The sequence below is a fragment of the Gobio gobio genome, assembly GCF_949357685.1.
Source record: "Gobio gobio genome assembly, chromosome: 4".
Taxonomy (NCBI): Eukaryota; Metazoa; Chordata; class Actinopteri; order Cypriniformes; family Gobionidae; genus Gobio; species Gobio gobio.
The window spans coordinates 2,855,375-2,999,553 of NC_137100.1; the positions used below are offsets into that span (position 1 = coordinate 2,855,375).

The following is a 144,179-nucleotide window of genomic DNA, read 5'->3' on the forward strand; positions in this document are numbered from 1 at the left end:
TTACGTTACTGTTGATCATCTGTCCATCATCGTCTAAAGCCCGCCCTGATGATTTCATTGGTCCGAACAGTTTCTAGTTCTGCACAGCCCTAGCCACTAACGACTATTTTTATATCGATTAATCTATCGGTTAATCGGGCGACTAATTAATCGATCGACTAATGTATCGATTAATCGGCCTGCCAATTTATCGATTCATCTGACGGCTAATTTATCGGTTAATCGGTCGGCTGTTAATCCGGCGACTGATTTATCGATCGCCTAATTAATCGATCGACTAATTTATCACAATAATTTTCAGCAATTTTACTTAAAAACATTTAATTTAACTTGCAGCATTGGCCTCCAGTAGTGTACTATACAAAAGTATAAATGTAAACAAGCCCTTGACAAAATGTAAAACTAAAAGAGTAAAAATGTAAAAAGGTACAAATTTGTAAACCAACATAGAATAGTGTTGTCACGATACCAAAATTATGACTTGGATACGATACCAGACTAAAATACCTCAATACCGATACTGAATCCATACCATGGCAAAAAACTGTAAAAGTAATTGAATAATATGACAGAACTTACTATTCATTGTTTTAGGGTTAAAAAACCCTAAAGACACATCCGACTGCGTTTACCCGAATACTCGCATTTTTACAGATTTTTGACCATTCAAACCCAATAATCGGCGAAATGGCGAACATTTCTGTTCTAATTGTTCCTGTTCTAAACGTGAAAAAATAAATGTAAAATAAACATGTTCCTTATTGGGAGTGGGAGCCGATTAAATCGGTTTACCGCAGAACCGCGGGAATTTCTTGCTTTTCAACCGCGGTAAGAAAGAAATCACTACCGTCCCAGCCCTAGATTCGGACAGCAATTAAATGACCACACGACCTTGGTGTTTATCTAAAACAGTAGGTCATTCGGCCAGGGATTTTTACGCAGGTGGTGGGAGACGGACGGCAATAAAATCACTGACTAGCCCCTGTAAAAGATGACAATACCTTCCGACTAGGGATCGACCGATATGGATTTTTTTGTGCCGATGCCGATTTTTTTTCATCAGCCTTAACCGATGCCGATACGGGCTGCCGATTTTCTTGAGCCGATATTTGGAGCCAATACTGCTTTTGCTCCCTCAATTTAAAACATAAAAATTACACAATGATCATGATGATAATTTAAAATTTAAAATTTCAATTTATTGAACTAAAAAAAACAATATTTAACAAATAGTAAAAACAGGTGAGGTAGAACAAGAAAAAAAAAAGAGTTCAGTGGTGAAAATAAATTCTGAAAATAAATATTTAAGCATAAATAAAATAATGACACTATTGCACACAGTATCAACAAGCGAGCAGCATAATAAAGTGCACACTGACTGTACTACACTTCATTTTAAAACTATTTACAACCTAGTCAAGTTGGGTTGAATATGAACTAACCCAGCAATTGGGTTGTTTTGACCCAGCGGTTGGGTTAAATGTTTGCTTAAAACAACCCAATCGCTGGATTAGTCCATAAATAACCCAACTTGGGTTATTTTTAACCCAGCATTTTTTAGAGTTTTTTTAGAGCATCTTTAAACTTCAGTCTTTCGAACTTTTACCATCGTGTCAATTCTCAATTGATTTTGATTAATATGCGCGAGGGAGGGAGAGCAAGACAGTTGGACGCCTGTCTGTAAATGATGCAGGGAGAAAAATATCGGTGAACGCAGCAGCCTTGTATCAGCCGATGCCGATACACGTAAAAATCGCAAATATCGGCCCGATATATCGGTCTAACACTACTTCCGACCCCACTAGAAACAACTACCGTCCGAATAGGGCTTCAGCAACTCCTTCACCACTAACTGGGAGGGCTGGGCGGTATATCGAGTTATTATCGAGTATATATCGATATATTTTTTAGATGCGATATGGAATGAGGCAATACCGTTTATATCGATATTAGGGATGGCTCGATACCACAATTTTGTCTTCGGTACGGTACCACAATCTAATACCGAAGTACCGATATTAAATCCATACCATACAGGGTCTGAATTTTGATGCGGGTATTGCGCATAATTTTACTCACTCTCGCAAGTTTTGGGTTTATGAAGTGGGAAATTACCGCAAATGTTCATTATTAAATTAATCAACAAAGATTGTCACATCAATCAGTCATTTGGAAACTGTTTTGTAAGTAATTTCAGCATTACACCTCATCGCACCTGCACTATAAAAGCAATTTGCGCGCTCAGATTCAACACTTGCGGGACAACTGACGGAAATCACTGCCCACGTCTTTTTAAACCTCGCCAATTTGAACATGCAAGCGATTTTATAGCATTTCGTAACACATATGGGATGAGAGCTCTTTAAGCGAGTTTTCTTTGCGCTCATGCCAACAACAAACACACACACACACACACACACGCCTAAAGAGCTCGCGCATTCCAAATTAAGTTGTTTTTCCTCAGTCAAATACACACAAAATTATGTCAAAAATGTCCATCTTTAGTGAGTAGTCACATAAACACAGTTGGGTCTGTCTTTCGCGGATGTAAATAGTGCAATAGTATGCGTTCAAATATTATGAGGTCTAAACGTCACTGGTTGAAACGAACGCTGGAGATTTCTTTATATTTAAACGATACGATCTTATGTATGTGCGTTAATCAGTGTTAAAAGAAAAAAGTCTAAATTAGATCGTTAGAATGATGTCCTCACCTGTCGATCTCTTAATGTCTTACAAGACAGGAATTAAGTGACGATGCGTGGCAAGGTTTGATGGTTCTTCAGCAGTTTTATAAGCAAAGTAATTCCAAATTTCACGTCTTATCCTCTCTTTATTAATGAGCTTTGTGCGTGTTGAGTGAGATTCATCTGCTGTATTCATCTTGTTCTGTTGCCACATTTGCCGGTTTCACGTCAGTTTGGGTAGCGCGCTGCCACCTAGCGGTGAACTTAGGAACAGCAGCATATACCGAAATGAGCAAAATCCTGATATCGTACCGTTTTAAATTAAATATATACCGGTATTTTTCCAGTACCGGTATACCGCGCATCCCTAATCGATATCCAGTAGATTGATACGAACGCATCTGAAAATTAGCGGAGAAAGCAGAGTGAGCTGATGCAGGGAAAGTGCATGATACAACTCGAACATGACAAGTGCTCTACATTAAGGGCTTTAAAATAACTGTTAAGATATTGTTAACACGTAGCCTATAGTTTAAAGTAGCGTGCCCTTTCAGATGCTCTGAGAGATAACGTTAGGCTACTTGTGCTGACAGACAGATAAATACTTGCGCTGTTTAATGCGTTTGAGATATTCTCCATCTGTAAATGAGAGAAAGTCATGCAAATATGTCCGGAGAGGACGAGTCGTCTGCATGTGAATCTCGGCTAAAATTCAGGCTTCCGTGAATTAGCGCCTCCGCGTGTACGCGCACCAATCAGACAAAGCGCAATAGAATAGGAACGCAATAATTCTGACTAAAATATACATATTTCTTAAATATTTGTTGTCAGACAATAAATGTGCCATATGTGGAATTTTAAACCTACAGGTAAGTATATTTTTATGAAAGTGACCATTATAATGGGGTAATCAAATTGAAATTATTAAGATTTATTCGGTTACTTAACATCAAACAAAATGTAGGTACAGCAAATTCATTATAAACAAAGAACAAATAAAAGCTTTTGTTTTTTTCATTTTTTAGTTCAGTGAATTATTAATTTTGTTTTTAGATTGTAATGTTACAATGTTAGAATATAATGTGATTTTTGCACCTAATATTTTGCATAGCCAACATTACATTCACTGTATGTGTTTATAGTAGGGCTGTCAAAAGATTAATCGCGATTAATCGCATCCAAAATAAAAGTTTGTGTTTACATAATATATGTGTGTGTACTCTGTTAATTATTATTTATATATAAATACACACACAAGCATGTATATATTTAAGAAAAAAATATTATTTTATATATAAAACATTTATATATATATTAGGGCTATCAAAAGATTAATCGTGATTAATCGCATCCAAAATAAAAGTTTGTGTTTACATAATATATGTGTGTGTACTCTGTTAATTATTTTTTATATATAAATACACACACAAGCATGTATATATTTAAGAAAAAAATATTATTTTATATATAAAACATTTATATTAGGGCTGTCAAAAGATTAATCGTGATTAATCGCATCCAAAATAAAAGTTTGTGTTTACATAATATATGTGTGTGTACTCTGTTAATTATTATTTATATATAAATACACACACAAGCATGTATATATTTAAGAAAAAAATATTTTTATATATAAAACATTTATATTTAGATATATATATTATAGCTTATATAAATGTATATTCAGTATATACATGCAAATATTTCTTAAATATATACATGCTTGTGTGTGTATTTATATATAAATAATAATACACACATATATTATGTAAACACAAACTTTTATTTTGGATGCGATTAATCGCGATTAATCTTTTGACAGCCCTAGTTTATAGCCTTCAATATCAACATTGTTTTTAGGACATCATTGGGCAAGATGTGAAATAAAATTATTACTACAATAAACACAGATTTTTTTTGTTTGAATCCAAACAGAAAAACGTAGAAAATACCAGGATATTACCGTTCATCCAAAAAATACTGAGTTATGATTTTTTGGCCATATCGCCCAGCCCTAACGGAGCGAGCTGGAAAATCAAACTTTTCCCGAACCAACAAAACTCAGCAAAGATTGTTCTTGCTCTGGCTATAACTTCTGGATACTCGGCAGCGGTGCCACAACGGAACGAACTCGCGTCTTTTCTCCGCCGCCATTACTGAACTACAACTCAAACTAGCCACGCCCTCTGTTCGCTGATTGGACCGGTTCAAATTTGTTCGGAGAAAATCTAAGAATATAATTAATTTTAACTGAAGGAAAATGAAACCTGAGGGCAGAGCCAGGCTAATCTTTCATCTGTCCTGAGCATAAAGCCGACAAAATTGTAAACACATTCGAAGTCTTCGTCGTGAAGCCAAACCCCCTTCACGGAAAAAGACAAGCCGTGATTTTTACAACAGTGACAATGAGCGCTTATCACGATCAACTAAACGCTGGATTTTGGAAGTATGTGACACACACGGATTTACAAGTCACGCCCCTAAAGCATAAAGCAAACTGTGATTGGTTGCTTCACATGTCACTCAGACGACCTCAGGGCGGACCCTGGCCAATGAACGGAACAAAAGTGGGCGTTTTTAAATAATCAGTGGGCGTTTCTAAATCAAGCAATGTAAATTACCCCACCCACACCGAATCCGGTAACGCCCACTGATCTAGTAACTCGCTGAGACTACAAAGATGGTACTTTTGCATCAATATTGAACACCGTAATATTGATTAAGATACATGGGAGGCAGCTCTATCAATCTGTGGCATATTATAGCTAAAAGGCAAACACTGTGTGCCTTCCCAGCAGCCTTTGCTAAGGATTATTAGCTTACACATACACACTTATCTGACTACAGAGGCTTAAACACTTACTATAGCCAACTCTACACCCCAGTCCTGGATGAGACACTGATGTCCCTCGCATATGTGTGTGTACAATCCCCAAATAAATGCAGGAAATCTTCAGAGGTCAAGCCACATTACGACAAATAAGCTGCTAAACAACCATCCTCACAAAGCTTTTATACACCTTTCAGATTATATCCACATGAGCGGGATAGTCTGTTGTCATAACAACCCTTACATTAATCAGATCTGTGCATAATAGCACTCACAATCGCTCCGATGCTAATTAGCCTGCTAGCCTACGAAAGGCTCACACCTTAAAAAGAGTCGTTTTCAAAGTGTGTAAATGGTGTAAATGTCGCAGGGAAGGCATGCGAGATGAGGTTACAAAACAAACAGGCGTTTTATTGTGTGTCGAAGTCGAGTTAGCACACGGCTAACCTGCGAAACTTTTCCAAGCTGATTAGCATGCTAGCTCTGCCAGCTCGTGAGTGAGCTACACGGCGACTTTAAACACAACAAAGATGTCCCACAGCACGTTACACAGACTACAAATGTGTTTTAAACATAATACAAGCGACTTGAATACAAAAGTGTGCAGTTAAAGGTCTACTTTGACTGGCTCTCCGCATTTATTTTCCCCGTAACGCCACTTTTCAGCCGTTACTGCGCTTAAAACAGCATCTAAATGCTCCAATATTAACCTGCAGCTGTTGGACCCACCTGTTCTCCACAGTTGCTTTCTTTTTTCGGACAAAAACAAACAAGTGCGACAGAGGCGTATGTGGCAGGCGAATGTTCTGTGACCTCTGGCCCCCTGATACGTCAGAAAGTAGTTCCGGGCTCGGAGGGATTGAGGTCACGTGTGCAGTTTGATTGACACATGGGCGGAGCTGATTTACTGGATATGATATGATAACTTCATCTGAAACCACTTTTTTATTATGCTTTTATAATTAGTGTGCATGCAGTTATGATCGCATATTAACTGATATATTAATGAATTCATTAAAAGCATATAGTTTTATGATATTCGTTTAGTTAAAAGTAGGGCTGTCAAAAGATTAATCGCGATTAATCGCATCCAAAATAAAAGTTTGTGTTTACATAATATATGTGTGTGTACTCTGTTAATTATATTTATATATAAATACACGCACATTCATGTATATATTTAAGAAAAAAATATTTTTATATATAAAACATTTATATTTATATATATATTATAGATTATATAAACATGCAAAAGATGATGAAAAGACTTTGGAATATGAGCAAACAACAGTATTTTTAAGAATATTTCTAAATATTATTTACTTATAAAAACTGCACAATATATTTGTTTAAAATGCATTTTCTGATTATTTAATGCAGTTTTATGACTTAATATTAATTAAAAATGTTCCTTATTCTTTTCTAATTCTTATGCATGCAGTTATGATCGCATATTTACTGATATATTGATTCATTAATTTAAATACTACATAATACTACACTATTTTGCATATAGCTTTATGATATAATATTGATTTAGTTAAAAGACCTTGGAATATTAGCATTTTTAAATTATTTAATTAATGTATATTTAGGCTAAATATTATTTAATCCAAAGATTACATGACATTTTTGTTTAAAATGCATTTTCTAATTCTCATTATTTTTCATTTAGTTTTTGACTTAATATTCATAAAAAAAAAAAGAAAATAATTTGGAATATTAGCAAACATTTTTCCTGATTATTATTCATGCAGTTGTTATGATTGCATATTAGTTGATATATTAATTAATCTAAATATTAATTCAATTAAAAGACTACATAAAAATATTAAATATTTTGCATATAGTTTTATGACAATATTAATTTAGTTAAAAGACTGGAATATTAGCAAACATCATCATGATTTAATTATGCATATTTAAATATTATTTAATTCAAAAACTGCATGACATATTTGTTTAAAATGCATTTTCTGATTATTTTTATGCAGTTTTATGACTTAATATTAATTCAAAATGTTCCTTATTCTTTTCTAATTATTTTGCATGCAGTTGTTATGATCGCATATTAACTGATATATTAATTCAAATACTACATAATACTACAATATTTTGCATATAGCTATAGCTTTCCAAGGTCTATGCATATAATAATAGCATTTTTTAATTATTTAATTAATGTATATTTAGGCTAAATATTATTTAATCCAAAGATTACATGACATATTTGTTTAAATTGCATTTTCTAATTATTGTAATTATTATTTTTCATGTAGTTTTTTGACTTAATATCCATTAAAAAAAATATTAAAACACTTTGGAATATTAGCAAACATTTTTCCTGATTATTATTCATGCAGTTGTTATGATCGCATATTAGTTGATATATTAATTCATCTAAATATTAATTCAATTAAAAGACTACATAACATTTTTTAATATTTTGCATATAGTTTTATGACAATTTAGTTAAAAGTCTTTGGAATATGAGCAAACATCAGCATTGTAAAATTATTTAATTAATGCATATTTAGGCTAAAAATTATTTAATTCAAAGACTGCATGAAATATTTGTTTAAAATGCATTTTCTAATTATTTTGTTATTATTGTTTTTTTATTTAATATTCATTAATAAATTATGAAAAGACTTTGTAATATTAGTAAAAAAAATCATAATTAGTATTCATGCAGTTATGATCGCATATTAACTGATTTATTAATTAATTCATTAAAATACTACAAAAAATGAAAATATTTTGCGTATCGTTTTATGATATAATATTAATTTAGTTAAAAGACTTTGGAATATTAGCGAACATAATCATGATTTAATTATGCATATTTAAATATGATTTAATTCAAAAACTGCACGATATATTTGTTTAAAATGCATTTTCTGATCATTTTTATGCAGTTTTATGACTTAATTCAAGAATTGTCCTTATTCTTTCCTCATTATTATTCATGCAGTTGTTATGATTGCATATTAGTTGATATATTAACTAAAAATAACTAAAAACAAGAAAATAGTTTGCATATAGTTTTATGAGTGTTTAATATTAATTTAGTTAAAAGACTTTGGAATATTAGCAAACATCAGCATTTTAAAATTATTTAATTATGCATATTTGTTTAAAGTACATCTTGGTTATTTTCTAATAATTTTTTCATGATGACTTAATATTCTTTAAAAGTTTAATGAAAATACTATGAAATATTAGAAGAAAAAAAAGTCCTTATTATTACATAATTACCTCATTATTAAAGATGGAAATTAAAATATTTTGCATATAGTTTTATGAGTGTTTAATATTAATTTATTTAAAAGACTTTGGAATATTAGCAAACATCAGCATTTTTAAAATGATTCAATTATGCATATTTGTTTAAAATGCATTTTTTAATTATTATATTATTATTGTTTTTTGACTTAATATTCATAAAAAGTTAATAAAAAGACTTTGAAATATTAGTAAACATTTTTCATAATTATTATGCATGCAGTTGTTATGATTGCATATTAACTGATATATTAATTCATTAATTAATAGACTACATGAAAATACAATTATTTAGCATTTTATGATATAATATTAATTTAGTTGAAAGACTTTGGAATATTAGCAAACATCAGCATTTTTTAATTATGTTATAATGCAGGTTTTATGATTGCATATTTGTTTAAATATTATTTAATTTAAAGATTGCATGACATATTTGTTTAAAATGCATTTTTTAATTATTTTACAATTATTTTTCATGTAGTTTTTTGACTTAATATTCATAAAAAAATTATGAAGACTTTGGAATTTTAGTAAACATTTTTCATAATTCGTATGCATGCAGTTTTTATGATTGCATATTCATTGATATATTAATTCATTAATTAATAGACTACAAGAAAATAAAATATATTTTGCTTATGGTTTTATGATATAATATTAATTTAGTTAAACGATTTTGGAATATCAGCAAACATCATTATGATTTAATAATGCATATTTAAATATTATTTAATTAAAAAACTGCATGACATGTTTGTGAAAAAATTATACTTTTCTGATTATTTTTCCATGCAGTTTTATGACTTAATATTAATTCAAAATTGTCCTTATTCTTTCCTCATTATTATTCATGCAGGTTTTATGATCATATATTAGTTGCTATATTAATTAATTAATTAAAAGACTACATGGAAATAAAAATATTTAGCATATAGTTTTATGACTTAAAATGAATTTAGTTAAATCTGCAGTGACTGTTTGCGCTCTAGCGGTTAATAAGCAGAACTGCACGCGTCTCGCGGAAGAACATTGCAGCCGGAGCTACTTCTCTCTGTTTACGTCTATGGCGCGTCACGCAGGGACTGTGCTCCTCCGCAGCGGCGCCGGTGTGAAATAGTCCCAATATAAACACTTATTATAAGTGTACCATAATGATTCAGGGTAAGACAAAAACACGGTTTGGAAAATGGCGTCATGTTGTACATTCTCATTATATATATATTTTTTTTTAAATTTAACACAAAAAAAGTTACGGACAGCAGCTTATATAGAATATTAGCTAGTAAACATCATAATTTTCCTCATTCTTTTCTAATTATTATGCATCTTACAACCTGATGATATAAAATAAAAGTCTTTAGTTCAGTTTTAATCTGAACTGTGAAAAAAGACAATAACATGGACATCACATGATTTTTGTCTTTTTATATGCTTGTAGGGACAAAGGACCATCTTGTCCCTTAGGCTAGAGGTGTTGTAGGGTTATCTGACGCGTGGGATCCAAAACATGACGCTTCCAGTCCAGTACTGCAATTATCACCTTTATTGTCACAGTTACGATGCTCAAACACATAGTACTCCTCATACCCACTCCTGACACGATCAAAAATTGTTTGCTTCCCTCATTACACCTGACCTCACTTCCTCTCTGGCTACCTATATCCATTAAACCCACACTCCACCCGGTGTCTAACAGTGGAACTACAACAGACATATAAATAAAGCATAATGGCTCTTACACTCCGGCCCCTAATTGTACATGACAGGTAGACATTACAATTCAATAAAATATTAATACAAAGAGCCATAAGTCCAAAGCAACACTGTATTCAAACAATCTTCTGTTGGTTAGAGTTCATAGTATTTGCAATCAGTCCTTTTCCATGCCGTCATACAATAGACAAAGCTTTGTCACAGGTCTCTCAAGTATATTGGTTTTAGTTTGTACACGCACAGAACGTACAAGTCCATTCTTATCAGGAAAAACTTCCAAAACTCGTCCCATCAACCAGGATCCACGTGGGGCTGAAGAGTCCACAATGACAACAATGTCCCCTGGAACAAAGCTCCTCCTTTCCCTGTTCCATTTCTGTCGTTCTTGAAGCAAAGGCAAATATTCATTTGTCCATCTTCTCCAGAATAAGTCGCACATATATTGGACTTGTTTCCATCTCCTCTTGCTGTATAACTCCGATTGGTCAAACAGTCCAGGTGGTAGAACTGGTTTGCCTTTCATTTGAAGAAGGTGATTCGGAGTAAGTGGCTCTAGGTCATTAGGATCATCTGACAGCTTTGTTATTGGGCGATCATTTAGAATAGCCTCAACTTCACATAGCACAGTATGAAATCCTTCATCCTCCAAAGTTTGCTGATGTAAGATGGAATTCAGAATTTTCTTGACCATTCTAATCACACGCTCCCACACTCCTCCATAATGCGAGCCTCCTGGAGGATTGAAACTCCACTGGACACCTTTCTGTAGCATTGCCCTTTGAATCTTGCTTTTATTCCATGAACTGAGTGCTTCTCTTAACTCTCTTTCTGCTCCAATAAAGTTGGTACCGTTGTCTGATCTTATATGAACAACTTGTCCTCGTCTGCAAATAAATCTGCGTAGAGAGTTAATGCATGCATCAGTGTCCAAGGAATGGGCAACTTCCAGATGAACTGCTCTACTTGCCATGCAAGTAAAGATAACTCCATAGCGTTTCACAATGGAGCGTCCTCTTTTGACCTCTATAGGACCAAAATAATCGACTCCTACATTCGTAAATGGAGGAAGATCGGGCTTAAGTCTCTCTTTCGGCAAGTCTGCCATCTTTTGTTCACCCACCTTAACTCCAAGACGTCTACAATGGCCACAACTTGATATAATCTTCCGGGCGGCAGCATTACCTTTAATGATCCAATATCTTTTTCTCAGCTTGGAAAGCATATGATTTCTTCCACTGTGACCTAACTGTTGATGAATATGCCGCAAGATGAGTGTGGCAATGTGCTGATCCTTAGAAAGAATGATAGGATGCTTCCTTTCCTCAGGCATTGCAGCATTCCTCAGTCGTCCTCCAACCCTTAAAAGACCATCTTGAAAGACAGGATCCAACTTATACAACTTGCTGTCTCGCTTTACCTTTAAAACAGATGATAGAGCAGCAATTTCCTTTCCAAACTGTTGCTGTTGACTAAATGCAACAATAGCTGTTTCAGCTTCAGTCAGGTCCTCCAAAGTCAAGTTCGGTGTAGCTGTTGAGAATGTTAGCCTTTGAAGCTCCTTCTCCGTCTTCTTGGATGATGGTAATACACACTTTGGATCCAAAGAGGCTTTGATTTCTTTCCGCTTTTGACTACGTAGCCTCAGCATTCCTTTTAACTTCAAAAACCAGGCAACAGCAACTTTCAACTTTGTCCAATTTGAGAAGTGTGTAATCAGCCTATGAGTGGCATTTGTTGCACTTGACACATCATTCACAACAGTGGTGTTTACACTCACATTCCTCTTTACCTCAGGATCATCGACTTTAAGAGTAGAATCAACTATTTGTGCTGGCCATTCTTCCTGTGGTTTCCACAAAAAATGTGGTCCGCTGATCCATTCTTCACTCGATAACAGCAAATCTGCTTTCATTCCTCTTGAACAACAGTCTGCAGGATTTTGAGCTGTAGGTATGTATCTCCACTGTAATGGTGTTGTAATTTCTCTTATTGCAGAGATCCTGTTAGCCACAAAGGTCAGAAAGCGTTTGTCCTCATTTCTGATATATTTTAACACAGATGTACTATCTGTCCAAAACACTGAGTCCACCAATGGAAACTGTATCTCTGCCCTCAACATCTTATCCACTCGAGCAGCAAGTACAGCAGCTGTCAATTCAAGACGTGGAATTGTTACATGCTTCAATGGTGCTACTCTTGATTTGCTGAGTAGGAAAGTAACATGAACATCCTTGTTTGTCTCCATCCTAAGATATGTTACAGTGCCATATCCAAGTGTACTTGCGTCAGCGAAATGATGCAACTGAATGTTGGTAAGTTGGTCCAATCCTGTGGGCTTTAAGCATCTATCGACTTTAAAGTCTGCAATCCTCCCAAGTTCTTTCAACCATAAAGACCATTGTCTTTGAAGATCTGAGGGTAGCAGATCATCCCATCCACATCTTGTCCTACACAGCTCTTGAAGAAGAATTTTCGCTGTAAGAGTGAATGGTGCCAAGAATCCTAAAGGATCATATACAGAGCATACCATCGACAGAACACCACGTCTGGTGCAAGGATGATCTTTGATGGTCATTTTAAACCTGAAAGTGTCTGATTCAACACACCACAACAAACCAAGAGCTCTTTCCAGTGGTAGTTGATCTTTGTCCAGATCCATCAATTTTATGCCCTGGGCTCGATGTTCTTCAGGTACAGTTTGTAGCACAACACGGCTATTACTGACCCACTTGGTCAATTGGAAACCTCCTGTCAAACAAACTTCTGTTAGATCTTTGATCATCAAAATAGCCTCTTCCTCTGAAGCTACACTTTTCAGACAATCATCCATGTAAAAGTTGGCCTGAATTGTGTCAATAACCTCTTCTGGAAAGTTGGGTTTATTGTCTTCAGCGGTCCTGCGTAGTGCAAAGCAAGCACAGCTTGGGGATGACACAGCTCCAAACAAATGCACGTTCATCCTATATTCAACAGGTTCATGCTTTAACTCACCATCGGGCCACCACAAGAAACGAAGAAAATTGATATCTTCTGCTGCAACTTTGACCTGATGAAACATTGCTTTCACATCAGCCATGAATGCAATAGGCTCTTGTCGAAACCTCACAAGAACTCCCAGAAGTGAATTTGTCAGGTATGGACCTTGCAGAAGTTGATCATTAAGCGATGTACCTTTAAAAGCAGCTCCACAGTCAAATACCACTCTTAATGTTCCTTTCTTGGGGTGATAGACGCCGTGGTGAGGGATGTACCAAACTTTCCCTTCATCCTGTTTCAACTGATGCAATGGTACTCTTTCAGCATAACCTTTGTTGATGACTTCATCCAACCCTCACTCCACCCGGTGTCTAACAGTGGAACTACAACAGACATATAAATAAAGCATAATGGCTCTTACAATGCTCTTATTTTTAGAGCATATAAAAAGACAAAAATCATGTGATGTCCATGTTATTTGCATCTACTATTGACATGAAATTCATATTTTATAAATATAATAAAGAACACACATACAGTAACAGCATATTTACAAACTTAATATTAATTTAGTTAAAAGACTTTGGAATATTAGCAAACTTCAGTATTGTAAAATGATTCACTAATGCATATTTGTTTAAATATTATTTAATCCAAAGATTGCATCACATATTTGTTTAAAATGCATTTTTTAATTATTGTATTATTATTGTTTTTTTTACTTTATTCATACAAAATTTAATGAAGACTGGAATATTAGTAAACATTTTTCATAATTATTATGTAGTTGTTATGATTGCATATTAGTTGATATATTAATTCATTAATTAAAATACTACATGAAAAAAATGAAAATTGCTTGCATATAGTTTTATGAGAATATTAATTTAGTTAAAAGACTTTGGAATATTAGCAGACTTCAGTATTTTAAAATTATTCAAATAATGCATATTTAAATATTATTTAATCCAAAGACTGCATGACATGTTTGTTTAAAATGCATTTTCTAATTATTTTCCAATTATTTTTCATGTAGTTTTTGTTAACATAATATTCATAAAAAATGAAATGAAGACTTTGGAATATTATCAAACTTCAGTATTTTAAACATGCAGGTTTTATGATTGCATATTAGTTCATTAATTCATCTAAATATTAATTCAATTAATTGACTAAAAAATATTATTTAAAAAATATTTTGCATATAGTTTTATGACATAATATTAATTTAGTTAAAAGACTTTAAAATTATTCAATAAGGCATATTTGTTTAAATATTATTTAATCCAAAGACTGCATGACATATTTGATTAATTATTGTATTATTATTGTTTTTGACTTAATATTCATAAAAAACTTAATGAAAAGACTTTGGAATATTAGTAAACATTTTTCATATTATGCATGCAGTTGTTATGATTGCATATTAGTTGATATATTAATTCATGAATTAATAGACTACATAAAATATGAATATTAATTTTGTTAAAAGACTAGATTTTCCTCATTCTTTTCTAATGATTATGCATCTTTACAACCTGATGATATAAAATAAAAGTCTATGGGGAATATTTTTAATCTGAACTGTGAAAAAAAGATAATTAGAGCATATAAAAAGACAAAAATCATGTGATGTCCATGTTATTTGCATCTACTATTGACATGAAATTCATATGTGATATATAATACAGAAGGCACATACAGTAACAGCATATTTACAAATAACACATTCAAATTTATTTGCACAAACCTTTATATACACACATGATATTTCACAGCAGAGACGAGAGAGCCATTCAGAAAACTCAAATAATAAATTTATCTGCAACAATGAGCAATTAAAGATGATTTTAGGCAAAAGGGCTGGAAAATGCACTGTAGTCTATGGGAATTTCATGTTTTGTTTTATTATAGAGCCATGTGTGAGTCAATTTTAGAGAAAATATCTCATTTTGTTTTGGAGTTATAGACATTTATATGAAAAACCATGTAAAAAAATGACTGACACCTGACTTTGATTGGATTTTACTGCCCCTTACTATCAATATTTGGACATTTGGGCATTAGCATTTCACTTTCGACCTATGTTTCCGAACTTCTGACGCTGGTTTCGTCTCGATCGGACTAGCGGTTTCGAAGATTTTATAAGCGCTAAATTAATACGCTGCATAAACCATACGCCGAAACTTTGCAAGTCTGGTATCGTTGGACTTGGCAAATAATTCAGGAGGCGAAAAAAGTTACTCCCATGAAAATGAGTCAATCACACCCAAAGTTATAAGCATTTGGGGAAAAACATTCTCCACTAGGGGGCGCTGTTTCAAAACTTTTCAGGCTCCTTTAGGGCATCGTGCTGATGACCCATGCAGAGTTTCATAACAATCTGTTCATGTGTTCATAAAATTCAGCATTTTAGCACATAATTCAAAATGGCCGATATGGTAAAAAATTGGATATCAGTCGACTCGGCATGATGTCCCGAATCTAACGAGACCACTTTTATTTGGATAAACGGTTCAGAAGTTATAAGCAAAAATACCAATTTTTCGTATCTCCGGACCAGTAGGTGGCGCTGCGCCGAAACGCTGCATGTTGCCTCAAGTCATGCTTGTGATGACATGTACCAAGTTTGGTTTGAATTCGATAAAGCGTTGCGGAGATATAGCCTTAAGTGTATTTTCGCAACTGCAACGTAAAATTTGTTTGCGCGTTTATCGAAAACGATTTGACAAATCAACTTGAATTCCACAACTTTTTGTTGCCACCGTCTGAAGATGATCTGGTTCAATTTTTGTGCAAATCGGACGAACCGTCTAGGACGAGTTCCCAAAAGCAAGCTTTTCAGAAAATTCAAAATGGCGGGAAAATTATTATGACAGAAAATGGCGTCATTGGGTTTTGTTTCTATCCCTTAGGGTTCAAAAGTTATTAGCATAAACATGAGTCAAACTTTGGACAGGTGGTGGCGCTAGAGGGATTGAGTTAGAGACTCCAAATTTGCTACAGTGACAGATCAGACTGTCCTCTATCTGTATGCCAAAAATCAATAGAAAAATAGACTCAAGAGCGGAAGAAGAAGAAGGCCCTTAATTACCAGAACTTAATGGTTATTTTATTAATGTGCAAAATGAATATGAGCGAGCTGCTGACGAACATATACAGGAGCAAAACCCCCACGGCGAAGGCGTCGCTGCTGTTCAGCGTGTCTATGAACACATTGGTCAAACCCGTCATGAGGTTGGCCAGCAGGAAATACAGCAGCTGGTTCCGGCTAACCGACTGAACCAGGCACAACGCATCCATATCCACTTTATCCCACTTCCTCTTTTGGTAAGGATTCCACGACACAGACACGAGGGAACAATTCGAGATGACTTTAGAGAAAAGTAGCACTAAATCCCCAATGCTCAAGCACGAGAGAAAGAGCACGGCTTGCGCCACAGTCCAAACGCAGAAGGAAAGGTTGGCCATCCTGCGGGAAACCGGATCGGTGCATGTCTGGCACACGTACAGCGCCGAAAACAACCCAACGCTGGTCAACAGAAGATTACGGATCGCTCCGATCCAGTCCTGAACGGATGCTCTGCTCCGCATGAGGTATCGGCCGACCTGAACCCCAGCCATGTAGATGGCAATATATATTCATAAAATACAGCATTTTAGCACATATTTCAAAATGGCCGACAGCCAAAATGGCCGATATGGTCAAATTGGATATCAGTCGACTCGGCATGATGTCCCGGATCTAATGAGACCCCTTTTATTATATTTTAAACAGTTCAGAAGTTATAAGAAAAAATAGCCATTTTTCATATCTCCGGACCAGTAGGTGGCGCTGCGCCGAAACGCTGCATGTTGCCTCAAGTCATGCTTGTGATGACATGTGCCAAGTTTGGTTTGAATTCGATAAAGCGTTACGGAGATTTAGCCTTAAGTGTATTTTCGCAACTGCTACGTAAAATTTGTTTGCGCGTTTATCGAAAACGATTTGACGAATCAACTTGAATTCCACAACTTTTTGTTGCCACCGTCTGAAGATGATCTGGTTCAATTTTCGTGCAAATCGGACGAACCGTCTAGGACGAGTTCGCAAAAGCAAGTTTTTCGGAAAATTCAAAATGGCGGGAAAATTATTATGACAGAAAATGGCGTCATTGGGTTTTGTTTCTATCCCTTAGGGTTCAAAAGTTATTAGCATAAACATGAGTCAAACTTTGGACAGGTGGTGGCGCTAGAGGGATTGAGTTAGAGACTCCAAATTTGCTACAGTGACAGATCAGACTGTCCTCTATCTGTGTCCCAAAAATCAATAGAAAAATAGACTCAAGAGCGGAAGAAGAAGAAGGCCCTTAATTACCAGAACTTAATGGTTATTTTATTGATGTGCAAAATGAATATGAGCGAGCTGCTGACGAACATATACAGGAGCAAAACCCCCACGGCGAAGGCGTCGCTGCTGTTCAGCGTGTCTATGAACACATTGGTCAAACCCGTCATGAGGTTGGCCAGCAGGAAATACAGCAGCTGGTTCCGGCTAACCGACTGAACCAGGCACAACGCATCCATATCCACTTTATCCCACTTCCTCTTTTGGTAGGGATTCCACGACACAGACACGAGGGAACAATTCGAGATGACTTTAGAGAAAAGTAGCACTAAATCCCCAATGCTCAAGCACGAGAGAAAGAGCACGGCTTGCGCCACAGTCCAAACGCAGAAGGAAAGGTTGGCCATCCTGCGGGAAACCGGATCGGTGCATGTCTGGCACACGTACAGCGCCGAAAACAACCCAACGCTGGTCAACAGAAGATTACGGATCGCTCCGATCCAGTCCTGAACGGATGCTCTGCTCCGCATGAGGTATCGGCCGACCTGAACCCCAGCCATGTAGATGGCAATATATATTCATAAAATACAGCATTTTAGCACATAATTCAAAATGGCCGACAGCCAAAATGGCCGATATGGTCAAATTGGATTTCAGTCGACTCGGCATGATGTCCCGGATCTAATGAGACCCCTTTTATTATATTTTTAACAGTTCAGAAGTTATAAGAAAAAATAGCCATTTTTCATATCTCTGGACCAGTAGGTGGCGCTGCGCCGAAACGCTGCATGTTGCCTCAAGTCATGCTTGTGATGACATGTACCAAGTTTGGTTTGAATTCGATAAAGCGTTGCGGAGATATAGCCTTAAGTGTATTTTTGCAACTGCTACGTAAAATTTGTTTGCGCGTTTATCGAAACGATTTGACGAATCAACTTGAATTCCACAACTTTTTGTTGGCACCGTCTGAAGATAATCTGGTTCAATTTTCGTGCAAATCGGACGAACCGTCTAGGACGAGTTCGCAAAAGCAAGCTTTTTGGAAAATTGAAAATGGTGGGAAAATTATTATGACAAAAAATGGCCTCATTGGGTTTTGTTTCTATCCCTTAGGGTTCAAAAGTTATTAGCATAAAAAGGAGTCAAACTTTGGACAGGTGGTGGCGCTAGAGGGATTGAGTTAGAGACTCCAAATTTGCTACAGTGACAGATCAGACTGTCCTCTATCTGTGTGCCAAAAATCAATAGAAAAATAGACTCAAGAGCGGAAGAAGAAGAAGGCCCTTAATTACCAGAACTTAATGGTTATTTTATTGATGTGCAAAATGAATATGAGCGAGCTGCTGACGAACATATACAGGAGCAAAACCCCCACGGCGAAGGCGTCGCTGCTGTTCAGCGTGTCTATGAACACATTGGTCAAACCCGTCATGAGGTTGGCCAGCAGGAAATACAGCAGCTGGTTCCGGCTAACCGACTGAACCAGGCACAACGCATCCATATCCACTTTATCCCACTTCCTCTTTTGGTAGGGATTCCACGACACAGACACGAGGGAACAATTCGAGATGACTTTAGAGAAAAGTAGCACTAAATCCCCAATGCTCAAGCACGAGAGAAAGAGCACGGCTTGCGCCACAGTCCAAACGCAGAAGGAAAGGTTGGCCATCCTGCGGGAAACCGGATCGGTGCATGTCTGGCACACGTACAGCGCCGAAAACAACCCAACGCATGAGGTATCGGCCGACCTGAACCCCAGCCATGTAGATGGCAATATATGTTCATAAAATACAGCATTTTAGCACATAATTCAAAATGGCCGACAGCCAAAATGGCCGATATGGTCAAATTGGATATCAGTCGACTCGGCATGATGTCCCGGATCTAATGAGACCCCTTTTATTATATTTTAAACAGTTCAGAAGTTATAAGGAAAAATAGCCATTTTTCATATCTCCGGACCAGTAGGTGGCGCTGCGCCGAAACGCTGCATGTTGCCTCAAGTCATGCTTGTGATGACATGTACCAAGTTTGGTTTGAATTCGATAAAGCGTTGCAGAGATATAGCCTTAAGTGTATTTTCGCAACTGCTACGTAAAATTTGTTTGCGCGTTTAGCGAAAACGATATGACGAATCAACTTGAATTCCACAACTTTTTGTTGGCACCGTCTGAAGATGATCTGGTTCAATTTTTGTGCAAATCGGACGAACCGTCTAGGACGAGTTCGCAAAAGCAAGCTTTTCGGAAAATTGAAAATGGTGGGAAAATTATTATGACAGAAAATGGCGTCATTGGGTTTTGTTTCTATCCCTTAGGGTTCAAAAGTTATTAGCATAAACATGAGTCAAACTTTGGACAGGTGGTGGCGCTAGAGGGATTGAGTTAGAGACTCCAAATTTGCTACAGTGACAGATCAGACTGTCCTCTATCTGTGTGCCAAAAATCAATAGAAAAATAGACTCAAGAGCGGAAGAAGAAGAAGGCCCTTAATTACCAGAACTTAATGGTTATTTTATTAATGTGCAAAATAAATATGAGCGAGCTGCTGACGAACATATACAGGAGCAAAACCCCCACGGCGAAGGCGTCGCTGCTGTTCAGCGTGTCTATGAACACATTGGTCAAACCCGTCATGAGGTTGGCCAGCAGGAAATACAGCAGCTGGTTCCGGCTAACCGACTGAACCAGGCACAACGCATCCATATCCACTTTATCCCACTTCCTCTTTTGGTACGGATTCCACGACACAGACACGAGGGAACAATTCGAGATGACTTTAGAGAAAAGTAGCACTAAATCCCCAATGCTCAAGCACGAGAGAAAGAGCACGGCTTGCGCCACAGTCCAAACGCAGAAGGAAAGGTTGGCCATCCTGCGGGAAACCGGATCGGTGCATGTCTGGCACACGTACAGCGCCGAAAACAACCCAACGCTGGTCAACAGAAGATTACGGATCGCTCCGATCCAGTCCTGAACGGATGCTCTGCTCCGCATGAGGTATCGGCCGGCCTGAACCCCAGCCATGTAGATGGCAATATATATTCATAAAATACAGCATTTTAGCACATAATTCAAAATGGCCGACAGCCAAAATGGCCGATATGGTCAAATTGGATATCAGTCGACTCGGCATGATGTCCCGGATCTAATGAGACCCCTTTTATTATATTTTAAACAGTTCAGAAGTTATAAGAAAAAATAGCCATTTTTCATATCTCCGGACCAGTAGGTGGCGCTGCGCCGAAACGCTGCATGTTGCCTCAAGTCATGCTTGTGATGACATGTACCAAGTTTGGTTTGAATTCGATAAAGCGTTGCGGAGATATAGCCTTAAGTGTATTTTCGCAACTGCTACGTAAAATTTGTTTGCGCGTTTATCGAAAACGATTTGACGAATCAACTTGAATTCCACAACTTTTTGTTGCCACCGTCTGAAGATGATCTGGTTCAATTTTCGTGCAAATCGGACGAACCGTCTAGGACGAGTTCCCAAAAGCAAGCTTTTCAGAAAATTCAAAATGGCTGGAAAATTATTATGACAGAAAATGGCGTCATTGGGTTTTGTTTCTATCCCTTAGGGTTCAAAAGTTATTAGCATAAAAAGGAGTCAAACTTTGGACAGGTGGTGGCGCTAGAGGGATTGAGTTAGAGACTCCAAATTTGCTACAGTGACAGATCAGACTGTCCTCTATCTGTGTGCCAAAAATCAATAGAAAAATAGACTCAAGAGCGGAAGAAGAAGAAGGCCCTTAATTACCAGAACTTAATGGTTATTTTATTAATGTGCAAAATGAATATGAGCGAGCTGCTGACGAACATATACAGGAGCAAAACCCCCACGGCGAAGGCGTCGCTGCTGTTCAGCGTGTCTATGAACACATTGGTCAAACCCGTCATGAGGTTGGCCAGCAGGAAATACAGCAGCTGGTTCCGGCTAACCGACTGAACCAGGCACAACGCATCCATATCCACTTTATCCCACTTCCTCTTTTGGTAGGGATTCCACGACACAGACACGAGGGAACAATTCGAGATGACTTTAGAGAAAAGTAGCACTAAATCCCCAATGCTCAAGCACGAGAGAAAGAGCACGGCTTGCGCCACAGTCCAAACGCAGAAGGAAAGGTTGGCCATCCTGCGGGAAACCGGATCGGTGCATGTCTGGCACACGTACAGCGCCGAAAACAACCCAACGCTGGTCAACAGAAGATTACGGATCGCTCCGATCCAGTCCTGAACGGATGCTCTGCTCCGCATGAGGTATCGGCCGACCTGAACCCCAGCCATGTAGATGGCGATATAACCCACCACGGAGAAGATGCCCTCTTTGTTTTCCTGCAGAAAGCCTGTGCGCTCATCCCTGCGGATGAGGAAGGCTTTCAGACCCGTCGTCTCTAGGATGACCTGGTACACTCCACCAATGAGGAGAGCGAGAAGCCACGAGGAGCCGGCGGGAAAGAGCGCCAGGAGCGTAGACGCCACCACTCGGACGATGGCGAGTGTGAAGAAGAAGTTCCAGTGGACGCCGTACTCCGTCACGTGTTCGTGGTATCCGGCCGACTTAACGCTCGCGAGTCTCACGAACCCCAACACGACCAAAGGCCAGACGGAGAGGGACTGTTTTAGCACATGAGCGATCCTCGAGCCGTGAATGTGCTTCCCTCTCGCCTCGGGACAAACCAGCGCATTCGCCATCACGTACGCGCCCACGCCGAAATCCATCACGCCCGTCCCATACGTCTCCGTCTTGGCGTAGCGTCTGGGGAACACACTAAAATCAACCGCGAGGATGCTGATCGCCGTCTTCACGTTGACCAGAACGCGGAAGACGGTCACAAACGGGACCGTGTGGGATTGGACTCTGCTCCGCAGGAACCTGTGGATCGCGCCGGAGAGGGAGCTCTGCTTTCTGCTCCTGTACACAAGGCTGAGGATGGCGAAGTCCACCGCGGCGATGCCCATGATGACGAAGGGCAGGACGTCGCTCAGAGCGGTGCACGACAGCACCAAAGGCACTATCAGTGTGGTGAAGTCCAGCAGGAGATGAGCTGTCCGGGAGAACGGGAGCACGCCGCTTCCCAGGTGGAAGACTATCAGGAAGAGACCTCGGCTGAGGAAGCACAGCGGCGCTAAGAGGGATCCCAGAGAAACCTCCGTCAGGCTGGTTCCAGTGAGATTGCTGACGAATGCCACCTTCTCGTCTGGTGACGCCATTGTCTGTCAAAGGAAATATAGCGTCAAAACGACTCTTATGCTCATTAAAGGGGTATAACACACACACACACACAGTTTCTGCCAGTCTCATGATAATCTTGAGTATCTATAGAGTAGTGAAGATCCTTCATATCTCCAGAGAGTCATGAAGCTTCGAAGCGTTATGAATCAGTGAGTCGAATCATCATTCGGATCGCGTGTCAAACTGCTGAAATTTGGCGATTCAAACTGCTGAATCGACTCACTGATTCATAACGCTTCGAAGCTTCATGAGGCCTTGTTTTGAAATCGTCATCACTATGTAAGTCGTTATTTAGAGTTTTTTTGCGCACATAAACTATTATCGCCGATTCATAAAGTTATTGTAGAGCCGCTGTAGTGAGATGGACTTTGTAACGACGTCTTTAGAACCTTTTAAGGGTCTTGAGAGTGTAAAGTGCCATTGAGCCAATGGAGGCCTTTCAGAGCCATCAGATTTACACTAAAATATCTTCATTTGTGTCTGAAGATGAACGGAGGTCTGACGGGTGTCCAACGACATGAGGGTCAGTAATTAATGACAGAATTTTCATTTTTGGGTGAACTAACCCTTTAAGTTTATTATATTTATTAAAGACAGATAAACTGTAACGACTCTTTCTGAAAACAGCCGAGTCCGTGGAGGCGTATAGTGGGCGGAGCTAAAGTGTCACGCACGCACGCACGCACGCAAGCGCACACGCACGCACACACACACACACACACACACGCACGAGAAGCGCCCATATAAGGAATTCCGCCCTTTATGACGTCATAAAACTTTATGACTTATTTGAATCCTGAAGGAGTGCACGCACACACGCACACATGCACACACGCACACACTCACCCACACACACATGCACGCACACACAAACACGCACACACACACGAGAAGTGCCCATATAAGGAATTCCGCCCTTTATAACTTCATAAAACTTTCAGACTTATTTGAATCCTGTGGGAGTGCACGCACACATGCGCACACACTCTCACGCGCGCGCACACACACACACACACACACACACATGCACGCACACACACAGACACACACACGAGAAGTGCCCATATAAGGAATTCCGCCATTTATTTACCACTTTCCACTGCACTTTTACACTTTCTTTCGGATAGCTCTGTCCATAATTTATTGTACTAACTTAATCCACTGCTATATTCCTCATATTAGCCTAACATATTACTGTATACCTCTAACTGTAAAATTCTGTTCAAGTAATAACCGTCTGTATATTTATTCATAGTACATAGTCACCTGTAAATTCTGTTTATAGTAATAGCCATCTGTATATTTATTCATAGTACATATTCACCTGTAAATTCTGTTTATAGTAATAGCCATCTGTATATTTATTCACTGTATATATTCATCTGTAAATTCAGTTCTACTTATAGTAATAACCATCTCTCTACTTATACATATTTATATATATTCAGAACATTTTTATGTCCTGCACTTACGCAACCATTGTATATATCCTGCACTTGCTGCTATTGCACTTCTGGTTAGACCTAAACTGCATTTCGTTGCCTTGTACTTGTACTTGTGTAATGACAATAAAGTTGAATCTAATCTAATCTAATCTTATGATGTCATACAGGGCCAAACACAAAAAAAACTTTCAGACTTATTCGAATCCTGAAGGAGTGCACGCACGCAAACACACACGCACACACACAAACACACACTCACTCACACACACGCACACACACAAACACACACTCACTCACACACACGCACGCACGCACGCAAGCGCACACACGCACGAGAAGTGCCCATATAAGGAATTCCGCCATTTATGATGTCATACAGGGCCAAACACAAAAAAAACTTTCAGACTTATTCGAATCCTGAAGGAGTGTATTTGGCACAGAAATACTCCGTCACACGTCCAAATATTTTTTTTTGTCCATGTTTATCATGAGAATCAACTCTAACCGTGTAAATAAGGCAGAATGCATGAAATAGCATTAGCAAATTTCCCTTTAAATTTATTTGCATTTATTTGATCAAAATTACAGGAAAAAACTGTAAAATTCTGAAATATTATTACAATTTAAAATAATATTTTTCTATTTTAGTATGCTTAAAAATATAATTTATTCCTCTGATCAAAGCTGAATTTATCATCATTACTCCAGTCTTCAGTGTCACATGACCCTTTACTAATCATTCTCATATGAGGATTATTATTGGAATATTAGATTTTTTTTAATAAACTATGATATTTTTTCAGGATTCTTTAATGAATAAAAAGTTCAGAAAGAACAGCATTTATTTAAAATATAAAAAATAGTTTTTTTAACAATAGCTATACACTAACATTCAAACATAAATTTCATTTTTTTTTTAAAGAAATTATTTTTATTCAGCAAGGATGTGTTAAATTGATTAAAAAAATGATTTATATTGTTAAAAAAGATTCATATTTTGAATTATTGCTGTTCTTTTTGTACTTTTTATTCATCAATGAATCCTGAAAAAAGTAGGTTCTGAAAAGATATTAAGCTGAAAATATTAAGATAATAAATTAATTTCTGAAGGATCATGTGACACTGAAGACTGGAGTAATGATGATAAATTCAGCTTTGATCAAAGGAATAAATTACACTTTACTATATATTCACATAGAAAACTATTATTTTAAATTGTAATAATATTTCACAATTTTGCAGTCTTTTTCTGTATATTTTATCATAAAATGCAGGCTTGAGCAAGAAAAAAACTGTAAAATTCTGAAATATTATTACAATTTAAAATAATATTTTTCTATTTTAGTATGCTTAAAAATATAATTTATTCCTGTGATCAAAGCTGAATTTATCATCATTACTCCAGTCTTCAGTGTCACATGACCCTCACAAATCATTCTCAAATGAGGATTTATTATCAAATTTTGAATATTTTATATATTTTTCATAAACTATGATATTATTTCAGGATTCTTCGATGAATAAAATGTTAGGGGGAAAAAAGAACAGCATTTATTTAAAATATATTCAATACTAACGCTCAAACATTTACGGTCAGTATTTATTTAATATTTTTATTCAGCAAGGATGTGTTAAATTGACAAGAAGTGATTTATATTGTTAAAAAAGATTTGTATTTTGAATAAATGCTGTTATTTTTTACTTTTTATTCATCAAAGAATCCTGAAAAAAGTAAAGCTGAAAATATTAAGATAATAAATCAATTTCTGGAGGGTAATGTGACACTGAAGACTGGAGTAATGATGATAAATTCAGCTTTGATCACAGGATATAAATTACACTTTACTATATATTCACATAGAGAGCGGCCATTTTAAAGTGTAATAATATTTCACAATTTTGCTGTTTTTTCTGATCAAATAAATGCAGTATTGAGTATAAGAGACATCTTTCAAAAACATTAAAAATACTAATGTTTCCAAACTTTGGACCGGTACTGTATATACACAGTATATTATATATAAATTAAATTATATGACTTTAGTACGTAAGTATATTATTAATACAGGTGTTAATAATATCAAAATTACAAAATATTGTCGGATTTTCATGGTAGTGCAAATATAAAGTTGACCTAAAATTGACCATCTATAAAATGTATGTGCAAATAACATGAAAAGTAAAAATGTGACTTACCTCTTCCTATGTGATGAGTGTTTAGATTACAGAAACCACATTACAGCAGTGGCCTGGCAGGATAAACCAGTTTAACACACTAAACAGGGACTCCTATTATCATTACTGTATCTGTATATTTTTATTAAATAGTATAAATACGCATTGCTCTAATAAATCGTTTATTCTTCAGTAATAATCCTCAGTTTATAACAAAGTGTCTCCGCACATTGGCATCGGGTTGTTTCTTTTCCGGGTTGGGCGTGGCTTACAGGGATACGTCACTGGGGGCGCCTAAAATGACGTTCCTGCGTGCGCGTGTCAGTACAGTAGCCGGCGGTGTGTGAGTCGCGCGCGGGTGGGAGTTTTGTCCTTCACTCAGGAATCTCTTCATGGCTTAAAAAACATAAAATAACTCACCCAATGGCAGAGACATAAACAAGTAAATACCGCGAAACGCGTCTTTATAAAGTGTACAGTCATGGCGAATGTCAAACAGAAGCTTTTATTCCGAAATAAAGACGTTTCGACCGTTAACAGCTCTGACGGGACACTCGGGAGTTTTGAAAAAGCTGGAAAACCAAATCGATCGAAGGAAAAGGTAACGTTACACTGACTTTTTATTTTACCTCAGTTTTTCTTTATGTATATCAAAGTTTATGAGGGAAATTTGGCCATTGACAAACAAGACTTGTTAGAGTTAAACTGACAAATTGGATATAATAAAAATAAACGTTTATCTGAAAGCGGTCCGTTACAAAAAAGTAACGTTACCGTATCGTGGTGGTATAAAATAGTAAAACCGTGGTACTGAATTTATGCCATGTCTACCATAGGCTACTTCAAATGTTACCATGGTATTACAAAGTCACATGTGATGTGAAAGTCACATTTATTTGCAGATTTATTAACACTCTAAAAATACCTTCCCTGATTATTCCTGTCCTAACAGTAAACATTTTATTTTTAAAGGACGTATAACTTAAAAAAAGTTGCCCTAGTTTTCTATTAATCCCAACAATAACTGTTATTAAAGTGATTTACTGTGATTAAATCTAATTACTATGAACATGTTTTTCAGGTGTTACCTCATTTGCATGTTCATTGACGTGGCTCGTGTTGTCATTGGCGGATTAATGCCATTAAGGCCAGGCTCAGATTATTCCGCAAGTCAGCCGAATCTGAGCATGCGCACAAAACTACCTTATGTTTTGGCATGACTTTATATGACGTTAAGGCAACCTACAACCTTATGATTCAGTCGGAAAGTTCCCAGCTGTTGAAATAGGATCATGTTAAAATCTACGGGAATCTGTAATTGTGTTGTTATTGATCTATATGTGATCTCCGTACACAAACTGAAGTCTGTCTGGATTCCTCCAGGTAGTGTTGCTGTGGTTAACCTGTGTTTGTTATTGGATTAGGAGCGAGTCTGTCCAACAGACGGTGTATTATTAGCTTGTGTCCAGCATGTCCTGACCCGTCTCAACAGAATCAGAGGAAGCACGTGCAATTATTACACCACTCCGTCTATACCCGAGATATACCGAGATATTCATAATATTCGTGACAAAGGCGTCTTATATTTGCATTATGTTCTTTTAATAATGGGTGCATTTGCTTGCAAACATCTTTCAAGTGAGGAATATTATCTCAAAGATGTCAGAAATATGACATGAAACATTATATTATGTTGCAGATAAATATGGCTCTTTCCTTTGATGCATAAACACAGCTGACATAAAACGAGCTTAATTATGATATTGTTTATTATGAGATGTGCAATTGCATACCATGAGCTTTGAATAGATGTGTTTTTAAGTTTAAATTATACTGTTTTTGATTAAATTTAGGGATGCATGAAATTTCGGCCACTTTATCGGTATCGGCCGATATTAGGTATACGTGATATTTTAATTATACTTTTTTAAATAAAATTTAGGGATGCACAATATTTCGGCCACTATATCAGTATCGGCCGATATTAGGAATGCATGATATTTGAATGATACTTTTTGAAATTTAATTTAGCGAAGCATGACATTTCGGTAACTATATCGGTATTGCCTGATATTAGGCATGCATGATATTTAAATTATACTTTTTTAAATTAAACTTAGGGATGCACAATAAATCAGCCACTATATCGGTATCGGCCGATATTAGGAATGCATGATATTTAAATTATACTTTTTTAAATTTAATTTAGCAATGCACGATATATCGGCCACTAAATCGGTATCGGCCGATGTTAGGAATACATGATATTTAAATTATACTGTTTTTAATTAAATTTAGAGTTGCACGATATATCGGCCACTAAATCGGTATTGGCCGATATTAGGGATGCATGATATTTAAATTATACTTTTTTAAATTTAATTTAGCGATGCACGATATATCGGCCACTAAATCGGTATCGGCCGATGTTAGGAATACATGATATTTAAATTATACTGTTTTTAATTAAATTTAGAGTTGCACGATATATCGGCCACTAAATCGGTATCGGCCGATATTAGGGATGCATGATATTTAAATTATTCTTTTTTTAAATTAAACTTAGGGATGCACGATATATCGGCCACTAAATCGGTATCGGCCGATATTAGGGATGCATGATATTTAAATTATTCTTTTTTTAAATTAAACTTAGGGATGCACGATATATCGGCCACTAAATCGGTATCGGCCGATATTAGGGATGCATGATATTTAAATTAATCTTTTTTTAATTAAACATAGGGATGCACAATAAATCAGCCACTGTATCAGTATCGGACGATATTAGGAATGCATAATATTTAAAGTATACTTTTTTAAATTAAATTTAGCGATGCATGACATTTCGGCCACTATATTGGTATCGGCAAACATTAGGGATACATGATATTTAAATTATACTTTTTTAAATTAAACTTAGGGATGCACAATATATCAGCCACTATATCGGTATCAGTCGATATTAGGAATGCATGACATTTCAGCAACTATATCGGTATCGGCCGATATTAGGTATACGTGATATTTTAATTATACTTTTTTAAATAAAATTTAGGGATGCACAATATTTCGGCCACTATATCAGTATCGGCCGATATTAGGAATGCATGATATTTGAATTATACTTTTTTAAATTTAATTTAGCGATGCATGACATTTCGGTAACTATATCGGTATTGGCTGATATTAGGCATGCATGATATTTAAATTATACTTTTTTAAATTAAACTTAGGGATGCACGATAAATCAGCCACTATATCGGTATCGGCCGATATTAGGAATGCATGATATTTAAATTATACTTTTTTAAATTTAATTTAGCGATGCATGACATTTCGGCCACTATATCGGTATCGGACGATATTAGGGATGCATGATATTTAAATTATTCTTTTTTTAAATTAAACTTAGGGATGCACGATATATCGGCCACTAAATCGGTATCGGCCGATATTAGGGATGCATGATATTTAAATTATACTTTTTTAAATTTAATTTAGCGATGCATGACATTTCGGCCACTATATCGGTATCGGACGATATTAGGGATGCATGATATTTAAATTATTCTTTTTTTAAATTAAACTTAGGGATGCACGATATATCGGCCACTAAATCGGTATCGGCCGATATTAGGGATGCATGATATTTAAATTATACTTTTTTTAATTAAACATAGGGATGCACAATAAATCAGCCACTGTATCAGTATCGGACGATATTAGGAATGCATAATATTTAAATTATACTTTTTTAAATTAAATTTAGCGATGCATGACATTTCGGCCACTATATCGGTATCGGACGATATTAGGGATGCATGATATTTAAATTATACTTTTTTTAATTAAACATAGGGATGCACAATAAATCAGCCACTGTATCAGTATCGGACGATATTAGGAATGCATAATATTTAAATTATACTTTTTTAAATTAAATTTAGCGATGCATGACATTTCGGCCACTATATCGGTATCGGACGATATTAGGGATACATGATATTTAAATTAATCTTTTTTTAAATTAAACTTAGGGATGCACAATAAATCAGCCACTGTATCAGTATCGGACGATATTAGGAATGCATAATATTTAAATTATACTTTTTTAAATTAAATTTAGCGATGCATGACATTTCGGCCACTATATTGGTATCGGCAAACATTAGGGATACATGATATTTAAATTATACTTTTTTAAATTAAACTTAGGGATGCACAATATATCAGCCACTATATCGGTATCAGTCGATATTAGGAATGCATGACATTTCAGCAACTATATCGGTATCGGCCGATATTAGGGATGCGTGATATTTAAATTATATTGTTTTGAATTTAATTTAGCGATGCATGACATTTCAGCAACTATATCGGTATCGGCCGATATTAGGGATGCGTGATATTTAAATTATATTGTTTTGAATTTAATTTAGCGATGCATGACATTTCAGCAACTATATCGGTATCGGCCGATATTAGGGATATGGGATATTTAAATTATATTGTTTTTAATTAAACTTAGGGATGCACGATATATCCGCCACTATATCGGTATCGGACTATATTAGGGATACATGATATTTAAATTATACTTTTTTAAATTAAACTTGGGGATGCACAATAAATCGGCCACTATATCGGTATCGGCCGATATTAGGAATGCACAATATTTAAATGATATAGTTTTTAATTTAATTTAGCGATGCATGACATTTCAGCAACTATATCGGTATCGGCCGATATTAGGGATGCATGATATTTAAATTATATTGTTTTTAATTTAATTTAGGGATGCATGATATTTCGGCCACTATGTCGGTATCGGACGATATTTGTTCTTTTTTAATGTTACCATTATAATTCTTAAAAATATATGGATTTATTAGCCGATATATCGGTTATCGGCTTTTAAATATAAAGAATTATCGTTGTGCAAAACCGCATCAGGGCTTGCAGGATGAAACCTTTCTGATTGGTTTGCTGCATCACAGTGAGAGATTGAATGCATGCTCTGAGCAGTTTTATTTGCATTGCGCAGGAAAATGGACTCAAAGCCCAGGGCCTCGGGAAACCTCTCAATGATTCGCTGGAGGGGGAAATCAGAGACTTCCTCATCAATGAAGCTGAGCTTCACACGTACGATGACCTCACTAAAGTCAACCCGGTGACCCCTTCTACAGGTACAGTGTGTGTGTGTGTGTGTGTGTGTGTGTGTGTGTGTGTGTGTGTGTGTGTGTGTGTGTGTGTGTGTGTGTGCAAAGGCACTTGGGGACAGGCTTGTGTGATTTATGTAAGTGACGATGTTGGTCAACTATCAGAATTGGCCATATTTTAATTGCAAGTACACACACAACACACTCTCGCACGCACACACACTCACATGCATGCAGCCTCACACACACTCGCACGCACACACACTCACATGCATGCAGCCTCACACACACTCGCACGCACACACAATCACATGCATGCAGCCTCACACACTCTCGCACGCACGCACACACACTCACATGCATGCAGCCTCACACACACTCGCACGCACACACACTCACATGCATGCAGCCTCACACACACTCGCACGCACACACACTCACATGCATGCAGCCTCACACACTCTCGCACGCACACACACTCACATGCATGCAGCCTCACACACACTCGCACGCACGCACACACACTCACATGCATGCAGCCTCACACACACTCGCACGCACGCACACACACTCACATGCATGCAGCCTCACACACACTCGCACGCACGCACACACACTCACATGCATGCAGCCTCACACACACTCGCACGCACGCACACACACTCACATGCATGCAGCCTCACACACACTCATATGCATGCAGCCTCACACACACTCGCACGCACGCACACACACTCGCATGCAGCCTCACACACACTCGCACGCACGCACACACACTCACATGCATGCAGCCTCACACACACTCGCACGCACGCACACACACTCACATGCATGCAGCCTCACACACACTCGCACGCACGCACACACACTCACATGCATGCAGCCTCACACACACTCGCACGCACACACACTCACATACATGCAGCCTCACACACACTCGCACGCACACACACTCGCATGCAGCCTCACACACACTCGCACGCACACACACTCACATGCATGCAGCCTCACACACACTCGCACGCACGCACACACACTCGCATGCATGCAGCCTCACACACACTCGCACGCACACACACTCACATGCATGCAGCCTCACACACACTCGCACGCACACACACTCACATGCATGCAGCCTCACACACACTCGCACGCACGCACACACACTCACATGCATGCAGCCTCACACACACTCGCTCGCACGCACACACACTCACATGCATGCAGCCTCACACACACTCGCACACACACACACACACTCACATGCATGCAGCCTCACACACACTCGCACGCACACACACTCACATGCATGCAGCCTCACACACACTCGCACGCACACACACTCGCATGCATGCAGCCTCACACACACACACTCGCACGCACGCACACACACTCACATGCATGCAGCCTCACACACACTCACATGCATGCAGCCTCACACACACTCGCACGCACACACACTCACATGCATGCAGCCTCACACACACTCGCACGCACACACACTCACATGCATGCAGCCTCACACACACACACTCGCACGCACGCACACACACTCACATGCATGCAGCCTCACACACACTCACATGCATGCAGCCTCACACACACTCGCACGCACACACACTCACATGCATGCAGCCTCACACACACTCGCACGCACACACACTCGCATGCATGCAGCCTCACACACACTCGCACGCACACACACTCGCATGCATACACTCGCGCACGCACACACACTCGCGCACGCACACACACTCGCATGCATGCAGCCTCACACACACTCGCACGCACGCACACACACTCACATGCATGCAGCCTCACACACACTCGCACGCACACACACTCGCATGCATGCAGCCTCACACACACTCGCACGCACACACTCGCATGCATGCAGCCTCACACACACTCGCACGCACACACACTCACATGCATGCAGCCTCACACACACTCGCACGCACACACACTCACATGCATGCAGCCTCACACACACTCGCACGCACACACACTCACATGCATGCAGCCTCACACACACTCGCACGCACGCACACACACTCACATGCATGCAGCCTCACACACACTCGCACGCACACACACTCGCATGCATGCAGCCTCACACACACTCGCACGCACACACTCGCATGCATGCAGCCTCACACACACTCGCACGCACACACACTCACATGCATGCAGCCTCACACACACACTCACATGCATGCAGCCTAAGTATTTTGATTGCCTGATTTCAGGCAAATGTTAAAATGTGAAATTTTAGATTGGAGCTTTTAGATTCTGCTTCATAATATCAACCATCACATCATCCATCCATCCATCCACACTTGCACGCTCCCTTAATTCCTGCTGTGGTGTTTTGTGTGTTGGGCAGTGCTGAAATGTCTGCAGGCCAGGTACAGTGCGAAGGTTTTCTACACACATGCTGGCTGTACGCTAGTCGCCCTCAACCCCTTCCAGCCCATCCCTCACCTGTACTCTCTGGATGTGATGAGGGAATATCACTCTGCACCTCAGCCTCAGGTAAACACATGATGACATCAACAAGTCTATCACTACATCTCCAACGTAAAAATGTAGGCCAAATACTTTGGTGTGGAAGCCATAAATACCTTGAGCTTATATGGTCATATGTTGGGCTGGGGGGCATGACCACTCATGATGGGGAAGAGGGAGATTTGAAGAAAGAGAAATGGCTGAGAGACATTACAAAAGAGAAAAGCTCAGAGGAAAATTGCTGGAAAAAAGGGTCAAATGATCAGGCGAGGACTTTAGGACCTGCGTTGCCACTCATGATGGGGAGGAGAGAGAGTGAGCCAATCAGCAGTAGGGGGCGTGTCCACTCATAATGGGGGAGGAGAGAGTGAGCCAATCAGCAGTAGGGGGCGTGTCCATTCATGAAGGGGGAGGAGAGAGAGGGCCAATCAGCAGTAGGGGGCGTGTCCACTCATGATGGGGGAGGAGAGAGAGAGAGAGCCAATCAGCAGTAGGGGGCGTGTCCACTCATGATGGGGGAAGAGAGAGAGTGAGCCAATCAGCAGAAGTGGGCGTGTCCACTCATGATGGGGGAAGAGAGAGAGAGTGAGCCAATCAGCAGAAGTGGGCGTGTCCACTCATGATGGGGGGAGAGAGAGTGAGCCAATCAGCAGAAGTGGGCGTGTCCACTCATGATGGGGAGGAGAGAGAGTGAGCCAATCAGCAGTAGGGGGCGTGTCCACTCATGATGGGGGAGGACAGAGTGTGAGCCAATCAGCAGTAGGGGGCGTGTCCACTCATGATGGGGGAGGACAGAGTGTGAGCCAATCAGCAGTAGGGGGCGTGTCCATTCATGATGGGGGAGGAGAGAGAGTGAGCCAATCAGCAGTAGGGGGCGTGTCCACTCATGATGGGGGAGGAGAGAGAGTGAGCCAATCAGCAGTAGGGGGCGTGTCCACTCATGATGGGGAGGAGAGAGAGTGAGCCAATCAGCAGTAGGGGGCATGTCCACTCATGATGGGGGAGGGGAGAGAGAGCCAATCAGCAGTAGGGGGCGTGTCCACTCATGATGGGGAGGACAGAGTGTGAGCCAATCAGCAGTAGGGGGCGTGTCCATTCATGAAGGGGGAGGAGAGAGAGGGCCAATCAGCAGTAGGGGGCGTGTCCACTCATGATGGGGGAGGAGAGAGAAACAATCAGCAGTAGGGGGCGTGTCCACTCATGATGGGGAGGAGAGAGAGTGAGCCAATCAGCAGAAGTGGGCGTGTCCATTCATGATGGGGAGGAGAGAGAGTGAGCCAATCAGCAGAAGTGGGCGTGTCCATTCATGATGGGGATGAGAGAGAGTGAGCCAATCAGCAGAAGTGGGCGTGTCCACTCATGATGGGGAGGAGAGAGAGTGAGCCAATTAGCAGAAGTGGGCGTGTCCACTCATGATGGGGGGGAAAGAGAGAGAGTGAGCCAATCAGCAGAAGTGGGCGTGTCCACTCATGATGGGGGGGGGAAGAGAGAGAGTGAGCCAATCAGCAGAAGTGGGCGTGTCCACTCATGATGGGGGGAAGAGAGAGAGTGAGCCAATCAGCAGAAGTGGGCGTGTCCACTAATGATGGGGGAAGAGAGAGAGTGAGCCAATCAGCAGAAGTGGGCGTGTCCACTAATGATGGGGGAAGAGAGAGAGTGAGCCAATCAGCAGAAGTGGGCGTGTCCACTCATGATGGGGGAGGAGAGAGAGTGAGCCAATCAGCAGAAGTGGGCGTGTCCACTCATGATGGGGGAGGAGAGAGTGAGCCAATCAGCAGAAGTGGGCGTGTCCACTCATGATGGGGGAGGAGAGAGAGTGAGCCAATCAGCAGAAGTGGGCGTGTCCACTCATGATGGGGGAAGAGAGAGAGTGAGCCAATCAGCAGTAGGGGGCGTGTCCACTCATGATGGGGGAGGACAGAGTGTGAGCCAATCAGCAGTAGGGGGCGTGTCCATTCATGATGGGGGAGGAGAGAGAGTGAGCCAATCAGCAGTAGGGGGCGTGTCCACTCATGATGGGGAAGAGAGAGAGTGAGCCAATCAGCAGTAGGGGGCGTGTCCACTCATGATGGGGGAAGAGAGAGAGTGAGCCAATCAGCAGTAGGGGGCGTGTCCACTCATGATGGGGGAAGAGAGAGAGTGAGCCAATCAGCAGTAGGGGGCATGTCCCCTCATGATGGGGGAGGAGAGAGAGTGAGCCAATCAGCAGAAGTGGGCGTGTCCACTCATGATGGGGGAAGAGAGAGAGTAAGAGGGAGATTTAAAGAAAGACTGTAGAAAGAGAAATGGCTGAGAGACATTACAAAAGAGAAAAGCTCAGAGGAAAATTGGCAAGGACTTTAGGACCCGCGTTAGAGAGCGAGATGGCCTGAAAATGGATGCCGAGGTTGTGTTGTTTTTGCTCCATACATGAGAAACATTTGATTTGCTGTTTCATAATACCAAGATATGCTGTTGTTGTGAGGTTAGCTATAGTAACATTACTGCTTGAGTATGTAATGCAGAACATATTTATTTGTTCAATTGTTGTCGAATGAAGCAAAAATGACTACATTGTGATTGCGACCATAACCATGATATATGTAAAGTTGCTTGTACCATGATATAAGGCAGTGGTCATACCACGCACACCTCTATGTTGTCTTTTGAAACTAGAGATCTGTACTGTTAATTAGGGCTGCGCAATATATCGAAATTATCGAAATATCGCCAATGTCCAGTTCGTGATATGCATATCGCCACGGCATGCATTATCTGAATGGTTTTGATAGGCTACTCCAACATTGTGAAAATGTGAAAACACTGCTGTCTGACACACACACACACACCGAAACGTGCGCACAAGCCGTTCTTTTTTCGTGTCTTGTTACACACTCAAACTGTCAAATACACACACAGTTATGTAAAAATGGCCGTCTTAATGTGTATTCATGTAAACACAGTCGGTTATGCTTTAAGTGAACGATATCAGTTGGGGAAAGAAACCGAATGTGTGTTAACCCTTGTGTTATGTTGCGGGTCAATTTGACCCGTTTTGATTTTTAAGTTGTCAGAAATATCAGTTAACCTATGTTTTTTTTTCTTTAAATTTTGTGACTTTTTCTCATTTAGGGTCATGAACATGCATGCAAAGTTTCAACACGCTGATGTGTTTTGACATATACACACACATTTACTGTTACGTTCGTGATGTTCACGGGTCAATTTGACCCGCATATTTTAATGTTCTAAGGCAATTGTAGAGACCCAAAATAATAACATTTCTTGGTTATAGTTTGTTATTTTAGTTTTTTACTAACCTATGAAGCTATTTTTTCAATACAGAAATATTTTTTGTATGCCACAAATGGTAAAAATGAGCTATAATTTCTTTTTTCAATCTATCTGAAATACTATCTAACCCACATTGTTTTTCTTGAAATTGTGTGACCTTTTCTCATTTAGGGTCATTAACATGCATGCAAAGTTTCAACATGATAATGCGTTGTGAAATGTGATTATCAAAATTTTATACACTCTTGCTGTTTGTGGGTCAATTTGACCCGTATAGGACAGCTGTTCAAAAGCAACTGTACAGACACAAAATACAAAACACTTTGTTGTATGTCAGAGCTCTTCAACTATTAACAACTTCATGAAGCAGTGTTTTGAAATCAGCCATCACTGTATAAATCATAAAAGTAAAGTTTAAAACAAGTTATAGAAGTTTATGAACATGAAAATATATAACATATATATTTTTATATTTTATATAAAATATACATTTTACAAAACATGTTAAATTCTAAAACCTCATGAAAATCAAAGCTAAATATCTGAAATTCTGTACCAAATTTTAGGTTGATATCTCAAAAAAAAAAAAGTTTTTGTGCGCAGTACCAACATTTTCCACTAGATGACATGTAGACTCTTCGATTTCCATATATGGTTTGAGTGATTTTCATACTTTTCAAAATATCTTTGAAGTAGACATCCTATTGAGAAGTAGTTTGGGCAGTAATGTTAATATTTGATTTGAATTCAATCTCTAAAATGCATATAAAAAAACATATGGACAGAGTCAAAACGTGCGTTATAGATTGGTACCGCATCACAAATGACAAATCTATTGCTATTTATCTCCTGCTCTGTCATCTCTTTTGAAAATCAGTCACCAAATATGAAAATTAGAGTCTGAAAGCTTTCAAATGCTATATAGTTGGTCAAGATTTCTTTAGGTTTAGACTAAGATAGTATTGTTCTAAATGTATAAAGGCAAGTGTCCTAAGGGCCAATCTTAAAAATAAAAATAAAAATGGTTAAAAGTTATTTTTATAAATCGTAAATTCAGATATTTATTCTTTGTAATGTGTGAAAAGTATTGATATTAAAAGTTAATTGTTTGTTTCTGATTGTATGTGCTTTTTCATAGTGTGATTTTTGGGGAATTGTATTGAATCCAATTAGGGTCAATTTGACCCGGACCATAAGGGGTGTAAGCAGAAATCGAACAGTGCACAAGGGTTAATAGGATCCGTGCATTAGGTCTTAAAGTGACAGCAGCCTAATACAGTAAACCTGCCGCTGTCTGTCAAACAACAAACGAACAAGAGAAAATCACTCAGTGCTCTTGGCTGATTAACATTAGTAGCTTTATTATGTATCAGCGTATGTTTATGTGATTGTGAAGACTACTGTTTTTAGTTCTTATTTTTAATAACAAAGATAAATTAAAATAACAAAAATAATCGTCCACCCCTAGTCCAGGGGGCGGTTCTTCGTACGTCGCTAACTCAGTTAGCCGGATTTGATTGTTGACGATTTGGCATGATCTCGGATTGTTTGTTTCTTCGAAGCTCATCCTGGACTTGTTGTCATAGCAACAGGTCCATAATCTTAAACCTGCTCATGAGCGGCTTATTTCATGTAAACAGGGTTAGATCGCATCTTGAGGTGATACTTAAAATCTGTCCCAGCCACTGCTACTTTATTACAAGAGTTCATTACTGAACCAGGGGCAATAATAATCATTTAAAATAATAATAATAATATAAAAAATTGATATTGTATATGTATATGAGAATGTATATAATGTTGTGTATAATACTATAGACACAGCCACTTGATTGAGCGATTTATTTGTGATGGAATAATTACTTTATAATTTTATTGGAGGTTTACACACATGTTGTACAGTTACTCTGAGCCGTGCATTAATTTAAGTGATCACGGATATTATGGGATGGCTTGATGCAGCGCAAGAGATGCAGATAATTTGATCTTGACCCTTAAGAAACTTTAATACTGTCACGTTACAAATCTGCTCCAAAATGAATAAAAAATTAAATTACAACATTGAAATAAAAATGTAAAGGGTGTACAAATACTGTATAAAATCGTGAATATAAATAAGTGGTAATCATGTTAAAAAAACATTTATCATTTATCTATAATAACTTTTATGTTGGTTTGGTGGTTTGGCTGTTTCCTTATAAAGGTCCAGAAATTCGTGGGGTTTTTATTGTATAATTTGTCAAGTTTTTTGCCAGGTGGCTTTTTTAATTATATGATGTCATTACGTTGCTGTCTTTCCGCCAGCCAATCGCTGCTTTACTGATCGTGGTTTCGAGTATCGATCCATCCGCCCTCTTCAGGGAACACAAGAACGCTCAGTGATCTTAGATCATTTAATCCAGATATTTTAATCCAATCCGCAAATTCGTTTGAAGAACCAAATTAGCCAGAGATCAGTTATCACGATTAAAAGATCTGGGATCTGTCAAATCATCTCAGATGTAATAAGCAACGTACGAAGAACAGGCCCCAGGTGTCTTTGTTTACCTGTTGATGTTCTTGAAGTTTTAGGTTGATGTAACTATATATTAGCAAGTCAAGCAAAGAGTTTTTGGTATTTAAATATTGCCATTACATTTTTTTGTTTGAATACATTGATGTTAAAATTATATTGTCAGATTTGTGACATACATTTTTGATAAAACACTAGCTTTCTTTTCCCAGAACACATAAATGGTATCATTCTCATTTCTTAAATATTTTTTAAAAATGATTTATATAGATTTTACACACTTAAAGCAATATCGTATCGAATATTGCATTATTTAACAAGGATATCGCATTTTTCTTCAATATTGCACAGCCCTACTGTTAATGCATAGCAGATGACAGGATGAGGTTCTGCCTTTTGTCATAGCGGAAAACAGTGTCAAAACAATGTTTGCACACCTGGTCCAGTGGGATTACATATGAAGTTAAGAGTCATTAACATTTTATATCTAAAACAGGTCTACTTTGGTCACCAGCTGCCATTCATTTGTGCAAAAGTGAAATACAAACGTGGGCCTTTTCGCATTTACGCTATGGGCCATTTTAACATCTGAGAATGTTAATGGAAAAATCGCAAATCAGGAAGTTGGATATAAATAAACTGAGGTCACTAGATAATATTGACTAACAATGGCCATTTTCTGGGACAGGTAAGGGTAGATTATATTATATACACTGAAACATTTGCCAGCTCAACCGTTGAACAACAGTCAGTGCATGATTGTAACGGTGTTAATTTTGACAGCAAATTGATTTAGTTTTAGTCATATTTTAGTCACCTGAATTGTTTTTAGTTTTAGTCTAGTTTTTGTCGACTAAATATCATAAGAGGCTAAATCTACAGTAGAAATCTTAATGAGTTTAGTTAAATTATAATACATTAAGCATTTAAGCATTACATAACTGACTGTCACTTGAACTGACATCTTGACATCATTTTGACATTAAAAATACACGAAAGAGCTGAATTAACTTTTTTGTTTGTTTTTTTAAAAACATCTATATAGTTTTTATAACTTTGTATTTCTGTTTTAGTTATTAGGGCCATATCAGGTTAAGCTAAAGGTTAAAATAAGTTTGTTTATTTATTTTAATTTCAGTTAACATTTATTTAATTTCAAGTAATGGAAGTTTTTTATGGTTTTAGTGAATTATTATAACCCTGATAATTTATTGAATGTGTCAAATTCTGGTCTTTCCTCCTGACTATGAATTAAATGGGAATGAAATGAAATTATTATGTAAGCAAAAACAAATATATAATGCATGACTTTTAATTATATACAAGCTCGAAATACACCAGGACTCTTATTTTGAAATGAATGCGCCTCTGTTACACAGGACATCAGTTCTGACTGGATCTCTTCCCAAAATTGACCCTCCCTAACATTTTCGCCTCGGTTTTATTTGTTGACGAAAATGACGGTAGGTTTTCGTCATAGTTTTTGTCAACCAACACTAGTTTTTATTTAGTTATCGTCTCGTTTTCGTCGGTAAAAAAAGGTTGTTGACGAAAATTATGACACATTATTCGTCAATGAAATTAAAACTGGATTGGAAAGCGCTGTCTATCTAGAAGCAGAGATGTATAAAGTACTAGAGACACATACTTGAGTAAAAGTACAAGTTCCTTATCAAAAAAGTGACTTGAGTAGAAGTTGAAGTGCTCTTTAAGCACCACACTTAAGTAGAAGTACTAAAGTATTCAACATTTTTTGTACTTAAGTATTGCAAGTAGTTTATTTTAAAATGTACTACTCAAGTACTGAAAGTAAAAGTACAAGTATTGTGTTATGTAGTTATTAAAGAAAGTAGTCAAAAGTTTGAACATCATATTGTTTTGAGTAAATGATTTGTTTGTAACACTTTACAATATGGTTTGATTTGTTAACATTACATTAGTTAATGTATTAGACTAATAACTAACATGAACTAACCATGATCAATACATTTGTTACTGTATTTATTAATCTTTGTTAATCTTAGTTAATAAAAATACAGCTGTTCATTGTTTGTATATGTTACTTCACAGTGCACATTAACTATGTAAACAAATAGAGAGTAATTTGAGCGCAAGACGCTCGTGTTGTTTTAAAGACCGTGAATGCGCGCTCGCTGGGCTCTCTCTCGCGCGCTCTGTCTCTCTCTCGCGCTCTGTCTCTCTCTCGCGCTTTCACTCTCTCGCGCTGTCTCTCTCTCGCGCTGTCTCTCTCTCGCACTCTCGCGCGCGCTCTCTCTCTCATGCGCGGTAATGTGGGTTTGGAATGGAATGATTCATAACATTTTTATAATTGTAACGAGTAACGATGCAGCACATAAAAAAAATATCGGAGTAAAAGTATTAAACTCATCGAAAATATGTACTGAAGTAAAAGTGGAAGTAGGAGAAAAAAATAATACTCTAGTAAAGTACAGATACTGCCTTTTAGTACTTAAGTACAGTAGTGAAGTAGTTCTACTTCGTTACTATACATCTCTGTCTAGAAGACAATGTTAAAGCATCTCTTCGTACACAGGAATTCAAGCCACACATCTTCATCGTAGCAGAAGAGGCTTATAGGAATGTGCAGGGCCAGGTGGAGCCCATGAACCAATCGCTGGTCGTCTCTGGAGAGAGTGGAGCTGGGAAGGTAAGTGGTGTTTTAGGTTCCTAATTCATGTTTCCCAATGCGTATGTGTAATAACTACTGCACTGATATCTCTTCAGACATGGACGTCGCGCTGTCTGATGAAGTATTATGCCACTGTGGCCGCCTCTTCCCAGAAGTCCCAGGACACCGTAGAGAAGATCGAAAGACGAGTACTGGACTCCAATCCCCTCATGGAGGCGTTCGGTGAGATGATGTTGTCAGGGTTCCTACGGGGTTTGGAAAAGTATGGAATTTGATTTGAGTAATTTCCAGGTCTGGAAAAGTATGGAAAAAATAAATCAGAGTATGGAAAAATATTTATGTTTCCAGACTATTGTCCCTATTTCATTTTCTACATATAAAATTAAGAATTTCTAAATGTATATAATAAATATATACACAATCGTTTTTTTCAATGAATTAAAAACTTGTAGCCTAGCTATGGCAGTAAAGGTCAGACCTCTGTGTTCCTTCCTTTTCTCAGTTCAACAGTGGTTAACACAGCACTTTGTAGTTTGAGAAAGCAAGTTGGGTTTGAGGATAAAAGAGTCGATGGTGGAGTCCTTAAAGGAATAGTACACCCAAAATGAAAATTTGTCATTTATTCACCCCCATGTCTTTCAAAACCATAAGACTTTATTATATTAACATTTTTAATATTTTAAATCTGAGAGATTTCAGTCCCTTTATTAAAGGATTAGTTCACCCCAAAATGAAAATGTCCTAATCATTTACTCACCTCAATGCCATCCAATATATCCAGGCCTTACTTTCTTCAGTGAAAGATAAATTAAGTTTTTGAGTTGGTGGCCATTCTGGAAGGCATTGGGGTGAGTAAATGATTAGGACATTTTCATTTTGAGGTGAACTAATCCTTTAAATATCTTCATGTGTCCAAGATTTCCAAGATTAACAAAAGTCTTATTAGTTTAGAATGACATGAGGGTAAGTAAATTATGATAGAAATTACATTTTTGGGTAAATTAATAACCCTTTAAAAAAAATTGTGACTGATTTAGCATTTTGATCGTTAAGGTCACAAAAGGCACAATTTTAATATAGGATTTCTAAATATTAGATAGCCTACATAGAGGTTTTGACTCTATGTAGGCTGTAGGAGTGTAACAGACTTGTCGGAACCAATAGCATTGTGGGTAAGTGCGTCGCCATGTAGTGCTGTTGTGCTTCGGGAGACCCAGGTTCAAGTCCGGCCTCATGGACTTTTCCCAATCCCGCCCCCCTCTCTCTCCCACCTTACTTCCTGTCTCGCTACTTTCCTATCCTAATAAAAGGCAAAAACGGCAATACTAAATCTTTAGAATGTAACACTTGTTAGCAGTTGAATTTGAAAACATTTTTATCAGAACAAGTTAAATATGGTCGCAAAAATCTGTAGGAAGTCTGGAAATTCGAGTCTGGAAAAGTATGGAATTTTGAAATGAAAATTGTGTAGGAACCCTGTGTTGTGCTCTTGTGATGTTCAGCGAAATATTCATCAGTGTTTCCCCTAGAGTTTTTTCCAGCAGCGGTGCTGTTACGTGCCGGAGGTTGTTACCAAGCCGCTCGTCGGGGGGGTCCGGGGGCATGCACCTCCGGAATAAATAAAAAATTAAAATAAACCATGACATCTGGCAAGTTTTGCGGATAGAAATAGACATTTTGAACATTAAAATCCAAATTAAGCTTTTCATTAGTTTAAAAGGTGACTATCTTATAGCCTATTTTACTTCAATAACCTGCAGGGACGTGCAGAAAGTTCCTAAGGGGCAAGGGCTCAAATGTAAGAAGAAATTAATAATGTGCTTAAAGTCAAGTCAAATTCAGTTTGTGCTTGATTACATGATATAACAATTTTTTTAAAACTTTATCCTATATTGTGGATAATTAAGATAAATATCATACGCTGAAGTAAATTTCTGGAGTGTGAACAATTAAAAGAAAAAACAACAAGAACCGAAAACCGTGATATGAACCGAAAACCGTGATATGAACCGTGCCACCCATAATATGCACCTAAAACACAATCATCCGTTGCAGTTTTCATCCATTTTATTTATTGTTTTTGGTATTTATTCAAGTTAATTTTTAGTTTTTGGTTGTTTTGTTCATTTATTGTGGATATTTAAAATGTTTTCAGTATTTAATAGTCTTTAGAAATAAAAGTTGATTGATCTTTGAAAAGGTGTACCTGCATTATTATGCCATTATTTTAGATGAAAATGGTCTCAGAACGACAATATTATTGTTTATCGCAATATTATCTTGGCAATTTGTTATCATGACAGGCCTATTCATTACAGCATTTATTTTCCCTTCTTCCCCAGGCAATTCCTGCACATTACGCAACAGCAACAGCAGTCGCTTTGGAAAATACATTCAGCTTCAGCTCAATGGGTCAGTTGTGCGTCCTCTCATACTTCAGGCACATGAACCTAAAGCGATCGGTTTAAACCAGTGTGATTTTTATATGATTCAGCTCTCAGCTGCTGGTTGGGGCGTCAGTGCAAACGTATCTCTTGGAGAAGACCAGAGTGGCTATCCAAGCACCAAATGAGAGAAACTTTCACATATTCTACCAGGTGAAGTAAAGAGCCTGCATTCACAGAATACAAATACTACAGAGACGTCTAATTCCAGTATTACTATTAGGGATCGACCGATATGGATTTTTTTAGTGCCGATACCGATTTTTTTTCATCCGCCTTAGCCGATGCCGATTTTCTTGAGCCGATATTTGGAGCCGATACTGCTTTTGCTCCCTCAATTTACAACATAAAAATGACACGATCATGATGATAACAATTTAAAATTTACAATTTAAAAAAAGGAACATTTATTGAACTAAAAAAAAATCTATATTTAACAAATAGTAAAAACAGGTGAGGTAGAACAAGAAAAAAAAGAGTTCAGTGGTGAAAATAAATATTTAAGCATAAATAAAATAATGACACTATTGCACACAGTATCAACAAGCGAGCAGCATAATAAAGTGCACACTGACTGTACTATACTTCATTTTAAAACTATTTACAACCTAGTCATTTAATGGCTACACTCTAAAAAATGTTGGGTTAAAAATAACCCAAGTTGGGTTGAATATGGACTAATCCAGCAATTGGGTTGTTTTGACCCAGCGGTTGGGTTAAATGTTTGCTTAAAACAACCCAATTGCTGGGTTAGTCCATTTTTAACCCAGCATTTTTTAGAGTGTAGGTGCACTTCACTTAATCTCTTGTAGAGCAACACCAGCGGTAATTCAGGAGAAAATCTCCCAATGCTCACCGTGAAACTTCAGTCTTTCCACCTTTTACCATCGTCAATTCTCAATTGATTTTGATTAATATGCGCGAGGGAGAGCAAGAGAGTTTGAAGACGGTGAGAGCTGCCCTGTGGACGCCTGTCTGGAAATAATGCAGGGGAAAAAAATATCGGCCAACGCAGCAGCCTTGTATCGGCCGATACACGTAAAAATCGCAAATATCGGCCGATATATCGGTCTAACACTAATTACTATCAGTTATGTGTACATCATCTGCAGACATTCTGATGTGTGTGTTTACTTGTGTGTTCGTATGTTTGTTGTTTATTGTTTGAAGATGATGAAAGGAGCCACAGAAAAACAGAGACTGGAATGGATGCTGCCTTTGGAACAAGACTTTGCTTGGTTGCCCCATGCTGAGAAAACATTAGAAGGCAAGAATTCAAGTTAAAGATTTTTAACCCACTCTTGCTCTAGCCCTATGCGAGTATACCGTATGTATGTAGATAAAGATGGACATACACTATTTTGGCAAAAGTATTGGGACGCCCCTCCAAATCATTGAATTCAGGTGTTCAATCTCTTCAATCAAGCACTGCAGATGATTCTACACATTAGTGAGAGAATGGGCTGCTGTAAAGTTTGGTGGAGGGGGGATTATGGGGTAGGGTTGTTTTTCAGGGGTTGGCCTCTTAGTTCCAGTGAAAGGAACTCTTAATGCTTCACCAAGACATTTTGGACAATTTCATGCTCCCAACTTTGCGGGACCAGTTTGGGGACGGCCCCTTCCTGTCCCAGCATGACTGACCAGTGCACAAGCGTCGCTCCATAAAGACATGGATGAGCGAGTTTGGTGTGGAGGAACTTAAATCCTGACCTCGACCCGATAGAACAGCTTTGGGATGAATTAGAGCGGAGACTGAGAGCCAGGCCTTCTCGACCAACATCACAAACGCGCTTCTAGAAGAATCCCCATAAACACACTCCTAAACCTTGAGGAAAGCCTTCCCAGAAGAGCTGAAGCTGTTACAACTCCATATTAAACCCTGCGGATGAAAAATGAGATGGCGTTAAAGTTCATGTGCATGTAAAGGCAGGCGTCACAACACTTTTGGCTATATAGTGTACGTATAGATCCAACTTTATATAAAGATCCGGGCAATAATATAGTTTCAACATCAAGAATTTGTCTTTTGAAGCATTTCAGGAGGTACATTTAATATTTGACACCTTGATTTCTGTTTGTCTGAGCAGAAGACCGATTGCAAGAGACGGTGGATGCCATGATCAACCTTGGCATTGATGAGGGGAAACGTGCACAGATTTTCAGGGTAAGTTGTGACATGGGTAAAATAACATCAAAACCTCAATGATGATTGGAGATGAGCAGTGTTGGGAAAAGTTACTTTGAAAAGTAATGCATTACAATATTGTGTTACTCCCTTAAAAAGTAACTAATTGAGTTACTTTTTAAGAAAAGTAATGCGTTACGTTACTTTTGCGTTACTTTTTCTCTCCTGGGCTGGGCTTGTTTTTGTTTATAACAAAAAAGTTATATTTTTGTGCAATGGTAAAGACCTCTTCATACCAGAATTGAAATAAGCCCCAGGCTGAGGTAAAGATGCAGATTCCCGCATGACCAGTAGAGGGCGCAGCTCTGGATAATGGAGAATAGGATGCAGGAGAAAAAAGTTTTACCAATAAAAACAAAAAATCTAGTAATTTATCATCAAAGGTCAGCAGCAAGACATTGGTCAATTAAATATAAAGGTAGATTATGCATAAAAATAGTTGTTTTATTTAGCATTTAATTATTGGAGGTTTGAATAGTACTCTGATTTTGCATTTGACTGATTTTATTCATTTTGAGGAGGACAGAATCTTTATTGTGCAAGTGAGATAAATAAATGCTCATATTTAGTCTAGAACTACAATAACCCTCATGTTCACACACACACACACACACACACACACACACACACACCTCTGCACTAACTCTCAACATGAGCTGTCAGTCAAACTAATTTGAAAAAGTAACTCAGATATTTTGTTGTAAATTTGAAAAGTAATGCGTTACTTTACTAGTTACTTGAAAAAAGTAATATTATTACGTAACTCAAGTTACTTGTAATGCATTACCCCCAACTCTGGAGATGAATGGTTTTTGGGGTTTTAGAGACTGATTACACTTAATTAAATTAAACTATGATGTTAATAAGACCTTGTATGAATAGTGGGTGGAGACACTTAATTGCCCTATCGGTAAGCCCCGCCCCCCTTAGTTACTGTTGCTAACTCGGACAAACAAACGGAGTTGCTAATTGTCTTATAACGACAACTGTCGGTGTGAAAACCTTATCCCAAGATGTTTTTGGACACAGATTGTAGCGTATATCCCGTCCGAATGATGGCCAAACTTAACTGATGGTTTATCAAGTTTATTATGTCCTTTTTCACTCCAAAAATCATCGTAAGAGCTGAACAAACAAAGCATAAGAAGTGCGCATTAACGTCTCATTCACAAACTATCTCTCTCCGTTGCATTATCATTAACATACACAGCAAACTACACAAAAACACTCACAGTAAACAAACATATACACAGATCTTATGTTTTTCGGGGGTGCAGTTAATAACTGGTAAACTTTGTATCTGCAAAACAACTCCTTCCTACTTCCTTTCACTACCCGGAGACTATAATACCCATCAAAATAAGAGTCCTCCTTAGTAGGACAGATAATGCAGACCTTAAACATATCTAAAATTAAATTAATTTACATATAACCAGTTTAATATGGAGAGGCACTGAAATGTAGACCTTCGTGTTTTTGACCTACAGTGTACATGACGTGAGAACAGTTAGTTATTTCGGTTTATATGTTAGCAGGGACTTTAATCGTAACTTAACGAGAGTTTGACAAACAGAAAATCCTCTCAGGATCCCTGGAGTCAGAGTTACACATTTTAGCATTTTTGTAGCATAAACACCATCAAACCGATGAGAGCTTCGGATTTTCCAATGCATCTCTATGGCGCTGAAACCTAAAGATGTCCGATTTCCGGTCCCAGCGCAACTGATACTCAACTGCTATTGGCTCATCTGCGTTCGAGGGGAGGGGCTTACCAATAGGTCAATTGCGTCACACACTGAAGAAAGCCTGTGAGCTGAAAAAAATAGTAAATTAACTATTTCTCCGTGCTATTACCCTTGAGGTTTTGATGCAAGTTCACACACCAAAATAACATAAAATGATGGAAATAAATATTATTCTAAGTTGTAAAAATGACTTGATTGTGGTGTTTTTTGCAAAGATCCTTGCAGGTCTCCTTCAGCTGGGCAATGTGGATTTCCGTCCTGCATCAGAAGAGGCTCAGTCATGTGATCTTGATGGGCACTCCAAAGGTGTGGTGCTTCTGCTGTTTTGTTTATCTAAAGGCCTGTTAACACCGGGACGATTTTCGCACGCGTTTATCGTTTAACGTCGTTTTGACGTTTAACGCCTCGGGACTAAACAATGGGCGCCAATGTGAGTGTTCACACCGACGCGCAAAACGCCAGGCGTAAAAGCGTCATTTTTAAAAAAACGCCTCGGGTTCGTTTTTTTATTTTGACGCGGCACGTAAAAAACTGTCCGACCAATGAGATCGGCGCTTTTGTTCACGTGCCTGGAGCTGCTGAAGTGACAGTAAAACACCACTTGGTGGCGCTCAATCACAAAACAGTCTTGCCGAGCACGCATTGATACGACGAAGAAGTAGTAAGTAGACAAAGAAGATGAACTGCTAATGCTGCTTGCCAGTTAGCAAAAAGTGTGTGAATGGTTTTGTCCATATACATAATATGTCTATGGTTTTGGCAAGCACGTAAATACTGTCTCTCTTCTCCTTCTGTGTGACAAGCGAGAGTCAGAGGCTTAAAGTGCCGCACCATCTTGTGTATCGGGAGCGCATCTACTGAATGTGCACGTTCACTCGCCGCAGCGCCAGTGAAAATCGCTTGGGTGTGAACACTCAAGACGCGCCGAAAAACGGCGCGATAAGCGCGCGCGATATTCGTCCCGGTGTGTACAGGCCTTAAGAAGCAGAGTTATGTCTGTGAATTAGGTAATGTGCATACTCCAGACATGAAGAGACAAAGTACTATTATGGGTGCTGCAAGTTCATGTCTGTGTTGTGACGTGTCCCTATCGCATTCCTCCTCTCCCCAGTACTTACCTGTGACTCTTTGATATATACACACACTCTTTTGACATATAAGAGGTCGTTATAAAAATATCATGTAGGTTTCAGAACTCAAAACTTCCTCATAGAGTTTAGATTCTCTCCCTTAATCGTCCCTTGAGGTCCAGCTGACCCCACTGTACTTTTCCTTCATTTTTAAAAAGTGTTCCCTTCATCTCAGGGGTATGAGACTCTGTGACTTTTCCTAAATAATCTATCTAAACACGCACACAATCTGGCCTTGATTTGGTTGTTCTAAAGGTGTGTAGACCATTTAAGGTCCTCTGGGTCAGATTGACTCCACATTGAAAATGAATGGAAAAATGAAAAAAACTATTTTATTTCACTTTGTTTGTCACAAAAATAAAACAAAATCCAATATAAATCTGAAAATTTCTACATGTAAATCAAGGTCTGGTCCTAGTGCATAAATACAATGTGGAACGAACTTTCTGTCTCATACACACACATGCGCATGCACGCACAAACACACACATTTGTGTGACTGCAATAGAGCGCATTTGTATAGAAATTGGCGAATAAATCTGTTTAAATAAAGAAATAAAGCATGTTCACTCACACACACAAACACACACACACACACACACACACGGGTGTCTGGGGCATTTTTTTGATTTTGGTAATGAATGGAAAAATGTAAAAAAAATATTTTTATTTGTTTGTCAAAAAAAGTTAAATAAATCTGAATATTTCTACATTTAAATCAAGGTCTGGTCTATAATCTGCTCTAATAATCTAATAAGACTATTTGCTTCATATTTATTCAATCCAGGCAATTGGCTGATGAAACATTGATTAAAATTAAGATACAATTTATTCAAAACGAAATTCACTTTAAAGAAAAGCTTTCAACAGAACAAAACTTAATATTAAACAAAATATAATAACCACCAAAATCATTTCTGACCCACTCACATCTTTGCACTTTTCATAATCAGCTGAAATTTAAAAATAACATTATATTATTTAAACATAAATATGAAACAAAATACATTGTTTAATGGCTACAACAAGTATAGTAGCTACAGTACAGATAAATCTCATGTCTGAGCGGGATTTTAGCGAGCTTTGTTTTACCAGTGAGGGTTCATGAAAGTCGGCGTGTTCCTTTAAGTAGGCAACTTTAAGAGGTCTTTCGTGATGCTACATATGCTGGGTTATGAATCTGATAGGTGCGTGAAATAAAATAAATGGTGCTTGAAAAAGTCCTTGAATCTGGTGTCCATGAAAGAGTGGGAACCCTGGGCGGGACACAAATTTGTTTTGGCGGCCGGCAAAACATTTTCAATGTAGGAAAAACCCTTATTATGCAAAACTGCTACCCAATCACAGCAGTGGGCGTTTACTTCCAAGACTTGAATGCGGCACGTGTTTCAAAGAGAGGGTAGAAACTTCTAAATGATGATGTTTTTTGTTTAAATGAGGACTGTCTGTATGTTGCAGGGCTCGACATTAACGCTTGTCCGGGACAAGGGGATTTTTTGAAGGGGCAAGTGAAAAACAATTTTACTTGCCCGACGGACAAGTATCCCGGTTAAAACGTCAAAACAAAAAATAACTAGGAAATCACCAAAGTGCAATAATGATTCTGCATCAGTGTAAGTGGAGATCGATAGTGGATAATAATATAAACTGACGTTAGTAAGGTTGTGGTTTTGAGGCTCGCGCCGCCTCTCGAGGAGAAAAAATCGAAAACAAATGAGCGCCGCTCACACACAGAAACTCAGTTAACATACACAGTTAAAATCGTGTAGTTTTTATATTTATAACATATGATACAGTTAAGCAACAAAACACTAACAAGAGTGTGTTTTCCTGAATACCATCACGACTGAACATGAGGCTGATTTCATACGCCAGCTCCATAAACAATTTAACATTAAGTCACTTACATTTTAGAAGCAATATGGACTGATTTTGTTCTTTTTCAGCTGCGAAAATAGTTCCAAACGAAGATCACAGCAGAACCATAACATCTCTCACAGCAACAGTGTGTGTGTGTTAGTGAACGATTCAGAGTTTTAATGAATCGGTTGAATCAAAGATTCAATGACCTGTTCGTAAACGACCACCAAATTCTTGAATGATTCACTGAATCGACTCAATGACTCGCTCATTCAGACGGTCACAGCGCCACCTACTGGTGGTTTAGTTTCATCTTTCCAACTTTTCTTATTTGTATATTCAAAAATATTTTTAATAATCTCATAACATTATTTAATACAGTTGTAATTTTTCAGTGTAAATGATTTAATTTGATTGGCCTATAGTGTCTTATTCTAATTTAATTTATTGATCAAATTTAAGAATATAAAAGGAAAGCCGAAGCATATCCTATATTTAATAAGATTATGGAAAAATGCCCTTTATAAAAAGTAAAAATATGACCTATGCATATTTAAATATGTCAAAGCTGATTGAACACTGGTGAGAATATTGCTTCAGTATAGATTACATTTACAAAAAAAATCCGGACAAGCAAATGTTTTACTCGGACGAGTGAGTGACAGATAATACTTAAGTGTGTGAACCGGCCTAATGTCGAGCCCTGTGTTGTGTGCAGGTTTCCTGCAGAAGACGGCTGGCCTGCTGCAGGTGCCATTAGACGAGCTGCGGTTGTGTCTGACAGTGAGAACTCTGCGCGCCGGCAAGCAAAGCATCCTCAAGCCTTGCTCTCAGTCGGAGTGTGGCGTCCGCAGAGACTGTCTAGCTAAAGCCATTTATGCACAGTAAGTCACAGACGTATAAACTGGGCTACACATTTTATGAAGATGTTCATAGAGCTATATTTTATAGATAATGCAACATGTATTCATTATATGTAATATACTTAGGGTTGTCAAGATATCAACATTTCGGTACCACAGCAAAATTATCATTCATTTGACACCACTATTGAATTAAACGGATATCTCAGCCTAAAATAAAAGTTAAAGGGTTAGTTCACCCAAAAATGAAAATTCTGTCATTAATCACTGACCCTCATGTCGTTGGACACCCGTCAGACCTCCGTTCATCTTCAGACACAAATGAAGATATTTTAGTGTAAATCTGATGCTCTGAAAGGCCTCCATTGGCTCAATGCACGGTTCACTCTCAAGACCCTTAAAAGACACTAAAGACGTCGTTACAAAGTCCATCTCACTACAGTGGCTCTACAATAACTTTATGAAGCGATGAGAATAGTTTTTGTGCGCAAAAAAACCCTAAATAACGACTTATATAGTGATGACGATTTCAAAACAAGGCCTCATGAAGCTTCGAAGCGTAATGAATCAGTGAGTCGATTCAGCAGTTTGAATCGCCAAATTTCAGCAGTTTGACAAGCGATCCGAATCATGATTCGACTCACTGATTCATAACACTTCGAAGCTTCATGAGGCCGTGTTTTGAAATCTTCATCACTATATAAGTCGTTAATTAGGGTTTTTTTGCGCACAAAAACTATTCTCGCCGATTCATAAAGTTATTGTAGAGCCGCTGTAGTGAGATGGACTTTGTATCAACGTCTTTAGTAGCTTTTATGGGTCTTGAAGATGAACGGAGGTCTGACGGGTGTCGAACGACATGAGGGTAAGTAATTAATGACAGAATTTTCATTTTTGGGTGAACTAACCCTTTAAGACATCATTTACTGAACCTGGGGCCTGTACCATGATGGTAGTTTAACAAACTCAGGGTTACAGGATTAGTTTCGAGTTGACAAAACCAAACCAATCTATTCAGGCTTTGTTGGTCCCATGATGCCGATCATCAACTTTCTCTGTCAACTCAGGCTTTGATCCTGAGTTTAGGAGTTTAGCTGTGACATCAGCAGTGAACAGCCAATCACATGCTGTGGATCAGTGGAACTGAGATTCACTTCTCACGAGAGAAGCAGTGTGATTCACTTCACTCTTCTGCAGAATATACATGATTGAAAAATATTAAGAATTTAAACAAATTTACACAGAAGAAAAGAGCTGTCGAGGACAACTTTAAGAAAAATCTTATACGTCAATGCAAGTAAAAGTTAGGAAGTTAGTTTAGTTGATATATAGAGAGAATTGAACATTTATGCTCGCATGTAATTCTTTATAGATTTAGTTATTGAATTTAAAGCTTATTTGTATGACCTTTATATAGGCTATTTAGTTTAATATTAACAAAATGCCTATTAATGATTGATTTACTCAAATTATACATGTGTAATTGATTAAGGGTATAATAATTAGATAAATTATATTTAAATAATTCAAAATTATTATTATTTTAATTAAGCATTGTTAAAAGCCAGAGGCTTAAGTCTTTAATAGCCATTAGCTAGTGACCTTTAATTTGGAGTAGAAACAGAAGGAGTGTCTTTATTGCATCAGAGGTGTGTCACTTTGCTCACAGCTGATTGGTCCAATTTCAGTTTGAGATCTCTTATCCAGAACATAACCTGCCCTGGAGCAGGTTAGCCGTGGAGCGTAAGTTACTATGGAGATGAACACTGCTAAAAGCCAAACCACTTTAATGGTACCTAAAACCCAGGATTGGCACAAACTAAGCTTAAAGGGGTGGTAAAACACATTCTTTTGAAGGCTTGACTGTGTTTGTGGGGTGCACTGTAACATGTGTTCATGCTTCGTTTTAAAAAAAATTGCCTTATTTTTCATATATTTGACCTTTATTCTACACTGCTCTGTCCCTCCTTGTAAAACGGTCTGATGCTTTCCGGGTTGTATGAAGCCAGTCCCTCAAAAATACGCAGTGGGCTCAGATTGGTTAGCTGGCCCAGTGTGTTGTGATTCGCTAACCGCCTAGAGCACGTTTGTCGGAAACGTCACGCCCCTCACCGGAAGCTGTTCAGTATTAGAAACAACGGCGTCAATAAAACCATATGAGCTCGAATCAGACCCAGAACATTTTAGTGAAGATGATCGAGCAGAACCTGTTCAGTCCTCGAGAGTAAAGACTGCGGATCTATAATGATCGCTACTGAATGGCACTTTAACTTTTGTATTTTTAGAACGATTATAGCCAAATATCTGTCGCAAGAACTAACGTTAACCCAAAACGAACACTAAGCACTGACTTTAGTAAGTTAGCCAAATCACACACAGAACCATGTTTAGCATGCCTGAAGATAAACAATACATAAAAGCTCTAATCAAAGAATCATTTACACTAATGCCAAGTTTGCTGTTGAGATTTTAACGTTAGTGTTTGTAACGTTAGGTGTTCGTCGGATAACGTTAAGTATGAATGAGCATTTAACAGACTGGTTTGCAGAACAGCGCTGTCATCTGTTTACTTCCTTGCTACAACCTATTACAGGAAAACACATCGATGAAAAATAAATCAGACTTACAGGTTGTGGCCCGTGAACAGCTTCTGTTTGTAAATCCAGCTTTCAGGACAAGCCGTTGTGCATATCCTGTATTGAACTCGCGAAGTTTGTGGAAGTTTGTGTTGTCCTCCGTGAAATGTGCAGCGCGCGCGTCGTGCATCCACGCACCGGCAGTGTTTTTTTCACGCAGCTGACGTTGTGCAAATCCGGCATTGAAATCGCGAAGACGGTGGATGTTTTCCTCTGTTAGATGTGCTGCAGGGAGCCCTGCGCGCGCCTGATTCCCCGCTGACTCAAACACACGTGCATATAACATGCTGTATGTTAAACGCTCTGACTCAAACACACGTGCATATAACATGCTGTATGTTAAACGCTCTGACTCAAACACACGTGCATATAACATGCTGTATGTTAAACGCTCTGACTCAAACACACGTGCATATAACATGCTGTATGTTAAACGCTCTGACTCAAACACACGTGCATATAACATGCTGTATGTTAAACGCTCTGACTCAAACACACGTGCATATAACATGCTGTATGTTAAACGCTCTGACTCAAACACACGTGCATATAACATGCTGTATGTTAAACGCTCTGACTCAAACACACGTGCATATAACATGCTGTATGTTAAACGCTCTGACTCAAACACACGTGCATATAACATGCTGTATGTTAAACGCTCTGACTCAAACACACGTGCATATAACATGCTGTATGTTAAACGCTCTGACTCAAACACACGTGCATATAACATGCTGTATGTTAAACGCTCTGACTCAAACACACGTGCATATAACATGCTGTATGTTAAACGCTCTGACTCAAACACACGTGCATATAACATGCTGTATGTTAAACGCTCTGACTCAAACACACGTGCATATAACATGCTGTATGTTAAACGCTCTGACTCAAACACACGTGCATATAACATGCTGTATGTTAAACGCTCTGACTCAAACACACGTGCATATAACATGCTGTATGTTAAACGCTCTGACTCAAACACACGTGCATATAACATGCTGTATGTTAAACGCTCTGACTCAAACACACGTGCATATAACATGCTGTATGTTAAACGCTCTGACTCAAACACACGTGCATATAACATGCTGTATGTTAAACGCTCTGCAACGCACCCCCGTCCCTATGAAGGCTGAACAGAGCAAGTACCCCAGACCTGCAATCCGGATGAAGATAACAGCGTTTCCTCGGCATCGCGGCAACAACACTCCAGCCTACTAACCACAACAGCGCCGCGATACAAAATGGCCTCACCCCCCCTTATTTAATATTCTCGGAGGAGGGGTTTATGTAAATATTGAGCCTGGTGATGTCAGCAAACCCTGGAGGAATGTCTGTAGTCGCCTACTGGCCGTTTGCTGTAGTTCTTAGAAACTGATTTCTTTAAAAGCAAATATCTCCCTTTGCTTTAAACTTTGAACGTTGTAACTTTGCAAGCAGCAACATTACACGCTAGCTAAAGTTAGAATAGTGAAATCGTGGTTTACCACCCCTTTAAACATATCTGGCTAGCCAGCTAAACCGGCTTCATGGTATAGGCCCCAGGTGTTGTTCTAATGCAGTGAGATCCATCTTTTCAAACCACAAATTTAAAAGAAATCTGAAATTTAACCTGTTAACTGTCACCCCCCCTTTTTGAAAATATACATGAAAATGCACTATCCAAACTTAAATGGTTGCAATTCAAGAATGCTTTGGAATATAGACATAACCAGTTTGGTCTCATTTTTAAGAAGACAGTCAGCAGATTATGGCTCAAGTGAAATCACTTTAAAAAATGAAAGTATGAAAAAGTTATGAAAGTTTACATTCATATTTAGTACAGTAGTACTGTACTAAATATTTTATATAAAATATATGTTACAAAATCATTTGTACTCTAAAATTACTATCAAATCAAAGTCAAATGCAGAAACAATTTTTGTTCCAATTTTTAAGTTGATATCACAAAAATGTAAGTTCCCATGAGATTGTTTAGGCGCTGTATCACAAATAGCCACCGGGTGTCATTGAAATTCCATAGATTTTTTTTTTTTATGCAATCTCCTGTAACAAATGTATATATTTTCAAAATCCGATTTTCAAAACGTTTTTTACAGGATGAATCTTGAGTTCGTAAGCTTTCTAATGATATATAGTTTGTCAACATTTTATCAGGCTAGATATAGGATATAATTGTTTTAAATATGCAGTGGCAAATGGGCCCACGGGTGGGCCAGTGACAGTTAACAGGTTAATGTATTATTTAACAAAAATCCTGACCTTGACCGACTGGATGTTTATGACACTCTATAGCGCCGCAGTTCACTCCGACTCGCCCAGAAAAACACACAAGTTGTGAGAAATCAAGATTAAGAGAAACATGACCTGAAGTGCATTGCCTAGAAACCCCCCCCCCAAAAAAAGTATCTGTGTATTTTCTTAACTGAATCTCACCAGACCAGAACTTGAGGGATGTGAACGTGATATTTTCATGTGGCGACGAGCACAACCGATATATTAACCTCAGAGATGAAAGTACATGGATTGTATTTCACGTTGCGTTTTTATTAATCTTGCAAAAAACCTGTTATAATAAGTCTTAATTGTACAATGAATGTCTTATTTACATAGTGTTTACACTTATAATGAAAGGATTTGCAAGTGTGCGGCTTGTGTTGAACTAAATAAAAACGTGTGCGTTTTCAGCGGATTGTGATTAACTTACTGTCTAGCGCCTCTGATAGGCCGTTGCATTCATGCGCTCAACAGATATGTCTGTGATTGGCTACAATGCTCAATGCTTGTAAAAACACGCTGTAAAAAGAGACGCTCGGACAACGCTTAAACACACATGAACGAGAATGCTTGAAATGCTGGTACCGTCAATTTATGCTGCTACCAGTTTGTTTGACAACCCTACCTATACTTACAGGGAAACTGAAGAACGCAAGATATTTTTATAATACTGGTGGAAGTATTTCAATGACCACATTTCATTTTTTTTTTCAGGCTGTTTGACTGGTTAGTCACTTTCATCAACAACAGCATGTGTGCCGACAGTTCCATGTGGTGCAACTTTATTGGTACATAGTTAAACTATTACATTTTAATATATTACTAAATATATTACTTTACAGTCTATTCTGCATATAAGATTTTAATAGGTGAGTTCACCCAAAAATGAAATTTCTGTCATTAATTACTCCACCCCAATGTCGTTCCAAACCCCTGAGACCTCCGTTCATCTTCAGGACACAAATTAAGATATTATTGATGAAATCTGAGAGCTTTGGATAGGCAGCAAAACGCCATTGCAACTTTCGAGGCTCCAGAAAGGTAGTAAAGACATCGTTAAAATAGTCCATGTGACTACAGTGGTTCAACCTTATTTTTATGAAGTGACGAGTATTTTTTGTGCAAAAACAACAACAAAATTAACGGCTTTATTCAACAATCTCTTCAACGTTCGTCTCCTACGCTGTTGACGTAGTAAGAACATCAGAACGCCGCCTCATTATTGGCCAGCTCCTGCGTCAGCATCACACGCATGAACAGCGTCAGCCAATAGTGAGTCGCCATTCTGACATAATTATAATTTGTTACATTTATACAGCGCTTTTCTAGGCACTCAAAGTGCTTTACATAGAAGGGGGGGGGGGGTCTCCTCATCCACCACCAATGTGCTGCACCACCTGGATGATGCGGCGGCAGCCATTTTGCGCCAGAACGCCCACCACACACCATCTGATTGGTGGAGAGGAGACCGCGTGATGAAGCCAATCGTGTATATATATATGTAGGAGACTGACACAGACGAGAAGAAATTGTTGAATAAAGGCGTTGTTTTCTGGGTTTTTGGTGCACAAAAGTATTCTCGTCGCTTCATATCATTTAAGGTTGAAACACTGGAGTCACATGGACAATTTTAACCATGTCTTTACTACCTTTCTGGACCTTAAAATTGGCAATGGCGTTGATGCCTATGGATGGTTCAGATTTGATCAAAAGTATCTTAATTTGTGTTCTGAAGATGAAAGGTCTTACAGGTTTGAAACGACATGAGGGAGAGTAATTGTGTGAACTAACCCTTTAAAGGATTAGTTCACTTTTAAATAAACTTTTGCTGATATTTTACTCACCCCCATGTCATCAAAGATGTCCATGTCTTTCTTTCTGCAGTCGAAAAGAAATTAAGGTTTTTGATGAAAACATTCCAGGATTTTTCTCCATATAATGGACTTCAATGGGCCCCAAACGGTTCAAATGACAGTTTCAGTGCAGCTTCAAAGGGCTTTAAACGATACCAGACGATGAATAAGGGTCTTATCTAGACAAACAATCCGAGAAACCGAGCAGTATTTATGCTATTATTTTACCTCTTATCAGACGAACATTATCATCTCTGAGCTCCGCCATAACTTCCGCTTAGTGAGGTCAAAATACGAGCGTGGTCATAGATGGATCGATCGTAGATTCCTCATTCTACTGATCCGTGCAAGCGCTAATGAGGCATCTACGTATACATCTATGACCAAGCTCGTATTTTGACCTCACTTAGCGGAAGTTATGGCGGAGCTCAGAGATGATCACGTTCGTCTGATAAGAGGTAAAATAAGAGCATAAATACTGCTGGGTTTCTCACAGAAACTGATGGTTTGGCTAGATAAGACCCTTATTCATCATCTGGTGTCGTTTAAAGCTGCACTGAAACTGTCATTTGAACCGTTTGGGGCCCATTGAAGTCCATTATATGGAGAAAAATCCTGGAATGTTTTCATCAAAAGCCTTCATTTCTTTTCGACTGCAGAAAGAAAGACATGGACATCTTGGATGACATGGGGGTGAGTAAAATATCAGCAAAAGTTTATTTAAAAGTGAACTAATCCTTTAATGTGTCACATAATTTACCGTACATCTCGTTTTCTAAATGGAATGAAAGTACTTCTATAAACCATTGATTATTGTCTGGTGTCTTCTACAGGCCTGCTGGATGTGTACGGTTTTGAATGTTTCCTCCTGAACAACCTGGAGCAGTTGTGTATTAATTACGCTAATGAGAAGCTGCAGCAGCACTTCGTGGCTCATTACCTGAAGGCCCAGCAGGAGGAGTATGTGACCGAGGGCCTGCAGTGGTCCTTCATACGCTATCAGGACAACCAGGGCTGCCTGGACCTGATTGAAGGCAGTCCCTCCAGCATTTTCTCCCTGCTCAATGAGGTGTGCTTCCACTTTTTATCTCAGAGAGAGATGAAAAAATCCTCTAGTATCATGCATTTCTTTTGCGTTTGGTTTTACATCACAAATCTAGTGAATGACATTAAAGGGTTAGTTCACCCAAAAAGGAAAATTCTGTCATTAATTACTGACCCTCATGTCGTTGGACACCCGTCAGACCTCCGTTCATCTTCAGACACAAATGAAGATATTTTAGTGTAAATCTGATGCTCTGAAAGGCCTCCATTGGCTCAATGCACGGTTCACTCTCAAGACCCTTAAAAGGTACTAAAGACGTCGTTACAAAGTCCATCTCACTACAGCGGCTCTAAAATAACTTTATGAATCGGCGAGAATAGTTTTTGTGCGCAAAAAAACCCTAAATAACGACTTATATAGTGATGACGATTTCAAAACACGGCCTCGTGAAGCTTCGAAGCGTTATGAATCAGTGAGTCGATTCAGCAGTTTGACACGCAATCCGAATCATGAATCGACTCATTGATTCATAACGCTTCGAAGCTTCACGAGGCCGTGTTTTGAAATCGTCATCACTATATAAGTCGTTATTTAGGGTTTTTTTGCGCACAAAAACTATTCTCGTCACTTCATAAAGTTATTGTAGAGCCGCTGTAGTGAGATGGACTTTGTAACGACGTCTTTAGTGTCTTTTAAGGGTCTTGAGAGTGAACCGTGCATTGAGCCAATGGAGGCCTTTCAGAGCCATCAGATTTACACTAAAATATCTTCATTTGTGTCTGAAGATGAACGGAGGTCTGACGGGTGTCCAACGACATGAGGGTCAGTCATTAATGACAGAATTTTCTTTTTTAGTTGAACTAACCCTTTAATGATACATGGTGAAAGAGCTTTTTTAATAGCATTAATGATTGTCTTTCTGTCTGTCTGTCCTTCAGGAGTGTCGTCTGAACAGAGCATCGGATGCGAAGCAGTTCTGTGTGCGTCTGGAGAAGGAGCTGTCAGATAATGCCAACATCAGCTGGGACAAATTCAGCAAAGAGCCCCATTTCACTGTGGCCCACTACGCAGGCAAAGTCAGCTACCAGATCAAGGGCATGATGGAGAAGAACAAGGTACAAACTATATAAATAGTTGCATACATGGGGGCACTCATTTGTGTTTTTGTCTCATTTGCATGCACGTGTCCATGTGTTCTGCAGGACCCGGTTCCTCCTGAGCTCACCTGTCTCCTGCAGAAGTCCCAGGATTCATTGCTGCACAGTCTCTTTGCTGACGGTGACCATGAGAGCGAGGGCTCTAGAGGACACAGTAAAGTGATCACTGTCGTCTCCAAATTTAAGGTACAGGTTTTAAAGAGGTGCTTATGATTTGTTCATAGAAAGATTTAATTTTTTCACAAATAGCTTAACCTCTTAACTGTCACCGTCCCACGGGCGCCTGGCACTCGCCTCGCCTTTTTTCGTATCAAATATTTTAGTAATTATCATAAATTAGGTCTCATTTGAAAGCTTAAGAACTCAAAATTCATCCTGTGAAAACCGTTTTGAAATCAGACGTTGCGTTACCATGGAAACGGTACTCTAAATTCTTCTAGCGGGCTCCTCCCCCTAGTGGGCGGCGTCATGTTTTGTATTACAAAATTCATTTTAACTACTTCATAATTAAAATCTTTTCTAATCTCGACGAAACGCATATCGTCGGAAAGGTCTCAAGGTTCCATATTTGGGGACTGTTTTGTGATGTAAGTGACATTTTAACAGAAATCTACAGGAAACTGCATTAAAAAACAATCAATGGGATGTGTGAACCCGGTGGCTGTTTTTGGTACAGCGCCTAAACAAAATCTCATGGGGACTCTTCAATTTTTGTGATATCAACTTCAAATTTAGAACACAACTTGGTTAGACATATGGCTTTGATTTTATAGTAAGTTTTTTTTGTAAAATATATATTTTATATAAAATAGAAATATTTATTACAGTATTTTTCATTTACAGTAAATTTAAACTTCCATAACTTTTTCATACTTTTATATTTTGAAATGCTTTCACTTCAGCAATAATCTGCTGAGTGTCTTCTTTAACCCTTAATCGCCCCTCAAGTAGGGTTTACGTTTGAGTCCCTTGGGGTCAGATAGACCCCAAACTTTTACAGAGCGATTGCATAAGGAAATATAATTTTTTTACATGGAAAACTATATATCATTTTTTTTATTTACTTCTCAACTATACATTTATGCTGTGTTTTTGTGGGTATTTGGTAGTTTTTTACCTATTTACTGCACAAATACTTAACTATGTCATAAATTGGCTCATTAAAAATCATTTTTTTATGAAAAAATCACTTGAATGATGATCTTAAATAAATATAAATAGTTTTTGGACATTGCTCTATGTGTTAGGGATAGAATACCGCCATCTGTAGGTTTGTGAAAAAACTTTAGGAATTATAGTTAAAGAGAAAGAGTGCAATGCCCACATTATCCACTAGAGGTCCAGAGGGAAGTTATGCAAAAGTTAAGCTGCCTTTCATCTTTCTTTTATTTGCCCTTTTCCTTCTCTTTCTCATGATTGTTCCATGTTGCATTTGTGCTCTAGTATTTGTCCTTCATTTATGTATGGATTTTTTTCAGATTTATGCCAGTTTTGTTGATTTTATTTGCCAGTTTCTATAAAAATGCTCTCTGTTGCAGTCACACACATGTGTGTGTTTGTGTGTGTGTGTGTGTGCGTGTGTGTATGAGACAGAAAGTTCGTTCCACTTTGTGTTTATGCTCTAGGACCAGATCTTGATATAAATGTAGACATTTTCAGATTTATACTGGATTTAGTTGATTTTTTTTTACAAACAAAGTGAAAAAAAAGCATTTTTTACATTTTCCCATTCATTGCCAAAATCCAAAAAAATGCTCCAGACACCTGTGTTTGTGTTTGTGTGTGTGTGCGTGTGAGTGAACATGATTGTTCCATATTGCATTTGTGCTCTAGTATTAGTACTTCATTTATGTATGAAAATCTTTCAGATTTATGCCAGTTTTGTTGATTTTATTTGCCAGTTTCTATAAAAATGCTCTCTGTTGCAGTCAAACACGTGTGTGTGTTTGTGTGTGTGTTTGTTTGTTTGTGTGTGTGTGTGTGTGTGTGTGTGTGTGTGTGTGTGTGTGTGTGTGTGTGAGACAGAAAGTTTGTTCTACTTTGTGTTTATGCTCTAGGACCAGACCTTGATATAAATATGGAAATTTTCAGATTTATACTGGATTTAGTAAAAAAAAATTGACAAAAAAAAGTGAAAAAAATGTATTTTTTACACTTTCCCAATCATTTTCAATGTGGGGTCAATCTGACCCCGAGGGACTTAAACGGTAATTTTTTTTTACACACCTTTAGAACAACAAAATCAAGCCCAGATTATTTGTGCATGTTTAGGATTATTTAGGAAAAGTCACAGAGTCTCATGGCCCTGAGATGAAGGGAACACTTTTAAAAAATGGAGGAAAAGTCCAGTGGGGTCAGCTGGAGCCCAAGGGACGATTAAGGGTTAAAACGAGACCAAACTTATCTATATTCCAAAGCTTTCTTGAATTACAGCGTTTGGATAGTGCATTTTCATACTTCTCAAAAAGGGGGGTTAAATTATTGTGTTTTAGCCCTTAATCATTAAGTTTTACATTGATTCACATTATAGGATTATTGCCTTGTCCCAGTCCTTTCAACATCTTGAACACATATATCTATTATCATATTATATTCTTGATTTGTGGTCAAGGATTACGTTTTAAAGTAGACCCATTTTAAAGTGCTAGTCATAAACGGCAATGTTTACTTGTTTTACCACATTTGATTGACAGGTTAATAAGCAGGCCTTCACTGTTGTCCTGTGTTTATATCTGTATTTAACCCCTGTACACTAAATAAAGGTAATTATTTGGGATGTTAACGCCCCTTCAGACTTTCATATGCTATACAACTACAACCAGACTGTAATGGAGGATGTTCAGGAGTGATGCTTGGTTCAATTCAGATTGTTGTGTCTTTGCTTAATATGATAATTTGTGTGTCTAATATGCAGAACTCCCTTGAAAGCCTGATGAGGATTTTGCACAGCACCACCCCGCACTACACACGCTGCATCAAACCCAACCCGGACTGCAGACCGCTCACCTTCAAAAAGGAAGAGGTGCGGAAAACACACACATTTCTGTCTGTTCACTTGAGATCCCCTTGAGTGATTCAGGTTGAAGAAGTTTATAGTTCATGGACTGGTTAGTGAGTCTTGGTCTGGTTTGGGTTTAGGTTATCGCTCAGCTTGAGGCCTGTGGGATAGTGGAGACCATAAACATCAGTGCCGCAGGATTTCCCATCAGGTAACACATCTCTTACCATACAATCTCCACAGTGTTTAACCATTTCACACGTACGATCACACTGGTGTGATTAGTCTTGGCTGATCCCTGAAGAAGATCAGATTTGTCTTGCTGTAGTTAACAAATTTGTGTTAAAGGATTAGTTCACCCCAATTAAGGATTAGTCAGGCTGCATAATCATTTCTAAAACTTTGGTACAACTCAAGCCCCTTCTCATGTTGCTCTTCTCTTCATCAAATGACCAGCAGGGTGGCATGCAAGTGTTTAAATCCACTTACCTTGTTTTGTTTAGTCTGCACTTCTCACCATCAAAAGGCAGCAGGTGCACAAATACACTTACTTTGTTTTGGTTTACTCCATGTAGTTCTGAGAGCTGAGGTGCATATTTTGATTTTATCAGTGTGTGTGTGTGTGCAAAGGACACAGACACACACACACACACACACACACACACTCATGTTGGTGCAACATTATTATGAGGACTCTCCATTGGCGTAATGGTTTTAATAATGTACAAACCGTATTTTCTATCCCCCTACACTGCCCCTGCCCCTAAACCTACCTGTCACACACACACACACACACACACACACACACACTGCCCCTGCCCCTAAACCTACCCGTCACACACACACACACACACACACACTGCCCCTGCCCCTAAACCTACCCGTCACACACACACACACACACACACACACACACACACACTCACTGCCCCTGCCCCTAAACCTACCCGTCACACACACACACACACACTCACTGCCCCTGCCCCTAAACCTACCCGTCACTGGAGACATGCTGCATTTTTACATTTTTAATAAAACATTGTTTAGTATGTTTTTAAAGCTATTTGATTTACGGGGACAAATGAAATGTCCTCATAAACCACTTTTATGTTGTAATACCCATGTCATTATAAAAATTTGTGTCCTCATAAATCACATAAACAAGCACACACACACACACACACACACACACACTCACATTCACAATAATATGCTGTAATACTCCATAGAAAAGTCCATAGAAAAGCCAGAAACTAAGCTTTTTTTGCACAGTCCTATCTAAAGGGTTAATGGTGCCACCTGGTTATCAACTGTACAATTACACATTTTACCTCTTCCCAACAGGGAAAACCATCAACAATCAAAAATGCATGAGTATATGTTGTCATGGCGTTGCAATCAAAAAATGTGGTTATAATGGAAGTCAATGGGGCAAAAACAGCCATGCGGAGTAAATGACGGAGAAAAAAATCTAATCTGATGCTGCACAAAAACTAATAATGCATCAAAGCCAATGTTGTTTCTGATCTTTGACATGTCCAAGACTGTGATAAAAGGTAAAAAAAAAAATGCAGTCCACTATTACATTTTATATTGAAGATAAGTCATTTTGTGTTTTTTTTTTCTTCCCCAAATCAGTGACATTATTTATGAAATTGGCAATTAAAGAGTTAAAATCCTGATTTTTTTTTTTTTTTTTTTTACATTTAGTAGTTTTGATCAGGACTGAGGTTGATTAATAAATTTATGCAAAAACGTTTTATGATACATTTTTACAGCAGTTTAATTTAGTGGCTGTTTTCAGCCACAAGGGTAACGAAAGAGTAGTGCATTTGAAGGATGCTCAAGGGTTAAAAGGTATATTCTTTTTATTTATTTATTTATTTATTTATTTATTTTAAATGACCGATCGTTTCTTTAGATAAGACCCTATTCCTCATCTGGGATGGCCCAGTACCATTTGAAGCACTTTAAAAACTGCATTGATTTGGACCGTCAGCATTTTGGTTGCAATTGAAAACCATTATATGATGAAAAATCCTGGAATGTTTTCTTCCGAAAACGTAATTTCTTTTCGACTGAAGAAAGAAAGACATGAACATCTTGTATGAATTGGGGGTGAGTAAATTATCAGGAAATTTTCATTTTGGGATGAACTAATCCTTTAATATTTCGAATAAAAAAGGAAAAATTAAAGAAAAGCAGATCATACAGCACTATTTTGACTGCAGTGTCACATGACACACAATGGCACGTCACCATGGAAACAATAAAGTGATAGGATCTAAATAACGGTCAGACAGAATATTTTAAATGTACTTGTGAAAGGGTTAAAAACAAAATTGGTATATCTCATATCTCAGCTCAAGTTTAGAGACATTGTCATTTATCATAATCATTCTTTTGTATTATTTGTACAGGATCCCGTATGGCAGTTTCCTCCAGAGATATGGGCTGATCTCAAACCACAGACTAGCAGCGCTAATGAATGGAGAGAACCGTACGTCAACACTAAGTGCACACAATACCGTCTGCTTTTCTTGTGCTCTTCTTTAATTCAGATTCTTGTCTGTTTTCTTTCAGTATCCTCCTCTCATTTCTTCCTGTCTTTTTCTATGAACGCAAGGCCTTAAAATAATGTGAATCTGAATTTTAAGGTGAATTACTGCATGCTTATCTTTGCATGCAGTTATGCACTTGCTTGCTGTTTCTTCTTACTTCTCCCTCTTCTGTATGTTGAGGTTAAAACTTGGCGTAATCTGACTAACGTCTTATATAGAAATAAATCCGTCTTTGTCCAAATGGTTCGATTTATTTGCATGTCACTGCTTGCGAGATGTGGTACAGACTTGTTCTAGCTCATCCTGCATGAATTAGTTGGTTATAAATGGTTTTAAATCTCCGATAAATCAAGTGTGCTCAATCCTCCTGAAGGTCCAGCTCTAATCAAACACAGCTTAACCAATTAAGCAAGGGATTTTGAACATTATAATGTAGGTGACTAATTTGCATATTCATTCATACACATATGGGTCAAAGACAAGACGTCACAATTTTGGTGTCCGCATCAAATTATGTTTACAAAAGTCATTTTATATACATAAAAACATGTTAAATGCAAGTAAACTGTCTACTTTACTATTTCAAATAACTTTTGTCAAAATAAAATGTCAACATTTAGGGGAAATAATGTTCCAAAGTGTAAAATTGTCATTCAGCGTAATGGTCCGGACTTTGATTTTGCCATTACATCTTTAAATAAATGTATAAAATATATTTTTATTATATTTTAAATGATTTTCACTTCCTTACAAAAACTTCTTGCTGGCAAATGGGTAAACCTAGTGGTTTGAAGAATAGTGGCAAAGTATAAAGATTTAAAAATTACAATTAATTAGTATTTGTGGGCTGGACTTTGATACTTAAATAGAGTCTTTTAATATGTCATCAAATGATTCCTGTTTTAAATATGCCTAATAAGATTTTCTGATACATAAATATTGTTACACTGAATGAAATTTTAGTGGGTGTCTTCTGTAAATCATGGTTAAAAATGTGTGATAGTCATTATTTTTTTGCTAAGAAAATATAAAATGAAACAGGACACATTCTAATGTACAGGAAAAAACTAAATTTAAAGCTGTATTACACATTTATTTTTTTGATGCTTGAAAACCCCTGTTTCGTCTTTGACGAATAAAATAATTTAATAAATTAAATATGCCCAGGGCTCGACATTAAGCTTGTCCTTCGGACAAGTAAATCTGTCCTCCAGTTGTCCGAGTAAAAAATGTGCTTGTCCAGAATTTTTTTTTTTTGTGTGTGTGTTGTAAATAAAATTTATTCTGAAGCAATATTCTCACCAGTGTTCAATCAGCTTTCACATATGCATTTTTGTGATATTTTTACCTTTTATAAAGGGCATTTTCCCCTAATCTTATTAAATATAGGCTATGATTCAGCTTTCCTTTTATATTCTGAAATTGGATCAATCAATTAAATTAGAAGACAACACTGACTGTTACCAGTCAAATTAAATCATTTACACTGAAAAATTACAACTGCATTAAATAATGTTATGAGATTGTTTTAAATATTTTTTTGAATATACAAATAAGAAATGCTGAAAAGACTAAACCATGAAAGTGACCGTCTGAATGAGCGAGTCATTGAGTCGATTCGTTCAAACGCTGATTCATTCAAGAATGAGGCGGTCGTTTACGAATAGTTCATTGAATCTTTGATTCTTTCGATTCGTTCAAACGCTGAATCATTCACTAACACACACTGATGCTGTGACACTCGTCTGCTGTGATCTTTTAGAACTATTTTCGCTGCTGAAATAGAACAAAAACACATCTAAAACAGCACTTTTTGTAATGTGACGTTGCAACTGTATCATGTTATAAATATAAATAAACTCGACATTTTTACGGCAGTGTGTAACTGAGTTTCTCTGTGTGAGCGGTGCACATATGTTTCGATTTCATTTGCAACGTTACCGTCAGTTCATTATACATTATTATCATTCACTGTCAATCGCCACTTACAGTAATGAATGCAGAATCAGTCTTGCATTTGTGTGATTCCCTAGTTTTATCAGGACACTTGTCCGTCGGGCAAGTCAAATTCTCTTTCACTTGCCCCTTCAAAAAATCCACTTGTCCCGGACAAGCGTTAATGTCGAGCCCTGATGCCTTTTTGATTTTTAAAGATGAGTTTTATGGGATAAAATGATTGACTCCAGTGGGAGTGTGTATTTCTAAAGCTCAGCTCTCGCCCACAGGTCCTGAGATGAGCAATCAGGCTGTTCTGGGATCTGCTGTAAAGGATGTGCTCCGCGTGGTCCTCAAGAGACACGTCCCAAACTCCACCCTCAGCCCTGGTGACAACAACAACATGGTGCATTGTGGGAGGACCAAAGTCTTTCTCACACAGTCCCTGGTAAAGCATGCTCTCTAGGGGTGTAACGATTCGTTTTAACAACGATTCGAGGTTGTTGATACGATTCAAGGACGATATTGGTTCATTTAGAACGAAACGATTCAGTGACTTGAAATCGATTCAGTAACTTTTTAGCCAAAAATTGTGTGACTGAAATAAATATCTGGATACTGGTCAGTGCAGGTGAAGTTTCCAAGATTCCTGTTGTTTCTTGTAAGGGAATCCGGTATATCAATTAATTATGGATATAAACAAACAAGTAAACAACAATTCAAATTTTATTTGAATAAAGTGCAACCAACAATTTAGGTTGAATTAACAGGAAGTTAACCTTTTCTGCTCTCATTTTCAATATTCAATACATATTCAATAAAAGCACAGTAAGTGCAACCAACATTTCAACAGTAGGTTAACCTGCTACTTCTGCTTTTGTTTTCCAACATAAAAATATTACAATATTGATATCAAAAATAAAGTGCAACTAACTACTCTTCAGGTTTAATTAATAGTAGGTTTACCTGCTACTTTTGCTGTTGTTTTACAACATTAAAATAATACAATATTAATATAAAAAATAAAGTGCAACCTACATTTCTTCAGGTCGAATAAACTGACTGAACCTGCTACTACTCTCAGTTTAATAAACAAACAATATTTAAGTGAAAAAAAAGTGCTAAGAAAAAACATCCATATAAAGTCTGACGTGCTTAAATCCAATGCGTTATTTCCTATGATCGACACAATCGATTGATTACCTTTTAAAACGATATTAGATTGATATATAACTTGCCGGGCACAGATCGATGTAGTTAGATCATAGCGATATAAATCGATAAATCGATGTAGTAGATGAATCGTTACACCCCTAATGCTCTCTGATGCAAGTTCACTGAAATCTTTGGCCCGGTCTTATGGTCTTTAGGTTCATTTTCCGGTTCATTTTGAGTTATTTGATGATGTGTTGTGCAGTTGGAGATGCTGGAGGAGCACAGGAACAGGGTGCGCTCACAGAAGGCCTTCTGTATCCAGTGCTGCTGGCGCAGGTACCAGCACCATCAGCGCAAACTCCAGACACAGGCTGCGATCCGCATACAAGCAGGTGAGGATTCAACATCTGGGCCCGTATTCATAAAGAATCTTAAAGGATTAGTTCACTTTTTAACCCCTTACCTGTCACCCCCCTTTTTGAGAATACACATGAAAATGCACTATCCAAACTTAAAGGGCTGTAATTCAAGAATGCTTTGGAATATAGACCTAAGTTTGGTCTTGTTTTAAAGCAGACACTCGGCAGATTATTGCGGAAGTGAACACAATTCAAAATATGAAAGTATGAAAAAGTTATGGAAATTTAAATTTACTGTAAATAAAAAATACTGTACTAAATATTTTTATTTTATATAAAATATATATTTTACAAAAAAATTTTAATCTAAAATTATAAAATCAAAGCCATATGTCTAACCAAGTTGTGTTCCAAATTTGAAGTTGATATCACAAAAATTGAAGTTCCCATGAGATTTTGTTTAGGCGCTGTACCACAAATAGCCACCGGGTGTCACACATATTCCATTGATTGTTTTTTTGATGCATTTTCCTGTAAATTTCTGTCCAAATATCCCTTCCATCACAAAATGGTCACCAAATATGGAACCCTGAGACTCAGACCTTTCCGACAATATGTGTTTTGTCAAGATTAGAAAAGATTTTTATTATAAAGTAGTTAAAATAAATGTTGTAATATAAAACATGATGACGCCCACTAGGGGGAGGAGCCGCTAGAAGAATTTAAAGTACCGTTTCCATGGTAACGCAATGTCCAATTTCAAAACGGTTTTCACAGGATGAATTTTGAGTTCGTAAGCTTTCGAATGATACCTAATTTATGATAATTACTCAAATATATGATACAAAATAAAGCCAATCAAAAAAAGAGTGCCAGGTGTCCCGCCAGCGGGACGGTAACAGGGAAGAGGTTAATACATTTTTGCTAATATTTTACTCACCCCCATGTCATCCAAGATGTCCATGTCTTTCCTTCTGCAGTCAAAAAGAAATTAAGGTTTTTGACGAAAATATTCAAGGATTTTTCTCCATATAATGGACTTCAATGGGCCCCAAACGGTTCAAATGACAGTTTCAGTGCAGCTTCAAAGGGCTTTAACTTGTTAACCCGCATCGGATCGTGGGCGGGGGGGTTGACGTGAGTGGGCGCGTGTGTACTTTTATTTACTTTTGTTTTATACAAAATATTCAATCAACTATCACAAACTATGCATCATTTGAAAGCTGAAACACTCAAGATTCATGTTCTGAACTTGTTTTTGCAATAAATACACCAGAGAGGAAAGGGTTAAATGAAACGCCAAAGGACCGGCCATGTAAACATTAGCATAATATTAGCGATACTCATCTTTCATCTCCTGACGTTCAGATCAGATCGGACGAATCCAATAAACACCCGCATACATCTCTGTGTAAGAGTCCACTCTTCAAAATGCATCCCACTTTTTAATCCAAAACAACGAAAAAATAGGGAAAAAAACTAAAAATCCTCCGTTGTTTGCAAGAGAGTTTTGAGTTAGCGTAATCAATCATGTCCATTTTTCAATGAAATATCGATTCTATTCCGTTTCTGGCAAACTCCCCCTGCTAGAATAGTTTCTCCCACGTGAAATGGATCAACCCTCGTCTCTCTCCTTCAATCAGAGACTCTTCTGGGATGCATCATATAGAGGAAGTGCCTTACAGGCTTGGTGAGCTGTCAATCATTGCGCCCATGGTTTTCGTTGGATAAAGGCACTCGGTGCCCAGCCAATGCCTTTCCAACAAAGGTTTGATTGATGGACTTAGTAACCAATCAAAAGGCATTATCTTGCGCAGTTTACGTAAGTAGGCTTTGGTGAATACTGTTTGTGCGCTGGCTGCGCGCTCTCTATGGCGCAACTGCAGTGGAGCGCGCAGACTCTTACTGACACTTATTATCAGCTAAATTAGCTTTTTACACTTTGTAATCTCTGTAAATAGTTGCTTTAGTTTTTCAGTAACTGTTTATCCATTATAATTAGTAGTTTATTGCAGTTTATTGCAGATTTATTTGAATGAAAAACTACTCTTTACAATAGCAAATGTTCTGAAATAAATGGCCTTTTTGAAAGGACGCCTAGACTTTTCTTGACATAAAAGCTCACAGAAGCCACATTACTGAGAGAATCATCCTCATATTTGAATCATGACATGATTAGACATTCAGTTTTATATTTAAGTTATTTTCAGGCTCTTAACATTAAATTATAATATTTTTTTCCCTAAGTGAAAAACAAAAACAAAAAACGTGAGTCACTTACATGTATATTACTCTGTTCCCATATTACTTTGAGTTATTATGACTCTTGGGTAGCAACATTTCAAGTGTCTAGTTTAAAATAAGACCAGGTTTATGAATATAGACCATAGGGTTTAAGAGCTGCAGACATTTTCATTTGGGTATATCGTTTTCAAAGAATTCCTAAAAAATGGGGTGCAGGTTAAGAGGTTAAACAACACTAGACGATGAATAAGGGTCTTATCTAGCCAAACCATTCGAGAAACCGAGCAGTATTTATGCTATTATTTTACCTCTTATCAGACGAACGTGATCAGCTCCGCCATAACTTCCGCTAAGTGAGGTCAAATACGAGCGTGGTTTTACTGTATTTTCCAAAAGATGGGCAAAAATCTTACACTAAACCAGGGCTTAAAAAACGGAAAAAAATATCAATGGGTTCACTCCGAGCAGAATCGATATTATAGCGTTTCCGTTTTTGCGTTCCTCAATAAACATTACTGTTCCGAAAACGGTTTGATTTGAAAAAATACCGGTTAATAACGTTATTTTCATTTAGCCTATACTTTAAACAAATATGTATAAATAGACTTATTTTCACTCAATAATAATATAACGCATGGTAATTAAACTTGAATATTTTTTTCATAACATTTTTAAAACCACAACAGAAATACATGCATTAATTACAAAGCATAAACAGCGGACCTGTTTTAATGGAGCGTTAGACAATCTAAAGTGGCTCTTATGCCTAATTCTTTTCAGAAGAGTGATAACATTCTTTGTACATAACTTTTTTTCAACACGACTTGTTTTAAAAATTGCATGAATAAAGAATAAATAAACTGGATAACCATTGCTCTTTTAATGCTGGTAATTTCAAAGCAAACACTGCATCACATAATCAAATTCAGTCAGCTAATAAAGCTTGATCATTTAATGCAATATAACACCATTTAATACGAAGCATCAGCCGTCTATATAGAAAACACTGACCTGTCCTGTATTGGCAATCTGAAAGACTATAGGACAAATGTTTGATAGATGCTAGTAGCCTACTTGGATAGGCTTAAACGGAATCCATAAACTAGCCTAAATCAGTCTATTTGAGCTTAAAGTCCGAACTGCTTATTTAAACGTTCGAAAAGAATGTCCTCCAATACCTGCGCTTTCATTGTAGACCTCAGCGGGGAAAGAAATGTACTTGAGGCATGAAAATGCGCGCTCATACTGACTTGCGTTACCAATAGATTCATAGATGACATTTCACTCTCGCTTGATCCGTCAACGTCACACGCTGTAGCTACTCAATTCACTGCCAAATTAAAATATTAAAGAGAACGATAAAATAACGTTAGGTCATTTCAAATTAACGTTTCTGTTCAGAACGATTCAAATTGATTTTGATTTCGTTTCCGTTTTTGTTCCCTTTAAAATTTCGTTCGTTTCCGGTTTTCGTTTTCGTTCCTTGAACCGGTTCGGAGCCCTGCACTAAACCATGTCAAATTATCCCCACGAATGAAAGTTAGAAATTTGGGTCTTTTGTGTGTGAAAATCCATTAACCCTTTAAGACCTAAGGGTATTTTTACAATTAATTTTCCGCCTGGTGTTATTTACTAAAAAAGCTTGTAAAACATCAACCCTGTTTTGCACAGACAATTGACACACCTCTTTTTTTTCAAGACAAGTTGCACTGTCAGTAGGGGTGTAACGATTCGTTTTAACAACGATTCGATTCGTATCACGATTTGAGGTTGTCGATACGATTCAAGGACGATTTTGGTTCATTTAGAACGATACGATCCGAAACGATTCAGTGACCTGAAATCGATTCAGTAACTTTTTAGCCAAAAATTGTGTGACTGAAATAAATATCTGGATACTGGTCAGTGCAGGTAAAGTTTCCTAGATTCCTGTTGTTTCTTGTAAGGGAATCAGGTATCAATTAATTATGGATATAAACAAACAAGTAAACAACAATTAATGGCAAATGCATTCAAATTTTATTTGAATAAAGTGCAACCAACAGTTTAGGTTGAATTAACAGGAAGTTAACCTTTTCTGCTCTCATTTTCAATATTCAATACATATTCAATAAAAGCACAGTAAGTGCAACCAACATTTCAACAGTAGGTTAACCTGCTACTTCTGCTTTTGTTATCCAACATAATAATATTACAATATTAATATCAAAAATAAAGTGCAACTAACTTCTCTTCAGGTTTAATTAATAGTAGGTGTACCTGTTACTTTTGCTGTTGTTTTTCAACATTAAAATAATACAAATACAATATTAATATCAAAAATAAAGTGCAACCAACATTTCTTCAGTTTGAATAAACTGGCTGAACCTGCTACTACTCTCAGTTTAATAAACAAACAATATTTAACAAAAGATAAAATGTAACCAACTACTCTTCAATGACTCTACTTATTTCTTTTTCAAAAATATCAACATGATCTGACCGCAGACACTTCTCTGTGCGTTCACTATGTCTCCAGCAGTACTAAAGACTCGCTCTGCAGGCACACTGGTGTCAGGAATGCACAGGTAACATTTAGCAAGGGTTGAAAGTACAGGTAAAACGTAACTAACTTAGCTCTTTCTCCTGGTGGCTTGATAATTTCTCGCACGTTGGCTTCTCCTCTGCCATCCGCCATGCTGTTTTGTTTTCTTAGCGCTGCTGCTGGTGCGTGCGTGGCGATGATGTCACAGATAGGCAGACTTAATCGAGTAACGTTTAACGGCTTTATCATTAAAAGTGCTAAGAAAAAACATCCATTTAAAGTCTGACGTGCTTAAATCCAATGCGTTATTTCCTATGATCGATACAATCGATTGATTACCTTTTAAAACGATGTTAGATCGATATATGTCGTCCGGAAGGCCAACTTGCCGAGCACAGATCGATGTAGTTAGATCGTAGGAAAATAAATCGATACATCGATGTAGTAGATGAATCGTTACACCCCTAACTGTCAGTATATTTGTGTTGCATTGATGTCACCTGAATGTAAAATAAGTTATGGGACCATAAAGATAAATTAAAACATAAAACGGAAATTGAATCACTCAAATATTTATTGAAAACACACACAAATAAATAAAAGCTAAGCATATTTCCTCTGGAAAACAGTTTGTTCAAGTCTTTAGAGTCCTGGAACTCAGGAATAAACATGATAACTTATACAGAACCAAAACTATTTACATTTTTCCAAAAAAAGTCCAGGCGCTTTTGGCCTCTTTGGATTTTGGATATTTACTGGTGCCAAGCCTCAAAACAGTTCCTATCAGGAACTTCTCCTCAAACTTTTTCCTCAAACTTTCTCCACAAACTTTTTCCTCAAACTTTCTCCACAAAACTACTAAAAACTGCAGCGCGTCTCTCTCTCTATCTCCTCAACACTAGCCGTGCGTCTCTCTCTCTCCACAATAACAGAGCTGTGGTTCATGCGTAATGACGCACACCAACGTGGATGACGGATCAGCCTGTCATTGGTCAAACCCTCATCCAAAATGGCAGCTAGCATCGCGCTAGCGGCGAAAATGGCGGAAAATTTATAAATTATGGACATCAAGTGGATAAATCTTGGATGTAAGCGTTTTGATTTATTGCTGAACAACTCCAAAAAGATGCACATGTTCCAGGCTGGATAGAAAACCTTCTGTAAAGGCTACAAAGACACCAAAGACACCCCCGTGATGGCTAGCTCGTTAGCTTTCTGCTGGAAAAAACGGTAAGAAAATCGATAAAAGTTTCATGAAATAATATAGATATTTATCGGAGGTGCCGTGTGACGTCGTGGGCGATGCCGTCGGGCTCTGAGGGTTAAAAAAATATATTTTTAATTTATTTATATAAATTAAAAGATTATAATAAATACTCCAAAAACTGCACAGATGTTGAGTAAAAACATTAATAAACAGAGTAAAATTACATGTGTTCTAAAAAAAACTATTGTTTTGTTACAAAATTAACTTTTGTTGCCTGGGGTCTGTGATTCCCAAACGAAGACCGTACAAGGGTTAATAACAGCTGACCTTGTTCTAGACATTTCACAGTTAAATACTGGGGCTGGGAATCAGCTGGTTGTGTTTGAAAGACACAAGCGAGAAGCCATTATTCTCCAGGAATAGACCCGGTCCATTTCCCAGGATCAGACATCTGCCATGTGTCTAGACACCGCCTCCTGATCACCTGATTATCCCTTAAACTCAGAACAGATGCAGCTCACCTGAGCCAAACACCTGCTCATCTGAGATCAGCAAAGCCAAAGGGTAACGGAATGATCCCGGGAAATAGAAGTGTGTCCTGATCACACCACGCTAATGAATTCATAAGGCTTTATAAAAGTATTAAAACGTTATAGGGTCCTATGAAACCTTGTACTCACTCCTTTCCTTTGACAAATGCCTCTATCCTGTATTCATTGTGTTTTTAACTCTCTTTACCTGTATCTTTATCACAGGTGTGAGGTCCTGGCGGGTCAGAAGAATAATCAAGAAATGGCACAAGGCTGCATCGGTCATCCAAACCAAATGGAGGCGCTGGAGAGTAAGCTTTGTGCTGGTTTTTGATTTGATTAACCCTCTGGTGCTCTTCGTTTAGGGGTTGCATTGGTTCTCTTCCCGGTCAAATTAAACTTCCTCCACGCCAGTAAAACCAATGCAATTTATTTTTCTTCAATAATATTTTTTTCTTTTTAATTTTGTATTTTGAGATGATTTGATGGTATTTTTTAATATTTATGCAATAATTATGGTCTATTTTTGCCATTGAAATTTATATTTAAACATTTTTTTTATTATTTAAATTTTTTTTATTTTAATGATTGCAGTATTTCAGGTTAAAATAGAGACTAGGCCTTCCAAATAAATTTTTTTGAAGGCAGATTAGCGCCTCTTTTGGAATTATTTAAGAAATCATGCAACCATGTGTGTAATCTCAATGGAGAGGCTTGAGAATTCACTAGTTCTGTTTTGAACACATTTAATGATTTTTTTTTTTGATGGATTTGAATATATATTGAAAAAATCTCAAAGACTATTTATTATAAAAGTTTTAGATATTTTTTTTTGTGTTAGAAATATAGATATTTTTTTCTGTGAATTTGTGTTTTTGCAGATTTCCCATTAATTTCCTATGGGGGTCATTTTTGACCGAAGAGCACAAGTGGGAGTATTTTTTTTTATGACCAATTAGCATGCTCAAATCATGCCCTCGATTTCTTTTGTGCGTTTACATACCTAATGCTAGAAAAGTCACCAAATTTCATATTTTTCCGATGAAGCTGTGATTTAAAAAAATTCAAAATGTGGTTCATAGGCTCAGTTTTTCATAGGTGTGTGTGTGTGTGTGTGTTTAAGTTTGTGTGTGTGTGTGTGTGTGTGTAAGTGTGTGTGTGTGTGTGTGTGTGTGTGTGTGTTTAAGTGTGTGTGTGTGTGTGTGTGTGTGTGTGTGTGTGTTTAAGTGTGTGTGTGTGTGTGTGTGTGTGTGTGTGTGTGTGTTTAAGTGTGTGTGTGTGTGTGTGTGTGTGTGTGTGTGTGTGTGTGTGTGTGTGTTTAAGTGTGTGTGTGTGTTTAAGTGTGTGTGTGTGTGTGTGTGTGTGTGTTTAAGTGTGTGTGTTTAAGTGTGTGTGTTTAAGTGTGTGTGTGTGTTTAAGTGTGTGTTTAAGTGTGTGTTTAAGTGTGTGTGTGTGTGTGTTTAAGTGTGTGTGTGTGTGTGTGTGTGTGTGTGTTTAAGTGTGTGTGTGTGTGTGTGTGTGTGTGTGTGTGTGTGTGTGTGTGTTTAAGTGTGTGTGTTTAAGTGTGTGTGTTTAAGTGTGTGTGTGTTTAAGTGTGTGTGTTTAAGTGTATGTGTGTGTGTGTTTAAGTGTGTGTGTGTGTGTGTGTGTGTGTGTGTGTGTGTGTGTGTGTCTTTAAGTGTGTGTGTGTTTAAGTGTGTGTGTGGGAGTGGATGTGTCAATATCACACTCTTGATGTTTTAGACTGTCACCTCTTTACTGCTGTGTACTTTTTCAGCATTGTGGCCAATTTGTAGATTGTGCACACAAATATTTGGTGAATTTTGGCCGATTTCCCATTTATTTCCAATGGTCGGTCATTCATGACCGAAGACAATGAACGCTACTTTTTTTTTTTTACGACCAATTAGCATGCTCGAATACATTTTTTGTGTGTTTACATACCTAATGCAAGAAAAGTCACCAAGTTTCATATCATTCCGATGAAGCTGTGATTTTTAACATTTCAAAACAGAATATTTTCCGGTCAGAAATGACCGGAGAGCACCAGAGGGTTAATAACAGTGTTTGGCAGGACTATGAACCCTTTCATGCTGACTTCGATGGCTTGAATCGTGTGTGTGTGTGTGTGTTCCGTCTCGATAGGCGTGGATGGATGCGCTGGCCGAGGCGGAGCTGGATGATGCTGAGGATTTCATGGAGGAAGAATCGTGTGTGTTGCCGAAGCTGGATCCTCTGCTGAGGGAAAGAGGCTCAGTGCAGCTCTCCAGCATCCAGGAGCCCGTCCTGGTCAGAGGATGGCCCATTGGACTGGCCATAGCCTCTGCTCCCACCATCACTGTGTCTCTGACCGCCACTGGTTTCCAGCGGATCATGTCCATGATGGCCTGTCTGAAGATCCCATTCAGACACGGCGAATACAAAGTAGAGACCAACCAGTTTGACCAGGGTGTGGCGTCTATCAGAGCTCAGCCACGGGTGAGAGACGGCTCCAGTGAACTGAGGCTCGTTTAGATGAGGTTTTGAGTGGCCATGAATGATTCCAGGATAGATGCAATGGGGATCACCATAGGAAATAACTTATACAGGGTTCCCACGCTTCTTGAAAGTACTTGAATTTGGATTCAAGGCCTGGAAAGTACTTGAAAACAAACATAGGTCCTTGAAAGTGCTTGAATTAAAGGGTTAGTTCACCCAAAAATGAAAATTCTGTCATTAATCACTGACCCCTCCATTGGCTCAATGCACTTTACACTCTCAAGACCCTTAAAAGACACTAAAGACGTCGTTACAAAGTCCATCTCACTACAGTGGTTCTACAATAACTTTATGAATCGGCGAGAATAGTTTTTGTGCGCAAAAAAACCTTAAATAACGACTTATATAGTGATGACGATTTCAAAACACGGCCTCGTGAAGCTTCGAAGCGTTATGAATCAATGAGTCGATTCATGATTCGGATCGCGTGTGAAACTGCTGAAATTTGGCGATTCAAACCGCTGAATCGACTCACTGATTCATAACGCTTCGAAGCTTCATGAGGCCGTGTTTTGAAATCGTCATTACTATATAAGTCGTTATTTAGGGTTTTTTTTGCGCACAAAAACTATTCTCGTGACTCCATAAAGTTATTTTAGAGCCGCTGTAGTGAGATGGACTTTGTAACGACGTCTTTAGTGTCTTTTAAGGGTCTTGAGAGTGAACCGTGCATTGAGCCAATGGAGGCCTTTCAGAGCCATCAGATTTACACTAAAATATCTTCATTTGTGTCTGAAGATGAACGGAGGTCTGACGGGTGTCCAACGACATGAGGGTGAGGAATTAATGACAGAATTTTCATTTTTGGGTGAACTAACCCTTTAACCAATCAGGAGCCTGCTCACTAAGGCTTTCAAACGCTTGATTTATACGCACGTCCAATTTGCCGTGGAGCGCGAGTGGATTCAAAATGTTCAAGCGTCCAACCAGACGTGAATTAGACGCTCTATTCGCGTTCAAGGATCAGCATTCTCCCCTAAAAGTCATCAGTCAGACCAAACCAGTCGAAGAGACTTGAAACTTTAAAGGGATCACCAAGGCCCGCCCCAATCGGCCTTGTGGTGGCACTACAGCGATCGAAAGTACGTAATGGGTCATAAACCGTTCGCCACAGGCTCAATTGAGAATTCTTGGCTCGAGACGAACAAATTGGGTATTTTCGATTTGTCGAAAAATCTACTTTTGCAAACAAGTCCTAGGTTTTTAACCCGATGGAACCAAACCAGTGCAGAAAGATTCTCCGTCTGTCAATAATAATCACAAAAAGTCGGAATTTAAATCGACGTCCGCGACTGGACGGCAAAATGTGGCCACTTTTACTAAAAGGGCAATCCCTCTTGAACAGAATGAGATCGTTTCACCAAACTCGACACTTCTGTATGGGCTCGGTCTGTGGTCGCGTGAAAAACCATGTGGCGACTGGCCACTTGGGGGCGCTATAAAATGAAAAAAATCACAAAAACGGCTATAGCTATTCAACAGTCAGTCTAATTGACCTGGAAACTGGCATGTGGCGTCTTTGTCCAAGGTGCCGCGATTGTTTACGATGATGAAAAACATGGCCGCCGTCAACCAATGAATTTCGAGCGGCTGTCAGACGAGGTTAATGGAGGCCGGTCAGAAGAAAACTCCTGTTTGAATCATGCCCCTAGTGGCCTGTGAGAAATTTGATAGAAATTGGCGCCTTCGTGTTTTTCACGTGCGTAAAGGTTTGTATATCATAGGGCTGGGCGATATGACCACAAAAAAAAATCTGATTTACGATTTAAATAGTTTTTTTCCCCCCTCCTACTTAAAATCAATCTGCAGATAACACAGAAGTAGTTGAAAACAAGTTTTAACTTTATTTTGTTTAAAAATATTTGCGGCTTGGTAGCACCTACCTGGGGTCCAAAACGTTCAGCATGTGAATAAACCCCGGCTATTCCACGGTATAGGCACAATATCTTTCGCAATATACATATCAAAGGTTTATGAATTGAAATGCAGATAAAATTAACTTTTTATTAACAACAGTAATGTGGAAAAAATTATAGGTTAGTTTTTAATATTCTGCTCTTATTAAATATAGGTTACCATTATTCTTTTATAGTCTCACACTGAAATGACCAACAGCTTCAGTGACTATTAAAGGCGCTTGGTTTCTGGGTAATTGTCACAATTTGAATAAAATAGTTTTTTTTTTTCATGAGACTTTGTGACTTCCTACTTTTGTCCATATATTAGAGACTATAGGGATAATAGAATATTGTAAATGGTCAATAAGTGCTCCTCTGCCGCCATCTACTGGCTATAGTGGTAATTTCATGTCTTTTTAAAATAAAAGTGCTTGTTTGCCACAAAGTGGTCTACACATTAACAACAACAAAAAAACATTTTGACTATTTCTTCAACAATACCCCTTAAACTTTGTTTTACAAATCATCACATTAAAAAAAAACATTAAAATTGGATAATATTTAGAGCTTTGAAGTGCTGGAAAAAGTGTGAAGCTCTTGAAAAGTGCTTGAATTTCACTCTCAAAAGGTTGTACTAACCCTGAGATGAATAATAACATTAAATCCATGTGGTGTTACTACAGTAAATCATGGTGAATGATTGGTTAGTGATGTGTGACTGAAACCCCTGATCTTTGCTCAATCGAATCGTTTGTTAAATATTGGAGATTATTTCAAAAACCCATTTCGTGGACTAGTTTTTGGCTCAGCCTCAATAACGGTTAAAAAGCTTTAAAACGACCATATTTCCTTATTAAACTGCCTGTATTGGTTGTAAATGGTCTTTTCTTCTGACCGGCCTCCATTAACCTCGTCTGACAGCCGCTCGAAATTCATTGGTTGACGGCGGCCATGTTTTTCATCATCGTTAATTTTTCATCATCGTTAACAATCGCGGCACCTTGGACAAAGACGCCACATGCCAGTTTCCAGGTCAATTAGACTGACTGTTGAATAGCTATAGCCGTTTTTGTGATTTTTTTCATTTTATAGCGCCCCCAAGTGGCCAGTCGCCACATGGTTTTTCACGCGACCACAGACCGAGCCCATACAGAAGTGTCGAGTTTGGTGAAACGATCTCATTCTGTTCAAGAGGGATTGCCCTTTTAGTAAAAGTGGCCACATTTTGCCGTCCAGTCGCGGACGTCGATTTAAATTCCGACTTTTTGTGATTATTATTGACAGACGGAGAATCTTTCTGCACTGGTTTGGTTCCATCGGGTTAAAAACCTAGGACTTGTTTGCAAAAGTAGATTTTTCGACAAATCGAAAATACCCAATGTGTTCGTCTCGAGCCAAGAATTCTCAATTGAGCCTGTGGCGAACGGTTTATGACCCATTACGTACTTTCGATCGCTGTAGTGCCACCACAAGGCCGAAATGTTGCATTTTGAATTGTTAAAAATCGCAGCTTCATCGGAATGATATGAAACTTGGTGACGTTTCTTGCATTAGGTTAGCCTGGCGTGGCCATACTCAATTCTAGTCAGAATATGAGTCTGGTACCGCTCCATTGAGCTTTGATTATGGGGCGTGTTTCAACCGAGCCAGGAAAGACCTCAATTGGATAGACCCACAACTAGGGATGAAACGGTATGGAAATTTAACATCACGATTATAGTGACCCAAATTATCACGGTTATCAATATTATCACGGTTTTGTTCAAACGAAATGAAAGTGTTCAAAAAGAACAGATGCACACACTTAAAACATTTCAACAAGTTTTATATTTGAAATTCAACAAACAACAAATAAATCAAGCAGCTCTAAGCACTTTTTTAAACAAGATTCTGTGGGATTTCCTTCCTTAATGGCCGTCATCAATAGCAACGCATAACACATAAATAATAATAATTTGTCGTAAATATAATCTTTAATATTATCACTGTAAATATATTCCCAAGCAATATTCTCATCAGTGTTCTATCAGACACATTTAAATCTAGCATGTTTTGTGTTAGAGCCCAAACAGTATCCTAGTGAAATAATGCATATCCATATTTCCATATGATTTGACAGTTTATTATTAAATATCAAAATGTGTGCATCATACCTGACACCTAGATGAACACTTTACAGTCTTTTTATGACTGTCATTCTCTTCAAATGCTATTGAAGTTTGAAACGTGTATAACGTTACCAATGTTGTATGTAACTTTACAGACGGTCCCTAAATTCGCCTGCGTTATGCCAGTCATATCAGATGCTCTGTGCTTCTGCTGTGTTTTTTTAAACCATTTTCGCTGCTGAAATAGAACAAAAACAGTCAACCTCTGTATGATGAGTGAATCTCCTGCGTACATCGCACGTTTATCTGTGCTTTGAGTGCAGATTTCAGCGTGTGAGAGCGGCGCGCGCTCTGAACAAAACTCCGCTAATCTGAAAGCCTCTGATTATGAGATATTGCATTCGTAAACTCAATAGAAGCACGTGTAAGTGCTTATAATGCGCAAAGCGATTATAACAGATGGCTTTTGAGAAGACTATTATAAGTTCAACAGTCAGAGTGGCTAGTGTGCAGCCGAAATAACGTTACACCCGCAAATGGCGGTTGTTAATGTCAAACCCTGATTATTATCCCTTAAATGTCACCCTAGTCTTGTCTGAATTTGTTTGTTCGCTTCACGTTATTATTTCCCAGACGTAGTTTTGGTATTGAGGTCAAAGTCCACTTGCCTTGCGTTCGTAGTTTTGAAGTGTTTTCCCTATTACAGCGACTTTCTTCTGGCATGTTCTGCAGACAGGGTGACCATCTTACATTAAGTTTCCCTCTGGACTTTTGTAAAAGCCAAAATATGACCACACCTCAGATTTGGTCCTTTTAGAGGCTGAACAATCCCCCGAGTGCTGTCACTGCCTTCTGCCATTTCTCCTCATTCAAAAAACAGCGGTGCGCCAGACTGACGCTGACTGAACAAGATTTACCGCGAGTTTTCACAACCGTGATAATCACACGCGGTTTTAATGATTATAACATTTTATACGATATTACTAACCGTCACAAAATTTTATCGTGGTTTATCGTGAAACCGGTAATCGTTTCATCCCTACAACCAATCAGAGCAACGGAGCGACGCGTAACGTTAGTTGTCAAATGTCAACAGAACTCAACTGCACTGTTACCAAGTCCGTGTTTTTCTCCATGTCCGCGGGTTGAAGCGACCCCAATTATGTGATTATATAAACCCAGGAATGCAAATTTTAGCAGGCAACCTTGCCAAAATAACATATTTTGCCAACCAAACGCCATTTTTTTACGCCATTTTTTTCCGGAGAACCCCCCGGAAAGTTATAGTTTTGGGCTATAGTTTTGAGTAGCAATTGTGCGCGACATTGCAAAAACACTTGGAAACCCTGTCTGCACGCACGCTGGATTAAGTAACGTTACAAGAAAAAGATGAGTGTAAACGATCTTTGGCAGTAATAAAATAATTTAAGGATACACAGAGTACTTACCAACACGATCATCGTTTCTGAGAGAACTAGTGAAGGTGAACGCATATACGAACAAGTTCTCCGTTTAGGATAAGAGCAAATTCAACCCAAGAGCCTTCGATGACGTGGATGATTACGCTACTGTTGATCATCTGTCCATCATCGTCTAAAGCCCGCCCTGATGATTTCATTGGTCCGAACAGTTTCTGTTCAGGCATAATTCCTCCTCTATGGAGCGAGTCCAGACCCAATTGCCCGAGCAAAAATTTTGTGGGCGGGGCTAAATTCGGCTGGCATCCAGGCTAGCATTAGGTATGTTAACACACAAAAAAATTGGGGTCATGATTCGAGCATGCTAATTGATCGTTAAAAAAAAAGTATCAAAAACCCATTTCGTGGACTAGTCCTCGGTTTTTGGCTCAACCTCGATAACCATTAAAAAGCTTTAAAACGACCATATTTCCGTATTAAACTGCCTGTATTGGTTGTAAATGGTCTTTTCCGTCTATGATCCGAGTGATTACAAACTAAAAGTCCTGCTTTAGCTGCTTTGTCTGATCATGAAACCCTGTGTGTTTTGACAGGGCTCCATTAAGATCCATCTGCAGAGGTCTCCGCTCCTCTACGCGGACAGACATCCGGTGCACAAGGCCGATGTGGTGACCGGGTTCAACCAGATCCTGCTGGAGAAAACCTGACACGACTTCTCAAGAGCTTTCGCGCAATCAATGCACCTTTGACACACACTACATTAAAGGGTTAGTTCACCCAAAAATGAAAATTCTGTCATTAATTCCTCACCCTCATGTCGTTGGACACCCGTCAGATCTCCGTTCATCTTCAGACACAAATGAAGATATTTTAGTGTAAATCTGATGCTGAGAAAGGCTTCAGATAGGCCTCCATTGGCATTCAGTACATTTACACTCACAAGACCCATAAAAGGCACTTAAAACGTCATTACAAAGTCCATCTCACCACAGTGACTCTACAATAATCTTACGATGCGACGACAATAGTTTTTGTGCGCAAAAAAAATCTAAATAACACCTTTATCCAACTTGTTCTTGTCTTCTGTGTGTGTCTCCACGACGCATGCGTGAGAATTTGACGCAGATCCGGCGTTCGGACACATGACCCAGAAGAGATTTGTTTACAAGCAGAGGAAGACGCGCGTGTCTAAGCTGTTGAATTCTACACTGATCGTGCTTTAGGTCTCGGTGTAGTTCTCAAAATGGGGCTTAAGTGGCATTTCATGGATTCCCGAACGCCGGATCTGCTCATATTCTTGCGCATGCGTCGTGGAGACACACGGAAGACAAGAAAAAGTTGGATAAAGGTATTATTTAGATTTTTTTTGCGCACAAAAACTATTGTCGTCGCTTCGTAAAATTATTGTAGAGTCACTGTGGTGAGATGGACTTTGTAATGACGTTTTTAGTGCCTTTTATGGGTCTTGTGAGTGTAAATGTACTGAATGCCAATGGAGGCCTATCTGAAGCCTTTCTCAGCATCAGATTTACACTAAAATATCTTCATTTGTGTCTGAAGATGAACGGAGGTCTGACGGGTGTCGAACGACATGAGGGTGAGGAATTAATGACAGAATTTACATTTTTGGGTGAACTAACCCTTTAAGTGATATTACACGTTTAGCTGCCTTACTGTTAGTGGTTTAGTTGTATTTACTCTCTGCATGAAGCACAAGTGCCTTTTAATTCTGTGTTTTATAACTATTACTTTATACAAGAGCTTCCGTTTTATATTAGCATGATTTAAATAATGTTTCTTGCACAGCTGGAAAGCGATATTTATACATATGTGCTGCTGATATATCCCAAATTCGGGTATTTATTTTAATTTGTATTAAAGTCCCCCTGTAATCTGTTAACTCACATTTAACTGTTTTTTTCCCTGTGAGAATAATGTCTTGACCCTCTGGTTCTTCATTTATGGGTCACACTCAGGACCTTCGGGTCAAAAATTAAGATAAAAAAGATTTGAGTAAAATCAATGAAATATATTTTTGTTCAATAATATTTTTCTTTTCTTTTTTGGTGATTTGAGATAATTTTATGATTTATAATTAATATTTATGCAATAATTATGACCCATTTAATTTTATTTAGCTGTATTTCATTTTAGAGTCAAGCCTAGGCCTCATGAAAGCAATTTTTTGGACATATTGAGCAATTTTATCATGCAATAGCACATTTTTACCACTATAGTAGATCTTGCGTTTTATAAAAAAAAATCTTATAAAAATCGTAGCTTCATCGGAATGGTCCGAAACTTGGTGACTTTATTTGTACTTGGTATATGAACACCCAAAATAATTGGGGACAGGATTTGAAAAGTCTAAGTGGTCGTAAAAAAAAGTCACACTCAGGACCTTCGGGTCAAAAATGACCCCCATAGGAAATTAATGGGAAATTAGTTTTTTTGTGCATACAATCTACAAATCAGCCAAGATGCAGAAAAAAGGACTCAACAGTGAAGATCTCTAAAACATCAAGAGTGCAAAACAGACAAAAAACACACACACACACACACACTTATACACACAAAAACACACGCACACACACATTAACACATACCATTCCAAAAGCTGTGTGTGTGTGTGTGTGTGTGTGTGTGTGTGTGTGTGTGTGTGTGTGTGTGTGTGTGTGTGTGTGTGTGTGTGTGTGTGTGTGTGTGTGTGTGTGTGTGTGTGTGTGTGTGTGTGTGTGTGTGTGTGTGTGTGTGTGTGTGTGTGTGTGTGTGTGTGTGTGTGTGTGTGTGTGTGTGTGTGTGTGTGTGTGTGTGTGTGTGTGTGTGTGTTTTTGTCTGTTTTGCACTCTTGATGTTTTAGAGATCTTCACTGTTGAGTCCTATTTTTCTGCATCTTGGCTGATTTGTAGATCGTATGCACAAAAAAACTCAGTATTTTCATATTTTTGCTAATTTCTCATTCATTTCCTATGGGGGTCATTTTTGACCCGAAGGTCCTGAGTGTGACTTTTGTTTTTTTTTACGACCACTTAGACTTTTCAAATCCTGTCCCCAATTTTTTTGGGTGTTCATATACCAAGTACCAATAAAGTACCAATAAGTTTCGGACCATTCCGATGAAGCTACGATATTTTTACATTTTTAATTTTAAAAAATCCGGGTCAGAAATGACCGAAGAGCCCCAGGGGGTTAATGCTTTAAAATAGCTTGAATGTAACTCGACACCCTTGCTTCATTTAGTATACATGAGTATTCATGAATATGCAAATGAGCCCCGCCTCCACTCACTCACTCACTCACAGGATCTCAGAGATCGCTCCTCTTTACTCAAGTTACTGTCGTAAACGCTGTACAATGGGGTCGGACACATAACGCTAATTAACACGATTAGCCTTCGGCTCGACTACGCTATCAAACAGCTAATAATGTGTTGCTAATGTTAGCATGTTCCCAGAGTCAGACGCTGCCTTCTAAACATCAGCATCCTTAGAAACGCTTTTAACATCACAGAACGTCAGTGGAGCAAAGCATAACACACATCATGCATAATTCACGCGCTATATTGTATCCGATTTTTCATATAAACAGAACCGATCGTTTTTCCCGTCGTTAAATTAGCAAAAGTGTATTCGGAGACGCCCTAAGTGCATGAGCTCAGATCATTAATATAGACGATGGGTATGATGGGATATGATAACTGATAAAATGGAGAATACAGTATTGATAAAGACTATTATTACATGTTTTGTACACTTTGCTTGGTATCTTATTTATTGCACAATGTAAGAAATGAAACACTACTGGATTAAATACTGGGAGAAGCCGTGGTTTGGGATGGGCTGAATTATTATGTACTATTGCATGTGTATCTGTAATATTTTGCCTGATTGCTCGTTAGACGGGAGTGTATTTTCATCTCAGATATTAATCAATAAAACCACTATAACACATGTTTACTATAACACATGTTTTGTGTTTGTGCTCAGGCACTGCTTTAAAGCAATCAAACACTTTTGGCAAACTTTGATTCAAATAAAAATCATTACATATTGTTTTTGGGGTTTTTTTTAACACTGTTTCTCTTTTTTACTGTGTGTGTGTGTGTGTGTGTGTGTGTGTGTGTGTGTGTGTGTGTGTGTGTGTGTGTGTGTGTGTGTGTGTGTGTGTGTGTGTGTGTGTGTGTGTGTGTGTGTGTGTGTGTGTGTGTGTGTGTGTGTGTGTGTGTGTGTGTGTGTGTGTGTGTGTGTGTGTGTGTGTGTGTGTGTGTGTGTGTGTGTGTGTGTGTGTGTGTGTGTGTGTGTGTGTGTGTGTGTGTGTGTGTGTGTGTGTGTGTGTGTGTGTGTGTGTGTGTGTGTGTGTGTGTGTGTGTGTGTGTGTGTGTGTGTGTGTGTGTGTGTGTGTGTGTGTGTGTGTGTGTGTGTGTGTGTGTGTGTGTGTGTGTGTGTGTGTGTGTGTGTGTGTGTGTGTGTGTGTGTGTGTGTGTGTGTGTGTGTGTGTGTGATGGGTGATGGGTAGGTTTAGGGGCAGGGGCAGTGTGTGTGTGTGTGTGTGTGTGTGATGGGTAGGTTTAGGGGCAGGGGCAGTGTGTGTGTGTGTGTGTGTGATGGGTAGGTTTAGGGGCAGGGGCTGTGTGTGTGTGTGTGTGTGTGTGTGTGTGTGTGTGTGTGTGTGTGTGTGTGTGTGTGTGTGTGTACACTGATCAGGGGCCTGTACCATGATGGTAGTTTAACAAACTCAGGGTTACAGGATTAGTTTCGAGTTGACAAAACCAAACCAATCTATTCAGGCTTTGTCGGTCCCATGATGCCGATCATCAGCTTTCTCTGTCAACTCAGGCTTTGATCCGGAGTTTAGCTGTGACATCAGCAGCCAATCACACGCTGTGACATCAGCAGCCAATCACACGCTGTGAATCAGTCAAACTGAGATTCATTGCAGAATATTACATGATTGAAAATATCACGAATTTAAACAAATTTACACAGGAAGAAGAATCAGCAAAAGTGTATTCTATGAGAAAAGAGCTTTCTATGAAATCTTACTTAGTGCAATAAAAGTTAGTTGAGTTGATATATAGAGATAATTGAACATTTAAACTCACATGTAGTCATTTTCAAAGCTTTATTTATTGATTTTAAAGCTTATTTGTGTGACCTTTATATAGGCTATTTATATTAATTTTAACTATGTGCCTTTTAATGATTGATTAACTAAAATGATACGTGTGTAATTTATTAAGGGTATACTTATTACTTAAATGATATCTAAGTCATTCAATATTATTATTATTATAATAAATAAGCATTGTTAAAAGCCAGACACTTTAGTCTTTAAAAATCATTTGCTATAGTGACCTTTAATTTGGATAGAAACAGGGGGCGTGGCTTCATTGCATCAGAGGCGTGTCACTTTGCTCACAGCTGATTGGTCCAATATCAGTTTGAGATGTCTTATCCAGAACATAACCTGCGCTGGAGCAGGTTAGCCGTGGAGCATAAGTTACTATGGCGATGAACACTGCTAAAATCCAAACCACTTTAATGGTACCTAAAACCCAGGATTGGCAAAAACTAAGCTTAAACATATCTGGCTAAACCGGCTTCATGGTAAAAAAAAAAAAGCATCACTGCCTCCGCTGCCACGCCTTCTTCCCATAATGCACCTGGGGCCATGTGTTCCCCAGGTAAACCCCCCACAAGAGCTGCAGTTTTGGAGATGCTCTGACCCGTCACAATCTGGCCCAAACTCGCTCAAATCCTTAAGCTTCTAACACATCAACTCTGAGGACAAAATGTTCACTTGCTGCCTAATATATCCCACCCACTAACAGGAGATGAAGAGATAATCACTTCACCGGTCATAATGTTATGCCTGACTGGTGTATAGTTAACTGTAATTTATCCCTGTGAGCAAAGCTGAATTTATCATCATCATTACTCCAGTCTTCAGTGTCACATGACCCTTCAGAAAACATTCTAATATGATGCAACGTTTATGATTATTATCATAATATTTGTGTGGAAACCTTGACATGTCGTCTTTTCAGAATTATTTGATGAATAGAAAAATATTTTTTTGTAACAATTTAATGCATTAGTAGCGGTTTCCATCCTCATATTTTATGCACATTTTGGGATATTGCATAAAAAACACTGGATCGAAACATAAACAATGCGATCAATTGAGGCGGATACAATTGTTTCCGATAAGAAGACTAAGTTAGAAACACAATTACTGAATAAATCCCTCGATCCACAACCAGAAACTCAAGTGCGTCAACAGAGGATGTGATTGGATAACTGGACTAATCAGCGGACCAATCACATCGCAGCATCTCAAATGTGTGGTTCTGAAAGGCCCGAGTGATAAACCAATGATTTGGTTTAACTCCTCCAGAAGCGTCTCAACGATTGCATTCCCGTGACTCTTACGAAAATAAACTACAAATAAAACAGTAAAACCATGGTAACCGCAAATTAACCATGGTTTTGCTTCTCTAACCACAGTTTAACCATGCTATTTGTGGTAAACTGTTGTTATATAAATGGTATTCAATTAGCCAAAAAAACATGGTTACTACATTTTTACTACAATAAAACCATGGTTAATTTTCGTCTAGCCTTGTCAAACTCGCTCAAATCCTCACGCTTGCCCATTTCTCCTCTAACACATCAACTCTGAGGACTAAATGTTCACTTGCTGCCTAATATATCCCACCCGCTAACAGGAGATGAAGAGATAATCACTTCAGGTTGAGAACTATTTTGATTTAGACTTCCTCAAGTAAATAAACTTGTGTTTAAACCATTAAAGCTACACTGTGTGATATTTTCCCCCATCTAGTGGTTAAAAGGTATATCCAGTGAATATTAGTTTCTGTTCCTCTCAAATCCGATTTCGTTTTAACTCCTACGGTGGCCGATTTAGTCCAAGATTAACATGGCTTCCAGTTCGACCTCGTCCACATTCGACACGGTGCCATCGAGTGTTAAAACGCCAAAGGCGAAGCTTGAATTTACGGGTATGTCCCTCTTTGGCTAATGTACTTTCAAGATGGAGGAGCAACATGGCGACCCGCATTCGAACCCTCACCCGTATGTGTTTACAATGGCATATTATAAACTTACGAGAATACTTTATTACTTGAACGAAGTAAATATACATTAATGAGCACATATATTTTTGAAAGAACTAAGTGTTTTCAGCTAAGAATAAAATACAAAAGTTACACAGAGCAGCTTTAATGAGCAAAGTTTTGTGAATGCTGTCATTATTATTCAAAAGACATTTATTATATTTAACATTTGTGCACAGTATCACAGTCAGTTCTGGACTGAGTTGTGTGGTTGAGTCCATGTGTGACGGTTGAATAAACTCAGTATTGTTCTTGATTGTTCTCTGTTTGTGACGGCTCGATGATCTTCAGGCACTGATTGGCTAACTCCAGGAACAGCGGCTCCTTCATGGCGTCTCTCACGGCTCTGGCTTTATCTCCAGCTGAGTCCAGTGACATCATCAGCCGGCGGAGATGAGGATTCACCAACAGATCCTTCAGCTCCTCTGAGTCACCTGAGAGAGAGACATCAGTGAACCTGCTCACACACACACACACACACACACTGCTTTCCTTCATACCGAGCTGCTGAAGTTTCTGTAGTGGCACTTTGTCAGTGTGACTGTCTTCATCAAGGAGATCCTCAACCATCCACGGCTGATCGGCTGCAATCAAACATAACGGCTGTTGGTATTGATATCCGATCTATAACGTGTGTGTGTGTGTGTGTGTGTGTGTGTGTGTGTGTGTGTGTGTGTGTGTGTGTGTGTGTGTGTGTGTGTGTGTGTGTGTGTGTGTGTGTGTGTGTGTGTGTGTGTTCACTCACCGCTGCTCACTGGTGCTGGGCTGCTGGAGGCCGGATCTGATTCTTTAATCGGCTGACATGAATCTATGAGAGCGAGGAGAAATAAAGGCTTGTTTTTAATCTTAATGCTTTAACCTCTTAACAAGCGCCCCATTTTTGTGGAATTTTTTGAAAACGATATACCCAAATGAAAATGTCTGCAGCTCTTAAACCCTATGGTCTATATTCATAAACCTGGTCTTATTTTAAACTAGACACTTGAAATATTGCTACCCAAGAGTCATAATAACTCAAAGTAATATGGGAACAGAGTAATATACATGTAAGTGACTCACGTTTTTTGTTTTTTGTTTTCAATTAGGGAAAAAAATATTATAATTTAATGTTAAGAGCCTGAAAATAACTTAAATATAAAACTGAATGTCTAATCATGTCATGATTCAAATATGAGGATGATTCTCTCAGTAATGTGGCTTCTGTGAGCTTTTATGTCAAGAAAAGTCTAGGCGTCCTTTCAAAAAGGCCATTTATTTCAGAACATTTGCTATTGTAAAGAGTAGTTTTTCATTCAAATAAATCTGCAATAAACTGCAATATACTACTAATTATAATGGATAAACAGTTACTGAAAAACTAAAGCAACTATTTACAGAGATTACAAAGTGTAAAAAACTCATTTAGCTGATGAGAACTGTCAGTAAGAGTCTGCGCGCTCCACTGCAGTTGCGCCATAGAGAGCGCGCAGCCAGCGCACAAACAGTATTCACCAAAGCCTACTTACGCAAACTGCGCAAGATAATGCCTTTTGATTGGTTACTAAGTCCATCAATCAAACCTTTGTTGAAAAGGCATTGGCTGGGCACCGAGTGCCTTTATCCAACGAAAACCATGGGCGCAATGATTGACAGCTCACCAAGCCTGTAAGGCACTTCCTCTATATGATGCATCACAGGAGAGTCTCTGATTGGAGGAGAGAGACGAGGGAGGGTTTAAAATACGTGGGAGAAACTATTCTAGCAGGGGGAGTTTGCCAGAAACGGAATAGAATCGATATTTCATTGAAAATGGACATGATTGATCACGCTAACTCAAAACTCTCTTGCAAACAACGGAGGATTTTTAGTTTTTTCCCTATTTTTTCGTTGTTTTGGATTAAAAAGTGGGATGCATTTTGAAGAGTGGACTCTTACACAGAGATGTATGCGGGTGTTTATTGGATTCGTCCGATCTGATCTGAACGACAGGAGATGAAAGATGAGTATCGCTAATATTATGCTAATGTTTACATGGACGGTCCTTTAGCGTTTCATTTAACCCTTTCCTCTCTGGTGTATTTATTGCAAAAACAAGTTCAGAACATGAATCTTGAGTGTTTTAGCTTTCAAATGATGCATAGTTTGTGATAGTTGATTGAATATTTTGTATAAAACAAAAGTAGATAAAAGTACACACGCGCCCACTCACGTCAACCCCCCCGCCCACGAACCGGTGCGGGTTAAGAAGTTAACACACTGCTACCATGATTTAACATATTAACAACATGCTAATGCTAACAGCACGATTTAACACATTGTTAGTGCGCCCGTCTCCCACATCGGAGACGCCGGTTCAAATCTCGCTCAGAGTTGGTCAAGTAGGACCAGTTGCACTAGCATGAATTAGCATGTTGCTAACAGTATTAGCATATTGATAACATGTTTCTAACAGAATTTAATACATTGCTAGCATGATTTAACAGTTTGCTAACATGTTTCTGACAGGATTTAACACATTGCTAACATGTTTTAACACGATTTAACATATTGCTAGCATGAGGTAGCACATTCCTTGCATGCTAGGGGTGTGACGATAACATCTTATATCGCGATATAAAAAGGCGACGATATGTATGACCCCTGCTGGCCAGAACAGTGTAAATACAACAAAAACTCAGCCCAAACATGCATAAAAACACCTTTAACAAACCCATATCAAATGTTTTATTGAAATATAATCTATCAAATGCAATTTACTAATAATCTAATAAGATTACATATCAAGTATGTATAATTTTTTATAAATTTTCAGGGCTTGTTTTGTTTTTGTTCCATAGATGGCTCAGCAAAACAGACCAATAACCCAGTAAACACAGAACGTTCCTTGCAGGTTATTTTTAGATTTTTTTTTATAATAAATACTTTTAGGTTTATTTGTATATTTCGTTACTGCGCGCGCTTCTCCAGCCCGCGCTTTCTTCCGTCTTCCACAGAAAGACGCGCACTCGCGTAATTTAAAAAAATAACGGTCATTTCGTTTTTACCAACTGACTAACATTAGTTTATCGATCTTTATTGAATAATAAGTTATAATTCATAAATATACCCGTGTAAATAGTGTGATTTCAGAGAGATTGAAGACAACATGATGTTAACCGAGAAGTTTAATTGTTTACTGACCAAAAGAGAGAAGTAGGCTAAGATCCCGTTAATTCAGTGGTTAGAAAATAATACAATATTATCCCAGTTAATGTAATCTGTATTCATTAATAATGTCTGTGAATAAAATTCATATTTTAAAACCACATATTGCGTTGAAGTCATTGTTATTTGGCACTTAAACGTAAAACCTGGTTGTGTCAGTGCTACGAAAAATACATATTAACGCATAATTCAATCTTAATTAATCCTCCATATGAAGATTTATGTGCTTGAATTATTTATATTGATTAAATAAATTCAAAACAAGACATGGTTTGTAGCTTGACGTCCATTTATCCGTTTTCCATGCCGCAAGTCATGGGTTCGAGTCCCAGAGAAAATAAATGTTTATAAATAAACATAATATTGGACTTACCATCATCTTTGTGTCTTTTAAAGCAGCTCACCGAACAACTAGAAGAAAGGGAAATGTGTTATTGAGCAAATATCCAAAAGCAAAAGTCGAACATGAATAAATGACTTACTATCTGATTCTGCAGGCTGGACATCTGTATTTAGGAACATGTTCGCTGCACACTCCACACAGCTGCATGACTGATGAAGTTTATAATATTTAATATTTCGCTTTGTAGCTACTGGAACCACGTGCTTGTGTTGTTGACAGCAGCGTGGGGGACTTTTAACTCATATCCGCGTGTAACGCTTCCGGTGTAGAGTGCTGAGGTCACAGTGTCCTTCCCCACGTGTGTGCGTGTGTCAGTGTGATCAGCGGTCAGCGCGAGCCCCTCAGAACCGAACCGAAGCCATGCTGAAGTCCGTGAGTCGCGCCGTCCAGCTCGCAGCCCGTCTGTCCAGCAGGAGCTCCGCGCCAGCCGCTCCGGCCATCAGACCCGCGCTCCGCCCCAGCAGAACCTTCACCAGATCCATCTGGAGCCTGAGCACCAGCGGCGCGGCGTCCGGCTCCAGGCCGAGGCTGCTCACCGCGACCCGGGCTCTGCCCACGGTGTCCTGCGGCTGCGGGAGTCTGCACACCGAGGGTAAGCGCTCAATACACACACACACACACCAACTAAACACTACCAGAACTAAAAAGGGTAAAAGTACTGTAGCTACTAATTGGTCAGTGGAAGGAGAAACCAGAACCATATATAGAGTTTTTATCTATTTCGTTACTTTAAGTAAAATAAACGTCAATTGAAATGAAATGTTAAGAACCTATTTCAGCTATTTCTCATTTTCATTTATTTAGTTTAATGTTCTAATCATTAATAAACTATGGAAGCTTCTTTTTCTCGCAGTTACGAGTTTATATTTCGCAATTCTTAATTTTTCGCGCAATTGTGTGTTATAAAGTCAGACTGCAAAGTCAGATATTAACTCGCAATCCTGACATAAAAGTTTTTTTTTTTTTTTCTCAGAATTTGACTTTTCTCGTAATTGCGAGTTTATATTTCGCAATTCTGACTTTTTTCTCGTAATTGGGCTTTTATATTTCACAATTCTGACTTAATAACATGCAGTTGTGAGAAAGTAATGATTGCGAATATAAATTTGCAATTACGAATATAAACTTGTAACTGCAAGGAAAAAAGGAAAAAAGTGCAAATATAAACTCGTAATTGCGAGGGGAAAAAAGGTCAGAATTGTGAATATAAACTTGTAACTGCAAAGAAAAAAGTCAAAAGTGAATATAAACTCGTATTAGCGAGAAAAAGTCTGAATTTTGAATATAAATTCATAATTTCGAGAAAAAAGGTCAGAAGTGTGAATATAAACTTGTAATTACGAGGAAAAAAGTCAGAATTGCGAGATTTAAACTAAAAAAAAAAAATGAAAAGGTAATTCCGACCATCTCGCACTTCTGACGTTTTTCTCACGCTGACGAGTTTTTATTTGCACTTCTGACTTGTATCCTCGCAATTGCGAGTTTATATTTGCAATTCTGACTTTTTCCTCGTAATTACGTGTTTATATTCGCAATTCTGACCTTTTTTCTGCACACCGAGGGTAAGCGCTCAATACACACACACACCAACTAAACACTACCAGAACTAAAAAGGGTAAAAGTACTGTAGCTACTAATTGGTCAGTGGAAGGAGAAACCAGAACCATATATAGAATTTTTAAAGTTTTTATCTATTTCGTTACTTTAAGTAAAATAAACGTCAATTGAAATGAAATGTTAAGAACCTATTTCAGCTATTTCTCATTATAATTTATTTAGTTTAATGTTCTAATCATTAATAAACTATGGAAGCTTCTTTTTCTCACAGTTACGAGTTTATATTTCGCAATTCTTAATTTTTCGCGCAATTGTGTGTTATAAAGTCAGACTGCAAAGTCAGATATTAACTCGCAATCCTGACATAAAAGTTTTTTTTTTTCTCAGAATTTGACTTTTCTCGTAATTGCAAGTTTATATTTCGCAATTCTGACTTTTTTTCTCGTAATTGCGCTTTTATATTTCACAATTCTGACTTTATAACATGCAGTTGTGAGAAAGTAAGGATTGCGAATATAAATTCGCAATTACGAATATAAACTTGTAACTGCAAGGAAAAAAGTAAAAAAGGGCAAATATAAACTCGTAATTGCGAATATAAACTCGTAATTGTGAGGGAAAAAAGGTCAGAATTGTGAATATAAACTTGTAACTGCAAAGAAAAAAGTCAAAAGTGAATATAAACTCGTATTAGCGAGAAAAAGTCTGAATTTTGAATATAAATTCATAATTTCGAGAAAAAAGGTCAGAATTGCGAATATAAACTTGTAATTGTGAGAAAAAAGGTCAGAATTGCGAGATAGTCAGAATTGCAAAAATAAACTCGTAATTGTGAGAGAGTCAGAAGTGTGAATATAAACTTGTAATTACGAGGAAAAAAGTCAGAATTGCGAGATTAAAAAAAAAAAAAAATGAAAAGGTATTTCCGACCATCTCGCACTTCTGACGTTTTTCTCACGATGACGAGTTTTTATTTGCACTTCTGACTTGTATCCTCGCAATTGCGAGTTTATATTTGCAATTCTGACTTTTTCCTCGTAATTACGTGTTTATATTCGCAATTCTGACCTTTTTTCTGCACACCGAGGGTAAGCGCTCAATACACACACACACCAACTAAACACTACCATAACTAAAAAGGGTAAAAGTACTGTAGCTACTAATTGGTCAGTGGAAGGAGAAACCAGAACCATATATAGAATTTTTTAAGTTTTATCTATTTCGTTACTTTAAGTAAAATAAACGTCAATTGAAATGAAATGTTAAGAACCTATTTCAGCTATTTCTCATTTTCATTTATTTAGTTTAATGTTCTAATCATTAATAAACTATGGAAGCTTCTTTTTCTCACAGTTACGAGTTTATATTTCGCAATTCTTAATTTTTCGCGCAATTGTGTGTTATAAAGTCAGACTGCAAAGTCAGATATTAACTCGCAATCCTGACATAAACGTTTTTTTTTTTTCTCAGAATTTGACTTTTCTCGTAATTGCGAGTTTATATTTCGCAATTCTGACTTTTTTTCTCGTAATTGGGCTTTTATATTTCACAATTCTGACTTTATAACATGCAGTTGTGAGAAAGTAAGGATTGCGAATATAAATTCGCAATTACGAATATAAACTTGTAACTGCAAGGAAAAAAGTAAAAAAGTGCAAATATAAACTCGTAATTGCGAGAAAAAAGGTCAGAATTGCGAATATAAACTCGTAATTGTGAGGGAAAAAAAGGTCAGAATTGTGAATATAAACTTGTAACTGCAAAGAAAAAAGTCAAAAGTGAATATAAACTCGTATTAGCGAGAAAAAGTCTGAATTTTGAATATAAATTCATAATTTCGAGAAAAAAGGTCAGAATTGCGAATATAAACTTGTAAGTGAGAGAAAAAAGGTCAGAATTGCGAGATAGTCAGAATTGCAAAAATAAACTCGTAATTGTGAGAGAGTCAGAAGTGTGAATATAAACTTGTAATTACGAGGAAAAAAGTCAGAATTGCGAGATTTAAAAAAAAAAAAAAATGAAAAGGTAATTCCGACCATCTCGCACTTCTGACGTTTTTCTCACGCTGTCGAGTTTTTATTCGCAATCCTGACATAAGGTTTTTTTTTTTCTCAGAATTTGACTTTTCTCATAATTGCGAGTTTATATTTCGCAATTCTGACTTTTTTTCTCGTAATTGCGCTTTTATATTTCACAATTCTGACTTTATAACATGCAGTTGTGAGAAAGTAAGGATTGCGAATATAAATTCGCAATTACGAATATAAACTTGTAACTGCAAGGAAAAAAGGAAAAAGTGCAAATATAAACTCGTAATTGCAAGAAAAAAGGTCAGAATTGCGAATATAAACTCGTAATTGTAAGTTTATATTCACACTTCTGACTTTCACAATTACGAGTTTATTTTTGCACTTCTGACTTTTTTGCTCGTAATTACGAGGTTATATTCACACTTCTGACTTTCACAATTACGAGTTTATTTTTGCACTTCTGACTTTTTTGCTCGTAATTACGAGGTTATATTCACACTTCTGACTTTCTCTCACAATTACGAGTTTATTTTTGCAATTCTAACTTTTTATCGCAATTGCGAGAAGTCAGAATTGTGAGATATAGTCAAAAAAGTCGTAAACTCGTAACTGCGAGAAAGTTGCAATTACCTTTTCATTTTTTTAATTCCGTGGTGAAAACAAGGTTCCATAATAAACGCTATAGAGATATTTAAAAAAACAAAAACTAATAAAAATGGCAATAAAACTAACTTAATTACTAACTAAAATTAAAATGAAAACGAATTAACACTGATAGAAAGTTACAACAATAATTAGAATATTCCATGGTATTAAAGATAATGTCATATCCTGCAATATTTGCATACGCGTCATCAGAGCATCTCAACAGGTGACCTTGAGAATGATTGACAGATGAACAACCAACCAATGAGATCTCATTCATTACGAGTGTCAGTAAAACATGCGTGTGTGTTTATTCTTCAGGTGATAAAGCGTTTGCAGAGTTTCTCACAGATGAAATCAAAGAAGAAAAGAAGATCCAGAAGAACACGAATCTTCCTAAAATGTCCGGCGGGTGGGAGCTGGAACTGAGCGGCACAGAAGCGAAACTCGTCCGCTCGGTGTCCGGAGAAAAGTAAGACTAGCAGATTCATACGGTATTCCTCATTTAAATAATTAATACGTGGAATAAAGGGGCGGGGCCTGGTTGAGTTAGTTAGTAGTGCGTTGAAACCATAGTAAAGGCGAGATGTCTTACGTCTCTAACGCCATCACCGGCGGCCATTTTGTCACAGGCAAGCTTTCTGGCGGTGAGTGATCTGAACACAAATACTCTTATCTCGCTGAAATCTTGACGGATTTACAATTGGTTTGGTTTCTTACAAACGTCATTAACGTGGCTATAATTATAGGTGCTTGAACAAATTATGAATAATTTTCTCATAAGTATGCAGTGTCATAACTACATCTCTGACGTTTATAACAAATCAAACAGTTTGAAAATCGGTAGAAAATTTAGCAAGTTATGGTTATTTAAAAAGTACACGCACCATTAAAACACAATGTTATGAGTGAGCTGACAAGATGGCCGCCAGGTGCGGACGTCGACCTTCATTGGCCAGCAGCGCGGACGAGACATCTAGCCTTTATTATGTATATCTATGGTTGAAACTGGCGGTTATCGGAAGGGGCGGGGCATTTCCCAAACACCAATCACAACACACCGCTCCAGCCGAACCAATCAGAGCACAGTGTGCTTTTCAGAAGGCGGGGCTTCATAGAGACAGAGCATTACTGACAGACTGGGAAGAGAGGAGCCGCAACAATGGAGGATATGAGGGAAATCCTCTTTAAAAATGAGCATATTAATTAATAAAGCGTCGTCTGCAGAGCTTTTATGATCGTTCTTACACGTTATGTTTGTGTTTGACAGAGTCACCATCACGTTCAATGTGAACAACAGCATCCCACCACAGCTGGAGGAGGAGCCTGAGCAAACGCAGAAGAGTCAGGAGGACGAGGTATCATCCGCTCACACTTCACATTCACACCAGTTATTGTGGAACGAGGTGAAACTGAGACGGAAAATGAAAAGTTGTGATTTTTTATGAGTGCAGTGGCGCAATGATATTATCAGTGTTGGGGAAAGTTACTTTTTAAAAGTAATGCATTACAATATTGCGTTTCTCCCTTAAAAAGTAACTAATTGAGTTACTTAGTTACTTTTTAAGAAAAGTAATGCGTTACGTTACTTTTGCGTTTTTTCTCACCTGGACTGGGCTTGTTTTTGTTTTGTTTATAACAAAAAAGTAAAATTTTTGTGCAACGGTAAAGACCTCTTCATACCAGAATTTAAATATTAGGTAAAAATGCAAATTCCCGCATGAACAGTAGAGGGCGCAGCTCTGGATAATGAGAGAATAGGATGCAGGAGAAAAAAGTTTTACCAATAAAAACAAAAAATCTAGTAATTTTTATCATCAAAGGTCAGCAGCAAGACATTGGTAAATTAAATATAAAGGTAGATTATGCATAAAAATAGTTGTTTTGTTTAACATTTAATTTTTGGAGGTTTGCATAGTACTCTGATTTTGCATTTGACTGATTTTATTCATTTTGAGGAGGACAGAATCTTTATTGTGCAAGTGAGATAAATAAATGCTCACATTTAGTCTAGAACTACAATAACCCTCATGTTCTCACACACACATACACACACACGCGCGCCTCTGCACTAACTCTCAACATGAGCTGTCAGTCAAATTAATGTGGAAAAGTAACTCCGATATTTTGTTGTAAATTTGAAAAGTAATGCGTTACTTTACTAGTTACTTGGAAAAAGTAATATTATTACGTAAGTCAAGTTACTTGTAATGCGTTTCCCCAACACTGGATATTACACAGCACCTGAAAATAGTCCCCAGCGCGCTCTGTGTAATATCATTACGGCTCACAGCTCTTGATTATTACGCAGGAATGAGAGTTTAGTTCCTGCCATATCGGCCTAGAAAATCACAACTCTTTATTTTTTGTCTTAGCACACGATGTGACTACAGAAGAGTCAAGTTTTAAATAGGAGAAATACCGAAACTCTTTGGTCATTTTTGAGCGAGATGCTAACGGTCTAATCAGATTCAATGATCTATGCTAAGCTATGCTAAAAGTGCTAGACCCGGAGATCGGCTGAATGGATTCGAAAACGGTAAAACTCGACTGTTTAACTCTAGTGGAGACGGAAAATTAGCCTATTTTCAAAAATAGTGGCGTGTTCCTTTAAGGTGTCCTTGTGCAATCCTCTTGCTATAGGGTTAGAGTTAGTTGCTTGCAGATATGCATAATTTATAGGGCCGGGTATTGACTGAAATATTGGATATATATCAGTACAACACATGGCAAATTTACTCAAGGAACACAAATCTCTTCACTAATGCTTCACTATGAGTCAGATGTATCCTATAATATTGAAGGTCAAAATGAACTGATTTGTATACAAACACTTTAATTACATTGTTTTTATAATAATAGTTATAATATTAACTTTACAATTACATAATCATATTTCTACTCCAATTCATTTTTAAAGGTGCACTATGTAACTTTTCCGTCCGCTAGAGGTCGCCTGTTCATAACAAAGGCGTAGTTTGATGACGTCACGTTTGAGAACAGAATCTTGGGACATGTGGTCTTCAGCTCACAAAGCGAAATTTTTCGGAAAACGAATTTTTCCGATAAACCGACTTTTGCGAACTCGTCCTAGATGGTTTGTCCGATTTGCACGTAAAATTTAACCAGATCATCTTCAGGCAGTGCTGACAAAAAAAATCTTTGCAATTCAAGTTGATTCGTCAAATCGTTTTTCGATAAACGCGCAAACAAATTTTACGTAGCGGTTGCAAAAATACACTTAAGGCTATATCTCCGCAACGCTTTATCATATTCAAACCAAACTTGGTATATGTCATCACGAGCATGACCTGAGGCAACCTGCAGCATTTCGGCGCAGCGCCACCTACTGGTCCGGAGATACGAAAAATGGCTATTTTTGCTTATAACTTCTGAACCGTTTGTCCAAAAATCCTAAAGTGGTCTCGTTAGATTCGTGACGCCATGCCGAGTCAACTGATATCCAATTTTGAATTATGTGCTAAAATGCTGTATTTTATGAACACATGAACGGATTGTTACGAAACGATGGGTCATCAGCACGATGCCCCGAAGGAGCCTGAGAAGTTTTGAAACAGCGCCCCCTAGTGGATATTTCTTCTTCTTCAAATGCTTATAACTTTGGGTGTGATTGACTTATTTTCATGCGAGTAACTTTGTTTGTCTCCTGAATCCTTGCCGAGTCCAACGAGACCAGACTTGCCAGGTTTCGGCATATGGTTTGTGCAGCGTTGTAATTTAGCGCTTAAAAAGCGTTAGCTGATATCTTCGAAACTACTAGTCTGATCGAGACGAAACCAGCGCCAGAAGTTCGGAAACATGTCGATAGATATAAACTAATGCCCAAATGTCAAAATATTGATAGTAAGGGGCAGTAAAATCCAATCAAAGTCAGGTGTCAGTCATTTTTTACGTGTTTGTTCATATAAATGTCTATACCTCCAAAACAAAATGAGATATTTTCACCAAAATAGACACACACATGTATGGACTCACTAAAATGATCTTAAAATGTGTTTAATTGCTCATTGTTGCAGTTGATCTGACACTCACAGCCATTTTGGCATGTCTTGTCTTCTTCTTCTTATTATTACTATAGTAAAAATAGACATGTTGTATTTACAAGAGCACTGTAAAATACTCACAATTTCTACCCGATAAAATATTTCACAGCTTGGAATAACAACAAAAATGTATATTCATTATAAAAATGGCTATTGTAGAAACCACAGGCCTCCTGATTGGAGGAGAGTGGGTGAATGTTGATTTTTAGTTGTTTTAGATGATTTGTAATGATTGTTTTGGGGTTATTTTGAGGGGAATTGAGAACCAGACACATTACATCATTGAGCAGCTCGACTAGTTTTTACCTTGTCATGTTTTTAATCAATTTTTCCTGTTTTTTCAGCCTGACATTGTCTCGACGCCCAACTTCGTGGTTGAGGTGACCAAACAGGGCACGAAGAATTCCCTAGTGTTTGACTGTCATTACCCCGAGGATGAGGTGGGTTGTGTTTCCTGTTAGTGTGACTGAAGGTCCGTCTGTTCTCATTCATCAACCGCTGGGTCTCACATCCAAAGCTCTTTGTCTCTGATCAGAGCGGCCATGGCGAGGGTGAGGAGGAGAGCGACATCTTCAGCATCCGCGAGGTCAGCTTCCAGCCGGAGGGAGATGTGGACTGGAAGGAAACCAGTTACACACTCAACACAGACTCTCTGGACTGGGTCAGTCATTTCTTTTTCTTCTTTCTTTTTTTATTGACAAAATACAAAACTCTCGTAGTGGAAAGAGAGTATACACATACAAAATGTAGTCAAAGCTACAAAAGTTAATAACTAAACCGAAAACAACAGAACAAAAAAAATCATTGTCAAAAAGGCTTTTTTTCCCCCTTCTTTTCCATTTTTTCTGACTTTATACACACAGTTCAAATCTGACTATCACACAATTCTGACTTTATACACACAATTCTGACTGTATATCACACAATTCTGACTTTATACACACAATTCTGACTTTATATCACACAATTCTGACTTTATATCACACAATTCTGACTTTATACACACAATTCTGACTTTATATCACACAATTCTGACTTTATATCACACAATTCTGACTTTATACACACAATTCTGACTTTATACACACAATTCTGACTTTATACACACAATTCTGACTTTATACACACAATTCTGACTGTATATCACACAGTTCAAATCTGACTATCACACAATTCTGACTTTATACAAAGTTCAAATCTGACTATCACACAATTCTGACTTTATATCACACAATTCTGACTTTATACACACAATTCTGACTTTATACAAAGTTCAAATCTGACTATCACACAATTCTGACTTTATACAAAGTTCAAATCTGACTATCACACAATTCTGACTTTATATCACACAATTCTGACTTTATACACACAATTCTGACTTTATACAAAGTTCAAATCTGACTATCACACAATTCTGACTTTATACACGCAATTCTGACTTTATACACAAAATTCTGACTTTATACACACAACTCTGACTTTATACAAAGTTCAAATCTGACTATCACACAATTCTGACTTTATACACAAAATTCTGACTTTATACACACAACTCTGACTTTATACAAAGTTCAAATCTGACTATCACACAATTCTGACTTTATACACACAATTCTGACTTTATACACACAACTCTGACTTTATACACACAACTCTGACTTTATACAAAGTTCAAATCTGACTATCACACAATTCTTTTGTACTTTATACACACAATTCTGACTTTATACACACAGTTCAAATCTGACTATCACACAATTCTTTTGTACTTTATACACACAATTCTGACTTTATACACACAGTTCAAATCTGACTATCACACAATTCTGACTTTATACACACAATTCTGACTGTATATCACACAATTCTGACTTTATACACACAATTCTGACTTTATACAAAGTTCAAATCTGACTATCACACAATTCTGACTTTATACACACAGTTCAAATCTGACTATCACACAATTCTGACTTTATACACACAGTTCAAATCTGACTATCACACAATTCTGACTTTATACACACAGTTCAAATCTGACTATCACACAATTCTGACTTTATACACAAAATTCTGACTTTATACACACAACTCTGACTTTATACAAAGTTCAAATCTGACTTTATACACACAATTCTGACTTTATACACACAATTCTGACTTTATACACACAATTCTGACTTTATACACACAGTTCTGACTTTATACACACAGTTCAAATCTGACTATCACACAATTCTGACTTTATACACACAGTTCAAATCTGACTATCACACAATTCTGACTTTATACACACAGTTCTGACTTTATACACACAATTCTGACTTTATACACACAGTTCAAATCTGACTATCACACAATTCTGACTTTATACACACAGTTCTGACTTTATACACACAGTTCTGACTTTATACACACAATTCTGACTTTATACACACAGTTCAAATCTGACTATCACACAATTCTGACTTTATACACACAGTTCAAATCTGACTATCACACAATTCTGACTTTATACACACAATTCTGACTTTATACACACAGTTCTGACTTTATACAAAGTTCAAATCTGACTATCACACAATTCTGACTTTATACACACAATTCTGACTTTATACACACAGTTCAAATCTGACTATCACACAATTCTGACTTTATACACACAGTTCAAATCTGACTATCACACAATTCTGACTTTATACACACAGTTCAAATCTGACTATCACACAATTCTGACTTTATACACACAGTTCAAATCTGACTATCACACAATTCTGACTTTATACACACAATTCTGACTTTATACACACAGTTCTGACTTTATACAAAGTTCAAATCTGACTATCACACAATTCTGACTTTATACACACAGTTCAAATCTGACTATCACACAATTCTGACTTTATACACACAGTTCAAATCTGACTATCACACAATTCTGACTTTATACACAAAATTCTGACTTTATACACACAACTCTGACTTTATACACACAGTTCTGACTTTATACAAAGTTCAAATCTGACTATCACACAATTCTGACTTTATACACACAACTCTGACTTTATACACAAAATTCTGACTTTATACACACAGTTCAAATCTGACTATCACACAATTCTGACTTTATACACACAGTTCAAATCTGACTATCACACAATTCTGACTTTATACACACAGTTCAAATCTGACTATCACACAATTCTGACTTTATACACACAGTTCAAATCTGACTATCACACAATTCTGACTTTATACACACAGTTCTGACTTTATACACACAACTCTGACTTTATACACACAATTCTGACTTTATACACACAGTTCAAATCTGACTATCACACAATTCTGACTTTATACACACAGTTCAAATCTGACTATCACACAATTCTGACTTTATACACACAATTCTGACTTTATACACACAGTTCTGACTTTATACAAAGTTCAAATCTGACTATCACACAATTCTGACTTTATACACACAATTCTGACTTTATACACACAATTCTGACTTTATACACACAGTTCAAATCTGACTATCACACAATTCTGACTTTATACACACAGTTCAAATCTGACTATCACACAATTCTGACTTTATACACACAGTTCAAATCTGACTATCACACAATTCTGACTTTATACACACAGTTCAAATCTGACTATCACACAATTCTGACTTTATACACACAGTTCTGACTTTATACACACAACTCTGACTTTATACACACAATTCTGACTTTATACACACAGTTCAAATCTGACTATCACACAATTCTGACTTTATACACACAGTTCAAATCTGACTATCACACAATTCTGACTTTATACACACAGTTCAAATCTGACTATCACACAATTCTGACTTTATACACACAGTTCAAATCTGACTATCACACAATTCTGACTTTATACACACAATTCTGACTTTATACACACAGTTCTGACTTTATACAAAGTTCAAATCTGACTATCACACAATTCTGACTTTATACACACAATTCTGACTTTATACACACAGTTCAAATCTGACTATCACACAATTCTGACTTTATACACACAGTTCAAATCTGACTATCACACAATTCTGACTTTATACACACAGTTCAAATCTGACTATCACACAATTCTGACTTTATACACACAGTTCAAATCTGACTATCACACAATTCTGACTTTATACACACAATTCTGACTTTATACACACAGTTCTGACTTTATACAAAGTTCAAATCTGACTATCACACAATTCTGACTTTATACACACAGTTCAAATCTGACTATCACACAATTCTGACTTTATACACACAGTTCAAATCTGACTATCACACAATTCTGACTTTATACACAAAATTCTGACTTTATACACACAACTCTGACTTTATACACACAGTTCTGACTTTATACAAAGTTCAAATCTGACTATCACACAATTCTGACTTTATACACAAAATTCTGACTTTATACACACAACTCTGACTTTATACAAAGTTCAAATCTGACTATCACACAATTCTGACTTTATACACACAATTCTGACTTTATACACACAATTCTGACTTTATACACACAATTCTGACTTTATACAAAGTTCAAATCTGACTATCACACAATTCTTTTGTACTTTATACACACAATTCTGACTTTATATCTCACAATTAAATTCTGACCTTATACACACAAATTTTTAAATAATAAAAGTGTGTGTGTGTGTGTGTGTGTGTGTGTGTGTGTGTGTGTGTGTGTGTGTGTGTGTGTGCGCGCATAAGCAAATTAACCATTAATTATTTATTACCATTTATTGGGTTAGTCATTTCTATAGCGCTTCCTACATGACGGACGGTTTCAGAGCAGGAAAATAACACGCACTGCAAATATAAAACTACTCATTTACAAATGTTGATTATATCTATAGAAACAATATATTTGAAGTTCATTGCAAAATATACTTTTTTTTTTTTACTAGGGGTTCGAGCACGAAACTCTTTTGTAACCGTTAGAATGGTCGAAAGATCATCATTCTCCTCTAAAAGTGATCGTGCAGACCAAACCGTACGTCGTAGAGACTTGAAACTTTGAGGGCTGGTAGTGCCCACACCGTCTACAATGCCACCAAATATCGGCCCAATCGGCCTGAAGGGGGCGCTACAGCGGGCAAAAGTAGGAAATCGACTCCTAAACCGGTACACTGCAAAAAAAGCTTTTCTTACGTATTTTTGTCTTGTTTTCAGTCCAAATATCTAAAAAATCTTACAATAAGAAGCATTTACTAAACAAGCTAAAGTTTTTGAGTTGTTTTGGGGGAAAATAACTCAAAATGAAGGGAGTTTTTGCTTAAAATAAGTAAAATAATCTGCCAATGGGGTAAACAAAATAATCTTAATTCAAACAGAAAACAAGATTATTTTGCTTACCCCATTGGCAGATTATTTTACTTATTTTAAGCAAAAACTCCCTTCATTTTGAGTTATTTTCCCCCAAAACAACTCAAAAACTTTTGCTTGTTTAGTAAATGCTTCTTAATGTAAGATTTTTTAGATATTTGGACTGAAAACAAGACAAAAATACTAAGTAAGAAAAGCATTTTTTGCAGTGTAGGCCTCGGATTCAATTGATGGGCGAAATTTTCGGGTATTTTGGATTTTTTTGGAAAAACCTCCTTTTATTAGTCCTAGGTTTTTGGCCTGATCGGAACTACACCAGTGCAGAAACATTCTCTCGAGTCGGATTGTCAATAATTAATAAAAAAAACTTAAAATTTAAATTCACGGTCACAACGGGTTCAAAGTGGGAGGAGACACTTTTACTAAACTGGCTTTAACTTGTGAGTGGAATGAGATATTCTCACCAAACTTGGAACATGTATGTATGGGCTTAATTTGAGGTCACATGAACAAAATTGTGGTGATTGGCCGCTTGGTGGCGCTATAACGGGGAAAAAAAACATGAAAATTGTGATAACCGCCAAAATGTTAGGTCAATTGACTTGAAAATTGGCATGTTGTGTCTTTGTCCAAGGTGCCACTATAGTCTATGAGGACATTTGCATATCTTGAAAAACATGGCTGCCGTCGACCAATGACCAATGTTTGAGCACCTATTAGACGAGGTTAACGGATCAGAACGAATTTCGGTAGGCCTGTTTGACTTTCTGTGAGAAATTAGAAAGAAATAGACCACTAGGTGCCTTTATAATCATGCTGTGTTTCACACACACACAATATTCATATCATTCGTTAGATCTCCTCATACTGAACAACTTTCCCTCAAGAACCACTGCTGTCAATAAAATCGCTCATTAAAATATTCATTAAATAATCGCTCATTAAATATTCACGATTATATTAACCTCTTAACAAGCGCCCCATTTTTGAGAATTCTTTGAAAACGATATACCCAAATGAAAATGTCTACAGCTCTTAAACCCTATGGTCTATATTCATAAACCTGGTCTTATTTTAAACTAGACACTTGACATATTGCTACCCAAGAGTCATAATAACTCAAAGTAATATGGGAACAGAGTAATATACATGTAAATATACATGTAAGTGACTCACGTTTTTTTTATTTTTATTTCACTTAGGGAAAGAAATATTATAATTTAATGTTAAGAGCCTGAAAATAACTTAAATATAAAACTGAATGTCTAATCATGTCATGATTCAAATATGAGGATGATTCTCTCAGTAATGTGGCTTCTGTGAGCTTTTATGTCAAGAAAAGTCTAGGCGTCCTTTCAAAAAGGCCATTTATTTCAGAACATTTGCTATTGTAAAGAGTAGTTTTTCATTCAAATAAATCTGCAATAAACTGCAATAAACTACTAATTATAATGGATAAACAGTTACTGAAAAACTAAAGCAACTATTTACAGAGATTACAAAGTGTAAAAAGCTAATTTAGCTGATAATAAGTGTCAGTAAGAGTCTGCGCGCTCCACTGCAGTTGCGCCATAGAGAGCGCGCAGCCAGCGCACAAACAGTATTCACCAAAGCCTACTTACGCAAACTGCGCAAGATAATGCCTTTTGATTGGTTACTAAGTCCATCAATCAAACCTTTGTTGGAAAGGCATTGGCTGGGCACCGAGTGCCTTTATCCAACGAAAACCATGGGCGCAATGATTGACAGCTCACCAAGCCTGTAAGGCACTTCCTCTATATGATGCATCACAGAAGAGTCTCTGATTGAAGGAGAGAGACGAGGGAGGGTTTAAAATACGTGGGAGAAACTATTCTAGCAGGGGGAGTTTGCCAGACACGGAATAGAATCGATATTTCATTGAAAAATGGACATGATTGATCACGCTAACTCAAAACTCTCTTGCAAACAACGGAGGATTTTTAGTTTTTTCCCTATTTTTTCGTTGTTTTGGATTAAAAAGTGGGATGCATTTTGAAGAATGGACTCTTACACAGAGATGTATGCGGGTGTTTATTGGATTCGTCCGATCTGATCTGAACGACAGGAGATGAAAGATGAGTATCGCTAATATTATGCTAATGTTTACATGGCCGGTCCTTTAGCGTTTCATTTAACCCTTTCCTCTCTGGTGTATTTATTGCAAAAACAAGTTCAGAACATGAATCTTGAGTGTTTTAGCTTTCAAATGATGCATAGTTTGTGATAGTTGATTGAATATTTTGTATGAAACAAAAGTAAATAAAAGTACACACGCGCCCACTCACGTCAACCCCCCCGCCCACGAACCGATGCGGGTTAAGAAGTTAAAAAAACTACTTTTGTGAACTAGTCCTAGTCTTTTCACTCAACTGCAGTGCAATTCTCTAGACTCTCCAGGTCAAAATATATCAAAAACTGTTGACCTTTGGCATTTGGATGGCTATAATTGGGTCATTTAGAAAAAGGGGCGTGGCAAAACATACTCAAAAGCCTATAAATACTAAACAAAACCTCACAATATTTGGTGAGCACATGTGACACATGATTTTAAAGAAGTATGCAATCTTTTATGGAGATCAGAGCATAGGTGGCGCTTTAACTTTTATAAACCATATATTTCCTTAGTAAATTGGCTGTAAATGGTCGTTTCCTTATATGATGAAGTGGTTACATGCTTATATACATATTTTTACGCATATGTGCTTGAACCCTGATATTGCTACTCGTAGATATATTTTTGACCAGATAAAGGGACTTTGTTTAAAGGAATGGACATTACATTTTAAATTTGCCTTGCTGTGGCACACGATCAATCGACTTGACCTCTGACCCCTGTGCCTCTCCAGGCCCTGTATGACCATCTGATGGACTTCCTGGCGGACCGCGGCGTGGATAACACGTTTGCGGATGAGCTGATGGAGCTGAGCACGGCGCTGGAGCATCAGGAGTACATCAAGTTCCTGGAGGAGCTCAGCACTTTCATCAAATGCAAATAATCCGTGCGGTGGAGGTTTATCCCAAACTCTGCTCCTGCTTCTGGAGGGATGACGGGATGAACATGAGGGCAGAATAGTTTTGTATTTAATTTTATATCTTTTTTTCCAAGTTATGCGCACACCGGTTCAAATGTCAGATGGAGAGAATGTGAACTAAACATTCATGAGAAATAAAACTGAGAGGAAATATTGAGCCGTTTGTCCTGCTTTACTTTACAATATAATAGTGTTGCTAAAAAGTGAAAAATGTGATTCTTTTTATTTATATATATATATATATATATATATATATATATATATATATATATATATATATATATATATATATATATTAGTCTACACATATATATATATATATATATATATAAAGTCTACACATATATATATATATATATATATATGTGTAGACTAATATATATATATATATATATATTAGTCTACACATATATATATATATAAAGTCTACACACATATATATATATATATTAGTCTACACATATATATATATATATAAAGTCTACACATATATATATATATATATATATTAGTCTACACATATATATATATATAAAGTCTACACATATATATATATATATATATATATTAGTCTACACATATATATATATATAAAGTCTACACACATATATATATATATATTAGTCTACACATATATATATATATAAAGTCTACACATATATATATATATATATTAGTCTACACATATATATATATATATAAAGTCTACACATATATATATATATATATATATTAGTCTACACATATATATATATATAAAGTCTACACACATATATATATATATATTAGTCTACACATATATATATATATAAAGTCTACACATATATATATATATATATATATATTAGTCTACACATATATATATATATAAAGTCTACACACATATATATATATATATTAGTCTACACATATATATATATATATAAAGTCTACACACATATATATATATATATTAGTCTACACATATATATATATATATAAAGTCTACACATATATATATATATATATATATTAGTCTACACATATATATATATATAAAGTCTACACATATATATATATATATATATATATTAGTCTACACATATATATATATATAAAGTCTACACACATATATATATATATATTAGTCTACACATATATATATATATAAAGTCTACACATATATATATATATATATATATATTAGTCTACACATATATATATATATATAAAGTCTACACATATATATATATATATATATATATTAGTCTACACATATATATATATATAAAGTCTACACATATATATATATATATATATTAGTCTACACATATATATATATAAAGTCTACACATATATATATATATATATATATATATTAGTCTACACATATATATATATATAAAGTCTACACATATATATATATATAAAGTCTACACATATATATATATATATTAGTCTACACATATATATATATATATATATATATAAAGTCTACACATATATATATATATATATATATATATATAAAGTCTACACATATATATATATATATTAGTCTACACATATATATATATATAAAGTCTACACACATATATATATATAAAGTCTACACATATATATATATATATATTAGTCTACACATATATATATATATATATAAAGTCTACACATATATATATATATATATATATATATTAGTCTACACATATATATATATATAAAGTCTACACATATATATATATATAAAGTCTACACACATATATATATATATATATATATTAGTCTACACATATATATATATATATTAGTCTACACATATATATATATATATATTAGTCTACACATATATATATATATATTAGTCTACACATATATATATATATATAAAGTCTACACATATATATATATATAAAGTCTACACATATATATATATATATATATATATATATATATATATATATATATATATATATATATATATATATATATATATATATATATATATATATATATATATATATTAGTCTACACATATATATATATATATATATAAAGTCTACACATATATATATATATATATATAAAGTCTACACATATATATATATATATTAGTCTACACATATATATATATATAAAGTCTACACACATATATATATATAAAGTCTACACATATATATATATATATATATATATATATATATTAGTCTACACATATATATATATATATATATAAAGTCTACACATATATATATATATATTAGTCTACACATATATATATATATAAAGTCTACACACATATATATATATATATTAGTCTACACATATATATATATATATAAAGTCTACACATATATATATATATAAAGTCTACACACATATATATATATATATTAGTCTACACATATATATATATATATAAAGTCTACACATATATATATATATATATTAGTCTACACATATATATATATATAAAGTCTACACATATATATATATATATATATATATTAGTCTACACATATATATATATATAAAGTCTACACATATATATATATATATATATTAGTCTACACATATATATATATATAAAGTCTACACATATATATATATATAAAGTCTACACATATATATATATATATATAAAGTCTACACATATATATATATATATATATATATATATATATATATATATATATATATATATATATTAGTCTACACATATATATATATATATATATATATAAAGTCTACACATATATATATATATATTAGTCTACACATATATATATATATATAAAGTCTACACACATATATATATATAAAGTCTACACACATATATATATATATATTAGTCTACACATATATATATATATAAAGTCTACACATATATATATATATATATATATATATATATATATATATATATATATATATATATATATATATATATATATATATATATATATATATATATATTAGTCTACACATATATATATATATATATATAAAGTCTACACATATATATATATATATTAGTCTACACATATATATATATATAAAGTCTACACACATATATATATATAAAGTCTACACACATATATATATATATATATATTAGTCTACACATATATATATATATAAAGTCTACACATATATATATATATATATTAGTCTACACATATATATATATATAAAGTCTACACATATATATATATATATATATATATATATTAGTCTACACATATATATATATATATATATATATATATAAAGTCTACACATATATATATATATATTAGTCTACACATATATATATATATAAAGTCTACACATATATATATATATATATATATTAGTCTACACATATATATATATATATATATTAGTCTACACATATATATATATATTAGTCTACACATATATATATATATATAAAGTCTACACATATATATATATATATTAGTCTACACATATATATATATATATTAGTCTACACATATATATATATATATATATATATATATATATATATATATATATATATATATATATATATATATATATATATATATATATATATATATATATATATATATATATAAAATCTACATACAGGTGCTGGTCATATAATTAGAATATCATCAAAAAGTTGATTTATTTCACTAATTCCATTCAAAAAGTGAAACTTGTATATTATATTCATTCATTCATTACACACAGACTGATAAAATTTAAATGTTTATTTCTTTTAATTTTGATGATTATAACTGACAACTAAGGAAAACCCCAAATTCAGTATCTCAGAAAATTAGAGATTATTTAAGCCCAATACAAAGAAAAGCTTTTTAGAAATCTTGGCCAACTGAAAAGTATGAGCATGTCCAGCACTCAATATTTAGTTGGGGCTTCTTTTTTCATTTACATTTACATTTATGCATTTAGCAGACACTTTTATCCAAAGCGACTTACAACTTGTCTTGGGGGTACAATAAGCGATTAGTCGTGAAGAGTCCAGTGAGCGCAAAAAGTGCCTGAAATACTGAGTCCGTGTACATTTCTCAGTGTAGCACAGGCTAGAGGAGGGAGGGAAAGAGGAAATGAAAGTTTATTTTATTTTTTATAGGGCAACTTAAGTGCAAAGCGCTCTCTCAGTAATAACTAAGTCAAGTCTTATTCAAATGCAATTTGCTATGCCAGTAATAAAATGCTAAAGACAGAGAACGAAATACAATACTAGTAGGAGAATCAACACTGTAGTAGCAAGTAGCTACAAATCCTGTAGCCTGAATTACTGCAGCGATGCGGCGTGAGGAGATCAGTCTGAGGCTCTGCTCAGGTGTTATGAGCCCAGGTTGCTCTGATAGTGGCCTTCAGCTCTTCTGCATATCGCATCTTCCTCTTCACAACACCAAGAGATGTTCTATGGGGTTAAGGTCAGGCGAGTTTGCTGGCCAATTAAGAACAGGGATACCATGGTCCTTAAACCAGGTACTGGTTGCTTTGACACTGTGTGCAGGTGCCAAGTCCTTTTGGAAAATGAAATCTGCATCTCCATAAAGTTGGTGGACACCAACAGCAGCGCATGACATGGCACCCCAAACCTAGCCTGGCGTGGCCATACTCAATTCTAGTCAGAATATGAGTCTGGTACCGCTCCATTGAGCTTTGATTATGGGGCGTGTTTCAACCGAGCCAGGAAAGACCTCAATTGGATAGACCCACAACCAATCAGAGCAACGGAGCGACGCGTAACGTTAGTTGTCAAATGTCAACAGAACTCAACTGCACTGTTACCAAGTCCGTGTTTTTCTCCATGTCCGCGGGTTGAAGCGACCCCAATTATGTGATTATATAAACCCAGGAATGCGAATTTTAGCAGGCAACCTTGCCAAAATAACATATTTTGCCAACCAAACGCCATTTTTTTCCGGAGAACCCCCCGGAAAGTTATAGTTTTGGGCTATAGTTTTGAGTAGCAATTGTGCGCGACATTGCAAAAACACTTGGAAACCCTGTCTGCACGCACGCTGGATTAAGTAACGTTACAAGAAAAAGATGAGTGTAAACGATCTTTGGCATTAATAAAATAATTTAAGGATACACAGAGTACTTACCAACACGATCATCGTTTCTGAGAGAACTAGTGAAGGTGAACGCATATACGAACAAGTTCTCCGTTTAGGATAAGAGCAAATTCAACCCAAGAGCCTTCGATGACGTGGATGATTACGCTACTGTTGATCATCTGTCCATCATCGTCTAAAGCCCGCCCTGATGATTTCATTGGTCCGAACAGTTTCTGTTCAGGCATAATTCCTCCTCTATGGAGCGAGTCCAGACCGAATTGCCCGAGCAAAAATTTTTGTGGGCGGGGCTAAATTCGGCTGGCATCCAGGCTACCCCAAACCATCACTGACTGTAGAAACTTTACACCGGACCTCAAGCACGTGGATTGTGTGCCTCTCCTCTCGTCCTCCAGACTCTGGGACCCAGATTTCCAAAGGAAATGCAAAATTTACTTTCATCAGAGAACATAACTTTGGACCACTCAGCAGCAGTCCAGTCCTTTTTGTCTTTCGCCCAGGCGAGACGCTTCTGACGCTGTCTGTTGTTCAAGAGTGCGACAGCTGAAACCCATGGCTTGCATGCGTCTGTGTGTAGTGGTTCTTGAAGCACTGACTCCAGCTCCAGTCCACTCTTTGTGAATCTCCCCCACATTTTTGAATGGGTTTAGTTTCACAATCCTCTCCAGGGTGTGGTTATCCCTATTGCTCGTACACTTTTTTTCTACCACATATTTTCCTTCCCTTCGCCTCTCTATTAATGTGCTTGGACACGGAGCTCTGAGAACAGCCAGCATCTTTTGCAATGACCTTTTGTGTCTTGCCCTCCTTGTGCAAGGTGTCAAAGGTCGTCTTTTGGTCTTCTCCATGATTGTGTCTCCAACAGAACTAGCCTGAGAGACCATTAAAGGCCTTTGCAGGTGTTTTGAGTTCATCAGCTGATTAGAGTGAGGCACCAGGTGTCTTCAATATTGAACCTTTTCACAATATTCACATTTTCTGAGATACTGAATTTGGCATTTTCCCTAGTTGTCAGTTATAATCATCAAAATTAAAAGAAATAAACGTTTGAAATATATCAGTCTGTGTGTAATGAATGAATATAATATACAAGTTTCACTTTTTGAATGGAATTAGTGAAAATCAACTTTTTGATGACATTCTAATTATATGACCAGCACCTGTATCGGTGTGTGTGTGTGTGTATATATATATATATATATTAGGGCTGGGCAAATTAACGCGTTAACGCGAGCGATTGATTTTTTCAGCTTAACGCAATTAAAATATTTAACGCAAATAACGCAGCGTCCGTTTTTATATCCATTTTTGCTTCGCGTTACATGATCATCACGACACAAGAGAACGCGCTGTATGCCAATGTCCTGTGTGTGTGTGTGTGTGTGTGTGTCAGTGTCCTGTCTGTGTGGATGCGTCTCATGTCAGCTAATCAAGGGACACACACACACACACTCAACGCATAGATAGACTCGCGTCAGTTTCCTGCTCACATCGAGTTCTCTTTTGCTCTTGAACAAACAATAACACAGAGGATTTTGAGTATTCTCATATTAGGAGTCTAAAATTAGTTAAATAACGTCTTAAATGAACATAAAGAGTTGTGAGGAAATGAGACGCGCGGGACAGCGCGTGAGATCCGCGGCTGTTCTTAAAGTGACAGTAGCACTGATGATGATGTCATTAATGTTCATCAAAGAACAACGGGAACAGAAAATTGTAGCTTTAATGAGGATTCATCTATATTTCATTTATTATTTATGCAGTTAAGAAAGATAACTATTACATTTCTGTATATGTATAACAGGGAAGGCCATGGGTAAATATAACATTTATTATTTTGGGTTTATGTAAAGATTGTTTTAAGTTCACTTAAATTAGAAGTTGTTTTTTAAAGCCTAATAAATGTTGAAATTGGGAGCTTTCAGTTATACTGTAATGTAACGTCATTAATGTTTCATAGAGACATCAGTGATACTGGCCTTCATTCATAAAAAGATGACAATACAACACATATTTAAAATATGCTGTCTTTAAATTGTTTATACATTAATTTGGAGAGTAACTGAAATTACTACAATATCAAAATATTAAAAACGTAAAATATTAAAAACTTGCGATTAATCGCGATTAATTACAGAAAAAAGTGTGATTAATTAGTTAATTCTTTTTAATCGATGCCCAGCACTTATATATATATATATATTTTTTTAATATTTTAATTAACAATAAAATGTAAGTGCTTAACTGCAACATTTTCATTCAAATAAATTGTCTCAATACCAAAAAAAGGTAATATTTCTAAAATACACTATTACATGCATTAAGATAACGCTATAAATCAGAAAATAAATTCAGATTTAGAGTTAGTTTACACTAAACTAAACTTTGCTTCAACTTTGTTGAAAACAGTGTTGTTTAATTTTTTGTGTTAACCACAAAGCATTTCTTTGCAGTTCTGTACTTTAGCATTGACTCAAAGCTAGTGAGTGATAAAGGTTAAAAATAATTCTTTATTGTCACATAAATAAAATATTCACAACATTTAAAATCATCCATCAGAGGCTGTGCAGGGAGGACGAGCGGCTCACAGGACGACAGACAGATAGTCACACACCTGCAGAGACGAGAGCAGATCGCGGGATGAGAAAGCCTTTATCCAGATGCAGAAACTCTGAATATGCGCAGGAATACCTTGCAGCTGATCATGAGGTTTGGGGATCCGTCAGTGTTGAAGGCCATAGAGAAGGTGGGGTTGTGAAGACAGTCCTCCATGTGCTCCGTCACACGTCTTTCTAGAAGATTCTCCAAAACCTCTGATGAAACGTTCCTGCCCTGAGGAGACATGAAGCACTTCAGGTTAATATAGAAGACTTATCAGTCCATTCCTCTAGGGGTCACATATTCACTGTATTCTACTCCATCCAGAACAATCTAATAATGGATTTATTTTATGGTAACGCTTTACAATGAAGTTTCATTTGTTAACAAGTATATTTGAGACTATAGAGCGTTTTCAAACGGGTCCAGGGAAAAGTCTAGAGGGAAAACAAAACTTGAAAAATGTAAATAAATAAATGAGATTAAAATAAATATCTATTAAAAAGCCTAGAGTGAAACTGTAAAAATATTAATACAAATATTAAAATAACTAAATTAGCTTAAATAAACCTGCAAAGTTTATATACATGAATAAAATAAATAAATGGCATTTCCCAAACTCTGCAGGTTTTTATATATTCACTTAAAAAAACCTGCAAAGTTTGGGAAATACCATTTATTTATTTCATTCTTTTATTCATTTATCCAATTATATATTTATAAAAAAATAAAAAATAAAATATATATATATATATATATATATATAAGATCAATTAATAGGGATTCAATATTTGAATCTATTCATTTTTTCTTCATTTTAATCTAATGTATTTATTTTTATTTTAAATATTTTATACGTTAACTTAACATTTAAACACTTATTTCTCACACTCAAATTAGTTTGAAATAAGCACATAAACGATAAATTTAATAGTACATTACAAATATGATTGAATATTAAATTAACATATGATAAAAATGTAATAAATAAATAATTGAGATTAAAACATCTATGAAAAAGCTTAGAGTAAAACTGTAAAAAATATGAACAATACAAATATTAAAATCAGTAAATTAGCTTAAACATGTACACACGGGATTAAATATTGTATTTATGAATTTGATTCATTATAATCTAATTTATGAATTTTAAATATTTTATGTTAATTTAACATTTAATCACTTAGTTCTCACACTCAAATTAGATTGAAATAAACACAAATGATCAATTTAACAGCACATCATTATAGGGAGTACAAAATATATATTAAAAAAGTAACTTAATAGAAACAAAATATTAGATAATATTTTTAGTGTTTTAATTGGGTGTTTATAAGAGATGTCTTTTAAATTTTAGGATGGGGCTCCTAGTTTGGAACTAGGAACTCTGGGAAGGTCTTGTTTAAGTTTCATCACCAGCTGTTCAAGCATTGGCAATAAAAAAAGCGTTTAATACCGGACAATTGTAACTTTAAGAGTGTACTTACAATAGTGTTGACGTAAAGGCCACATGGACATGATGTAAAATGGCTGTTCACCGTCAGATTATTCCTGCAGAGAGAGACACAATGAGGACATGACCCAGATGGGTTCTGCAGGAGAGATTGGGTTATGGCCAACACTTACACATGACATATGGGGCATATGATCCGCCCCCCCCGCTCCATCTCCTGCTCCATCTCCTCCAGCACCGACTCGAGATACTGCTCTTCATAGTGCACACTGCGGTTATATTCCTCAAGGATGGAGAGCTCTGAAGGGGGACAGAGACCGGGAAATGATCTGAAATGCTTCAACACAATCCTCACAGCTTTAACCCTCTGGTGCTCTTCTGCATTTCTGACCGGGAAATGTTCTGTTTTGAAATGTGTATTAAAAAAAAAAAAAAAAAAAAAAAAAACGCAGCTTCATCGGAATATGAAACTTGGTGACTTTTCTTGCATTAGGTATGTAAACACACACACAAATTGGGGTCATGATTCGAGCATGCTAATTGGTCATTAAAAAAAAAAAAAAGTAGCGTTCATTGTCTTCCGCCCATAGGAAATTAATGGGGAAAAAAAAATTCACAGAATATTTGTGCGCACAATCTACAAATCGGCCAAAATGCTGAAAAAATGTACACCGCAGTGAAGGGGTGACACTCTAAAACATCAAGAGTGTGATATTGACACACACACACGGAAAACTGAATATATGAACCATATTTAGAATTTTTTTTTAAATCGCAGCTTCATCGGAATTATATGAAACTTGGTGACTTTTCTTGCATTAGGTATGTTAACACACAAAAAAAATTGGGGTCATGATTCGAGCATGCTAATTGGTCATTAAAAAAAAAAAGTAGCGTTCATTGTCTTTGGTCATAAATGATCAACCATAGGAGATGAATAAGAAATCTGCAAAATCACAAATTCACCAAATATTTGTGTGTACAATCTACAAATCAACCACAATGCTGATTAAAAGTACACATCAGTGAAGGGGTGACACACGCACACACGCAAGCACACACACACACGCACACGCGCACACACACACGCGCACACACACACGCGCACACACACACGCGCACACACACACGCGCACACACACACGCGCACACACACACGCGCACACACACACGCGCACACACACACGCGCACACACACACGCGCACACACACACGCGCACACACACACGCGCACACACACACGCGCACACACACACGCGCACACACACACGCGCACACACACACGCGCACACACGCGCACGCACGCACACGCACGCACACGCACACGCACGCACGCACACACGCACACACGCACACACACGCACACGCACGCACACACACGCACACACACACACGCACGCACGCGCACGCACGCGCACGCACGCGCACACACGCACGCGCACACACACGCACGCACGCGCACACACACACGAAAAACTGAGCCTATGAACCATATTTAGAATTTTTTTTTAAATCACAGCTTCATCAGAATGATATGACATTTGGTGACTTTTCTAGCATTAGTGTGTAAACACACAAAAAATTGAGGGCATGATTCGAGCATGCTAATTGGTCATAAAAAACAAATACTCCCACTTGTGCTTGTCGGTCAAAAATGACACCATAGGAAATTAATGGGAAATCTGCAAAACCACAAATCTATATTTCGAACAAACAAAAAAATATCTAAAACTTTATAATAAAAAGTTTGAGATTTTTTAAATATATATTCAAATCCATCGGAGAAAAAAAAATCATTAAATGTGTTCAAAACAGAACTAGTGAATTCTCAAGCCTCTCCAGAGAGACCTCTAGTGGTTACACACATGGTTGCATGATTTCTTAAATAATTCCAAAAGAGGCGCTAATCTGCCTTCAAAAAAACATATTTTGAAGGCCTAGTCTCTATTTTAACCTGAAATACTGCAATCATTAAAAAAAATAAAATTGTATACTTTTCAATGGCAAAAATAGACCATAATTATTGCATAAATATTAAAAAATACCATCAAATCATCTCAAAATACAAAATTAAAGAAGAAGAAAAATAAATTGCATGGAGGTTGTTTAATTTGACCGTGAAGACAACCAATGCAACCTCTAAATGAAGAGCACCAGAGGGTTAATCAACGCATTTCCACAATTTGCAGGATTTTCCTGAGCTGATATAATGAGAGAAACCTTGTGCGATGAGCTCCTGCTGGATCTCCTCAAACGCTGAAAGCTCATCCAGCTCCTGCTGAGCGCTGTACACCTGAGGAGGAACACTCGCTTTACAACTGCGCATCAGAAATCATGCATCTTCACACAAAGCTTGAATATTCAATAATATAATAGATGCTTTGCTGCGCTATTCAACCCTAATGGTGATATTTTATCATATGAGAGTATGAATATCTACCAATATCCGGTCCTGTTTAAAGAATTTAATTCTGCGATAATAATATTCCAAGTGGCATAATATATCTGACGGAAACCTCATACTCTAAACGACCATCTCAATTAAGCTTGGGAGGCATTTCGCTTTTAAAAAAGGTGCAATATGTAAGATTTTAGGATTAAAATACCAAAAGCCACTAGAACAGTGTTGTATATTTTGTGGACTTGTGTGCACTATCCCAAATGTTTCCAAGAATGTTTAAATCCAGAGGAATAAGTTATTTTAACCAGGATATGGCCCGTGCGTCGCCTATCAGTGACATCATACCCGCGTTCAGAGATGTATAGTAACGAAGTAGAACTACTTCACTACTGTACTCAAGTACTAAAAGGCAGTATCTGTACTTTACTAGAGTATTATTTTTTTCTCCTACTTCCACTTTTACTTCAGTACATATTTGATGAATTTAATACTTTTACTCCGATATTTTTTTATGTGCTGCATCGTTACTCGTTACAATTATAAAAATGTTATGAATCATTCCATTCCAAACCCACATTACCGCGCATGAGAGAGAGCGCGCGCGAGAGTGCGAGAGAGAGACAGAGCGCGAGAGAGAGAGAGAGAGAGTGCGAGAGAGAGACAGAGCGCGAGAGAGCGAGAGAGAGAGACAGAGCGCGAGAGAGCGAGAGAGAGAGACAGAGCGCGAGAGAGCGAGAGAGAGAGACAGAGCGCGAGAGTGCGAGAGAGAGACAGAGCGCGCGAGAGAGAGAGAGCGCGCGAGAGAGCCCCGCGAGCGCGCATTCACTGTCTTTAAAACAACACGAGCGTCTTGCGCTCAAATTACTCTCTATTTGTTTACATAGTTAATGTGCACTGTGAAGTAACATATACAAACAATGAACAGCTGTATTTTTATTAACTAAGATTAACAAAGATTAATAAATACAGTAACAAATGTATTGATCATGGTTAGTTCATGTTAGTTATTAGTCTAATACATTAACTAATGTAATGTTAACAAATCAGACCATATTGTAAAGTGTTACAAACAAATCGTTTACTCAGAACACCTCTTGAAATGAGAATATAAGTGTGCTTACCCCATTTTTTTTTAGTAAGAGTGGTTATAGTAAGATTTAATCTTAATGAACTACAGTATTTGCAGGTTATTTATATGACAATATGTAGAAAAATTACCTACCAACATTGTGATTGTCCTTTAGCTTAATCATTTGAAATAATAAAAACAATATGATGTTCAAACTTTTGACTACTTTCTTTAATAACTACATAACACAATACTTGTACTTTTACTTTCAGTACTTGAGTAGTACATTTTTAAATAAACTACTTGCAATACTTAAGTACAAAAAATGTTAAATACTTTAGTACTTCTACTTAAGTGTGGTGCTTAAAGAGCACTTCAACTTCTACTCAAGTCACTTTTTTGATAAGGAACTTGTACTTTTACTCAAGTATGTGTCTCTAGTACTTTATACATCTCTGCCCGCGTTACCCTCTGGTTTTATTTTATAGAAACCATGGAAACACTAGCGCCGCTTTAATATCTGATGTGTTTTATTAGACACTGTTTGGATCACTCAGAGCCGGCCCGAGGCACGAGCAAACTAAGCGGCCACCAGAGGGCCCCCAAGAGCACAAGATATTCCCATCCGGCAATGTTATTTACATTTACATTTACATTTAGTCATTTAGCAGACGCTTTTATCCAAAGCGACTTACAAATGAGAGCAATAGAAGCAACTACAACAGTCAGAGGCTACAGTATGCAAGTGCTGTAACCAGTGCTTAATTTGTAAAGTGGGAGGTCCCGGAGCGCAGAGGGGGGGTGGATCCGGCGACTCAAAACGCAGGTTGGAGGTAACGGAACAAAACATTTTTTACACTGCCTATAGCAGTGCTTCTCAATCTTTTTTCAATAACGTACCCCCTATCATTTTTTTTCTCAGCCAAGTTATTAAAAATCATTTGAGATAGAAATAAAAGTTATGACTATAGTGATATGCCCAGTCAGAATTATTAGATTTATTAAACAAATTAAAAACATTTGCAATAATAAACAATATCACTACCGATAACGAGCATCATATATAAATAAAATATAGGCCTATATTTTAAATATATATATATATATGTATTCGGGTGACATTAATTTTTTTATCACTTTCATTAAATTTTGCCTTGTAGAAAAAGCCTTTCTTTGAAACGAATTTCGTTTTGTATAAATTGTATATTAATTTTAGTAAATGTTGCATTAACTAATTGCTTGTATTTAATAAATAAAAAGCAAATATAACAGACAATATAATAACCGTGAAATGGAGGCACCGGTGCGCCGCGTTCAGTTGCATTGCGCGTGAACTGCAGCGCATCTAATCATAAATAAATTAAACTCAGCATAGGCCTATGCATACATTAGCCATTAAATATATTTGTTGCATTGGATGGTATCCTTTCTACAACAGACCAGGGATTTCTCGCGGCTCGCATCAGAAGAGCATTGCGTCAATAGACCGCAAAACAAACAAGGCCGCCTATGTAGCCTATTCAAGGCAATTTTTATTTTTATTTCAGAACATGGACTGCACGGGTGCGAAATGTAAAAAAATACACTGCATGAATTGTTTTCACAAGCAGTTATTTTTCGGAATATTAAATTAACCAAGAAAAAAAAAGTAGAATATAGTATAGTATATATAGAATATATATATATATATATATTACTACATTTCATATAAAACTATATAGTAGGCTATTTTAATGATGCACAAATAATCAACACAAACACATCAGGTCGTTATCCTATTTATCCAGAACGGCCCATACAGCATCGATAGTGCCCTCGATCGGCCTCGATTCTGCTTCTTTCTCTACACCTCGTGTCCAGTGCATTTTTCTAACATCGATCTCAAGGCTCGACAACAAGCGCGAATAGCATGTGTCACTTTAAGTGCTTCACCTTTCGTCGTCCCTCTCCCCTCCCCTTCAAACAAAAAAATGTATGGAACTTTCATAGGGAATAAATACGAACACAACCAATAACATTGAACACTACACAAATAGTATTTTTTTTTTTTTTTTAAGACGATTAATTTGAATAGTGACATTTGAGGTGCCGGATTCAATAAAAAAGGTTCCGGATCCAACATCGGAGGTGCCGGAACATGTTCCGGCGTGTTCCGGCTCAAATTAAGCCCTGGCTGTAACAAGTCTCAGTTAATCTAACACAGAACACAGGATTTTTTTTTTTTTTTTTTTTTTTTAAATAAATTAGACAGACAGAAAAATGAATAGAATGATATAAAATATTTATAAATATTTATAATATTTATTAAAATAAATATTTTATGATGATTGAAATCGCGAAATGGCCTTAAACAATTACTAAATAAACGGCAAAATATTAAAGCGATAGTTCACCCAAAAGTGAAAATTAGCCCATGATTTACTCACCCTCAAGTCATCCGAGGTCTGCATGACATTTATCTTTCAGACAGTTATATTACAAAAGTCCAGGCTAATCCAAGCATTACAATTGGATTTATAGTTGCTCTGTTTTTGAAGTCAATAAAAAATGCATCTGTCCGTCATATAACTGCTCCAGCGGCTCTGGGGTGTTAATAAGGCCTTCTGAAACGAATCGACGCGTTTGTGTAAGAAAAAAAATCCATATTTATAACTTTATCAAGTAAACTTTCGACTTACAGCCCTTTAAGTTTGGATAGTGCATTTTCATGTGCATTCTCAAAAAGGGGGGTGACTGTTAAGGGGTTCAATTGGTCAATGAAAACTTTGCTTTATAGATAAAGGTTTAATAGAATTAAAGGATTAGTTCACTTTTAAATAAACTTTTGCTGATATTTTACTCACCCCCATGTCATCCAAGATGTCCATGTCTTTCTTTCTGCAGTCGAAAAGAAATGAAGGTTGATGAAAACATTCTAGGATTTTTCTCCATATAATGGACTTCAATGGGCTCCAAACGGTTCAAATGACAGTTTCAGTGCAGCTTTAAACGACACCAGATGATGAATAAGGGTCTTATCTAGCCAAACCATCAGTTTCTGCGAGAAACCCAGCAGTATTTATGCTATTATTTTACCTCTTATCAGACGAACATTATCATCTCTGAGCTTCGCCATAACTTCCGCTTAGTGAGGTCAAAATACGAGCGTGGTCATAGATGTATCGATCGTAGATTCCTCATTCTACTGATCCGTGCAAGCGCTAATGAGGCATCTACGTATACATCTATGACCACGCTCGTATTTTGACCTCACTTAGCGGAAGTTATGGCGGAGCTCAGAGATGATCACGTTCGTCTGATAAGAGGTAAAATAATAGCATAAATACTGCTGGGTTTCTCGCAGAAACTGATGGTTTGGCTAGATAAGACCCTTATTCATCATCTGGTGTCGTTTAAAGCTGCACTGAAACTGTCATTTGAACCGTTTGGAGCCCATTGAAGTCCATTATATGGAGAAAAATCCTAGAATGTTTTCATCAAAAACCTTAATTTCTTTTCGACTGCAGAAAGAAAGACATGGACTTCTTGGATGACATGGGGGTGAGTAAAATATCAGCAAAAGTTTATTTAAAGGTGAACTAATCCTTTAACAAATCCCAGATTTGATTGCATTCGACTGGATTTGGGGTTGTGTATCCCTAGTGGAGGTTAAAACCTTGTGAGCGACACAAGACCAGTACAAACCGGTCCACAATACGCACATCTCGGATGCCGTTTCCGCTCCACAGCGACGGGAGGCCGTGATTGGACGACTGTAGGGCGCTCCACTCCTCCTCCATCACTTCCTGTACGAGCAGAGAGCGGCTGGATCCGGACGAATCGTCTCCCATCTGTCTGAACTTCTCCAGTAACCGCGACCGGCTGTTCTTCAACCGCTCCACACAGCGCTGGGGAAACACCGCAGAATCTCATGAGGTTACATTAAAACTGGATTATAGATGCTCTGAGCCAGTCGTCACAATCTGGCCCTTGTCAAACTCGCTCAAATCCTCACGCTTGCCCATTTCTCCTCTAACACATCAACTCTGAGGACAAAATGTTCACTTGCTGCCTAATATATCCCACCCACTAACAGGAGATGAAGAGATAATCACTTCACCGGTCATAATGTTATGCCTGACTGGTGTACTGTAATTTATCCCTGTGAGCAAAGCTGAATTTATCATCATCATTACTCCAGTCTTCAGTGTCACATGACCCTTCAGAAAACATTCTAATATGATGCAACGTTTATGATTATTATCATAATATTTGTGTGGAAACCTTGACATGTCGTCTTTTCAGAATTATTTGATGAATAGAAAAATGTTTTTTTGTAACAATTTAATGCATTAGTAGCGGTTTCCATCCTCATATTTTATGCACATTTTGGGATATTGCATAAAAAACACTGGATCGAAACATAAACAATGCGATCAATTGAGGCGGATACAATTGTTTCCGATAAGAAGACTAAGTTAGAAACACAATTACTGAATAAATCCCTCGATCCACAACCAGAAACTCAAGTGCGTCAACAGAGGATGTGATTGGATAACTGGACTAATCAGCGGACCAATCACATCGCAGCATCTCAAATGTGTGGTTCTGAAAGGCCCGAGTGATAAACCAATGATTTGGTTTAACTCCTCCAGAAGTGTCTCAACGATTGCATTCCCGTGACTCTTACGAAAATAAACCATGGTTTTACTACAAATAAAACAGTAAAACCATGGTAACCGCAAATGAACCATGGTTTTGCTTCTCTAACCACAGTTTAACCATGCTATTTGTGGTAAACTGTTGTTATATAAATGATATTCAATTAGCCAAAAAAACATGGTTACTACATTTTTACTACAATAAAACCATGGTTAATTTTCGTCTAGCCTTGTCAAACTCGCTCAAATCCTCACGCTTGCCCATTTCTCCTCTAACACATCAACTCTGAGGACTAAATGTTCACTTGCTGCCTAATATATCCCACCCACTAACAGGAGATGAAGAGATAATCACTTCACCGGTCATAATGTTATGCCTGACTGGTGTATAGTTAACTGTAATTTTTCACTAACAGGAGATCAGTGTTATTCACTGGTCAGGTGTATATTTTAACATTATTGAAATGTAAATAAATACATAAATCATGCAAGCTAATATTTACATTCTAGTTCTATATATCTAGTATCAGTGTTTTTATTTCACCTTTTGAGATACTCTATTAATGTCCTGAGGTCTGGGAAGTGTTTTGGTTCGGTTAGACGCGAGATTTGCCATATTTTGACTGTGGACTAGTGAATATATTCATAATTTATTGGCATTAAGAAGAAAAATCACCACTAATTCTCATTCCTGTGACGGAATAATAGATCAACTATTACAGTAAATGGCATCACAATGAAAACAATAACGTAGTTGTCCTAAATAGTCTTTATTTTACATTCTTGTATGCAAGATATAATAGATTTCGCTCTTTTATAATACGACCTGTACCTGTTGATGAACAGCGTTCGTTAGATTGTCGAGCAAACATGACATTTACCTTCCTGTATGTCTCTTTCCATGGCGGAGTCGTGCCTTTGTACATGGATCTGTGTTTCTGTACCGCGTCCATTCCTCGACCGAACCCAAAACACTTCCAGCAGAACCTAAAACACTTCCAGCAGAACCCAAACACTTCCAGCAGAACCCAAACACACACACAAACCCAGCGAAGCGGATGGTCGCCGCGGCTTTTAACCTCACGCACACCCGGATGTAGTTTCAGCGCTCATGGGATTTGTAGTCCGTAATCTCTCCGAGCGAATTTTATTATTTAGATAAGGTTATTTAAAGTAAACACAGTCAAATATAATAATAATAATAATAATAACTATTATTATTAATTCATATTAAAATAATATAATAATTGTTATTATTATTAATTTTATATTGTTTGTTGGATTTTTACTCAAGTTGATTTCACTTGTTTTTATTCATTTCATTTATTAGTATGCATTTTATAGAAGTTATTTTGTGATAAAATATCAATTTTATTAATTTTAAAATAACTTTTATTATTAATTCATATTAAAATAGTATAATAATAGTTATTATTATTATTATTATTATTATTATTATTATTATTATTATTATTATTAATTTTATATTGTTTGTTTGATTTTTACTCAAGTTGATTTCACTTGTTTTTATTCATTTCATTTATTAGTATGCATTTTATACAAGTTATTTTGTGATAAAATATCAAATTTATTAATTTTAAAATAACTATTATTATTAATTAATATTAAAATAATATATTAATAGTTATTATTATTATTATTATTATTATTATTATTATTATTATTATTATTATTATTATTATTATTATTATTATTATTATTATTATTAATTTTATATTGTTTGTTTGATTTTTACTCAAGTTGATTTCACTTGTTTTTATTAATTTCATTTATTAGTATGCATTTTATACAAGTTATTTTGTGATAACATATCAAATTTATTAATTTTAAAATAATTATTATTATTGATTAATATTAAAATAATATAATAGTAGTTATTATTATTATTATTAATATTATTATTATTATTATTATTATTATTATTATTAATAATTTAATATTGTTCGTTTGAATTAAAGGGATTTTTACTCAAGTTGATTTCACTTGTTTTTATTCATTTCATTTATTAGTATGCATTTTATACAAGTTATTTTGTGATAAAATATCAAATTTATTAATTTTAAAATAACTATTATTATTAATTAATATTAAAATAATATAATAATAGTTTATTATTATTATTATTATTATTATTATTATTATAAATTTTATATTGTTTGTTTGATTTTTACTCAAGTTGATTTCACTTGTTTTTATTAATTTCATTTATTAGTATGCATTTTATACAAGTTATTTTGTGATAACATATCAAATTTATTAATTTTAAAATAATAATTATTATTGATTAATATTAAAATAAAATAATAATAGTTATTATTATTATTATTATTATTATTATTATTATTATTAATTTAATATTGTTCGTTTGAATTAAAGGGATTTTTACTCAAGTTGATTTCACTTGTTTTTATTCATTTAATTTATTAGTATGCATTTTATACAAGTTATTTTGTGATAAAATATCAAATTTCTTAATTTTAAAATAACTATTATTATTAATTAATATTAAAATAATATAATAATAGTTATTATTATTATTATTATTATTATTATTATTATTATTATTAATTTTATATTGTTTGTTTGATTTTTACTCAAGTTGATTTCACTTGTTTTTATTAATTTCATTTATTAGTATGCATTTTATACAAGTTATTTTGTGATAAAATATCAAATTTCTTAATTTTAAAATAACTATTATTATTAATTAATATTAAAATAATATAATAATAGTTATTATTATTATTATTATTATTATTATTATTATTAATTTTATATTGTTTGTTTGATTTTTACTCAAGTTGATTTCACTTGTTTTTATTAATTTCATTTATTAGTATGCATTTTATACAAGTTATTTTGTGATAAAATATCAAATTTCTTAATTTTAAAATAACTATTATTATTAATTAATATTAAAATAATATAATAATAGTTATTATTATTATTATTATTATTATTATTATTATTATTATTAATTTTATATTGTTTGTTTGATTTTTACTCAAGTTGATTTCACTTGTTTTTATTAATTTCATTTATTAGTATGCATTTTATACAAGTTATTTTGTGATAACATATCAAATGTATTAATTTTAAAATAATTATTATTATTGATTAATATTAAAATAATATAATAATAGTTATTATTATTATTAATTTTATATTGTTCGTTTGAATTAAAGGGATTTTTACTCAAGTTGATTTCACTTGTTTTTATTCATTTCATTTATTAGTATGCATTTTATACAAGTTGTTTTTGTGATAATATATCAAATATATTCATATTAAAATAATAATATAAAAATTTATGTTACAATAAATATAGATCAACCATGCACATAATATGTTTGTTTCATTGTATTTATTTAATTTATTAATTATTTATGAATTTATAATTATTTTACCTTTTGTGATAATGCATTATAAAACATTACCTTTTGTTTGCATTTAAAATGTATTTATAAAATAAACTATATTATTTATATAAATTGCATAATTCATTTATAATTGTATTAATATTTCTTAAAATAAATATAACGATAAACAGATCTGTTTTACTAAATATGCTATGTATAAAAAAGATGGACAAAGTATTATTATTATATTGTTCATTTGAATTAAAGTGATTTAATTTCACTTGTTTTTATTCAGATTGTTTCTATTTTTGTATGCATTTTATAAAAGTTATTTTTGTGATAAAAATCAAATATAGTAATTTAAATAAAAATATAATAATATTAAAATTAATATAGATCAACCATGCAAGATAATATTTACATTTCACATAATATGTTTCATTGTAGGCTATTATTGTTTATTTTATGAAATATATTAATTCACAAATGTATAATTATTTTACCTTTTTTGATAATGCATTAGTTATAAAACATTACCTTTTATATTTATAAAATAAAATATATTATTTATACAAATTGCATAATTAATTTATCATTTTATTAATATTTCTTCAAATAAATATAACAATAAACATATCTGTTTTACTAAATATGCTGTGTATAAAAAATATGCACAACGTATTATTATTATAATTATTATATTGTTCATTTGAATTAAAGTGATTTGATTTAACTTCAGATTGTTTCTATTTTTAATTTTATAAAAGTTATTTTTGTGATAAAATATCAAATATATTAGTTGTATTAAAATGTAAATAATAATATTAAAATGAATATAGATCAGCCATACAAGATAATATTTACATTTCACATAATATGTTTAATTGTATTTGTTTTATTTTATGAAATACATTAATTATGAATGTATAATAATTTTACCTTATGTGATAACATTTCCATTTGCTTGCATTCATAAAATAAAATACAGTATATATACAAATTGTAAAAAAAAAAATTTTTTATTAATATTTCTCTGTTTTACTAGAAATGCAGTGTATAAAAAAAAAGATAAAATACAGTACAGCTGCATTCAAGCCATGAGATGACAACACGTGACGTTCAACTCGGAAGATTCCCAGCTTACAAGTTGCAATTCCGAGCGCTACATTACGACATAGCGTGGACGCGCCTCTACTAGGACATATTTACTGATCAAATATAGACTCTTACTAATAATAGCAGCTAATACCAACATGATGCAACAGCACATCTCTGGGACTGAGCTCAACTCTTACGCAAGTGTACGCGAGTTTAAACTGCCTCCGACTTTTAATCAGTGCGTTTTGATCAATCTATCACGTTTGATCTTTGACCCGCAGTGGAGCAGCGAGCCGTGCACGCGCCTCCTCACTCAGATGACCTGCTAGGAGAGAATAACCGACACACGAGATCCGCGGCGATGGCAAAGGCAGAGTACTCAGAAACCGCGGAGCCCAACCAGATCGGACCGGATTCGGAGTCGGATTCGGATCCGGATGACCACTTGCCCAGTGTGGACGCCGGTGCGGGACTGGGGTCAGTCCGGCGGACTCAGGTGATCCACAGCGGGCATTTCATGGTGTCCTCGCCGCACAGCGACTCAGTCCGCAGGAGAAGCGCAGCTCTTTATAATTACGATAATCACGACACTGTCACTAAACCGGGCTGCCAGACCTACAGCTTCGGGCCGTTCCGGTCCCGCCGGTTGAGCATCGACCCCACGCTCACGCGCCTGTTTGAGTGCATGACGCTCGCGTACAGGTAAAACTAGCCCAAATACCTTACAAATCCACCTCATGCTAATGTTTACACTACAGGTGAACTTATATCTCACCGCAATGTTTACATAACTGATATTTTAAGAGAAATTCTGCTGATTGGAGTGTTTATATGGTTACAAAACATCGAAACTGCATATTACTATAAAACCGTTACTATAAAACCGTTAGAGTTAAATTAGTTGAACTTATAAGTCACTGTAATGTTTACATTAGTGTAAAACTGCACATATAACTGATATTTTAAGTGAAATTCACCTGATGGCAGTGTTTATATGGTTACAAAACATCTTAACTGCAGTTAAATTACCATTTACTTAAAATTTTACCTCACTAAAATACTACCATTAACATAAATTACTACAGTTGAACTTTTAAGTCACTCCAATGTTTACATAAGCGTTAAACTGCGTAAACAACTGATATTTTAAGTAAAATTCAGCTGATTGGAGTGTTTATATGGTTACAAAACATCGAAACTGCAATAGATATATTACTATAAAACCGTTAGAGTTAAATTAGTTGAAGTTATACTTCACTGTAATGTTTACATGAGTGTAAAACTGCACATATAACTGATATTTTAAGTGAAATTCACCTGATGGCAGTGTTTATATTGTTATAAAACATCTAAACTGCAGTTAAATTACCATTTACTTAAAATTTTACCTCACTAAAATACTACCATTAACATAAATTACTACAGTTGAACTTTTAAGTCACTCCAATGTTTACATAAGTGTAAAACTGCGTAAACAACTGATATTTTAAGTAAAATTCAGCTGATGTCAGTGTTTATATAGTTACAAAACATCTAAACTGCAGTTAAATTTAATTTTAACTTATATTTTACCTCACTACAATACATATATTACTATAAAAACGTTAGAGTTAAATTAGTTGAACTTATAAGTCACTGTAATGTTTACATGAGTGTAAAACTGCACATATAACTGATATTTTAAGTGAAATTCACCTGATGGCAGTGTTTATATTGTTATAAAACATCTAAACTGCAGTTAAATTACCATTACTTTAAATTTTACCTCACTAAAATACTACCATTAACATAAATTACTACAGTTGAACTTATATCTCACTGCAATGTTTACATAAGTGTTAAACAGCACATATAACTGATATTTTAAGTGAAATTCACCTGATAGCAGTGTTTATATGGTTACAAAACATCTAAACTGCAATACATATATTACTATAAAACTGTTAGAGTTAAATTAGTTTAACTTATAAGTCACTGTAATGTTTACATAAGTGTTAAACAGCGCAAACAACTGATATTTTAAGAGAAATTCTGCTGATTGGAGTGTTTATGTTGTTACAAAACATCTAAACTGCAATAGATATATTACTATAAAACTGTTACAGTTAAATTAGTTGAAGTTATACTTCACTGCAATGTTTACATAAGTGTAAAATTGCAAATATAACTGATATTTTAAGTGAAATTCACCTGATAGCAGTGTTTATATGGTTATAAAACATCTAAACTGCAATACATATATTACTATAAAACTGTTAGAGTTAAATTAGTTTAACTTATAAGTCACTCCAATGTTTACATAACTGATATTTTAAGAGAAATTCTGCTGATTGGAGTGTTTATATGGTTACAAAACATCGGAACTGCAATAGATATATTACTATAAAACCGTTACTTTAAGACCGTTAGAGTTAAATTAGTTGAACTTATATCTCACTGTAATGTTTACATTAGTGTAAAACTGCACATATAACTGATATTTTAAGTGAAATTCACCTGATGGCAGTGTTTATATTGTTATAAAACATCTAAACTGCAGTTAAATTACCATTTACTTTAAATTTTACCTCACTAAAATACTACCATTAACATAAATTACTACAGTTGAACTTATATCTCACTGCAATGTTTACATAAGTGTTAAACTGCACATATAACTGATATTTTAAGTGAAATTCACCAGATATCTGTGTTTATATGGTTACAAAACATCTAAACTGCAATACATATATTACTATAAAACCGTTAGAGTTAAATTAGTTGAACTTATAAGTCACTGTAATGTTTACATTAGTGTAAAACTGCACATAACTGATATTTTAAGAGAAATTCTGCTGATTGGAGTGTTTATATGGTTACAAAACATCTAAACTGCAATAGATATATTACTATAAAACTGTTACAGTTAAATTAGTTGAACTTATATCTCACTGCAATGTTTACATAAGTGTAAAACAGCACATATAACTGATATTTTAAGTGAAATTCACCTGATGTCAGTGTTTATATTGTTACAAAACATCTAAACTGCAGTTAAATTTCCATGTACTTTAAATTTTACCTCACTAAAATACTACCATTAACATAAATTACTACAGTTGAAGTTATATCTCACGGCAATGTTTACATAAGTGTTAAACAGCACATATAACTGATATTTTAAGAGAAATTCACATGATTGATGTGTTTAAGTTGTTACAAAACATCTAAACTGCAGTTAAATTACCATTTACCTTGGGTTCATAATGGGGTCATTCCGTGTCAACTCACTTTGTTTTTGATTTAAAAAAAATTCTGGTGAAGGAAATACATAAATGAAGAAGAGAGCCAAAATATTAAATATCACAGATGTATATTTATCGAGTAATCCACTTTTTTGTACAGGTAGGTTTTCACCGGTGATTTGGAGCCAAATTAGAGGGGTATAAAAATGACTTTAGAAAGATGGCAGCATTATTATTTTATTTTTACACAGAGATTGGTAGCTCTATTAGTGAAATCTGTTGACTTTAGCAATGTGTGTTAGACTATAAGCCAACGATGATCGTTTAAAAATGGGGAAAAGCACTTTTTGAGTTTTTTTTGCCTCAAGTTTGCAAGCCTGTAACTCAAGAAGTATTAAAATATCTCTTTATATCCTTTTATATTATACTTTTCTTTTGGTATCTTCATTTTAAAGGCCCTATATGGTTCAATCCCAGAGATATGGAGCTCTTAATGCGGCTCCATGAGTAAATTGTACACATTTTCAGTGGTCAAAAACCAAATCTGGGTCACTTTTTCATCTTGGGATGCCGTCATTTTTAACTCCTTTAATTTGGCTTCAAAAACTGCAAAAAATGCTTTTCTTACTTTGTTTTCAGTCCAAATATCTAAAAAATCTTACATTAAGAAGCATTTACTAGACAAGCAAAAGTTTTTGTCTTGTTTTGGGGGAAAATAACTCAAAATTAAGGGAGTTTTTGCTTAAAATAAGTACAATTATCTTGTTTTCTGTTTGAATTAAGATTATTTTGTTTACCCCATTGGCAGATTATTTTACTTATTTTAAGCAAAAACTCCCTTCATTTTGAGTTATTTTCCCCCAAAACAACACAAAAACTTTTGCTTGTCTAGTAAATGCTTCTTAATGTAAGATTTTTTTAGATATTTGGACTGAAAACAAGACAAAATACTAAGTAAGAAAAGCATTTTTTGCAGCAAATCTCCTGTACAAAACTCAGTTAATATACATCCATGACATTTAATATTTTGGCTTTCATCACTATTTATGTTTGTCTTTCTTCAGAAAAATATATTTTAAAAATCAAAAATCTGCACTGGGGAAGTTTCCGAAATTTGACATGGTTTAGATAATCCACGTTCAATGATATTTATTGCAAGCCTGCTCTATAATAACTTTAATTGTCATGATTATTCATGACATAATAATAATAATCATGACAATTAAAGTTATTAAAGTGCAGGTTTGCTATAAATATCACTGAAAGTTGAGAATTATGTAATGCTAATGTGAAAGTAAGTGAATATATATTATTACATTTTTAGTGCAATCTCACCACAGTGAGAAACTGAGAGATTCTCCTAAATTCAGTCTTGCTTTCGAAACAGCTGTGAAATCCTTAACTGAGTTAAAAAAACCTCATCTGGACTTTGATAGGAGTTGGAAGACAAACGAGGTGAGAGTTACAGAATAACAAGGGTAGAGAAACCGAAGCATACGCAGATTTTCTTGACGCAACACACAGACAGAGTTGTGTTTTTTTAGCTGTCTCACCTCTGACCAGAATATTGAATGTCTTATTTACTTCAGTATATTGAGACATTTATTTAGGCAATCCTGCTTTAAAGCTTTTTAAGGTTTGCATGTACTATATCAGGCCCAAATAAAGCATTTCCTCACATTTAAAGACTTCTCTTGAAGGTTTTGCGACTTTGCAGTTACTCAAAATATGAATTATTCTTTGTCAAAAGGCCTGGAGAAACTTCTACACACTAGCTGGTGGAAATATATTGTGATGCAACGTCAATATGACTTTTGGCCGTGAGTCAGCAATAGCAATTTATGACCTGACGTCAAATGAAACGAGAAATCATGCCAGCTTAGGAGGGCTATCAAAAACATCTGCTCATATCAGGACATATGACAATAGCATTATCACTGTTGTTATTGGACAGTGAGATACAGATATTGTGCCATAAAAACAGTCTGGTATAATTTGTGCTATAGTAATTGATAAGTCAAGCGTCACTGTATTGATCACATCTAGGGTTAAGGTTTTGCTCAAGCCTCTAACTAGGGAAATAATTCATTATTTATCGGCTTTAATATATCGGCAACATTTTTTTACAGGGCCGATAACATTAAAAAGTGAATAACGCTGATTATCTCTTCATCTCCTGTTAGTGGGTGGGATATATTAGGCAGCAAGTGAACATTTAGTCCTTAGAGTTGAAGTGTTATGTGGCGTTCACACCGGACGCGATTCGCGCGAATAATTTGCGCTAATCGCGCAAAGGTGGACGCGTGTACATTTTGAGTTTACTCGCGCGAATCGCGCGTGAAATTTGCGCGAATCGCGCGTGACATTCACTGAACAACAGACGCGAATTCGCGTCATAGGCGGGGCTTCCACCAGCGGCTCGTCTCGTTGAGAAATGGCTGACATGGGCTGTGTTTACACGTCTTTTTTTTGTTAAAATCTACTGTTAATGTGTGACAAAACGTAGTTTTAAGACTTTTTCAGTCGATAATGTAGTTGTTTAAAGCTCAAATATGTGGTTTATTTATATAAAGAGTGCCTATAGGGCAAAGAGAAGTTTCATTACTTTATATTTTTAGGCTATAACTGTTCGTTGCAGTTGTAACGTTAGCCTACTAGCACTGACTTTGAATGTTTGACTGAATTGTTTGCTTTATTTCATGTATAGCTTGTTATACATTACGTATACTTTTGTATTATTGATCATACATAAACTAGCATTTAACAAAAAGAGACTGTGTTGTGTTTCGTGTCATTTAATGTTATCACAGTGATAATCATATTGTCTGAACCAGATATTAATATACAGATTTTCTCCTCATTGTTGTCACTACTAGAGCAAGCTCCTGATTGGTTAACGCGGCGCGAAATATCCGCCAAAGTTCAGATTTTTCAACGTGAGCGATTCCCGCGATTTGCGCGAATCGCGCGTTCAAAACGCACAATTCGCGTCCTTCGCGCCGCCTCAAACGCGCGAATCGCGCCGCAGAATGCCATTTCGCGTCTCTGCATTGACTTAACATGTAAATCACTCGCGCGAATCGTGTCCGGTGTGAACGCACCATTAGAAGCAGAAATGGGTAAGTGTAAGGATTTGAGCGAGTTTGACAAGGCTAGACGACTGCCCTTACGAAAATTGCTTTTATTGTAGTAAAAATTTAGTAACCATGTTTTTTTGGCTAATTGAATACCATTTATATAACAACAGTTTTACCCCAAATAGCATGGTTAAACTGTGGTTAGAGAAGCAAAACCATGGTTAATTTGCGGTTACCATGGTTTTACTGTTTTATTTGTAGTAAAACCATGGTTTATTTTCGTAAGAGTCACGGGAATGCAATCGTTGAGACGCTTCTGGAGGAGTTAAACCAAATCATTGGTTTATCACTCGGGCCTTTCAGAACCACACATTTGAGATGCTGCGATGTGATTGGTCCGCTGATTAGTCCAGTTATCCAATCACATCCTCTGTTGACGCACTTGAGTTTCTGGTTGTGGATCGAGGGATTTATTCAGTAATTGTGTTTCTAACTTAGTCTTCTTATCGGAAACAATTGTATCCGCCTCAATTGATCGCATTGTTTATGTTTCGATCCAGTGTTTTTTATGCAATATCCCAAAATGTGCATAAAATATGAGGATGGAAACCGCTACTAATGCATTAAATTGTTACAAAAAAATATTTTTCTATTCATCAAATAATTCTGAAAAGACGACATGTCAAGGTTTCCACACAAATATTATGATAATAATCATAAACGTTGCATCATATTAGAATGTTTTCTGAAGGGTCATGTGACACTGAAGACTGGAGTAATGATGATGATAAATTCAGCTTTGCTCACAGGGATAAATTACAGTTAACTATACACCAGTCAGGCATAACATTATGACCGGTGAAGTGATTATCTCTTCATCTCCTGTTAGTGGGTGGGATATATTAGGCAGCAAGTGAACATTTTGTCCTCAGAGTTGATGTGTTAGAGGAGAAATGGGCAAGCGTAAGGATTTGAGCGAGTTTGACAAGGGCCAAAGAGCATCTCCAAAACTGCAGCTCTTGTGGGGGGTTTACCTGGGGAACACATGGCACCAGGTGCATTATGGGACGAGTTTCAGGAGTTGACTTGGCCTCCAAATTCCCTGGATCTCAATCCAATCGAGCATCTGTGGGATGTGCTGAACAAACAAGCGACCTCACCTCGCAACTTACAGGACTTAAAGGATCTGCTGCTAACATCTTGGTGCCAGATACCACAGCACACCTTCAGGAGTCCATTATGAATATTAGGTCATAATGTTATGCCTGATCGGTGTATATTAAACAATGTGTTGTTTAAAAATCAACATATAAATATTTTCGGTCAAAGGTGTTTCGGCTGACAATAAAGTTGTGCAAGTAAATATTTTGCACTTGTTGTTTTACTGCACGACTGCACTTAGGAGTTTCCTAGAAAGGGCATATATTTTATTTGACTCCTTTCAGCTCAATGACGTCCTATCAGTGTTGTTTATCTGGCAAGCTTCAAGCCATATCCAGCATTTTAGCCATCATTCTCACTGGACTCTTGGCAACAGAGCGAACACAACACTCTTAGTTCACTTGCCTCTTGTTTTTAGAGATTAAGTGCACTAAACAGTGTAAAGTGCTGTCAGATAATGGCCGCATTAGACTGATGAAATGATTCCGACTGCAAACGATGTTGATGGAAAAAGCATGTTTATACAGAGCCAGCCGGGTGAAAAGGGAAGATTTCGCCATTGTTCTGCACAATCAAATGTCTTTTTAGTGCACATTTCAGTTCATTACTAGAATATAAACTGCATTGAATGTGTTGATTGATTGCATTGATGTTTGTGTTTCTTCTCAGTGGGAAGATTGTGTCTCCAAAGTGGAAGTCTTTCAAAGGTCTGAGGTTGTTGTGGAGGGATAAAATCCGGCTGAATAATGGCATTTGGAGGGCTTGGTTCATTCAATGTGAGTCTGTTAATCTTATTTACTTAGTTACTCACAGTTTACATCATTTCACAACATTGTGCAACAACTGTTGATTTGGGAAAACATCCTTTAGTATTTGTTCGCTATGTAGCAAATCTCGGCTGGGTGATTGTTTTATATCGTCGCAAAATGTAAACTGTATTATTGCTCTCTCTATATATATTATATCTAGCTTTATATCTGCACATTACTTACACTTAAAGTGTCTCAACTGCCTGATTTTTCGTCATGCTCTTTATAAAAATTGGGATAAATAAGTAGCTTATATGTCCAGCTTTATCGCATGTATACTAGGAATAATTTTGAAAATTTTGGCCAAAACCGATAATTCTTCATATTTGAAAGCTGATAACCGATATATTGGCCGATAAATCTAAATCAAAATGTTTATATCATTTTTGAGATCCTGATTACAAAAACAAAAGTCTCACCATTAAAATCCAGGTCCCAAACACACAATTATGATGTTCTCATTATGATTTTATGTAGCCTATATGACAGACTTGAACTGTATTTTCCTTTTTTGAAGGATTTCATATTTCAAACAATTCAAACCCATCATGATGAACAGTGCACATCTGAAGGAAATAATACATTATTTATCGGCTTTAATATATCGGACAAATTTTCTTATCGGGCCGAAAACGATAACATTAAAAACGAACATATATGGGCCGATAGCGATATGGTGGCCGATATATTGTGCATCCCTAACTGTGTGTAAGCATATATATGTTAAATCCAACTTTATATATGATAATTTTCTTGTCTTTGTGTTTGGGATGCACCGATATAAACATTTTGGCCGATACCGATAACCGATAATTCTTTGTATTTGATAGTCGATAACCGATATATTGGCCGATAAATCTAAATCCAAAATTGTATGTAATTTTTGAGATCCTGATTACAAAAACAAAAGTCTCACCATTAAATCCATGTCCCAAACACACAATTATGATGTTCTCATTATAATTTTATGCAGCCGTTATGACAGACTTGAACTGTATTTTCCTTTCTGAAGTGATTTCAATCATATTTCAAGCAATTCAAACCCATCATGATGAACAGAGCACATCTGAAGTGTCTCAGCAGAAGGAAATAACACATTATTTATCGGCTTTAATATATCGGACAATTTTTCTTATCAGGCCGAAAACGATAACATTAAAAACGAACATATATGGGCCGATAGCGATATGGTGGCCGATATATCATGCATCCCTAACTGTGTGTATGTGGATATATGTTAAATCCAACTTTATATATGATCATTTTCTTGTCTTTGTGTTTGG

General features: G+C 36.4%; 7 protein-coding genes across 10 annotated transcripts in view; 3 read left to right on the forward strand and 4 right to left on the reverse strand.

Moving 5' to 3' along the window:
* Positions 1-6,357, reverse strand: part of ggnbp2 (gametogenetin binding protein 2) — a 47,784-nt gene extending 41,427 nt beyond the window's left edge. For both annotated transcript variants that reach the window (XM_079815416.1, XM_079815415.1), the window contains exon 1: positions 6,247-6,357. The gene's annotated coding sequence lies outside the window, so the exon portion shown is untranslated. The remainder of the gene's footprint in view (positions 1-6,246) is intronic.
* A 12,761-nt stretch (positions 6,358-19,118) lies between these two features.
* Positions 19,119-26,938, reverse strand: pigw (phosphatidylinositol glycan anchor biosynthesis, class W). The gene is made up of 2 exons (XM_079814822.1): positions 26,701-26,938; positions 19,119-23,040 (listed from the first exon to the last, which is right to left on the reverse strand). Exon 2 carries the CDS (start codon positions 23,035-23,037, stop codon positions 21,577-21,579), a length of 1,461 nt encoding a protein of 486 aa, XP_079670948.1. The 5' UTR covers positions 23,038-23,040; positions 26,701-26,938; the 3' UTR covers positions 19,119-21,576.
* Positions 26,939-27,002: 64 nt separating this feature from the next.
* On the forward strand, positions 27,003-86,225 carry myo19 (myosin XIX). The gene is made up of 23 exons (XM_079816305.1): positions 27,003-27,280; positions 31,727-31,868; positions 34,228-34,376; positions 42,689-42,802; positions 42,880-43,006; positions 45,127-45,196; positions 45,279-45,381; positions 46,399-46,495; positions 47,316-47,392; positions 49,374-49,464; positions 52,867-53,032; positions 58,648-58,721; positions 60,620-60,855; positions 61,770-61,946; positions 62,034-62,174; positions 64,903-65,010; positions 65,127-65,197; positions 67,407-67,486; positions 69,773-69,930; positions 70,900-71,029; positions 77,727-77,812; positions 79,647-79,979; positions 86,057-86,225. Exons 1-23 carry the CDS (start codon positions 27,161-27,163, stop codon positions 86,168-86,170), a joined length of 2,964 nt encoding a protein of 987 aa, XP_079672431.1. The 5' UTR covers positions 27,003-27,160; the 3' UTR covers positions 86,171-86,225.
* Positions 86,226-91,540: 5,315 nt separating this feature from the next.
* znhit3 (zinc finger, HIT-type containing 3) lies at positions 91,541-96,422 on the reverse strand. Its single transcript, XM_079815418.1, has 5 exons — positions 96,264-96,422; positions 96,155-96,192; positions 93,344-93,406; positions 93,099-93,182; positions 91,541-93,032 (listed from the first exon to the last, which is right to left on the reverse strand). Exons 1-5 carry the CDS (start codon positions 96,329-96,331, stop codon positions 92,839-92,841), a joined length of 447 nt encoding a protein of 148 aa, XP_079671544.1. The 5' UTR covers positions 96,332-96,422; the 3' UTR covers positions 91,541-92,838.
* Positions 96,423-96,432: 10 nt separating this feature from the next.
* Positions 96,433-113,080, forward strand: c1qbp (complement component 1, q subcomponent binding protein). Its single transcript, XM_079815417.1, has 6 exons — positions 96,433-96,776; positions 100,738-100,888; positions 101,687-101,774; positions 104,825-104,920; positions 105,016-105,141; positions 112,738-113,080. The coding sequence occupies exons 1-6, from the start codon at positions 96,545-96,547 to the stop codon at positions 112,885-112,887; spliced, it is 843 nt and encodes a 280-aa protein (XP_079671543.1). The 5' UTR covers positions 96,433-96,544; the 3' UTR covers positions 112,888-113,080.
* A 7,396-nt stretch (positions 113,081-120,476) lies between these two features.
* Positions 120,477-131,210, reverse strand: rpain (RPA interacting protein). The gene is made up of 7 exons (XM_079813871.1): positions 131,029-131,210; positions 129,209-129,394; positions 124,258-124,330; positions 122,211-122,337; positions 122,072-122,135; positions 120,678-120,818; positions 120,477-120,600 (listed from the first exon to the last, which is right to left on the reverse strand). The coding sequence occupies exons 1-7, from the start codon at positions 131,098-131,100 to the stop codon at positions 120,571-120,573; spliced, it is 693 nt and encodes a 230-aa protein (XP_079669997.1). The 5' UTR covers positions 131,101-131,210; the 3' UTR covers positions 120,477-120,570.
* Positions 131,211-134,801: 3,591 nt separating this feature from the next.
* Positions 134,802-144,179, forward strand: part of mlxipl (MLX interacting protein like) — a 78,269-nt gene continuing 68,891 nt past the window's right edge. For all 3 annotated transcript variants that reach the window (XR_013816392.1, XM_079815413.1, XM_079815414.1), the window contains exons 1-2: positions 134,802-135,327; positions 142,757-142,863. Coding sequence is in view for 2 of the 3 variants with exons in the window: in XM_079815413.1 (XP_079671539.1) it covers positions 134,987-135,327; positions 142,757-142,863 (448 nt within the window). In the remaining variant the exon portion in view is untranslated. The remainder of the gene's footprint in view (positions 135,328-142,756; positions 142,864-144,179) is intronic.

Coding starts and splice junctions, on each gene's coding strand:
- c1qbp (XM_079815417.1), top strand. CDS start 96,545: ATGCTGAAGTCCGTGAGTCGCGCCGTCCAGCTCGCAGCCCGTCTGTCC. Junction 104,921..105,015: donor GTCATTACCCCGAGGATGAG/GTGGGTTGTGTT, acceptor GTCTCTGATCAG/AGCGGCCATGGCGAGGGTGA. Junction 105,142..112,737: donor ACACAGACTCTCTGGACTGG/GTCAGTCATTTC, acceptor GTGCCTCTCCAG/GCCCTGTATGACCATCTGAT.
- znhit3 (XM_079815418.1), bottom strand. CDS start 96,331: ATGCAGCTGTGTGGAGTGTGCAGCGAACATGTTCCTAAATACAGATGT. Junction 96,193..96,263: donor CCAGCCTGCAGAATCAGATA/GTAAGTCATTTA, acceptor CCTTTCTTCTAG/TTGTTCGGTGAGCTGCTTTA. Junction 93,033..93,098: donor ACAGAAACTTCAGCAGCTCG/GTATGAAGGAAA, acceptor TCTCTCTCTCAG/GTGACTCAGAGGAGCTGAAG.
- pigw (XM_079814822.1), bottom strand. CDS start 23,037: ATGGCGTCACCAGACGAGAAGGTGGCATTCGTCAGCAATCTCACTGGA.
- myo19 (XM_079816305.1), top strand. CDS start 27,161: ATGGCGAATGTCAAACAGAAGCTTTTATTCCGAAATAAAGACGTTTCG. Junction 45,382..46,398: donor ACTTTCACATATTCTACCAG/GTGAAGTAAAGA, acceptor TATTGTTTGAAG/ATGATGAAAGGAGCCACAGA. Junction 47,393..49,373: donor AACGTGCACAGATTTTCAGG/GTAAGTTGTGAC, acceptor TTTTTTGCAAAG/ATCCTTGCAGGTCTCCTTCA.
- rpain (XM_079813871.1), bottom strand. CDS start 131,100: ATGGACGCGGTACAGAAACACAGATCCATGTACAAAGGCACGACTCCG. Junction 122,338..124,257: donor GCAGGAGCTCATCGCACAAG/GTTTCTCTCATT, acceptor GTCCCCCTTCAG/AGCTCTCCATCCTTGAGGAA. Junction 120,601..120,677: donor ACCTCATGATCAGCTGCAAG/GTATTCCTGCGC, acceptor TCGTCTCTGCAG/GTGTGTGACTATCTGTCTGT.